This window comes from Heterodontus francisci, chromosome 6 (assembly GCF_036365525.1).
Source record: "Heterodontus francisci isolate sHetFra1 chromosome 6, sHetFra1.hap1, whole genome shotgun sequence".
NCBI classification, from domain to species: domain Eukaryota; kingdom Metazoa; phylum Chordata; class Chondrichthyes; order Heterodontiformes; family Heterodontidae; genus Heterodontus; species Heterodontus francisci.
The window spans coordinates 5,182,236-5,326,414 of record NC_090376.1 but is presented as its reverse complement, the minus strand read 5'-3'; the positions used below and the strand labels follow the sequence as shown (position 1 = coordinate 5,326,414).

The window sequence follows — 144,179 nt, the reverse complement described above, 5'->3', positions numbered from 1 at the left end:
CTACAGCCTTGGTTCAAACATGGACAAAAGAGCTGAAGTCAAGAGGTGAGGTGAGAGTCACTGTCCTTGACATCAAGGCAGCATTTGACCAAATATGGCATCGAGGAGCCCTAGAAAAACTGGAGTCAATGGGAATCAAAGGGAAAACTCTCCGCTGGTTACAGTCATACCTAACGCAAAGGAAGATGATTGTGGTTGTTGGAGGTCAATCATCTGAGCTCCAGGATATCACTGCAGGAGTTCCTCAGGGTAGTGTCCTAGGCCCAACCATCTTCAATTGCTTCATCAATGACTTTCCTTCAATCATAAGGTCAGAAGTGGGGATGTTCGCTGATATTGCAGAATGTTCAGCAGCATTTGCAACTCCTCAGATACTGAAGCAGTCAGTGTAGAACTGCAGCAAGACCTGGAGTAGCCTTGTAAATACCGTGGCTACAAGAGCAGGTCAGAGGCTAGGAATCCTGCGGCGAGTAACTCACCTCTTGTCTCTCCAATGCCTGCCCAATAACTACAAGGCACAAGTCAGGAGTGTGATGGAATACTCTCCATTTGCCTGGATAGGTGCAGCTCCAACAACACTTAAGAAGCTCGACACCATCCAGGACAAAGCAGCCCTGCTTGATTGGCACCCCATCTACAAACATTCACTCCCTCCGCCACTGACGCACAACGGCAGCAGTGTGTACCATGTACAAGATGCACTGCAGCAATGCACCAAGGCTCCTTAGACAGCACCTTCCAAACCTGCGACCTCTACCATCTAGAAGGACAAGGGCAGCAGATGCATGGGAACAGCACCACCTGCAAGTTTCCCTCCAAGCCACACACCATCCTGACTTAGAACTATTATTGCCGTTCCTTCACTGTCGCTGGGTCAAAATCCTGGAACTCCCTTCCTAACAGCACTGTGGGTATACCTACCCCACATGGACTGCAGCGGTTCAAGAAGGCAGCTCACTACTACCTTCTCAAGGGCAATTAGGGATGGGCAATAAATGCTGGCCTGGCCAGCGATGCCCACATCCCGGGAATGAATTTTTTAAAAAAAACTGTATCCTGAACCAAAAAGCTCCATTGCCAAATTAACCATAACTGAACTCCAAACTTATGGAGTACTGCCTTGAATAAACTGCTAGCTAACTCTGTCATTTCTAATTCAACCAGTAGTTTGATTTTTGAAATTTGGTTTAATAAACTTGTGAAAAATGGATATACTGAACACAAAAACTGTGATGTACTCTATTAAGTGATGCAGGACTTGAAGATGTGTTGCAGCAGAACATGTCAGCTCCTGTATCAAAGTATGGTATTTACAAGCTTTTTCTCAGCAACATTTGACTGAAATACGATGTACGCAGTAAATTAAGTCAGACTCTACATTATTTAATTTTCATATTTGTCGTAATTTTAATCCTTTTCAAAATATCATTTGGTTGCTAGGTGAAAAATAACATAAGTCCATATGGGGTTTTGCCAATGCATAGTGGTGGTTTAAAACAACAAACTTTGGCTTGTAAGTAGATGCCCTCAAGAGGATTTGTAGCTTTTGCCTTCCCTCACTGCCTGTGTTTATGGTGTAATTCTTTGGGTGTAACTGCTAGTCACACACCATCATTTTTCACTAGTGGAAGCTTATCTATTGTACACTGGCGCAGCTCAAATGACACTTTCATTTTCAGTTTATGCATTTATCACCATCTCTATTTTATATTACATAGACATAGATAGGCTAGCAGAATGGGCAGACAGGTGGCAGATACTGACAAATGTGAGGTGATGCATTTTGGCAGAAAGAATAGGGTGACGCAATATATACTTAATGGAACAGTTCTAAAACGTGTGCAGGAAAGGAGGGACCTGGGGGATGCATGTGCATCGATCTTCGAAGGTGGCAAGATATATTGAGAGAGTCATTAGCAAAGCATATGGGATATTGGGGTTTACAAATATAAGCACTGAGTACAAAAGCAGGAAAGTTATGCTGAACCTTTATAAGCTCTGGTTGGACCCCGGCTTGAGTATTGTGTCCAGTTCTGGTCCCCACACTTTAGGAAGGATTTGAGTGTCCTTGATAGGGTGCAGAGGAAATTTACCAGAATGATTTCAGAGATGAGATATTTAGTTACAAGGTTAGGTTGGAAAAGCTGGGGTGGTTCTCCTTAGAGCAAAGGAGATTGAAGGGAGATTTGATAGAAGTGGACAAGATTATGACAATCAGTTCCCAACTATTGGGAGGCGGTGGTGTAATGGTAATGTCACTGAACTAGTAATCCAGATGTCTAGGCTAATTTTTTTAATTCATTCATTCGTAGGATGTGGGCTTCGCTGGCTAGGCCAACATTTATTGCCCATCAATTATTGCCCTTGAGAAAGTGGTGGTGAGCTGCCTTCTTGAACCAGTGCAGTCCACGAGGGGTAGGTACACCAACAGTGCTGTTAGGAAGGGAATTCCAGGATTTTTCCCAGCGTTGTGGCAATATAGTTCTAAGTCAGGATAATGTGTGGCTTGGAGGAGAACTTGTAGGTGTTACTGTTCCCATGCATCTGCTGCCCTTTTCCTTCTAGGTGGTAGAGGTCACCGGTTTGGAAGGTGCTCTCTAAGGACTCTTGGTGTGTTGCTGCAGTGCATCTTGCAGATGGTACACAGTGCTGCCACTGTGCATCAGTGGTGGAGGGAGTGAATGTTTGTGGATGGGGTGCCAGTCAAGCGGGCTGCTTTGTCCTGGACAGTGTCGAGCTTCTTCAGTGTTTGGAGCTGCACCCATCCAGGCAAGTGGAGAGTATTTCATCACACTCCTGACTTGTGCCTTGTAGATGATGGACAGGCTTTGGGGAGAGAGGAGGTGCGTTGCTCGCTGCAGGATTCCTAGCCTCTGACCTGCTCTTGTAGCCACGGTATTTATATGGCTACTCCAGTTCCGTTTCTAGTTAATGGTAATCGCCAGGATGTTGATAGTGGGGGATTCAGCAATCATAATGTCATTGAATGTCAAGGGGAGAAGGTTAGGTTCTCTCTTGTTGTAGATGGTCATTGCTTGGCACTTGTGTGGCGTGAATGTTACTTGCCACTTATCAGCGCAAGCGTGGATATTGTCCAGGTCTTGCTGCACTTCTGCACTGACTGCTTCAGTATCTGTGTAGTCACAAATGGTGCTGAACATTCTGCAATTATCAGCAAACATCCCCACTTCTGACCTTATGATTGAAGGAAGGTCATTGATGAAGCAACTGAAGATAGTTGGATTTAGGACACTACCCTGAGGAACTCCTGCAGTGATATCCTGTTGCTGAGATGATTGACCTCCAACAACCACAACCATATTCCTTTGCGCTAGGTATGACTCCAACCAGCAGAGAGTTTTCCCACTGATTCCCATTGACTCCAGTTTTGCTAGGGCTCCTTGATGCCTAGGGCAGTGATTCTCACCTCACCTCTTGAGTTGATCTGTTTTGTCCATGTTTGAACCAAGGCTGTAATAAGATCAAGAGCTGAGTGACCCAAATGCTCTGGGGCCATGAGTTCAAATCCCACCATGGCAGATGGTGAAATTTGAATTCAATTAATAAATCTGGAATTAAAAGCAAGTCTAATGGTGACCATGAAACCATTGACAATTGTTGTAAAAACCCATCTGGTTCGCTAATGTCCTTCAGGGAAGGAAATCTGCTGTCCTTACCAGGTCTGGCCTACATGTGACTCCAGATCCACAGCAATGTGGTTGACTCTTAAAATGGCCTCTGAAATGGCCTAGCAAGCCATTTACACAGTATAAGAAAAGAAATGAAACCGGACGGGCATCTGGCACCTGGTATCGACATAGGCACTGGAAATGACCACGACAAATCCAGCCCTGTCGACCCTGCAAAGTCCTCCTTATTAACACCTGGAGGCTTGTGCCAAAATTGTGAGACTGTCCCACAGACTAGTCAAGCGACAGCCTGACATAGTCATACTCACAGAATCATACCTTACAGACAATGTCCCTGACACCATCATCACCATCCCTGGGTATGTCCTGTCCCACCAGAGGTGGTGGCACAGTGGGAGTTGGGAGGGAGTTGCCCTGGGGGTCCTCAACATTGATTCCAGACCCCATGAAGTCTCATGGCATCAGCTCAAATATGGGCAAGAAAACCTCCTGCTGCTTACCACTTACTGCAACCCCCCCCCCCCCCCCCCCCAATCAGCTGATGAATCAGTTTTTCTCCATGTTGACCACCAACTGGAAGAAGCACTAAGGGTAGCAAGGGCTGGGTGGGGGACTTCAATGTCCATCACCAAGAGTCACTCGGTAGCACCACGACTGGCCCAGTCCGAAAGGACCTAGCTGCTAGACTGGGTCTGCGGCAGTGGTAAGAGAACCAACAAGAGGGAAAAACCTACTTGACGTCGTCCTCACCAATCTGTCCATGATAGTATTGGTAGGAGTGACCACCGGACAGACCCATCTTTACACTAGGAACAAAGGAACATAGGAGCAGAAGTAGGCCATTTAGCCCATTGAGCCTGCTCTGCCATTCAGTATGATCATGGCTGATCATCCACTTCAATGCCTTTTCGAGTAATAGAGAGATACAGCAATGAAACAGGCCCTTCAGCCCACCGAGTCTGTGCTGACCAACAACCACCCATTTGTACTAATTCTACATTAATTTCATATTCCCTACCACATCCCCACCTTCCCTCAATTCTCCTACCACCTACCTACACTAGGGGCAATTTACCATGGCCAATTTACCTATCAACCTGCAAGTCTTTGGCTGTGGGAGGAAACTGGAGCACCCGGCAGAAACCCACACAGTCACAGGGAGAACTTGCAAACTCCGCACAAGCAGTAACCAGAACTGAACCCGGGTCGCTGGAGCTGTGAGGCTGCAGTGTTAACCACTGCGCCACTGTGCTGCCCACACTATCCCCATATCCCTTTATGTCATTGGTATTTAGAAATCTGTCAATCTCTGCTTTAAACATACTCAATGACTGAGCTTCCACAGCCCTGTGGTGTAGAGAATTCCAAAGATTCACTACCCTTTGAGTAAAGACATTTCTCCTCATCTCTGTCCTTAGTGGCTTCTCCCTTATTTTGAAATTGTGTCCTCTGGTTCTAGAATCCCCAACCAGGGGAGACATCTTACCTGCATCTACCCTGTTTACCCCTTGAAGTATTTTGTAGGTTTCAATGAGATCGCCTCTCTTTCTTCGAAACTCTAGAGAATACAGGCCCAGTTTCCCCAATTTCTCTTCAAAGGACAGTCCCGCCATCCCGGAAACCAGTCCAGTGAACCTTCGTTGCACTCCCTCTATAGCAATAATATCCTTCCTTAGGTAAGGGGACCAAAACTACGCACAGTACTTCAGATGCAGTCTAACCAAGTTTCCATACAACTGAAGCAAGACTTTGCTACTCCTGTACTCAGAACATACCATTAGCTTTCCTAATTGCTTGCTGCACCTGCATGTTAACTTTCAGTGACTTATTGACGAGGATGCCCATCATCGTGTTGTGTGGCACTACTACCGTGCTAAATGAGATAGATTTCGCACAGATCTAGCAACTCAAAACTGAGCATCCATGAGGCGCTGTGGCCCGCAGCAGCACAGAGTTGTATTCAACTACAATGTGTAATGTCGTGGCCTGGCATATACCCCACTCTACCATTACTATCAAGCCAGGGGACCAACCCTGGTTCAATGAAGAGTGCAGGAGGGTATGCCAGAAGCAGCACTGGGCACACCTAAAATGAGATGTCAACCTGGTGAAGCTACAACACATGCATACTAAACAGTGGAAGCAGCATGCAATAGACAGGGCTAAGCGATCCCACAACCAACGCATCAGATCAAAGTTCTGCAGTCCTGCCACATCCAGTCGGGAATGGTAGTGACAATTAAACAACCAATCGGAGGAGGAGGCTCCACAAATATCCCCATCCTCAACGATGGGGGAGCCCAGCACATCAGTGCAAAAGATAAGGCTGAAGCATTTGCAACAATCTTTAGCCAGAAGTGCCAAGTGGATGATCCATCTCAGCCTCCTCCTGAGGTCCCCAGCATCACTTGGCCGTCTTCAGCCAATTCAGTTCACTCCATGTGATTATCAAGAAACAGCTGAAGGCACTGGATACTGCAAAGGCTATGGGCCCGACAACATTCCGGTAATAGTACTGAAAACGTGTGCTCCAGAAATGGTCACGCCCTAGTCAAGTTGTTCCAGTACAGCTACAACACTGGCATCTACCTGGCAATGTGGAAAATTGTCCAGTTATGTCCTGTAAAGAAAACGCAGGACAAATCCAACCCAGCCTATTATTGCCCTATTAGTCTACACTCGATCATCAGCAAAGTGATGGAAGGGATTGTCAACAGTGCTATCAAGCAGCACTTGCTCAACAATAACCTGCTCACTGACACTCAGTTTGGGTTCTGCCAGGGCCACTCAGCTCCTGACCGCATTACAGCCTTGGTCCAAACATGGGCAAAAGAGCTGGATTATAGAGATGAGATGAGAGTGACCGCCCTTGACATCAAAGCAGCATTTGACCGAGTATGGCATCAAGGAGCCCGGGCAAAACTGGAGTCAATGGGAATCAGGGAAAACTCTCCGCTGGTTAAAGCTATACCTAGCACAAAGGAAGATGGTTATGGTTGTTGGAGGTCAATCATCTCAGTCCCAGGACATCAGTGCAGGAGTTCCTCAGGGTAGTGCCCTAGGCTCAACCAGCTTCAGCTGCTTCATCAATGACCTTCCCTCCATCATTAGGTCAGAGTGGGGATGTTCGCTGATGATTGTACAATGTTCAGCACCGTTCGCGACTACTCAGATAATGAAGCAGCCCATGTCCAGATGTAGCAAGACCTGGACAACATTCAGGCTTGGGCTGATAAGTGGCAAGCAACATTCACGCCACACAAGTGCCAGGCAATGACCATCTTCAACAAGAGAGAATCTAACCATTTTCCCTTAATGTTCAATGGCATTACCATCGCTGAATCCCCCACTATCAACATCCTGGGGGTTACTATTGACCAGAAACTGAATTGGAGCAGCCACATAAATACTGTGGTTACAAGAGCAAGTCAGAGGCTGGGAATTCTGTAGTGAGTAACTCACCACCTGACTTCGCAGTGACTGTCTACCATCTACAAGGCACAAGTCAGGAGTGTGATGGAATACTCTCCACTTGCCTGGATGGGCGCAGTTCCAATAACACTCAAGAAACTCAATACCATTCAGGACAAAGCAGCCTGCTTGATTGGCACCCCATTAACCACCTTGAGCATTCACTTCGTTCTCCACTGATGAACAGTGGCAGCAGTATGTACTATATACAAGATGCACTGCCGCAACTCAGCAAGACTCCTTAGACAGCACCTTCCAAACCCGTGATCTCTACCACCTAGAAGGACAAGGACAGGGAACCCCACCACCTGCAAGTTCCCCTCCAAGCCACACCATCCTGACTTAGAACTATATCGCCGTTCCTTCACTGTCGCTGGGTCAAAATCCCTTCCCAACAGCACTATGGGTGTACCTACACCCCAAGAATTGCAGTGGTTCAAGAAGGCAACTCACCACCACCTTCTCGAGGGCAATTAGGTGTAAGATTAGATAAGATAGGGGTGTTTTATACCTCCTTCTAAAGTGGGGACAGCCTTGGCAGCACAAAGCTTGTTATGAATCGACTTTATTGAGATTAAGGTAAGGACAAGTTTAAATTTTCAGATAAACCATAGTCACAAATTCAGGCAGTAATTAACAGTCTAACACAGATACTACCCGTGGTAAAGACTGGACGGCAGAGTGCACGACTCTTCCTTTTGCAGCTTTTGGTCTTTAAGTTTCCCTTGTCGGTCTCTTTCGTGTCTCCTCTTGTTGTTCTCTGCTACACAGTAGCAAAGACAAGACTCCTTTTATCCTGGCAGTTTTCCAGTTAACCCTACCCTCTCCTAATCTGTGATTGGTCCTGTATTAAAGGATGTCTTTCTTAACCAACTAAGGATCGTTTTGCGATGGTTGCTAACCTTTCGGATTTGCGCAAATTGTACCCCTTTGTGTTGACTACTTTATTTCAATGCTTTTACATTTCGAGGTTCCTTATCTCTTTACAAGACAAATCTACACAGAAGCTGTTTTCACTGTCTGCTGTCAAGGTCTCGCCCTTTTTCTGCAAGTAAGCATTTTAAAACTTGACATAATCTCCCAGAATCACCGTGTCTTGACATCTTGTCTATACTGAGCCATATTTCCTAGGTTTTTCCGCTTTACCATACTGCAAAGAAGGGCTCTAATAATTCTAAATGTTAGTTTATGATGATTAGTTAGTTGTTAGTTTGTAATAGCTGGATTTTAAGAATTAGTACTCTGGTTGGTAACTTTTAGTAACCTAATAATCTTACATTCCCCCGGTTGAGGGGGAGATATCCTTATCGACCCCTCATTAATTATTTTACTATTTTCAAGAAAAGCCGCAAGATCTGAGCTTCGTGTTTTGTAACACACTTGTCCTACAAAAAGTAGTAGATAGCAAAGCATTAAGAGTCCTACTAATACAATGGCCTGGGTTAGTATCATAAACGTGGACAGAGTCCGGAGCCATAGGTGTTGGCCTTCATGATATGCAGTCTACCACCATTGGTGGTTGCTTAACCGTTGTATTTCCTGCATTCTACAATCATTGTTCTGCACTATTCTTACTAAGTGTTTCTGTGAGGTGGTGGTCCTTTCTATTGCAGGCTGCAGTGCTGACTGCTGTACCGACACCTAACAATTCCCCTTCTTTGATTCTAACCTGCTGGATGGACAATAAATGCTGGCTTAGCCAGCGATGCCCACATCCCATGAGCAAATATTAAAAAAAAGTAACTAATGGTACAAGGACTATGGGATACAGAGATGCAGGGGAATACGAAAAAGAACTTTTTTACGCAGCAGGTGGTAATGACTGGAAACACTCTCCCCACAAAGATGGTGGAAGCGGAGACAACCAATGACTTCAGAAGGAAATTGGATGGCCACTTGAAGTGAAAAAACTTGCAGGGCTATGAGGATCGAGCGGGCTGTGGGACTGACTGGATTGCTCCATGGAGAGCTATCATCGACTCGATGGACCAAATGGCCTGCCTCCTTCTGTGCCATAAATGACTCCATGATTTCTCCAAATTCCTCAAGTCTTGATCCTTTCTGGACTTAAATCGCAGTGTCATTGTTCTTTTTCAGGGACTCAAAACTGTAAGATTCGTCATTTCTCTTTCACTTCGTTCCATCTTCCACCAACAATCTTGAAGCACTTAAAGCACACAGCTTGGCATTACCTATATTTCCTAACTTGTTTCCTTCTCTTTCCTACTTTTAGCACTAAGTTGGATTGTTGCCCTTAGCTGTCCAATTGGTTTCTCAATTTTGAGAACAAAAGTCAGTTTGAGCAGATACTTTAAGCTTATTTTGTTCTCTACATACTGTTCATACACTAATTTAGTTACTTCAAAGAATTCCAGTGGATTTGACCAGTGTGATCCATAGCTTCTGTCATTTCCATGTTGGTTTCCTTTATAGTAACATTACTAAGTATTTTGTAAAATGTCATGGATCATTTTGGCCATTGTTGATTCTACACTGATTTATAATCCTGAGATTATTTTTTCCTCTTGAACACTTTGGAACTTGGGGCGGCACAGTGGTTAGCACCGCAGCCTCACAGCTCCAGCGACCCGGGTTCAATTCTGGGTACTGCCTGTGTGGAGTTTGCAAGTTCTCCCTGTGTCTGCGTGGGTTTTCTCCGGGTGCTCCGGTTTCCTCCCACCACCAAAGACTTGCAGGTTGGTAGGTAAATTGGCCATTATAAATTGCCCCTAGTATAGGTAGGTGGTAGGGAAATATAGGGACAGGTGGGGATGTGGTAGGAATATGGGATTAGTGCAGGATTAGTATAAATGGGTGGTTGATGGTCGGCACAGACTCGGTGGGCCGAAGGGCCTGTTTCAGTGCTGTATCTCTAAACTAAACTAAACAAACTTCCAGTATCCACATTCCAATTAGTGGCCTTCCCAAATATCTGCCCAAGTTTTCCCAGGTATGAAATCCTTTCTTTTAATGCTGCCCCATTGCACAGCCCACCAACAGTATTCTTCCGTTTCAAGTTAATCAACCGAAACATAGGCCAAATGACTTCGTTATGTGTTGTAATTACTCCACGACACACAGCCAGAAAGATTTCTATTTCTCTTAAGCTTGTTTTCAGTATTGCTGTATCATACATGTAAAACCAAACTATCAACCAGACACTCCTGAAATCCAACTGTATGCGTTCTATCTCCTCATGGGTTTACTAGATGTTATACTTTTTGAATTACATTGCCTCCCTGTGTGTAGATTACACAGCCAGTTTGACTTTTTAAGGAAGTGATTTGAATTAATTAGTAGATCTACCATTTTCTGTTCTGACTAACAAGGGAGTCAAAGGGTATTGGGGTTGGGCAGGAAAGTGGAATTGAGTCCACAAATGGATCAGCCATGATCTTACAGAATGGCGGAGCAGGCTCGAAGGGCCGAATAGTCTACTCCTGTTCCTTGGTCGTATGTTCTCTCTCTCTCTATCTCGCTCTCATATTCTGTTTTCCCCTTTTCTCCCTTCTTCTGTAAGTGCCAACTCTTACATAAACAAGTTTATGAACATCCATACTCCCCAGGTGACTAATCTGTGCATTGGCCTAAGTAGTTCACTGCTGACAGGTTATTTCAGCTTGAAAGGCAACAGCATCAATTCCGAAATAAAAGCAAAATACTGCAGATGCTGGAAATCTGAAATTTTAAAAAAAAGTACTGGAAATGTTCAGCAGGTCTGGCAGCATCAATGGAGAGAGAAACAGAGTTAACGTTTCGGTTCCGTGACTTTTCATCAGAGATCCTCATATCCCAGCAATCAGGAGTAGAAATCCTGGCTGTTTTTGCACTCACCTTCCCCCACACGTCCCTCCCTCGCTAGCTCAGGAGGCTGCGATCAATTGCAGTTCCCAATTGTTGCCCAAAAACTAACTCTCTACAGCCCAAGCAAAGATTGACCCTGGTCTATGTGCTACCTCAATGTTTCTACCCATCAGCCACTTAACATTATAGCTAACCCATTTATTTTGACCCATTTGCTGCTATTTTCTACTTATCGCTTGCACTAATTTTAGTTTTCTTCAACTGGTTTTTGTGTGACTCACAAACTTCAGGCTTTTTTTAATTCACGTCCAAGCTTTATAAAGAACTACTTTTGCTTTTACGATTATTTTGATTTCAGTCACTGTAGTCCATTTCACATCCCCAAAGTTTGCTGCTCTAAATTGTTCTGAAAGTATTTCATGAGCTAAGAATCAATAATTGTTGGATTTTTCCTTGCTCATTGAATAATCTGCTTATGTTTGGTCTGTTCCCAGACCACTTTCATCTTTCTTGTTCTCACCCTTCCTCTTCTCCTCCCCCTAACCTGCCACCCACTCAAAAAAACTGAGATGGTTAGCTACTGGTGCCCTGTACAACTTTCTTTTTTAAGGCTGAATTTTAATTTATTTCTCTAACTTGTGTAATTCAATCAAATGGAAATAATATTTGTCTAACTCTCTAACAATGTTTTGCCTGTTCCCATCCCTAACATCAGTGCTGTGTTAACCACCCCCCCACAATGTTGGACACTGAGGTGCTTGTTTCCTACCATTTAGAGAACTTAACAGAAAGACATCACTCAAGTTCGTGCACACTTCCTTTCATGGTGTTGGGCACGAGTATGTGCAGTCAGCTTTCAAGGCATTTGACTTTGCTCCACCCATTCCAGTTCCAGAACAGAAGGATCCAGATCCAGAGTTTTCAACTGTCAAATGTCCCAATCCGGAGGAGGGCGAATGCGTGCTGGTAATAAATTTTTCATGTGTTTTTAAACAAATGACGGTTTCTTTGAACTTTTTTCTATCTAGGGGTAGGTTTTAATTTTGAGCAATGGTGGTAAATGACTAATAGCAAATTGACAGCTTATTTTCCATTACTCCTGCTCCCGATTGACTTCAGGGAGAGATGTAAAATGAGTTGCCGTCTCACTGTCACCTGTTTACCACTATTGAACAAAGTCAAAATCTCTTCCCCTAAATATTAACATGAGAAATTAAAAGATCTCTATCCTTTATTGTCTTTTATTGGTATTCAGCAAAAGACAACAAAGCTCCACCACGAGTGATTTATGGAATCATAGAATGGTTTCAGCACAGAAGGAAGCCATTTGGACCATTGTCTGTGCCAGCTGTCTGAAAGAGCAACTCAGCTAGTCCCACTCCCCTACTTTTCCCCACAGTACTGCAAATGTTTTCCCTCCAGATAATTATCCAATTTCCTTTTAAAAGCCATAATTGATTTAATAGATGCATTCAGAATTATGAGGGGTTTTGATTATAGGTATCGAAAAACTCTTTCCACTGACAAGAACATTGGTAATCAGAGGACCCAGATCTGAAATAATTGGCAAAAGAACTTGAAGAGATGAGGAAACTTTTTTTTTATGTGGTGAGTTGTTATGATCTAGAATGCACTGCCTGCAAGGATGGTGGAAGCTGATTCAATAATAAATTTAAAAAGAGAAGTGGATAATTAGATGAAAGGAGCAGGGGAGGAGGACTAATTGAATAGATCCTTCAAAGGCACTGGTAACATCCCAGCTGTAGTATTGAAGACTTGTGCTCCAGAACTAGCCACACCTCTAGCCAAGCTGTTCCACTGTCTACAACACTAGCACCTACCTGACAGTGTGGAAAATTGCCCAGGTATGTCCTGTCCACAAAAAGTAGGAAAAATCCAAACCAGCCAATTACCGCCCCATCAATCTACTCTCAATCATCAACAAAGTGATGGAAGGTGTCGTCGACATTGCTACCAAGCAGCACTTACTCAGCAATAACCTACTCGCCAAAGCATAGTTTGGGTTTCTCCAGGACCACTTGGCTCCACACCTCATTAAAGCCTTGGTTCAAGCATGGACAAAAGTTCCGTTTGAAGTCACACACCATCCTGACTTGGAATCATAATGTAGTTCTTCACTGTCACTGGTTAAAATCCTGGAATTTCCTTGCTAACAGTGCTATGGACTAAACCACATGGACTGCAGTGCTTGAAGAAGGCAGCTCATCACCACCTTTTTAAGGGCAATTAGGAATGGTTACTTAATGCTGGCCTTGTTAGTGATGCCCCATCCCATGAACAAGTTTTTGTTTAAAAAGACCAGTATAGACACAATGGGCCAAATGGCCTCCTTCTGTGCTGTATTTTTCTATAATCTGACTCTACTTAACCTGGTTTGTGTATGCAAAATGTAGAAACTGAAGAACATTCAACTGATCTAAAAATGTTTTAAAAATTCTTAAGTCTTGGTTTATTAATCAAGGATAAGCAGCTATTTTATTTTGAAACAAGCATACTTAACACACATGTACATTCCTTGTGAGAGGGACTATAGCCTAGTGCACCTCTGTCTTGCTTCTTTCTCTCGCTCCCCGTCTCTGGGATGATATTGCTTAAATAGTGCACTCGTGTGCATGTGGTGCTGTATTTCAATCATATCCATCTAAATTATATTCTTAGATTAAATGATTAAACTCTGTGTGTGGTGACGGTCAAATGGAGTTTTCAGAAATTCAATCCCTGTCCAGTGCCAGTTGGTCCCTTTTTCAAATGTCACAGGTCAGACAGACTAGGGAGCAGTTGCTTTGGCTTGTTGCCCTGCCTGAAGAAGCATGCAGTAGTAGAAAACGGGCCTCTTAGTTGATCTGCTTCTCTAACTCCATTCCTTCAATTGAAGCAAATGTTCCAATGCAAAATGGAAATAACTGTCAAGGAGTGGAATCTTTGTTACAAAGGTAATAAAAGATTTAAAATCACTGCTGCTCAGCACCTTGACCAAGTGGCCATTCTTCAATAAAAGCAAAATACTGCGGATGCTGGAAATCTGAAATAAAAACAAGAAATGCTGGAACCACTCAGCAGGTCTGGCAGCATCTGTGGAAAGAGAAGCAGAGTTAACGTTTCGGGTCAGTGACCCGAAACGTTAACTCTGCTTCTCTTTCCACAGATGCTGCCAGACCTGCTGAGTGGTTCCAGCATTTCTTGTTTTTATTGGCCATTCTTCATATGTCTCAGTCAACAGGATGCTGTACTACAGGGCGCTGTGCTCGCTACTGATTTGGGGATGTGGAGTAAATGTTCTTTTAAGTGATGTGTTAAACAATATATGAAGCTCCAACAGATAATGTCAACATAAAGGGCAGATTAAGATTGGTAAATGGAGAAATCTGCAAGTGAGTTCTTCAGTATTTCTTTGATCGAATAAAGTAGAAAGAATTTGCATTTATATAGCCCCTTTATCATATCCACGGGACATATCCAGGTGCTTCACAACGATACATTTCTTTTGAAGTAATTATTTTTGTGTATATAAATGCAACAACCCACTCTCTAAGCCTATTTATCTTCCTGTATTTGATGCAGACCTCCACTTCATTATCTATACCCCACAATTTAATATTGTCTGCAAATTTCGACTCAATACCTATAATTCCTGAGTCCAATCATTTCTGTTTATGGTGAACAGTAGTTGTTCCAACACAGATTCCTGCAGGATACTACTTTCTAGGGAACTTCCCTCAACTCCTACCATCTTTTTCTAATTTGTAGCGATCATCCAATCCATTCTACCACCTGGCTCCTAACTACAAGTACCCTGACCTTTTGTCATTAGCCTCTTTTATGTGGCACCTTATCATTTATTCATTCATAGAATGTGGGCGTCACTGACAAGGCCAGCATTTATTGCCAATTCCTAATCGCCCTTGAGAAGGTTGTGGTGAGTTGCCTTCTTGAACCTGCTACGGTCTATGTTGTGAAGGTACTCTGACAGGAGGGAGTGAGTTCCTGGACTTTGATCTAGCAATGATAAAGGAATGGCAATATAGTTCCAAGTCATGATGGTGTGTGGCTTGGAGGGGACCTTGCAGGTGGTGGTGTTGCCATGCATCTGCTGCCCTTGTCCATCTAGGTGGTAGAGGTCAAGGGTTTGGAAGGTGCTGTCTAAGGAGCCTTGGTGAGTTGCTGCAGTGCATCTTGTAGATGGTACACACTGCTGCCACTGTGTATCAGTGGTGAAGGGAGTGAATGTTGAAGGTTGTGGATGGGGTGCCAATCAAGTGGGCTGCTTTGGCCTGGATGGTGTCGAGCTTCTTGAGTCTTGTTGGAGTTGCATTCATCAGCAAGTGGAGAGTATTCCACCACACTCCTGACTTGTGCTTTGTAGATGGTGGCAGGCATTGGGAGGCAGGAAGTGAGTTACTTGCCACAGAATTCCTAGCCTCTGACCTGTTCTTGTAGCCACAGTATTTATGTGGCTGGTCCAGTTCAGTTGCTGGTCAATGGTAACCCGCAGGGTGTTGATAGTGGGGGATTCAGTGATGTTAATGTCATTGAACATCTAGGGGAGATGGTTAGATTCTGTCTTTGAGATGGTCATTGCCTGGCACTTGTATTGTGTGAATGGTACTTGCCACTTTTCAGCCCAAGCCTGGATTGTTTGTTCAGGACATGCAGCATGAGGGCACAGACTCTTTCATTATCTGAGGAGTTGAGAATGGAACAATACACTGTGGAATCATCAGCGCACATCCCCACTTCTGACCTGATTTTGGAGGGAACGTCATTGATGAAGCAGCTGAAGATGTTTGGGCCCAGGACCCTGCTTTGAGGAACTCCTGCAGCAATGTCCTGGGGCTGAGATGATTGGCCTGCAAGAACCACAACCATTTTCCTGTGAGATCAGTGGAGAGCCTTCCCCCGATTCCCATTGACTTCAATTTTATAAGGGTTTTTTGATAACCGATCAAAGGCTAGTATCCATATATATGCAATTGAATATTGATGCCAAGAGCAACACTTTCACTTCACCTCTTGAATTCAGCTCTTTGGTCCATGCTTGGACCAAGGGGCTGTAATGAGGTTTGGAGCTGAGCACAATGAGCTGGTTATTGTTGTGTAAGTACCACTTAATAGCACTGTCAACGCCTTCCATTCTTTTGCTCATGATTGAAAGCAGATTGATGAGACGATAATTGGCTGGATTTGATTTCTCCTTTTTGTGGACAGGACATACTTGGATAATTTTCCACTTTATCAAGTAGATGCCAATGTTGTAGCTGTACTGGAACAGCTTGGCTAGAGGCACTGTTTGTTCAAGAGCAGAAGTCTTCAGCAATATAGCGAGGATGTTTTCGGGGCCCATATCCTTAGCTGTATCCAGTGCGCTCAGCTGTTTTGTGATATCACGTGGAGTGAATTGAATTTTCTAAAGACTGGTATCTGTGATAGTGGGGACCTCAGGAAGATGCTGAGATGGATTGTCCGCTCAGCACTTCTGGCTGAGGATGGTTGCAAACACTTCAGCCTTGTCTTTTGCACTGACATGCTGGGATCTGTCATCGTTGAGGATGGGGATATTAATGGAGCCTCTTCCGCCCATCAGTTGGCTAATTGTGCACCACTATTTACAACTGGATGTAGCAGGACTGCATAGCTTTGATCTGATCTGTTGGTTGTGGGATCACTTAGCTCCATCTTTAGCATTCCTGAAGTCCTGTGTTGTAGGTTAACCAGGTTGGTGCCTCATTTTTAGGTATGTCTGGCACTGCTTTTGGTATCCTGTCCTACACTTTTCATTGAACCAGAGTTTGTCCCCTAATTGATGGTAATGGTGAGGGATACACTGGGCCATGAGATTACAGATTGTGCTGGAATATAAATGCTGCTGCTGCTGATGGTCCACAGTGCCTCATGGATGCCCAGTTTTGAGCTGCTAGATTTATTCTGTGTATATCCCTTTCAGCACGATGGTAGTGCCACATCACACAGTGAAGGGTATGCTTGGTTAAAGACAATATTTTGATATCTTTTAAGAAAGAAAATATAGTAGAATCCATCATTGATGTTGAGCTAACTGGTCTATAGTTTTCTGGATTCATTCCATCTCCCCTTTTGAATATAGGAGTAACATTAGCTGTCCATCAGTTCTCTGGTACTATTTTTCTATTGATGATCTATGGATACTAGAGCTTTTGCTGTCTCCTTCCTATCTTGACTGCTTCTAACTCTAGAAAAAATACCATTATTAATTGTAGCACTAGAACTAGCAAGTACTTTCTTGCAGTCTATTAATGGGACAGAGGTAGATTGTTAACTAAAAGGCTTAGAAAATCCACCAGGAAGGATTGGCTCCTGTATTTTACAAATTTTTCACACTTGTGATGCAAGGTCTGTGCATGATGATCAGCTGTTAGGAATGTGGACTTTGTAATAATGTAGACAAAAAAACGATAGTCCTGTGCCTATATGACTAGGATAAATTCTGGGACAGGGCATTAAACACTTGTCTTTGTATGTTCATTTATTAATGAATAAATGTTACAAACATTCACAACCAACACCAAGATCACAAAGGATGCTTTGCTGCAGAAATTACAGATCAACCCTACAGATGTCTCTCTCTTGCATCTCCCAACTATTTTACTCCATTTACATAGTTTGTAGCTGCATTAATCCTACAAACTTTGGCATTCATGATCCTTCGCTCAGTCTCAGTCTCCATTCTCTTGTCTTATGGTCTTCAGTTGTACAGGAAAATAACAAATGTTTTGGGGGTAGCAAAGCATAAAAGTAGTCATGCTCCCAAATCAGTGATATTGAGTCTTCAGTTTAAAGTGCTAAAGTGAAACTAAAAGTAAACACATGCATGTTAACATTTGTACAGACATTGTACTGTTAATTGCTTTTGCAAATCCCAAATATGCTACTCTCAGTACAGAGAAGGTTTACTAGACTAATACCTGGAATGGACGGGCTGTCTTACGAGGAAAGATTGGACAGGCTAGGCTTGTATCTGCTGGAATTTAGAAGAGTAAGAGGCGACTTGATTGAAACATATAAGATCCTGAGGGGCTTTGACAGGGTGGACGTGGAAAGGATGTTTCCCCTTGTGGGAGAATCTAGAACCAGGGGTGACTGTTTAAAAATAAGGGGTCGTCATTTAAGACAGAAATGTGGAGAATTTTTTTCTCTGAGGGTCGTGAGTCTTTGGAATTCTCTTCCTCAAAAGACAGTGGAAGCAGAGTCTTGGAATATTTTTAAGGTAGAGGTAGATTCTTTCTTTTGGGCCTCCTTATCTCGAGAGACAATGGATACGCGCCTGGAGGTGGTCAGTGGTTTGTGAAGCAGCGCCTGGAGTGGCTATAAAGGCCAATTCTGGAGTGACAGGCTCTTCCACAGGTGCTGCAGAGAAATTTGTTTGTCGGGGCTGTTGCACAGTTGGCTCTCCCCTTGCGCCTCTGTCTTTTTTCCTGCCAACTACTAAGTCTCTTCGACTCGCCACAATTTAGCCCTGTCTTTATGGCTGCCCGCCAGCTCTGGCGAATGCTGGCAACTGAGGTAGATAGATTCTTGATAAGCATGGGGGTGAAAGGTTATCAGGAGTAGGTGGAAATGTGGAGTAATCAGTTCAGCCATGAACTTACTGAATGGCGGAGCAGGCTTGAAGGGCCGAGTGGCCTACTCCTGATTCGTATGTATGTTCACTACCTAGAAGGACAAGGGCAGCAGGTGCATGGGAACACAATCACCTCCAATTCACTCATCCTCCTGGTTTGGAAATATATCGCGGTAGAGCATGGCTACCCAACCCAAACACGACCAGACCCGACAACATGTATCGGGTTCGGTTCGGTTCGGGTCGCGTCTCTCTTCCGGGTCCGGCATTCGGGCTCGGGTCGGGTTGGGTTGGACACGGTGCTGCCTTTTGCTCAGGGAGGGAAAGGGAATTAAGCTTCAAAATTTGAACAGCCGGGACATCAAGGCGGGAAACGTGCATCCAGACTCTGCACTGGTTGGCCTCCATCTGCACGATTCAGTAGGAATAGGCTGCTGCCGGAACGGAGGATGTCAACTTTTGGACGAGGTCGAGCACAACCTCTTTGATATAATTAACTTCATTCTGGTAGTCGGGTCGGGCGCGGGAAAAAATCAAAGGACTCGGGGGTCGGGTTTGGGTTGGATGTGGTTGGGTCGGGCCCGGGTCGGGTTTCAATTGAATACCCGAACAGGCCTTTATATTGCGGTTCCTCCATTGCCACTAACAGCACTGTAGGAGTACCTTCATCTCACAGACTGCAGCAGTCCAAGAAGGCAGCCCAACACCACCTTCTCGAGGGACAGCTAATGGTAGCTCAAAATAAAATAATAAAACAAAAATAAACTAACAGGAGTATTAATAAAATTAATGAACCTAAGAACGCTTTCTGTTGAGAGGCTAATTGTTAGGAATGTATCTTCGTTGGAAATGAGGATGCTACTGTGTGTATGAGGTATAAGCAGTAAAATTGTATCATCAATTGTAGTCTAGTGTGGAGGCTGATGTTACAGCATATGCAGTCAGTGCAAAGCAATTTTTGTGTTTAGCACCAGTATAAATGCTGAGTTGGCCTATTTTGTGTCTTGACTCCAGACTAGCATCTGTGCAAAACAGTGCTAATTTGGTTTCCTTATTGGTTTGGGACTTCATTATACTCATAACTATTCGACTGGTGCACATAAACTCAAGAGCGTAATCTGGAATTGCATATAAATCTCCTAGTTAGGTACATTTGCAGTTTTTTTTATATATATATATATATATATATATATACACACACACACACTCAGCTGGACCTTGAGAGTTTAGACCCACTGTCTCTGAAAATATTTGGGGTTTCTGCTAGAGTGCTGCTGTAATTCTGGAAAAATTACAGGATTTCTCAGTTGGCCTTGTAGATAAGCCTCTGCCCACTATTTTAAAGGGCAGTGACGTCTGATGGTGTCGGCAGGCACAGGGACTCCTGATGCTGGGATTGTAATTTGCAGATTTTTGAGCCCATTTATTTAGTTCACAACGAGATCGTCTTCTGGGATCCCATGGGATTCAGTGTAGGATTCAAAACTGGATCTGTCTCTCTCGCTCTCACTCTCTTGCTCTTTCACTGCTTACAATATATTTGCATGCCAAAGATGATTGCTTAACTCAGTATTGAATCCTTACTGTAAATAGGACTCTAGCTGATGTGACCTTTCCCTGCTCTCTTTTGCTAGATTCTAGCAATCCAGTTGGCTGAGAAAGAAGATGCTCGGGTTGTATTGGCCACAGACCCTGATGCAGACAGACTGGCTGTTGCAGAACAACAAGAGGAGTAAGTATCAGTAATTGCATTTTACAAAATAATTCTGACACTTATGATTTTAAAAAAAAATTCTTTACATTCTAAATAAAACTGCTACTGTTCACAGTAGGATAGGTGTAACACTGCGTGGTGCACATAATTTTTTTAAATACCCCATTTACTTGACATGGTTGGGCCCAATGGTCGCCTTCTCTGTTGTATCATTCTATGATTGTATGTCGGTAACCAGAGGACGCAGATTTAAGGTGATTGGCAAAAGAACCAAAGGTGTGATAAGGAAACACCTTTTTACACAGCAAATTGATATGATCTGGAATGTACTGCCTGAAAGGGTGGTGGAAGCAGATTCTGTAGTAATTTTCAAAAGGGAGCTGGATGAATGCCTGAAGGGAAATAACTTACAGGGCTACGGGGAAAAGAGCAGGGGGAGTGAGTTTAATTGGATAGCTTGGTGCATCCAGTGGGCCGAATGGCCTCTGTACTGTATTATCATTCTATAATGGTTGCCTCTGACAGCAAACATGTTGTAAGCAACCTTCTAAAGTGAAAGGAACTCTTGTTGCCTGAGTCTCATTTGGGATGGATCTTTGCCTTGTACTTTCAACAGCAGGGTGCCAATGGTCCTGATAGTCTGCAACTCCCATTTCTGATCTGCCCATGATCTCTCATACCACTAATGTAGTTCCCCATGTCCATGATGAGCTTACAGTGTTAGGGTTTAGTTTAGTTTAGAGATACAGCACTGAAACAGGCCCTTCGGCCCACCGAGCCTGTGCTGACCATCAACCACCCATTTATACTAATCCTACACTAATTCCATATTCCTATCACATCCCCACCTGTCCCTATATTTCCCTACCACCTACCTATACTAGGGGCAATTTATAATGGCCAATTTACCTATCAACCTGCAAGTCTTTGGCATGTGGGAGGAAACCGGAGCACCCGGTTTGCACATAAGTGAATCCTCCTACATGCACTATTTTCCATTGTTACTTAATCAATCGTGGAACATAAACAGGAGACTGGATAACAAGGTGGCCAAGGTTACATTACAGAGCCACCCTCTTCAATGGTAACTTAGTGGTTATCTTACTGGACCAGTAATCCAGAGGCCCAGACTTCAGAGACATGAGTTCAAATCTCACCATGGCAGCTGGGGGACTTTAAATTCAGTTAATTAATAAATCTGGAATAAAATGCATGGTCACAATGGTGACTATGAAACTATCAGATTGTCATAAAATCCCATCTGGTTCACTAATGTCCTTCAGGGAAGGAAATCTGCCATCCTTATCTGGTCTGGCCTGCACATGACTCCAGACCCACATCAATGTGGTTGACTCTACTGGACGGACCACCCAGCATCGACCTAGGCACTGGAAACGACAAAGGCGCACCCTGTCCAGTTGACCCAGCAAAGCCTACTAACATCTGGGATAGCTCTCCTAATTTTGGCACAAGACTAGTCAAGCCACAACCTGTCAGTCATACTCACTGAATTCTACCAGTATTGCCAATGTCCCAGACTCATCCATCACTATTGCTGTATATTTCTTGCCCCACTAGCAGGACAGACCCACCAGAGGTGTACAGTCAGGAGGGAGTGGCCCTGGGAGTACTCAACATTGACTCTGGACCCCATAAAGTCTCATGGTATCAGGTCAAACCTGATCAAGGAAGCCTCCTGCTGATTACCAGCTACTGCCCTCACTCAACTGATGAATCAGTCTTCTCCACATTGAACACCACTTGTAAAAAGAACTAAGAGTAGCAAAGGCATAGAATGTACTCTGGGAACTCATAGTGCACTACGAAGAGTGGCTCGGGAGCACCACTATTGTTCAAGCTGGCTGAGCCCTGAAGGACATGTCTGCCAGACTGGGCCTGCGGCAGGTGGTGAGAGAACCAACAATAGGGAAAAACCTACTTGACATTGTCCTCAACAATCTACCTGCTGTGGATGCATCTACCCATGACAGTATTGTTAGGAGCAGCCACCTCAACGTGCTGCTTCACGCTGAGGACATCCTCCATCATCTGTGGCACTACCGCTGTGCTAAATGGGATAGATTCAGAACAGATCTAGCTCAAAACTGGGTATCCATGTGGCGCTGTGGGCCATCAGCAGCAGCAGAATTATCTTCAACCACAATCTGTAACCTTATGGCCCAGCGTATCCCTCATTCTACCATTACCATCAAGCCAGGAGACCTGATTCAATGAGGTGTGTAGGAGCGCATAACAGGAGCAGAACCAGGCATACCTAAAAAATAAGATACCACACAGGACTATATGCATGCTAAACAGCGGAAGCAGCATGCTATAGACAGAGCTAAGTGATCCCACAACCAATGGAGCAGGTCAAAGCTCTGCGGTCCTGTGACATCCGGTTGTGAATTGTGGTGGACAATTAAACAACTAACCAGAGGAGGCTTCAAAAACATTGCCATCCTCAATGATGGGGGCGTGCCCAGCGCACCAATGCAGAAAACAAGGCTGAAGCATTTACAACCATCTTCAACCAGAAGTGTCAAATGGATGATCCATCTCTGTCTCCGCCTGAGGTCCCCAACATCATAGATGCCAGTCTTCAGCAAATTCGATTCAGTCCACATGATAACAAGAAAACAACTGAAGTTACTGGATATTGCAAAGGCTATGGGCCTTGACAATATCCCAGCTATAGTATGAAGACATATGTTCCAGAACTAGCTGTGCCCTTAACCAAGCTATTTCAGTACAGCTACAACACCGGCATCTACCTGACAATGTGGAAATTGCTGAGGTATGTCCAGTCCATTAAAAGCTGGATAAATCCAATATAATAATAAAAGCAAAATACTGTGGATGCTGGAAATCTGAAATAAAAACAAGAAATGCTGGAAATACTCAGCAGGTATGGCAGCATCTGTGGAGAAAGAAGTTGGATAAATCCAACCCGGCCAATTACTGCCCCATCAGTCTGCTCTCAATCATCTGCAAAGTGATGGAAGGTGTTGTCAACAGTGCTATCAAGCAGCACTTACTCAGCAATAACCTGTTCACCAAAGCTCAGTTTGGGTTCTGCCTGGGCCAATCAGCTCCAGACCTCATTACAGCCTTGATCCAAACATGGACAACATGACATCAAGGCAACATGATATCCCTTGACATCAAGGCAGCATTTGGCCTCAAGGAACCCTAGCAAAATTGAAGTCAGTTCGATTCAGGGGGAAAACTCCCCACTGGTTGGAGTCATACCGAGCACAAAGATGGTTGTGGTTGTTGGAGGCCAATCATCTCAGCCCCAGGACATCACTGTAGGAGTTTCTCAGGGTAGTGTCCTAGGGCCAACCATCATTAGCTGCTTCATCAATGACCTTCTCTCCAACTTAAGGTCAGAAGTGTGGATGTTCGCTATGATCACAGTGTTCAGTTCCATTTGCAACTCCTCAGATACTGAAGCAGTCCCTGCCTGCATGCAGGAGGACTTGGACAATATTCATGCTTGGGCTGATAAGTGCCAAGTAATATTTGCACCACGCAAGTGCCAGGCAATGACCATCTCCAACAAGAGAGAACCTAACCATCTCCTCTTGACATTCAATGGCATTACCATCGCTGAATCCCCCACCTTTGACATCTTGGGGGTTACTACTGACCAGAAATTTAACTGGACCAGCCATATAAATACTGCGGCTACAAGAGCAGGTCAGAGGCTGGGAATTCTGCAGCCAGTGACTCACCACCTAACTCCTCAAAGCATATCCACTATCTACCAGGCACAAGTCAGGAGTGTGATGGAATATTCTCTACTTGCCTGGATGAGTACAGCTCCAACAACACTCAGAAAGCTCGACACCATCCAAGACACAGCAGCCCACTTGATTGGCACGCCATCAACCACCTTAAACATTCACTCCCTCTATCACTGGCGTACAGTGGCAGCGGTGTGTAACATCTACAAGATGCACTGCAGCAACTCGCTCAGGCTCCTTCGACAGTACCTTCTAAACTGTACCACCTAGAAGAACAAGGGCAGCAGGGTTGTGGATGCTCCTTCATTGAATATATTTCAGGCTGAGATAGACGGAAATGTTTATCTCTCAGGAATCGAGGGATATGGGAAGCGGGCAAGAAAATGGAATTGAAGCCAAAGTTCAGCCATGATTCTGTTGAATAATGGAGCAAGTTCAACGGGCCATATGGTCTACTCCTGCTCCTATTTCTTACGTTCTTATGTAAGTCACATACCACTGTATCACCGTTCCTTCATTGTCACTGGGTCAAAATCCTGGAACTCCCTCCCTAAATGCACTGTGGGAGTACCTTCACAACTTAGAGACTGCAGCAATTCTAGAAACATAGAAAATAGGAGCAGGAGTAGGCCATTCAGCCCTTCGAACCTGCTCTGCCATTCATTATGATCATGGCTGGTCATCCAACTCAGTAGCCTGTTCCTGCTTTTGCCCCAAACCTATTGATCCCTTTAGACCCAGGAGCTATATCTAACTGCTTCTTGAAAACATATAATGTTTTGGCCTCAACTGCTTTCTGTGGTAGCAAATTCCACAGGCTCACCACTCTCTGGGTGAAGAAATTTCTCCTCATTGTCCTGAAAGGTTTACCCCTTTTCCTTAGACTGTGACTCCTGGTTCTGGACTCTCCCACCACCGGGAACAACCTTCCTGCATCTACCCTGTCAAGTCCTGTTAGAATTTTATAGTTTTCTATGAGATCCCCCCCTCACTCTTCTGAACTCCACCGAATATAATCCTAACCAACTCAATCTCTCCTCATACGTCAGTCCTGCAATCCCAGGAATCAGTCTGGTAAATCTTTGCTGCACTCCCTCGATAGCAAGAACATGCTTCCTCCGATAAGGAGACCAAAACTGCACACAATATTCCAGGTGTGGCCTCAACAAGGCCCTGTATAATTGCAGCAAGACATCCCTGCTCCTATACTCGAATCCTCTCGCTATGAAGGCCAACATACCATTTGCCTTTTTTACCGCATGTTGCAACTTCCCTTCAGCGACTGGTGTACAAGAACACCCAGGTCTCGCTGCATTTTCCCCTCTCCCAGTTTATAGCCATTCAGATAATCTGCCTTCCTGTTTTTGCTACCAAAGTGGATAATCTCACATTTATCCACATTATACTGCATCTGCCATGCATTAGCCCACTCACTCAACTTGTCCAAATCACCCTGAAGCCTCTCTGCATCCTCCTCACAGCTCACCCTCCCACCCAGTTTTGTGTCATTTGCAAATTTGGGGATATTACATTTAGTTCCCTCCTCTAAATCATTAATGTATGTTGTGAATAGCTGGGCTCCTAGCACCAATCCCTGCAGTACCCCACTAATCACTGCCTGCCATTCGGAAAAAGACCCATTTATCCCTACTCTTTGTTTCCTGTCCGCCAACTAATTTTCTATTCATTGCAATATACTACCCCCAATCCTATGCGCTTTAATTTTACATGCTAATCTCTTATGTGCGACTTTTTTGAAAGCCTTCTGAACGTCCAAATAAACCACATCCATTGGTTCCTCCTCATCAACTCTACTAGTTACATCCTCAAAGAATTCTAGTAGATTTGTCAAGCATGATTTCCCTTTCGTAAATCCATGCTGATTCTGTCCGATTCTACCACTGTTCTCTAAGTGCTCTGCTATAAAATCTTTGATAATGGACTCTAGAAATTTTCCCACTACCGACGTCAGGCTGACTGGTCTGTAATTTCCTGCTTTCTCTCTACCTCCCTTTTTAAATAGTGAGGTTACATTAGCTACCCTCCAATCTGTAGGAACTGTTCCAGAGTCTGTAGAATCTTGGAAGATGACGACCAATACATGCACTATTTCTAGGGCCACTTCCTTAAGTACTCTGGGATGCATACAATCAGGCCCTGGGGATTTATTGGCCTTCAATCCCATCAATTTCCCCAACACCATCTCTCTCCTAATACTGATTTCTTTCAGTTCCTCTCTCTCACTACGTCCTGTATTCCCCAACACTTCTGGTATGATATTTGTGTCCTCCTTTGTGAAGACAGAACCAAAGTATGCATTTAGTTGGTCAGCCATTTCTTTATCCCCCATAATAAATTCCCCTGACCACCACCTTCTCAGTGGTAATTAGGGACGTGCAATGACGCTCCCGTCCCAAGAATATATATATTTTTTTAAATAATCCTTGTCATAATGAGATATAAATCCCTCCCTGCAATGTAAACACCATTGCCTTTTAGAGCAGTGAGTGGAACATGGTGTCATGAGGGTTACAGTCAGCCAGGAGCCTACAGTCCCAGCCATGCCTGGGCACTTCACTGCTTTGTAGATTAAAATTTCAAAGCTAATTTTACATTTATAGATGTTTTAAAAGCTCAAAGAAAATTAAGTGCTGTTGGGGCCAGTTTTATACCAAAGATCATTGTAAAGTGAGGGGACTTTTCCATTATAGGATTACATTCCATTGCTTGACATTGCATCAGAATCTGTAACTGAACTGGTTGTACGTGCTTTTTGCTTGACTCCAGCATGTTCCAATGTAACTTTTTTTAAAGTAAAATTACTTCCATAAATTGCTTGCAGAATTACCCGCCCTCAAGCTAATTTTATTTTTACAAATGAGGTGATGAAACAATTGGGAGAGAATATTCAGAATCCCATTGCACAAAGCAACCTTGTGGCATGGCAAAATGGAATGGGAAATGTTGTCACAGGAATTTACAATGATGAATATTAACTCAAACCCTAACCACAGGATGATTTGTAATAGATTTATTTTTCCAGATTTCTTTTTGTTTTGATTTTGTAGATTTGTTTAAAATTTACAGGAAATGACCTACCAGACTCTTATGCCACTGAGCTATGTTGAGCAGAAAAATCCCGGTTTTATCCTATTCCATGTCCGATGGCCTCAGAAATAAAACACTGTGATTGTTTGCGGGCTAGACTGGGCAAGAGAAAGGGAAAGTTGGGAATCAGTGGGAGCTCTTGCTTCTGAACTCTGTCCAATGGCCCATGCTGGAGAATGCGTGTGTGTGGGCGTTGGATAAAGATAGGATCAGGCTCAACAATGATGCCCCCACAGTTGAATATTCCAGTGTTCACTGTTTAAACTTGTACACAATGAATGGCCGATTGGATGAGATTCCAGCAGGATTTGGTGGGGCGCATGAGTCAGCACTTTTTAGGAGAGAAGGGATCACCTGTATATTGTCTCACTTCTCCACCCCACCCAAATACTTTGACAGGACTGAAATAGGTTTTTTTTTTATTCATTCACTGGATGTGGGCGTCGCTGGCCAGGCCACCATTTATTGCCCATCCCTAATTGCCCTTGAGAAGGTGGTGGTGAGCTGCCTTCTTGAACTGCTGCAGTCCATGTGGGGTAGGTACACCCACAGTGCTGTTAGGAAGGGAGTTCCAGGATTTTGACCCAGCGACAGTGAAGGAACGGCGATATAGTTTCAAGTCAGGGTGGTGTGTGACTTGGAGGGGAACTTGCAGGTGGTGGTGTTCCCATGTATTTGCTGCCCTTGTCCTTTTAGTTGGTAGAGGTCGCAGGTTTGGAAGGTGCTGTCGAAGGAGCCTTGGTGCATTGCTGCAGTGCATCTTGTAGATGGTACACACTGCTGCCACTGTGCGTCGGTGGTGGAGGGAGTGAATGTTTGTAGATGGGGTGCCAATCAAGCGGGCTGCTTTGTCCTGGATGGTGTCGAGCTTCTTGAGTGTTCCTGGAGCTGCACCCATCCAGGCAAGTGAAGAGTATTCCATCACACTCCTGACTTGTGCCTTGTAGATTGTGGACAAGCTTTGGGGAGTCAGGAGGTGAGTTACTCGCCTCAGGATTCCTAGCCTCTGACCTGCTCTTGTAGCCATGGTATTTATATGGCTACTCCAGTTCAGTTTTCGGTCAATGGTAGCCCCTAGGATGTTGATAGTGGGGGATTCAGCGATGGTAATGCCCTTGAATGTCAAGGGGAGATGGTTAGATTCTCTTTTGTTGGAGATGGTCATTGTCTGGCACGTGTGGTATTGTATGAAGCAAGTCTTATTTGCTCAGTATTACCTGTTCGCATCTTTATAGCATGAGCCCTGACTTGATGGTTCCCTGAGGGCTCCATTGGTACCTTCACCACACATACTGCATCGGTTCAAGAGGGCTGCCCACCACAGCCTTTTCAAGGGTAACCAGGCTTGGACAATAAATGCCGGCCTTACCAGCAAGGCCCACATCCCGAGATGGAATAATTTACAATATAAGGTCTGACTACTTTATAAAGAAACGAGGAATGTCTGTGAAGTATTTCAAATAGATCTACAGGTTATGGCAAATTAATCACTTAAAAGAACGTTTAGCTCACCCAATAGCCTCGTGACTGAAGGCGATACCCAAAATAACATCCAGGCAAACGGACCAAACATCTGAGTTTCAGTTCCCAGTCTGTGCTGAGTTAGCTTATGAAGGCTAGAGGTTTACCATTAGGCTTGGTGTGTCTGGGCTAGAGGCATTTTTAATTTTAAAAAAACATGTGAACTGTTTTCCTTGAAGAGAAGGCTGAGAGGAGATTTGATAGAGGTATTCAAAATCATGAGGGGTCTGGACAGAATTGGTGGAGAAAAACTGTTCCCACTCATGAAAGGATCGAGAACAAGAAGGCACAGATTTAAAGTAATTGATAAAAGAAGCAAAAAAAAAATGAGGAAAACTTTTTCACACAGCGAGTGGTTAAGATCTGGAATGCCCTGCCTGACAGTGTGGTGGAGGCAGATTCAATTGAAGCATTCAGAAGGGAATTAGACTGTTATTAGAATTAGAACATTACAGCGCAGTACAGGCCCTTCGGCCCTCGATGTTGCGCCGACCTGTGAAACCATCTGACCTACACTATTCCATTTTCATCCATATGTCTATCCAATGACCACTTAAATGCCCTTAAAGTTGGCGAGTCTACTACTGTTGCAGGCAGGGCGTTCCATGCCCCTACTACTCTCTGAGTAAAGAAACTACCTCTGACATCTGTCCTATATCTATCACCCCTCAACTTAAAGCTATGTCCCCTCGTGTTTGCCATCACCATCCGAGGAAAAAGACTCTCACTATCCACCCTATCTAACCCTCTGATTATCTTATATGTCTCTATTAAGTCACCTCTCCTCCTCCTTCTCTCCAATGAAAACAACCTCAAGTCCCTCAGCCTTTCCTCATAAGACCTTCCCTCCATATCAGGCAACATCCTAGTAAATCTCCTCTGCACCCTTTCCATAGCTTCCACATCCTTCCTATAATGCGGTGACCAGAACTGCACGCAATACTCCAGGTGCGGTCTCACCAGAGTTTTGTACAGCTGCAGCATGACATCGTGGCTCCGAAACTCAATCCCCCTACTAATAAAAGCTAACACACCATATGCCTTCTTAACAGCCCTATTAACCTGGGTAGCAACCTTCAGGGATTTATGCACCTGGACACCAAGATCTCTCTGTTCATCTGCACTACCAAGAATCTTCCCATTAGCCCAGTACTCTGCATTCCTGTTACTCCTTCCAAAGTGAATCACCTCGCACTTTTCCGCATTAAACTCCATTTGCCATCTCTCAGCCCAGCTCTGCAGCCTATCTATGTCCCTCTGTACCCTACAACATCCTTCGGCACTATCCACAACTCCACCGACTTTCGTGTCATCCGCAAATTTACTAACCCACCCTTCTACACCCTCTTCCAGGTCATTTATAAAAATGACAAACAGCAGTGGCCCCAAAACAGATCCTTGCGGTACACAACTAGTAACTAAACTCCAGGATGAACATTTGCCATCAACCACCACCCTCTGTCTTCTTTCAGCTAGCCAATTTCTGATCCAAAGCTCTAAATCACCTTCAACCCCATACTTCCGTATTTTCTGCAATAGCCTACCATGGGGAACCTTATCAAACGCCTTACTGACATCCATATACACCACATCCACTGCTTTACCCTCATCCACCTGTTTGGTCACCTTCTCTAAAAACTCAATAAGGTTTGTGAGGCACGACCTACCCGTCACAAAACCGTGCTGACTATCGCTAATGAACTTATTCTTTTCAAGATGATTATACATCCTGTCTCTTATAACCTTTTCCAACATTTTACCCACAACCGAAGTAAGGCTCACAGGTCTATAATTACCAGGGCTGTCTCTACTCCCCTTCTTGAACAAGGGGACAACATTTGCAATCCTCCAGTCTTCCGGCACTATTCCTGTCGACAATGACGACATAAAGATCAAGGACAAAGGCTCTGCAATCTCCTCCCTAGCTTCCCAGAGAATCCTAGGATAAATCCCATCTGGCCCAGGGGACTTATCTATTTTCACACTTTCCAAAATTGCTAACACCTCCTCCTTGTGAACCTCAATCCCATCTAGCCTAGTAGCCTGAATCTCAGTATTCTCCTCGACAACATTTTCTTTATCTACTGTAAATACTGACGCAAAATATTCATTTAACACTTCCCCTATCTCCTCTGATTCCACACACAACTTCCCACTACTATCCTTGATTGGCCCTAATTTAACTCTATTCATTCTTTTATTCCTGATATACCTATAGAAAGCCTTAGGGTTTTCCCTGATCCTATCCGCCAATGACTTCTCGTGTCCTCTCCTTGCTCTTCTTAGCTCTCCCTTTAGATCCTTCCTGGCTAGCTTGTAGCTCTCAAGCGCCCTAACTGAGCCTTCACGTCTCATCCTAACATAAGCCTTCTTCTTCCTCTTGACAAGCGCTTCAACTTCTTTAGTAAACCACGGCTCCCTCGCTCGACAACTTCCTCCCTGCCTCACAGGTACATACCTATCAAGGACACGCAGTAGCTGCTCTTTGAATAAGCTCCACATTTCGATTGTTCCCATCCCCTGCAGTTTCCTTCCCCATCCTACGCATCCTAAATCTTGCCTAATCATCATTTCCTTTCCCCCAGCTATAATTCTTGCCCTGCGGAATATACCTGTCCCTGCCCATCGCTAAGGTAAACCTAACCGAATTGTGATCACTATCACCAAAGTGCTCATCTACATCTAAATCTAACACCTGGCTGGGTTCATTACCCAGTACCAAATCCAATGTAGCATCGCCCCTGGTTGGCCTGTCCACATACTGTGTCAGAAAACCCTCCTGCACACACTGGACAAAAACTGACCCATCTAAAGTACTCGAACTATAGTATTTCCAGTCGATATTTGGAAAGTTATATGAAAAGGAAGAATGTGCAGGGTTACAGGGAGAAGGCAGGGGAATGGCACTAGGTGAAATGCTCATTAGGAGAGCCAATGCAGATGTGATGGGCCGAATGGCCTCCTTCTGCACTATAACTATTCTGTGATTTTGTGAGAAAATGGGCAGAATTCGTACTCTGTCAGTTGAAGACCAGTTTAGCTGTGATACCTTGGTAAAATAGTCACCATGCACTAATGAGGAATGGCCACTTGAGTGGGGTACTGGAGGACTGGAGCACCCATAAAGCCATACCCCAGCAAGTGTCAGACCTTCAGAGCGGAAGGAAGGGGGGATAATTTTCACACACATGTTCCACAACATCTGGGTGGCACAGTGGTTAGTACCGCAGCCTCACAGCTCCAGGGACCCGGGTTCGATTCTGGGTACTGCCTGTGCGGAGTTTGCAAGTTCTCCCTGTGATCGGGTGGGTTTTCGCCGGGTACTCCGGTTTCCTCCCACAGCCAAAGACTTGCAGGTGATAGGTAAATTGACTGTTGTAAATTGCCCCTAGTGTAGATAGGTGGTAGGGAATATGGGATTACTGTAGGGTTAGTATAAATGGGTGGTTGTTGGTCGGCACAGACTCGGTGGGCCGAAGGGCCTGTTTCAGTGCTGTATCTCTTTAAAAAAAAACTCTAAGGAGCAATGGTAAGTGGGTTTCTGTCTCTCAATGTCGCACACCTCAAAACAGCCGTGGTGAATCATCATGAAGACGATGCTGACACTTGTGTTCCATTCCTCAGTACCAGCATCACTCACCTCAAAGAGCCCAAAGACTCATACAAAGAAGTTATCAAAAGAAATCTGGCAATGTAATGTGACCTCCTTCCTGTGTCTTGTTGCAGTGGCAGTTGGAAGGTGTTCTCTGGCAACGAGCTAGGAGCACTCCTAGGCTGGTGGATGTTTAAGTGTTGGAAAGACAGAAATTCAGATCTGGCTGACGTGAAGAATGTGTATATGCTGGCAACCACTGTCTCCTCCAAAATCCTGCAAGCACTTGCTATTAATGAAGGCTTTCACTTTGAGGTGAGATACAGGGTTACAGCAATTCAGAACCTTTCCTGATATTTTCAATAAAGAGGCTTCTTTTTGGACTTTGGTTTCTGATTAAGATTTTCAAAAGATAATCCCAGATTGGGTTTGTGAATAGATCCGTTTTACCGAGGTGACTAAAGATCCCATTTGGACCACTACAATTTCCCCTGGGTAAGCTAGGGGAGTGGAATTGCCCAATCCCCCCACTGCTATTCAGTAACTTACTGCAGGAAAGTGTGCATAGTGAGCAGTAGGGGTGTGGCTGTGAAACTGTTGATCTTCTGCCAACACTCACTTTCTGATCTCACATGGAGCTTGGCTGGTTGGCATCTATAGAATCATCCCCAGCAAGAGTCGATAACTTTAGGGCATTTTTTGCCAGCATGGACTGGTCGGGCCGAATAGCCTCCTTCTGTGCTGTAAATCCTATGTTGTGAAGTACATTAACCACGAGCCACATGTGGCTAATTGGGGATCTGAATGTGGCTCATTGTATTTCTGATTAGTTAATAAAAGTTGAGTAGTAGACACAGTGTTTTCTCAATATTCATTCAGACAGCGTGTGCATGTTAACTTAAACCTTTTGTGCACTTGTTAAAACAGCAAAACTAAAAGCAGTGTTTGTGAGTGTTTTTTCAATTGCTGTGAAAGTTTTCCTTCATTGGTTACTGAATGGTGGGAGATGTTTAAGTAAATGAAGTAAAATTGCCTGCATTGTATGAAGGCATTTTCTACTAAAATTAATATATGTAGCTAAAACAGTGTTGTGTTAACAAGCCTGTGGCTTGTCAGTAATTTTAATTGGACAATCCAAATCACGCCCACCCCCCTTCACTTGCTCAAACCTAATTCTTTTCTAACCTTTGCCATTTCTGACCTGAAACGTTAACTCTGATTCTCTCTCCACAGATGCTGCCAGACCTGCTCAGTATTTTCTGCACTTTGTTTTTATTTCAGCTTTCCAGCACCTGCAGTATTGTGCTTTTATCTGAATATAAATCAGCAGTGCATTAGGGGAGAAATGCCTGCCTTGTGCAGTATTTTCATAAAAAGAAAGCTACTTCTGCAGCCTTTTTTGCCAAAGCTGTTCTAGTATGCAAGGTACAGCGACTGTGATCTTAGTCTCTATTGTATTACATTGCCAACCCTGGTTCAATGAAGAGTGCAGGAGGGCATGCCAGGGGCAGCACCAGGCATACCTCAAAATGAGGTGTCAACCTGGTGAAGCTACAACCCAGGACTACTTGCATGCCAAACTGCGTAAGCAGCATGCGATAGACAGAGCTAAGCGATCCCATAACCAACGGATTTGATCTAAGCTCTGCAGTCCTGCCACATCCAGCCGTGAATGGTGGTGGACAATTAAACAACTAACTGCAGGAGGTAGCTCCACAAATATCCCCATCCTCAATGATGGGGGAGACCAGCACATCAGTGCGAAAGATAAGGCTGAAGCATTTGCAACAATCTTCAGCCAGAAGTGTCGAGTTGATGATCCATCTCGGCCTCCTCCTGAAGTCCCCAGCATCACAGATGCCAAACTTCAGCCAATTCGATTCACTCCACGAGATATCAAGAAACGACTGAAGGCACTGGATACTGCAAAAGCTATGGGCCCTGACAATATTCCGGCAATAGTACTGAAGACCTGTGCTCCAGAACTTGCCGTGCCCCTAGCCAAGCTGTTCCAGTACAGCTACAAAACTGGCATCTACCCTGCAATGTGGAAAATTGCCCAGGTATGTCCTGTACACAAAAAGCAGGACAAATCCAACCCGGCCAACTACCGCCTCATTAGCCTACTCTCAATCATCAGTAAAGTGATGGAAGGTGTCATCAACAGTGCCATCAAGCGGCACTTGCTTAGCAACAACCTACTCAGTGATGCTCAGTTTGGGTTCCGCCAGGGCCACTCAGCTCCTGACCTCATTACAGCCTTGGTTCAAACATGGACAAAAAAGCTGAACTCAAGAGGTAAGGTGAGAGTGACTGCCCTTGACATCAAGGCAGCATTTGACCATGTATGGCATCAAGGAGCCCTAGCAAAACTGAGGTCAATGAGAATCTGGGGGAAAACCCTCCGCTGGCTGGGGTCATACCTAGCTCAAAGGAAGATGGTTGTGGTTGTTGGAGGTCAATCATCTGAGCTCCAGGACATCACTGCAGGAGTACCTCAGGGTAGTGTCCTAGGCCCAACCATCTTCAGCTGCTTCATCAATGACCTTCCTTCAATCATAAGGTCAGAAGTGGGGATGTTCGCTGATGATTGCACAATGTTCAGCACCATTCGCAACTCCTCAGATACTGAAGCAGTCTGTGCAGAAATGCAGCAAGACCTGGACAATATCCAGGCTTGGGCTGATAAGTGGCAAGTAACATTCGCGCCACACAAGTGCCAGGCAATGACCATCTCCAACAAAAGAGAATCTAACCATCTCCCCTTGACATTCAAGGGCATTACCATCGCTGAATCCCCCACTATCAACATCCTAGGGGCTACCATTGACCGAAAACTGAACTGGAGTAGCCATATAAATACCGTGGCTACAAGAGCAGATCAGAGGCTAGGAATCCTGAGGCGAGTAACTCACCTCCTGACTCCCCAAAGCCTGTCCACAATCTACAAGGCACAAGTCAGGAGTGTGATGGAATACTCTCCACTTGCCTGGATGGGTGCAGCTCCAACAACACTCAAGAAGCTCGACACCATCCAGGACAAAGCGGCCCGCTTGATTGGCACCCCATCTACAAACATTCACTCCCTCCACCACCGATGCACAGTGGCAGCAGTGTGTACCATCTACAAGATGCACTGCAGCAATGCACCTTCCAGAACCTTCCAAACCTGCGACCTCTACCAACTAGAACGACAAGGGCAGCAAATACATGGGAACACCACCACCTGCAAGTTCCACTCCAAGTCACACAGCACCCTGACTTGGAATTATATCGCCGTTCCTTCACTGTCGCTGGGTCAAAATCCTGGAACTCCCTTCCTAACAGCACTGTGGGTGTACCTACCCCACATGGACTGCAGCGGTTCAAGAAGGCAGCTCACCACCACCTTCTCAAGGGCAATTAGGGATGGGCAATAAATGGTGGCCTGGCCAGCGACGCCCACATCCCGTGAATGAATAAAAAAAAAATTGTTGTTCGTCCTTCGAGATAAAGATGAGCATGTCCATCATCTGGGGTGTTTGGTAGTGTTCTGATGGGTACATAGGTGACAACTAAGGCCAATCTGCACCTGGAAGGTTCTGCTGCAAATAGGACAGGATACTGAGTGCAGACGATTGAATTTTGGATGAGTTGCTGACTCGAGATTTCCTCTCTTTGCATTTTCTCTCTGCTTCTGATATGCGCTTGCTTTCAAAGGAGGCCGCACCAATTTTTATTTGGTTGCGCCAGGTGCAGCGATCCTGGGCGAGCTTCTCCCAGGACTCTGGGTCGATATCAAAACTCTTAAGCGAAGCCTTCAGAGCGTCCTTGTAGTGCTTCCTTTGACTGCTATGAGAGTGTACCCCAGACTCTAGCTCTCCATAAAAGATTCACTTTGGTAAGCAAGTGTCGGGCATTCTGGCTACATGAGCATCCCAACTAGGTTGTGACTGTCTCAATACGCTGTGGATTCTTGGCATGCCAGCTTGGGTGATCACCTCAGTGTCTGGTATTTTGTCTTGCCATCTGATCTTCAGAAGCTTCCAAAGGCAGCTCAAGTAAAAATAGATGAGCTGCTTCGCATGACGCTGGTACACAGTCCAAGCCTTGCATGCGTAGAGTGGGCAGGACTATTGCTCTATAGATTTTCAGTTTGGTAGACAGACTTACTCTTCGTTCCCAGACTGATTGATGTTCGAAGTCTGCCAAAGGCTACACTTACTTTGGCAATTCAATTCTGCTATTCAAGAAAGGGGGAAGACAGAAATTAGAAAACTACAGGCCAGTTAGCTTAACATAGGGAAAATGCTGGAATATATTGTTAAGGAGGTTACAGCAGGTCATTTGAAAAACTTCAATGTAATCAGGCAGGGTCAACATCGTTTTGCGAAAGGGAAATCATGTTTGACTAATTTATTGGAGTTCTTCGAGGAAGTAACTAGCAACGTGGATAAAGGGGAACCTGTGGATGTGGTGTACTTAGATTTCCAGAAGGCATTTGACAAGGTGCCACATCAAAGTCACTAAACAAAATAAGAGCCCATGGTGTAGGGGGAAACATATTAAAGGTTTGGTTAGCTAACAGGAAACAGTAGGCATAAATGGGTCGTTTTCAGGTTGGCAAGCTGTAACTAGTGGAGTAGCACAGGGATCAGTGCTGGGGCCTCAACTATTTACAGTTTATATCAATGACTTGGATAAAGGGTCAGAATGTATGGTTGCTAAATTTGCTGATGACACAAAGATAGGTAGGAGAGTAAATTATGAAGAGGCCATAAGGAATCTGCAAAGGGATATAGATAGGTTAAGTGAGTGGGCAAAGATTTGGCAGATGGAGAATAATGTGGGAAAGTGTGAACTTGTCCACTTTGGCCAGAAGAATAGAAAAGCAACATATTATTTAAATGGAATGAGATTGCAGAACTCTGAGATGCAGAGAGATCTAGGTGTCCGAGTACACGTAACACAAAAAGTTAGTATGCAGATACAGCAAGTTTTTAAGAAGGCAAATGCAATGTTGTCGTTTACTGCAAGGGGAATAGAATATAAAAGTACAGATGTTTTGCTACAGTTATACAGGGTGTTGGTGAGACCACATCTAGAGTATTGTGTACCGTTTTAGTCTCCTTAAGAAAGGATATAATTGCATTGGAAGCAGTTCAGAGAAGGTTCAGAAGCATGAGAGGTGATCTTATTGAAACATACAAGATCCTGAGGGGACTTGACAAGGTGGATGTTGAAAAGATGTTTCCCCTTGTGGGAGAGACTAGAACTAGGAGACACAGTTTAAAAATTAGGTGTCCCTCAGTTAAGACCAAGATAAGAAATTTTTAATCTGAGGGTCGTGAGTCTGTGGAACTCTGTTCCCTGAAGAGGGGTCGAGGCAGGGGCATTGAATATTTTTAAGGCATAGGTAGACAGATTCTTGACAAATAAGGGAGTCAAAGGGTATCAGCGGTAGGCAGGAAAGTGGAGTTGAGTCCACAAACAGATCATCCATGATCTTATAGAATGGTGCAGCATGCTCGAGGGGCCGAATAGCCTACTCCTGCTCCTAGTTCATATGAAAATACTTGTATCTGTCTCATCATCGATATAAACAGCTCGAGAGAGTGTGCTGCTGAACTAAATGAACTTATCCACTGCTGACAGGTTCTGGTCATAGACTGAAACCTTAGGCTTGAGATAGGGCTTTCCTGGAGCAGACTGGTACATTACTTCAGTTTCCTTCGTGCTGATCGTAAGGCTGAAGTTGTCGCATGCATTTGAGAACAAGTTCATTGCATTACCTGCTCTGAACCAGCAATTAGTTGTCATCGGCAAATAGGAAGTCACAAAGTATGTCCTTGGAGACTTTGGATTTTGCCTGAAATCATCTGATTGAGCAGCTTACCATCCATGTAATATCTGATTTCAATGCCCGGATCACCATCATGGAAGCCATTGGAAAGCATAGCAGAGAAAAACCTGCTGAAGAAGGTTGGTGCTCGCACGCAGCCCTGCTTAACTCCATTAGTGACGAGGAATGGCAGAGAAGACTCTCCGTCATCCAGGACACATGCGAGCATGCCGTCATGGAACTGTTGAACCATTGTGATGAATTTCTCAGGGCAGCCAAATTTCTCCATTACCTTCTAAAAAGCCCTCACGACTGACTGACTGTGTCGAAGGCCTTGGTCAAGTCAACAAACATCGTGCAGAGGTCCATGTTCTGTTCTTGTCATTTCTCCTGCAGCTGTCTAACTGCATATCAGTGGTTCCTCGGCCTGTTCTGAAACTGCACTGACTCTCTGGTAACGGATCCTGGTCAAGGGCGGCACAGTGGTGCAGTGGTTAGTGCCGCAGCCTCACAGCTCCAGGGACCCGGGTTCGATTCCAGGTACTGCCTGTGTGGAGTTTGCAAGTTCTCCCTGTGTCTGCGTGGGTTTTCTCCGGGTGCTCCAGTTTCCTCCCACAAGCCAAAAGACTTGCAGGTTGATAGGTAAATTGGCCATTATAAATTGTCACTAGTATAGGTAGGTGGTAGGGAAATATAGGGACAGGTGGGGATGTTTGGTGGGAATGTGGCATTAGTGTAGGATTAGTGTAAATGGGTGGTTGATGTTCGGCACAGACTCGGTGGGCTGAAGGGCCTGTTTCAGTGCTGTATCTCTAATCTAATCTAAAGATGTCGCACTAAGAGGTTCAAAGGGATTCTGGCGAACATTTTGCCAACAATGGAAAGAAATTAGATTCCTCTGTGATTGTCGCAAGCTTGGCGAGTTTCTTTCCGCTTGTACAAGTGGACAATGGAGGCATCTTTGTATTCTTGTGGGATGAATCCTTGTTCCCGCATAGAATGAAGGAGTTCAGTGAGCTTCTTGACCAGGCATTGACCTCCAACCTTGTAGACCTCAGCTTGGATAGCATCAGCTCCTGGAGTATTGTCGCTGGACAGGAGTTTCATTAGATTAGATTAGAGATACAGCACTGAAACAGGCCCTTCGGCCCACCGAGTCTGTGCCGAACATCAACCACCCATTTATACTAATCCTACACTAATCCCATATTCCTACCAAACATCCCCACCTGTCCCTATATTTCCCTACCACCTACCTATACTAGTGACAATTTATAATGGCCAATTTACCTATCAACCTGCAAGTCTTTTGGCTTGTGGGAGGAAACCGGAGCACCCGGAGAAAACCCATGCAGACACAGGGAGAACTTGCAAACTCCACACAGGCAGTACCCGGAATCGAACCCGGGTCCCTGGAGCTGTGAGGCTGCGGTGCTAACCACTGCGCCACTGTGCCGCCCTAACTGTGTTCATAACTGTGGCCTGGTGGCTCCTGTCAGTCCCCTGCGTTAGTATATTGCGTTGTACCTGTAATAAGTATCGTCTCATGTTGCAAGTTAGGGTACCGAGAGAGGTGCACTCAAGCAGACAACTCGTGACCTTCCTTGTAATTTGCTCATGATCCCTAGAAGAGACAACTGGGACAGAGATACATCTGATGCTGCTTCTGAAAGCATCTCCCAGGATCCATGACATTTTGTGTCCTTGATGAATAGATACAGGGTTTAGGTCTGGAGAGAGTGGGGGAGGACCATCGTGGAGCCTCATGACATTACTGGGCCTGGAGAGGATGAAAATAGTGGCTTAAAAAATAAATAACTGAGCTGAGTTTCACACTACAGGTGTTCAAAATGACCACTTTAGAATTCGAATTAGAACATTACAGCGCAGTACAGGCCCTTCGGCCCTCGATGTTGCGCCGACCTGTGAAACCATCTGACCTACACTATTCCATTTTCATCCATATGTCTATCCAATGACCGCTTAAATGCCCTTAAAGTTGGCGAGTCTACTACTGCTGCAGGCAGGGCGTTCCACGCCCCTACTACTCTCTGAGTAAAGAAACTACCTCTGACATCAGTCCTATATCTATCACCCCTCAACTTAAAGCTATGTCCCCTCGTGTTTGCCATCACCATCCGAGGAAAAAGACTCTCATTATCCACCCTATCTAACCCTCTGATTATCTTATATGTCTCTATTAAGTCAACTCTCCTCCTCCTTCTCTCCAACGAAAACAGCCTCAAGTCCCTCAGCCTTTCCTCGTAAGACCTTCCCTCCATACCAGGCAACATCCTAGTAAATCTCCTCTGCACCCTTTCCAAAGCTTCCACATCCTTCCTATAATGCGGTGACCATAACTGCACGCAATACTCCAGGTGCGGTCTCACCAGAGTTTTGTACAGCTGCAGCATGACCTCGTGGCTCCGAAACTCGATCCCCCTACTAATAAAAGCTAACACACCATATGCCTTCTTAACAGCCCTATTAACCTGGGTAGCAACCTTCAGGGATTTATGTACCTGGACACCAAGATCTCTCTGTTCATCTACACTACATCTACTTGATGGAATTGATTTTCGTAGATTGATAAAACAGTTCACTGAAAATCAATCCTGCAAATCCTTCAATTTTTTTTTTCATTCTTTCATGGGATGTGGGCATCGCTGGCAAGTCCAGCATTTGTTGCCTGTCCCTAATTTCCCTTGACAACTGAGTGGCTTGCTAGGCCATTTCAGAGGCGGGTTAAGAGTCAACCACATTGCGGTGGGTCTGGAGTCACATGTAGGCCAGACCAGGTAAGGATGGCAGATTTCCTTCCTTAAAGAACATAAGTGAACCAGATGTGTTTTTACAACAATTGATAGTTTCATGGCACTATTACTGGGAATAGTTTTCAGTTCCAGATTTGTATTAATTAACTGAATATATTCATTAATTGAATTCAAATTCCACCAGCTGCCGTGGTGGGATTTGAATCCATGTCTCCAGGTCATTAGCCTGGGCCTCTGGAGTACTAGTTCAGTGACATTGCCATTATTCTACCCTCTTCCCTTATCAGGACTGCCGCAGAACCTTAAACAGTCAGTGGAAATGGGAAATGCCTGCATGCAGCAAGAACTGGACAACACTCTGGTTTGGACTGATAAGTGGCAAGTAACATTTCCACCACATGAGTGCCAGGCTATGACCATCTCCCCTTGACGTCCAACAGCATTATCATCACTGAATTCTCTACCATCTACATCCTGACCAGAAACTTAACTGGACCAGCTGTATAAATACTGTGGCTACAAGAACAGGTCAGAGGCTGGGGATTCTGTGGTATATAACTCATCCCCTGCTTCCCACAGCCTGTCCACCATCTACAAGGCTCAAGTCAGGAGTGTGATGGAATATTCTCACTTGTCTGCATGATTGCAGCTCCAATAACACTCAAGAATTCAGACCCCATCAAGGACAAAGCAGCACACTTAACTGGCACCCCATCCACCACCTTAAATATTCACTCCCTCTATCACCGGTGGACAGTGGCAGCAGTGTTTACCATCTACGAGTGCTGCAGCAACTCTGCAAGCTCCTTTGAAAACTGCTTCCAAACCCGCGACCTCTACCACCTGGAAGAACAAGGGAAGCAGATGTATGGGAACACCACCTCCCGCAAGTTCTCCTCAAAGTCACACACCATCCTGATTTGGAACCATATCGCTGTTCTTTCACTGTCGCTGGGTCAAAGTCTTGGAATTCCCTCCCTGACAGCAACATATGGACTGCAGTGGTTCAAGATGGCGGCTCACCACCACCTTCTGGAGGGCAATTTGGGATGGGCAATAAATGCTGGCCTTGCCAGCAACGCTCCAATCCCACAAATGAATTTTAAAAATTAATAAATTTAATAGATGCTTTCTGATCTGAATACTGGGATAGCCCTGCATTCATAGTCTGCTGATATTTGCAGTCAGATAAGTGGACCGTGACGAAAAGGTCAGGGAAATTATAGGATAGAGAAAAACGTTAATTAAACTTGGCCCATGTTACATGCAGCTTGTCAGGTTCTGCCAGGTTTATATTTTGGCAGATACAGGCATCTCTGATATAGACTGAGACTAAAAATTCCAAACATGGGATCTGTCCATTGAAGGTTTTGCATTCCCAGCTGGATGGTGTAAATCCATGATTATATTGCCAGAGGATGCATTGCATCATGGTTACCATCAGTGATAGACCTGTAATAATCTAGTGTTACACAGCTCAGAGTGCTTTCTCCATACTCAGCCCCTGTTTGAAAGGACAGACTTTCAAATTGTATTTCTGTGTGTGTCTCATATTTCAAATGGTCATGGTCTCAAAAATGATTGAGGTGTTCAAAAATAATGAGGGTTTTGATCTATAACAAGTAGGGAGAAACAGTTTATTCTAGAAAGTGGGTCAGTAACCAAAGGTCATAGATTTAAAATAATAGGCAAACTAACTAGAGGGAAAACTAGGAGAATGGTTTTTTCCGCACAGAAGGCTGTTCACATACAGAGCACACAACGAGGGTGGTGGAATCAGATTCCGTAGGAACTTTCAAAGAGCTATTGGACATGCACGTTGTCATGCAGGCCCCCACCTGTAAAGAATGGCCACATGGACATTAAATTTTAAAATTGTTGCTGGGAAGAAAATAAGGTCTATTACAAGGGGTTGCCAAGCCCCTGACTGGAAAGACATCTGCATAGTAACAGACAGTGCTTGGCCCCCTGCTCCAATTTAATCCACAATGGACTTTTGATTATCAAACATTGAAAGTTGAGAGGCTTGCATTCCAGGTTAACTGCTAAAATGGCCGAATACACAAACAGACATTGTCAGACCAGTTGAGTCATACGACTAACTGGCTGTTGGAGTTTTTTTGAATTTGAACTTGCCACAGAGAATTCGATCTCAGAAAGCTGTTTGCTCCTGGGCTGAAAAGACCTCTCTCCTGTCTGCTCTCATCTCGCTCTCTCCAGCTTTGAAATCCATTGAAGACACAGGAACCCCAAGAGAGAAAAGTCTCCTACATTGAACAAGATTTAAGAATACTGGGCCCCAACAAAAAGCAAGAATTACCTACAAGCAAGAACTACCTACAAGAGGACTACAGTGAACTCTAAGCACAGTAACAAGAAACTCTTCTGATATTGCCTCAAACCTCTCTATTTTTTCTTCTCTTTTCTGTCTCTATTCGCATGTGCGTATCACATGTGTATGCTAAAGTGGGACGCGATGTATATTTGTAGGCATTTATCGAATTAGAGTTTTAAATTTCACTTTTCTTCTTTAAACCTAAAAAGGCCTGTTTGTGCTGATTTCTTTGCCTCATAATTGGAAAGTGATGAACAAGGATTCACCAAGGGGGAGCTCAAAACACAGTGTTTAAAATTAAACCCTGTTTCACTAAGACCAGGTGAAGGCTGAAAAAGACCCCTAGACACCTTTCTTACCTGGTCGTAACAACGTGAAGAGGACTTCAGGGTTCTGGGGGAGAAAGCTAGGATGTCGAACTAAATTTATTTTGAAAAATTGAACAGCTCTTTTAAAGAACTGGCACAGTCACAATGGGCTGCATGGACTTCGATGCTGTATCATTCTATTCCATCAGTTCTTGTTAAACCTTACTGTGATATATGGCCACTTTGCAAGGTAGTTACTCAAGCAATGGTTTTAAAGGTTGCATGGGGCATCCAGTATGAAGCACGTCAAAAGATAAAATGCCAGCCCTTGCCACTCTTGCCTGCTGTACTCTTGTACAATTTGACAGCTTGAGTAAAAATATCCAAGACAGCTTTTATTATTTTGCTGCTAACTGCGATCCCTATTTTGTTTCAGGAAACTTTGCCAGGGTTTAAGTGGATTGGAAACCGAATTGATGAGCTCCTGCAGAGTGAGAAAGAAGTGCTCTTTGCATTTGAAGAATCCATTGGTAAATGATGCTGTGTGTTTTTCTCCCTGTTCTGGTATGGTCCTGTGTTTGAGGGAATAGTCATTGTTTGTGAATGCTCTAGACTTGTTGCTGTTAAATACTGCATCATTACAAGTGAGTTGCAAGGCTGGGATTCAGTTCTTATTCAGTGCAGCAGCTCTGCAGAAGTAATTAATCATGCATAAAACAAGAGTGATTATAAACATAAGCTGAGCTCCAAGTTTGTATTCCTGCCATGAATTCGCTGCTGACCATTATAAATTTATGTATATGTATGTGGTCTATTAAAACTTTGTTATGCATCTCAACAATATAGGCCAGACCAGGTAAGGACAACAGGTTTCCTTCCCTAAAGGACGTAAGTGAACCAGTTGGGTTTTTATGATAATCTGACAGCTTCATGGTTACTTTTACTGATCCAAGCTTTTTGTTTCCAGATTTTAAAAATTTAATTCCAACATGGTGGGATTTGAACTCGTGTTCTCTGGATTATTGGTGCAGTAACATAACCATTACACTACCGTACCCATAAATGTCAAATATAGGCAATCAGTTTTGAAGTGATGATGCCCCTTTAAGAGGTTTTAATGTACATGATGTTGGACATAGAATGACCCTGTTCTTAGCAATATGTAAGCCTGACTCACATGAACAAATCTTCATTCCTTTTTAACCTTGCTGCTCATCACTTACTTTGGATTTGATGTAGCTTTGTTGTACAGGTTATCAAAGTTCTGTATTGAAGGTAAGCCTTAATGTATTTGCTGTATCTCCACCTGTAGCATTAGCCAGTGTCTTCTCTCTCCAATTTCTGGTAGACCTGCTGGTTATTTTTAGCCTTCTCAGCTCAGATTTCCACCATTCACACTTTTGATTATTTTTCTTCTCATACCTTTAGGGTTCCTGTGTGGTACGCTGATGTTTGATAAGGATGGAGTGAGTGCAGCTGTAATAGTGGCAGAAATGGCAACATATCTGGAAACCAGAAGCCTCACCATAGCTGATCAATTGAATAGCATTTACAGAATGTGAGTAATAGTTATTTGGTATTGAAGGAATGTGAGAACACAGCTTCTTGTAGTGTGGCATTACCTGTCATTTAATGCTCCTGTCTCTGATCTTGATCTGCTTTGTCTTTTGCCTTAACAATATATTGCTTTTGGAAACACTGGCCTTTCAGTTCTGCAGTAGCCAAAATAGATGGAATGAACGTTCCTGCCTGCTGGCTAGAAGGATCCTACCTAAAATAAATGGGTGCCAGTCTCCAGTGCTATGGAATCTCAGCGCTAAACTTCCTCTGGTTCAACACTAACTTGTACGGGTATAGCACCCTTGCTTGGACAACACACCAGATTGTGACGGAGATGAAAAATATAACACTAGTGAAGTAAGGAGGTGCTCTTGAAAGGACAGTGCAGAGGGTTGGTGGTACAGGGTAGAGGTTGTAGGGCCTAACCTGAGGGTGCTTAATGGAACACTGGATGCCTGACCTGGAGAGTGTTCCATTCCCAACACCAACATGAAATCAAGAAAATGGGTGATTCAAAAGCTGTTATTGCAAATTTGTGCTTGTACTCTGAAGGCTTTTAAATTTGTAACTGAATGTTGGAGTTCAATATCTATATTCAGGTATGGTTATCACATCTCAAAGACTTCCTACTTTAAATGCTACGACCCTGCTACAATTAAGAAAATATTTGATCGACTTCGAAACTACGGATCAGAAAATCAATATCCACATCTTTGTGGATCATTTGAAATTTTGCATGTAAGAGATGTAACTACTGGATATGACAGCAGCCAGCCAAACAAGAAGTCGGTAAGCTTAAACATTTATTTATACTTCACCTATGAGCCCTTTTTGTTTTATTAGCATCAAGCAGTAAACTATAACAGTGTAGGCATGTCCCCACAAAGACAAAGGGTGGTTTGCCAAATCTAGAGCCCCTCGGTTATCTAGAAGCTTACAGGGTAAGTTAAAGCAGAAAAAGAAAGCTTATGACGATCACAAAGTTCTTTATACTTTAGAAAGCCTAGAGGAGTATAGGGGTGAAGTAAAAAAGGAAATTAGAAAAGCAAAGAGAGGACATGAAAAATTATTGGCAGGTAAAATCAAGGAAAACCCAAACATGTTTATCAGTACATTAAGCGCAAGAGGATAACTAAGGAAAGGGTAGGGCCTATCGGAGATGTACAAGGGCGCTTCTGCATGGATGCAGAAGATGTGGGCAGAGTTCTTAATGGGTTTTTTGTTTCTGTCTTCACAAAGGAGAGGGTTGATGTAGACATTGTAATTAAAGAGGAGGAGTGTGAAATATTAGATACGATAAACATAATGAGAGAGTAAGTACGAGAGGATCTGACATCCTTGAAAGTGGATAAATCACCAGGGCCAGATGGATTGCATCCCAGGTTGTTAAAGGAAGCTAGGGAGGAAATAGCAGATGCACTGAGGATCATCTTCAAATCCTCACTAGATACAGGAGAGCTACCAGACGGTTGGAGGTCTGCGAACATTGTACCATTGTTTAAGAAGGGTGCAGGGGATAGGCCAAATAATTATAGGCTGGTCAGTCTGATCTCAGTGGTGCGTAAATTGTTAGAATCTATTCTGAGGGGCAGGATAAACTGCCACTTAGAAAGGCACGGATTAATCAGGTATAGTCAGCATGGATTTGTTAAGGGAAGGTCATGTCTTATGAACTTCATTGAGTTTTTTGAGGAAGTAGCAAGAAGGATTGATGAGGGAAGTGTAGTGGATGTGGTCCACATGGATTTTAGTAAGGCATTTGACAAGGTTCCACATGGCAGACTGGTCAGTAAAATGAAAGCCCATGAGATACAGGGGAATGTGGCAGGTTGGATCCAGAATTGGCTCAGGGCCAGGAAACAAAGGGTAGTAGTCGATGGATGTTTTTGTGAGTGGAAAGCTGTTTCCAGTGTTGTTCCACAGAGCTCAGTGTTGGGTCCCTTGCTGTTTGTGGTATATATTAATGATTTGGACTTAAATGTGGGAGGCATGATTGGGAAATTTGCTGATGACACAAAAATTGGCCATGTAGTTGATAGTGAAGAGGATAGTCGTAGACTCCAGAATGATATCAATGGTTTGGTTGAGTGGGCAGAAAAGTGGCAAATGGAATTCAATCCAGAGAAGTGTGAGGTAATGCATTTAGGGAGGGCAAATAAAGTGAGGGAATACACAATAAACGGGAGGATATTGAGAGGGGTAGAAGAAGCGAGAGATCTTGGAGTGCATTTCCACAAGTCCCTGAAGGTGGCAGGACAGGTAGATAGTGTGGTGAAGAAGGCATATGGAATGCTTTCCTTTATTGGCCGAGGTATAGAATTCAAAAGCAGGGATGTAATGCTGGAACTGTATAAAATGCTGGTTAGGCCACAGTCGGAGTATTGCGTACAGTTCTGGTCACCACATTACAGAAAGGACATAATTGCTCTGGAGAGAGTACAGAGGAGATTTACAAGAATGTTGCTAGGGCTGGAAAGTTGCAGCTATGAGGAAAGATTGGATAGGCTAGGGTTGTTTTCCTTAGAACAGAGGAGGCTGAGAGATGACTTAATAGAGATGTACAAAATTATGAGGGGCCTAAATAGAGTATACAGGAAGGACCTGTTTCCCCTCATTGAGATACAGTTCCACCTTGCACTTGTGTGAGTTTAGACCATCAGTATGACCAGGTTATTTTGTTATGGAAAGAGACTAGATGCTGCTGCATTGATGTGTATATTTCACGCTAGGGTATATCTGCATAATGAATCAATTCTACTGAATGCAATAACAACAAAAACTTGCATTTATAATAGATAGATGGCAGGTTACAAGACGGAAAGTAAAGAGTGGATAAAAGGGTAGTTAGTTATTCAGAGTGGCATAAGGTGGAAAGTGGGATCCCAGAAAGATCAGTGCTGGGACCACCGTTCACAATTTGTATTCACATGGGGACATGGGTTCAAATCCCACCACGGCAGTTGGTGCAATTTAAACTCAATTAATTTCAAAAAAATATTAATGGTGCCATGAAACTATCTTTGCTTGTCGTAAAAACCCATCTAGTTCACTAATGTCCTTTAGGGAAGGAAATCTGCTGTCCTTATCTGGTCTGGCCTACATGTGACTCCAGACCCACAGCAATATGGTTGACTCTTATCTGCCCTCTGAAATGGCCTAGCAAGCCACTCAATTGTTAAGGGCAATTAGGGATGGGCAACAAAGGCTGGACTTGCCAGTGGTGCCCACATCCATGAAAGAATTTTTTAAAAAGTCAGAAAGAGGAATAAGATTCATAAAGGAGTGAGTGTTGGATAGTACTAGATAAAGAAGCAGTACCATATGAGCAGATTAAGAAGGACTATGAGGAATACAAAAACAGGTTTACAATGCATATATGTAAATGCACAAAGTGTGATGAATAAGGTTGTTGAGCTACAAGCACAAATAGCCATGTGGCAGTAACAGAAACATGGCTTAAAAGTGGTGAGGACTGGGCACTTAATATTCAAGGATACAAAGTGTTCAGAAAAGATAGGGAAGGGAAAAAAGGCAGGTGGTGAGAAAGTGGCAAATAGTATAGGTACATTTAAGGGGAGGCTAGATAAGCACGTGAAGGAGAAGGGGAGAAGATTATGCTGGTACAGTTAGATGAGGGGCAAAGACAGAATCCATTTGGTTAGAGTTGAGAAGCAAAAAGGGGATGATCACACTATTCTATAAGCCTCCAAATAGTGAGAGAGAGATATAGAAGAGCAGATGTACAAGAACTAAAGATACAGCAGGGATGGAAAGAAGAGCTTTGTTACACAGCAAATGATAATGACCTAGAGCTTGCTGCCAACGAGGGTGGTGGAAGCAGAGACGATCAATGATTTCAAAAAGGAAATTGGATGGGCAATGGAGGAAAATAGATTTGCAGGGCTACGGGGATAATGAGGGGGAATGGGACTGGTTGGATTGCTCTACAGAGAGTATCCAATGGGCTGAGTGGCCGCCTCCTGTATTGTTATGACTCGATGATTTCAACTTTGCAATCAAAAGAACACAATTTCTAAATTTGCGAATGACATCAAATTGGGACAATAGTCAACACTGAGGGGGATTCAACAAATTACAAGACAACATTAATAAACTTGCAGAATGGGCATATAATTGGCAAACGAATTTCAATACAGGTAAGTGTGAGATGTTACATTTTGGAAAGAAAAATAAGGAGATTCACACATTACTTGGAAAATACAAATCTATTTGGTGTAGAGGAGCAAAGGGATCTAGGAGTACAAATAAACAAATCACTAAAAGAGGCCATAAAAAAATACAAACAAAGCACTAGAGTTTATTTCTGTAGGGACAGATTGGAAAAGTATGCTAAACTTTTATGGAACCTTGGTTAGACCACATGACTACTGTGTACAGTTCTCGTCACCATATATTAGATAGAATATAGAGACACTGGAGAGGGTGCAAAAAAGATTTACAAGGATATAACCAGAACTCCAAGTTCATACCTCTCAGGAAAGGATGAAAAGGCTGATTCTTTTTTTCTTTTAAAGGGAGGGCTGACCTAATAGAGGTGTTCAACATTATGCTAGATTATGATAGAGTAGACACAGATCGTGTGTTTCCACTTGGGAAGAACAAAATTAGCGGCCATCAATACATGATATTTATCAAGAAATCAAATATGAAATTCAGAACAAACTTCTTTAGCCAGAAAGTGGTGAGAATGTGGCAAATAGTATAGATACATTTAAGGAGAGGCTAGATAAGCACATGAAGGAGAAGGGAAGAAGATTATGCTGATACAGTTAGATGAGGAAAGATGGGAGGTGGAGCAGTGGTTAGCACTGCAGCCTCACCGCTCCAGCGACCCGGGTTCAGTTCTGGGTTCTGCCTGTGCGGAGTTTGCAAGTTCTCCCTGTGACCGCGTGGGTTTCCGCCGGGTGCTCCGGTTTCCTCCCACAGCCAAAGACTTGCAGGTTGATAGGTAAATTGGCCATTGTAAATTTCCCCTAGTGTAGGTAGGTGGTAGGAGAATGGGGGGGCTTTGCTAGGGAATATGGGGTTAATGTAGGATTAGTATAAAATGGGTGGTTGTTGGTCGGCAAAGACTCGGTGGGCCGAAGGGCCTGTTTCAGTGCTGTATCTCTAAATAAATAAATGGAGCATGGATTGTCTGGGCCAAATGGCCTGTATCTGTGTCATATATTCTATGTTCTTTTCTTCTCTTGGGCCTCCTTATCTCGAGAGACAATGGATACGCGCCTGGAGGTGGTCAGTGGTTTGTGAAGCAGCGCCTGGAGTGGCTATAAAGGCCAATTCTGGAGTAACAGGCTCTTCCACAGGTGCTGCAGAGAAATTTGTTTGTTAGGATTAGTATAAAATGGGTGGTTGTTGGTCGGCAAAGACTCGGTGGGCCGAAGGGCCTGTTTCAGTGCTGTATCTCTAAATAAATAAATGGAGCATGGATTGTCTGGGCCAAATGGCCTGTATCTGTGTCATATATTCTATGTAATTCTATGTAATATGCAGTCTGTATTGGCTCTGATGATGTGTTCTGTTGTTCTAACATGCCAAACCAAAGGGTATTCTTTTCCCCATGACAGGTGCTGCCTATAAGCAGAAGCAGCCAAATGATCACCTTCACCTTCCTGAACGGGTGTGTAGCCACTCTTCGGGTCAGTGGCACGGAGCCAAAGATCAAATACTATGCCGAGTTCTGTGCGCCACCAGGCCAGAGGTTAGTGGTGATCTATTTGTGGGTTCTACCTGATCAGAATGATGGTTCTCACCTTTATTAAGAACAAAGAACATAAGAAATAGGAGCAGCAGCAGGCCATTCAGCTCCTCAAGCCTGCCCCGCCATTCAATAATATCATGGCTGATCTGTCCCAGGCCTCAACTCCTCTTTCGGGCCTTCTCCGCCTAACCCTCGCCTCCCCGAGATTTCAAAAATCTATCTACCTCCTCCTTAAATACATTTAGTGATCTAGCCTCCACAACTCTGAGGTAAAGAATTCTGGAGATTCACCACCATCTGAGAGAAGAAATTCCTTCGCATCTCAGTTTTAAATGTGTGACCCCTTATTCTGTAACTATGTCCCCTAGTTCGAGATTCCCCCACTAGTGGAAACATATTCTCAACATCTACCCTGTCAAGCCCTCTTACTGTTATATGTTTCAATAAGATCACCTCTCATTCTTCTAAACTCCAATGAATAAAGGCCTAACCTGTTTAGCTGTTCTTGATAAGACAACCCCTTTATCCCAGGAATCAGCCTAGTGAACCTTTTCTGAACTGCCTCCAATGCTAGTATATCCTTCCTTAAATACGGGGACCAAAACTGTACGCAGTACTCCAGGTGTGGCCTCATCAACACCTTGTACAGTTGTAACAAGACTTCCCTATTTTTAAACTCTAACCCCCTAGCAATAAAGGCCAACATTCCATTTGCCTTCCTAATTACTTGCTACACCTGCATGCTAACCTTTTCATATATAAGAACACCCAGATCCCTCTGTGCTGCAGTATTTTGTAGTCTTTCTCCATCTAAATAATAATCTGCCTTTTTATTCTTCCTACCTCACACTTTCCCACATTGAACTCCATCTGCCAAGTTTTTGTCCACTCACCTAACCTATCTATATACAACACTCTGTCCCTTCCTCCAGGTCATTGATATAGATAGTAAATAGTTGAGGCCCTAGGACCGATCCTTATGGCACCCCACTAGTTACGGCTTTCCAACCTAAAAAAGACCCATTAATCCCGGCTCTCTGCCTTCTGTGTGTTAGCCAATCCTCAATCCATGGCAATACATTACCCCCAATATCCTGAGCTCTTATTTTGTGCAATAACCTTTTATGTGGCACCTTATCGAATGCCTTCTGAAAATCCAAATGCACGATATCTACCTGTTCCCCTTTATCCACTCTGCTGGTTATATCCTCAAAGAACTTTAACAAATTTGTCAAACAAGATTTCACCCCCTCCATCGTAGACAGGCTAAAAACTATCTGGATTGCCAAGGGTCGGATGATACCCACCATCATGAATGTGTACTTAAAATGCATAGTTCTTGAATCTGACATCATAAAAATGGGCTCAGTGTAAGAACATAGGAACTGAAGGAGTCCATTCAGCCCTTCAAGCCCATTCTGCCATTCAACTAGGTCATGGTTGGTCTGTAACTGCTTACCTGATAAAAATCTATTGACCTCAGTCTTAAAAATTTCAATTGAGCCCCAGCAACCACAACATTTTAAGAACACAAGCAATAGGAGCAGGAGTAGACCATATGGCCCATCGAGCCTGCTCCGCCGTTCAAAATGATCATGGCTGATCTTAGGATTCAACTCCGCTTTCCCACTTGCTCGCTGTATCCCTTGATTCCCTGAGAGACCAAAAAGTCTGTCTATCTCTACCTTAAATATATTCAATGATAGAGCATCCACAACCCTTTGGGGTAGAGTATTCCAAAGATTCACAACCCTTTGAGTGAAGTAATTTCTCCTCATCTCAGTCCTAAATGATGGGCCCTTTATCCTGAGACTGTGCCCAGTGTTTTAGATTCCCCGACTAGCAGAAATAATTTCTCAGTGTCTACCCTATCCAGCCCTTTTAGAATCTTAAATGTTTCAATGCGATCGCCTCTCATTCTTCTAAACTCCAGAGAGTACAGCCCCAATTTACTTAGCCTCTCATCATAGGACAACCCCCTTATCCCAGGGACCAATCTAGTGAACCTTCACTGCACCGCCTCCAATGCAAGTATATCCTTTAATGTGGAGACCAAAACTGCACAGAGTACTCCAGATGTAGTCTCAACAAAATCCTGTGCAATTATAACAATGCTTCCTTATTCCTGTACTCCAATCCCCTTGCAATAAACGCCAACATACCATTTGCCTTCCTAATTGCTTGCTGTACCTGCATGTTATCTTTTCGCATTCCTTGTACAAGCACACCCAAGTATCTTTGGACATCGACAATTACAAGTTTCACACCTTTTTAAAAAGTATTCTCCTTTTCTATTCTTACGACCAAAGTGCATAACCTGCACACTCTCTGCTTCCTGTCTGTTAACCAATCCTCTTTCCATGCTAGTATATTATCCCCAATACCATGAGCCCTTATCTTGCCTATTAATCTTTTAGAGTCATAGAGTTATGCAGCACAGAAACAGACCCTTCGACCCATCGTGTCTATGCCCGCCATCAAGCACCTAACTATTCTAATCCCATTTTCCAGCACTTGGCCCGTAGCCTTGTATGCTATGGCATTACAAGTGATCATCTAAATACTTCTTAAATGTTGTGAGTGTTCCTGCCTCTACCACCCCTTCAGGCAGTGCGTTCCAGATTCCAACCACCCTCTGGGTGAAAAATTCTTTCCTCAAATCCACTCTAAACCTCCTGCCCCTTACCTTAAATCTATGCCCCCTGGTTATTGACCGCTCCACTAAGGGAAAAAGTTTCTTCCTATCTAACCTATCAATGCCCCTCATAATTTTGTATACCTCAATCATATCTCCCCTCAGCCTTCTCTGCTCTAAGGAAAACAAACCTAGCCTTTTCAGTCTCTCTTCATAGCTGAAATTTTATGTGGCACCTTATCAAATGCCTTTTGGAAATCCAGATATATTACATCTACTGGTTCCCCTTTATCTACCCTACTAGTTACATGCTCAAAAAACTCTAATAAATTTGTCAAACAGGATTTCCCTTTAGTAAAAGCATGTTTAATTCTTCTAATCATACTGTGCTTTTCTAAGTGCATTGTTAAGACTTCCTTAATAATCGATTCTAGCATTTTCCTAACGACTGATGTTAGGCTAACTGACCTGTTTTCTTTCTCCCTCCTTTCTTGAAAAGCAGTGTAACATTTGCCAACTTGCAATCTGATGGGACTGTTCCCGAATCTAAGGAATTTTAGAAAATCATAGCTAGCTCATCCAGTATCTCTGCAGCTATTTCTCTTAGAACCCTAGGATGTAGGCCATCAGGTCCTAGAGATTTATCAGATTTTAGTCCCTTGTATTTCTTCAATACCTTTTCTCTGCTGATATGAATTTCTTTAATTTCCTCACTCATTTTAGCCCCTAGGTTACTGTCTATTTTTGGTATGGAACTTGTATCTTCTACTGTGAAGATAGACATAAAATATTTGTTCAATGCCTCTACCATTTCCTCATTCCCCATGATAATTTGTTCAGTTTCGGCATTTAAAGGACCAACGTTTACTTTAGCTATTCTCTTCCTTTTGATATACCTATCAAAGCTGTTACAATCTGTCTTTATATTACTGACTAGTTTAATCTCATTCTATTTTTTCCTTTATCAACTTTTTAGTGGCCCTTTGCTGGTTTCTAAAACACTCCCAATCCTCAGATTTGCTACCCTTTTTTACAACATTGTAAGCCTTTTCTTTTAATCTAATGCTATCCTTAACTTCCTGAGTGAGCCACAGATGGGTCTTTCTTGTTGAGTTTTTGTTTTTCAAAGGAATGTATTTTTATTGAACATTTTGAATTGTTTCTTTAAAGGTTTCCCACCGTTCATTTACCACCATACCGTTTAGTCTGTTTACCCAAATTATCTTAGCCAGTTCTCCCCTCATGCCTACATAATTGGCTTTAAGTTTAACATTCTTGTTTGTGATTGGAGCATGACACTTTCAAACTTAATATGGAATTCAATGGTATTATGATCACTGTTTCCCAGTGGATCTTTTACTATGGCATTGCTAATTAACCTTGCTTCGTTACACAATACTAGATATAAGATAGCTTTATCCCTGGTTGGCTCCGCAACGTATTGCTCCAAGAAACTGTCCCAAAAACATTCTACAAACTCATCTTCCAGACCACTCCTGCCAATTTTATTGTCCCAGTCTATATGAAGATTAAATTCCCCCACAATTATTACATTGCCTTTGTTACAAGCCAATAATTTCTTGTTTAATGCTCTGTCCAACAGCATAACTACTGTTAGAGGGCCTATAAACTACTCCCACCAGTGTTTTCTGATTCTTGCTTTTCCTTATTTCCACCCATACTGATTCTACTTCATGATCTTCTGAGGCCAGATCCTTTCTCACTAATGCCCTTATGTCATCCTTTACAATCAGTGCTACCCCTCCTCCTTTGCTACTCTGTCTGTCTTTCCAAAATATTGTGTACTCTGGAATATTTATTTCTCAGCCTTGATCACCATGTAACCATGGCTCTGTAGTGGCGATTAGATCTAAATCATATACCTCTATTTGTACCACTAGTTCATCTATCTTATTGCAGATGCTTCACGCATTTACTTATAGAACCTCTGATTTCATTTTTTTGCTTCTATTCCCTTCAATGACCTTATTTGCTGATGTACAATTTTTGTAAAACTCTCTGTCCCTTCTAGTCATATTCTGCTTGTCTTTACCCACAACGCTATACTGTTCCGATGCCTTGGCCTTTCTCTTTGGATTTCTAAATCTCACCTCTGCCGAACCCTGCCTCCACTCTGTTAGTTCACAACCTCTAGTCTTATTTGCTGGTTCACTCTTGAGTTTGTACGCACTGTCCTTTGCTGCCACACCCTGGTTATCATTATTCTTATTGCTATTTTGCTCTCTTGCCACCTTCTCTCTCTTTAAATTATCACATATTCCCTCACTTAATCCCTCACCCCCACTATTTAGTTTAACGCCATCGCCACTGCCCTAGTTATACAACTCGCCAGAACACTGGTCCAAGCATGGTTCAGGTGTAGCCCATCCCAACGGTGCAGCTCCCACTTTCCCCAGTACTGGTGCCAGTGCCCCATGAATTGAAACCCATTTCTGCCACATCAATCTTTGAGTTATGCATTTAACTGTCTAATCTTATTTACCCTACACCAATTTGCTCATGGCTCAGGTAATAACCCAGAGATTATTATGCTTAAGGTTCTGCTTTTTAATTTAGCCCCCAAGCTGCTCATACTCCCTATGCAAACCTCTTTCCTAGTCCTATCTATATCATTGATTCCCACATGGACCACAACAACTGGATCCTCCTCCTTCCACTGCAAGTTCCTCTCCAGCCCCGGGCAGATGTCCTGAATCCTGGCACCGGGCAGGCAACACAGCTTTCTGGACTCTCGCTCTTGGCTGCAGAGAACAGTGTCTATACTATACTATACCCTACATTCCTATTTACTCCCCCCACCTGAATGGCTTCTTGTACCGGTGCCATGGTCAGTTTGCTCATCCACCCTGCAGTCCTCGCTGTCATCCGTACAAGCTGAAAGAACCTCAAACCTGTTGGACAATTGCAAGAGCTGAGGCTCCTCCACTTCTGCATTCTCAATCCCCTGACCTGCCTCACTCACAGTCACATCCTCTTGTCCTGACCACTGACCAGATCAGAAGACCCTATCCTATTGGGTGTGACTGCCTTCTGGAACGGTGTCCAGATAACTTTCCCCCTCCCTGATGCATCGCAGTGTCTATAGCTCGACCTCCAGCTCACTAACTCTGAGCCGAAGCTCCTCAAGCTGGAAACCCTTACTACAGATGTGGTTGCCATGGATCGCATTGGTGTCCACGAGCTCCCACATACTGCAGCTGCAACACATCACCTGCCCTGTATCACCGCTGCTCTTTTACACTGCTCGCTGGTCCCACTCTCTCTCTCTCTCTCTCTCTCTCTCTGCTACCCGATGCCGCTCTTTTAAACCGCTCAGTGGTCCCTCTTTCTCTGCTTCCTGCTGCCCCCCTCTCTCTCTCTTTCCCCCCCCCCCCCCCCTCCTTCCCACCACTGCTCTTTTACACTGCTCGCTGGTCCCACTCTCTCCCTTTCGCCACCCCCCCCCCCCCCCCCCCCCCACCGCCGCAATGCTACACTCTCTCTTTAAAAGCTGTTTGCTGAGCTTGGCTTATATGTCCTTGAACTCTCATATCTGTGGAACCTAATAGAGATCTTTAAGACTATGACAGGTTTTGATATGGTAGACATAGCAATGCTGTTTCCACTTGCAGAATTGACCAGAATTAGGGGCTGCAAATATGATAGTCACTTATGAATCCAAAGGGAATTCAGTTGAAACTTCTTTACCCAGAGAGTGGTTCAGGTGAATACAGGTAAATAAATACATTTTAAGGGAAAGCTAAATAAACACAGGATGGAGAAAGGAATAGAAGGATATTCTGATAGGGTGAGACGAAGAGGGTTGGGAGGAGATCCGCGTGAAGCATAAAGACCAGCACGGACCTGTTGGGCTGAATGATCTGTTACTGTGCTGTAAATACTGTGTAATGCAAACTTCGGTTGAAGTTCAGAAATAATGTTGGCATTGTTTTCACTACTCCAACGCTCTTATCCCAATTAGTTATTGATGCCATTACTGTGAAAATAAACTGATTTGGCAGTGAAATAGAAGAAAGCTGTAGTTTCGGGTTACAGGTTTTTCCTCACAGTTTTTGGTCAAATTTCATGGGCTTTGCATGGTCAGAAAAGACAAACCTTCACACAAGAAGTTAATGTTGCAGCATAGGAGCCAATATGACCCAGTGTGTCTGTGCTGGCTCTCTGCTAAAGCAATCCAAATCTAATCCTACTTCCCTGCACTCTCCCCATAGTCCTGTATCATCCTCTGCTTGAAATGTTTATCTGCTTTTCTCAGAAGACACAGTGATCTCTACCTCAACTACTCCCTGTAGTAAAATATTCCATGCTCTAACAATCTTGTGTAAAGACATTTCTCCTAACCCCTCATGTCACTCCTTTAGTGTCCATTTTAAATTGATGTCCCCCTCTCCCCTCTCCTCCCACTAGGGGCAATAGTCTTTCTCTAGTCACTGTATCAAAACACTATCATTGTTTAAATCTATTCTTATTCTTTACTCCTCCATTGGAAAGTCTCTGAAAGTTCAAGTCTCTGCTCATAACTATAATTTCCATGGTATAGTTGTGGTGAATCCACACTGTGTACTGTCTGACTTTAATGTCCTTTCTATAATGCAGTGCTCAAAACTGCATACAGTTCTGTAATTGTGGCCTAACCATTGCCTTGAACAAATTTTTTTTTTTTTACTCTTGTAGCCTATGCCCCTGTTTATTAAAACCCAAAACACAGTTGACCTCCTTATGGTTTTATCTACCTTCTGTCACACCTGTAAGGAATTGTGTGCTTGAACCCAGGAAGATTATTTCTCCATCTCTTTAGCGCACTTCTATTGAGCGTATATTATCAATTCCTTTTTTCTTTCTTTCTCAATATATTGCTTCATAATTCTAGGCACTTACTCGGGGCATGACCCAGGTTACAGCTTGTAACTGAGTTTAAAAGTAACTCCAATTTACTTTTCATTTCCAGTGATACAGCCTACCTGGTAGAAGAGCTCAACAAACTGATCGAAGCAATTATCAACAACTTTCTTGAACCGGAGAAGAATGGTCTGATTACTCGTGTTTAAATTGAGTCTGCAGTAGCAAGTGTGTGTATCTGGTGTTGGAGCGAGAGATTGAGGAGGAAATACACTAGACCTATTTGCACTAAAGAGCTGGAAGGGAAGACTAACATGCTGAGTGGGTGACAAGTCGACACTTCAGGGAGTTGAAAGCCCTGGTGATGTTCCTGGAAAACAGCCAGCTTCGACCTGGAGAAACTGTCTGTCTCGTCAGCTGGGAAATTCTCGAGTTTTCTGTCTCTGGTTTCAGTTACTTGGTGTTGTGTGTTCGTTCACTGGATGCGGTTGCCACTGTTTGATAGAAATTTCATCACAAAGTGAATCCAGTCCCACTAAATGGCCTGAGAGGAGCTGAATGCAATCAATACTCTGCATCATGGAGTCTCTGTTAGCAAGTGCCAGACACAGCCCCATTATTCCAGCATTATTTGAGAGGGCTCTAAATGTGCAGACTAACCAGGTATCATTATAAATAATGAGTCACTCAGTGATGTGACACTGTGTATTTCATATATAGGGGAAAGAAATCAGAGATTGATGCCTTTCCTGCTTGGTATTTCTTTGTGAATTTGCACAAATATTTTCCTGTGAACTGGAAGCTTTAGGCACATTTGCATTAGAAATATTTACAGTCCTCTCTGTGCTGTTCTTAGACTTTTTTGTTGTTGACTCTTCCCATGCCACACACAGCGAAAGTGAATGGGTAAATAGTCACAGGCGTCACTGAAATAAACCCTCCCTGCCTCTCTATGGGGAGCTGCATAGCCTCTACTTAGTTACTCCCTGCAGCTATAAGCCAGGCGCAGAGCATTGCTGCCTTTTCATCTTGCCTGCCATACTTTCTATTGTTTGAAAACAAATTTCACAGCAAGATGACCGTTGATGTGAATATAGGGCTGCCAATCCTTTGCCCATTCCAAAATCAGATTGGGACTTTAAGTTTAAAAAAGAGGACTCTGCACATCTTTCATTTGTACACGACTGTACAGTCGACTCTTGCTTGTGGACATAGCCTTTTGTACAGTCCAGTATTGTGTAACCAGACTTTATCCAGCCAGTCTTCAAATATCACAATTACTGGGCAATCACCCTGACATTAGCTGGAAGGTTGCCTTATGTAAGTATGTGCCAATGTGAATAACAGTGTTGAGACAGTGAGTCATTGTTTTTGGACAGCTGGTTTTTGTAGCTCTTTCCTGCTAAGAAATTGTACATACATACACATGCATGTATCCAGGTATGTAAGTGCGTTCTTGTGTCCATGTTTCTGGGTGGGTGAGTGTGTTTGTGTCCATGCATATGTGCGTCCATGTGTGTGAGTATGGGAGTTGGTGTGTCCATGTGTATCTGTGACCCTGAGTGTGTATACCACACATGCAGTATTTTTGCAATTGTGGGTTATTGCCGCTGAGGATTTTCAAGTGGAGTGCAGGGTGAGATTCTAGTCCCACGTCATACCAGTGTCCACTTGCATATTTTAGGCAGAAGTTATTTTACCAAAGACTTAAGAGGACACATTTAGAATATTTATTTTATTTTATTCTTTGCATAGGTGTGCATTTGGATGAACTAAAAGTCTTATTTTTATTTTACTCTCTTAAAAACTGAGATTTCACTCTTCAAGATGTTAATTTTGTAAACTGTAGTCACCTTTAATTAAAAAGCTAATTGTATAATTCTACTGTGGGTATAAACTGCATGTAACTGAGATATACAGCCCAGAGGGATAGAGTTTGGTTCTTACTCTGTGCTGAGAGCTAAACCCAAGCAGGTTAGCTATAGGGATGCAAAAAATTGATCTTCCTCCCTGCGACGTAGGGAGGGGAAGATTATGCTGCTTCTGATGGCTATCCAGCGACTCCTAACGGAAATGTGACATCAGGTGAGTACAGGATCAGACTCAACTGCGATGCACCCCATGGCCATTATCCCACTGATATTGGTTGCCTTGGCTCATATATATGGAATGCCACATAGGTGAGGCATCAGTGGGTGCTTAGTGGCCAATGAAATAAAAATAAAGTGCTGGAAATACTCAGGAGGTCTGGCAGCATTTGTGGAGAGAAGCAACGTTAACGTTTCAGGTCTATGACCTTTCATCAGAACTGGGAAAGGTCACAGACCTGAAATGTTAACTCTGCTTCTTTCTTGACAGGTGCTGTCTGACCTGCTGAGTATTTCCAGCATTTTCTGTTTTTATTTCAGATTTTCAGCATCTGCAGTATTGTACTTTTATCATAGTGCCAATGAAACTGTCCACAGCAAGAGCCAGAATCATAAAGAGGGAAGGAACATTGGGGAAAGAGCAGGAGAGTGGGCTTAGTTGGATAGCTCTTGCAAAGAGCTGGCAAAGGCACCATGAGTTGGATAGCCTCCTTTTGTACTGTCTGATTCTATGAAAAGGGAGGAGGAAAAAACCCAACCATGCCCTTCACCAGAGTCTTCCTAGGTCCGTGGATTCAAACTGTGCCCAGTCTGGAAGCGGACACTTGCAATCAGCTGTGAATATTTAAGTCCTTTGAATTTTTGTTTTATCTTTAATTCCAACTGGAAACTTCATTCCCTAAAGAAAAATGTGGGAAATTTGATTTGGTCATTGCTAAACCTACAACCTTTTCCAGCGCACTGTTGCCCAGAGAAGATATGAGTGAGTGACTTTCCAAGGTGCTGCTGTGAAGTTATGTGTGAGGAAAGGGGTTAGGCTGCCACTATACCATGCAGTGTTTCGTATGTGTCATTTTTTTGAAACATACTTTAAACGTATTTTATTTCAGGGCTTTTGAGGGAGAGAGAAGAGGTTTGTTTTCAATATTTCAATAGTATCAAAGTACAGGGGAAGGTCTTGCACTTTGTGAATGTTGGCTAACTCTTCCATTCTCTAGTATGAAAGGTGTTCCATATTCCTGCCGTCTTTACTGACCACACCTGCTAGTGCTAGACCTTACTAGAGCTGGAAGTGTGCTAGGAAAAACCTGATTATTGGCTTTTATATACATATATTAGAAAATACAAATGCTTCCAATCATTCTCTGAAATGTCCTATTCCTGTTTACCTTGTATTCTTGTGGTTGAGATTTTTTTGTGCCAGAGTTTGGAGAGTGAACATTTCCCCGATGCTTACGTTTGAGTCTGCCCAATGAATGCAGATCTGTGGTAGGACCTCTGTTTGGCATCAATTAGCCAGTCTCTTTCAGACCACAAAGGGTTAGAGGATGCTGGGGTACTTCTACTTTTCATTTCTGCAGCCACTGCAAACATTGCTCCCCATCAGCTATAGTTAGAAATCTAAAGGGCCTGGCTTTGATGCAGATTCTGTGGGCCTTCTGAGCTGCTGCTCTATTTGCTGATGTTTGCTTCTGTCCACTGGAGAAGGAATCCAGCTTTGCGCTGCTCTCCTCAAACCAGCTGGGCAACATAAAAGCGCCCTAATACTTAGCATCGGCTCAGGTTCAGGCTTGCAGACGAAGAAAGGAGGTCCGACACTGCCTCCAAATCTACACAGAGCCTGTTGAGGGAGTCCTTGATGCTACATTTTCCCGAACCCTTCTTTCTCACTACTTTAATGACCAGAAAGTCCACTCAAAAATTCTGGCTATATTTAAATAAAAGTTTGGGTCCAGCCCAAAGGTATGATAGTTCTATCTTGCTGCTGCTGCGGGTGATGTGAATTTAAAATGTTTGAACTATATACGCACATTTCCATTTGCAAAAGCTGGAAAGCTTTTCCCCATTGTGTTCCTTTTGTGTTTATGACAGACAGTAATAGTGATATTACCTCACTGTGTGTATTGCTTGGGGAATCCTGCACACAACATTATTGTGTTGTGATTGGAAAACAAACAATTGGATTATATATTACCCCCGCTTTCCAATGTATTTAATATTTTAAGGACTGCTCAGGAGTCTGGGGTTAATGGTAAATTTCAGTGGTGTCTGTTTGTTTTAATTTTGGATTTGTTTCCAGTTACTTACATTTACCCTTGTGGCTGCATATTGTGCACAAACTGGAATGAAGAAAGTGCTCCCGATATGGCTGGGGTGAATGATACCTTCAGTTCTTCTGTAAGTATTGCTGTTTGTAAGTACTCGAGGTGTTTATTACAGCCTGATCTCCTCCACACTTTCCCTTTTTGTTTCTACACACTTGCCCTCTCTGCAAATCGGCTTCTGTTGAATCTGGACTCATCACATGGCCTCAGGTTCTCCAAACTCCTTCTCTCCCTCAGTCTGGTCTTCCCTCTGCAATCTATAAAACCTTCCCAAAGTTTTGATTTTAGTCTTCTCGTCTTCTGCTTTCTTTCAGCCTTGTAGTGGTTATCCTGGCTTTTCACCTGGGTTTCTGTTGTTAAAAAAGAGCTTTGAATATTGATATTCAAATCAGTCCTAATGGATTAAGGGTCGTGCACCTTCTGGAATGGTCATTCTAACCCCAGGGACTGGAGCAGTCGTTTAATAAGAACTTGCACTTCTCGTGTTCAGTAATAGTTGTATATTTATTTATGGATTAAAATCTATAAAGAAACAAAAATGAAAAATAAGCCTGTCTTTTTTTGCCTGCATTAAATTTCATCTATCCACCCAATCTACTAACTAGACTGCCCTCCTGAAGTCACTTACAGACCTCACATTTCCTGTTTGTGTCAGCTGCCAATCTTGAGATTGTGCTTCTTGTAGCAAAGTCAAAAGAAACAGGAGCATAGAGAAGAGCAGCAGTCCTAACACAACACAAACGAGACAACACTTTTCAGGTCAGGCAGCATCTGAGGAGACAGAAGCAGAGTTAACCTTTCAGGTCTATGACCTTCCATCAGAACTGGCAAAGGTTAGAAAAGAGGTAGCTGTGAGAGTCGGTGGGCTTATAATGAATATTAGTGGGCAGACCATTCCTAGAGATGGAGACCAAGAAGTCAAGGAAGGGAAGGGAAGTATCGGCAATGGACTATGTAAAGGTGAGAGAAAGGTAGAAATTGGAAGCAAAGTTGATAAAGTTTTCCAGAAAACGGCACCAATAGTGTCATCAATGTGCAGAAAAAAAGAGTTGGGGAAGGGAGCCTGACAACATTCTGGCAATAGTATTGAGGACCTGTGCTCCAGAACTTGCTGTGCCCCGAGCCAAGCTGTTCCAGTACAGCTACAACACTTGCAACTACCTGCCAATGTGGAAAATTGCCCAGCTATGTCCTGTACAAGAAAAACAGGACAAATCCAACCAAGCCAATTACCGCCCCATTAGTCTACTCATCAGTAAAGTGATGGAAGATATCATAGTGCAATAAAGTGGCACTTGCTTAACAATAACCTGCTCAGTGATGCTCAGCTCATAACCTCATTACAGTCTTGGTTCAAACATGGACAAAACAGCTGAACTCCAGAGGTGAGGTAAGAGTGACTGCCCTTGACATCAAGGCAGCATTTGAACAAATATGGCATCAAGGAGCCCTAGCAAAACAAGTCAATGGGAATCGGGGGAAAACACTCCACTGATAGGAGTCGTACCTAGCGCAAAGGAAATTGGTTGTGGTTGGAGGTCAATCATCTCAGTTACAGGACATCACTGCAGGAGTTCCTCAAGGTAGTGTCCTAGGCCCAACCATCTTCAACTGCTTCATCAATGACCATCCTTCAATCATAAGATCAGAAGTACTTGGAGCTACGATGTTGTGGCCATTACGGAGACGTGGATATCACAAGGGCAGGAATGGATGTTGGATGTTCCAGGGTTTAGATTTTTCAAAAGGAAGAGGGAGGGATGTAAAAGAGGTGGGGGAGTGGCAATGTTAATCCGGGATAGTATCACAGCTGCAGAAAGGGAGGTCATCGAGGAGGGTTTGTCTACTGAGTCATTATGGGTGGAAGTCAGAAACAGGAAAGGAGCAGTCACTTTGTTGGGAGTTTTCTATAGACCCCCTCCCCCCCACCCCCAATAGCAGCAGAGACACGGAGGAACAGATTGGGAGGCAGATTTTGGAAAGGTGCAGAAGTAACAGGGTTGTTGTCACGGGTGACTTCAACTTCCCTACTATTGATTGGAACCTCCTTAGTGCAGTGCAAATAGTTTGGATGGAGCAGTTTTTGTCAGGTGTGTCCAGGAAGGTTTTCTGACTCAATATGTAGATAGGCCGGCTAGAAGGGAGACAATGTTGGATTTGGTGCTTGGCAACGATCCAGGCCAGGTGGCAGATCTCTCGGTGGGAGAGCATTTCGGTGATAGTGATCACAACTCCCTGACCTTTACTATAGTCATGGAGAGGGACAGGAGCAGACGGGATGGGAAAATATTTAATTGGGGGAGGGGGAATTACAATGCTATTAGGCAGGAACTGGGGAGCATAAATTGGGAACAGATTTTCTCAGGGAAATGCACGACAGAAATGTGGAGCTTGTTTAGGGAGCACTTGCTGCGACTGCTGGATAGGTTTGTCCCGATGAGGCAGGGAAGGGATGGTAGGGTGAAGGAACCTTGGATGACAAGAGATGTGGAACAGCTAGTCAAGAGGAAGAAGGAAGCTTACTTAAGGTTGAGGAAGCAAGGATCAGACAGAGTTCGAGAGGGTTACAAGGTAGCCAGGAAGGAACTGAAGAATGGACTTAGGAGAGCTAGAAGGGGACATGAAAAAATCTTGGCGGGTAGGATTAAGGAAAATACCAAGGCGTTCTACACTTATGTGAGGAACAAGACGATGGCCAGAGTGAGGGTAGGGCCGATCATGGAGAGGGAACTTGTGCCTGGAGTCGGAGGAGGTAGGGGATGTCCTAAATTAATAATTTGCTTCAGTATTCACTAGTGAGAGGGACCTGGTCGTTTGTGAGGATAGCGTGGAACAGGCTGATATGTTCGAACAGGTTGAGGTTAAGAGGGAGGATGTGCTGGAAATTTTGAATGATATGAGGACAGATAAGTCCCCGGGGCCAGACGGGATATACCCAAGGATATTACGGGAAGCGAGGGAAGAGATTGCCACGCCTTTGGCGATGATCTTTGCGTCTTCACTGTCCACTGGAGTAGTACCGGATGATTGGAGGGTGGCAAATGTTGTTCCCTTGTTCAAGAAAGGGAATAGGGATAACCCTGGGAATTATAGACCAGTCAGTCTTATGTCGGTAGTGGGCTAATTATTGGAGAGGATTCTGAGAGACAGGATTTATGATTACTTGGAAAAGCATGGTTTGATTAGAGACAGTCAGCATGGCTTTGTGAGGGGCAGGTCATGCCTCACAAGCCTTATTGAATTCTTTGAAGATGTGACAAAACACATTGATGAAGGAAGAGCAGTGGATGTGGTGTATATGGATTTTAGCAAGGCGTTTGATAAGGTTCCCCATGGTAGGCTCATTCAGAAAGTAAGGAGGCATGGGATACAGGGAAGGTTGGCTGTCTGGATACAAAATTGGCTGGCCCATAGAAGTCAGAGGGTGGTAGTAGATGGAAAGTATTCAGCATGGAGCTCGGTGACCAGTGGTGTTCTGCAGGGATCTGTTCTGGGACCTCTGCTCTTTGTGATTTTTATAAATGACTTGGATGAGGAAGTGGAAGGCTGGGTTAGCAAGTTTGCCGATGACACGAAGGTTGCTGGAGTTGTGGATAGTGTGGAAGGCTGTTGTAGGTTGCAACGGGACATTGACAGGATACAGAGCTGGGCTGAGAAGTGGCAGATGGAGTTCAACCTGGAAAAGTGTGAAGTGATTCATTTTGGAAGGTCGAATTTGAATGCGGAATGCAGGCTTAAAGACAGGATTCTTGGTAGTGTGGAGGAACAGAGGGATCTTGGGGTCCATGTCCATAGATCGCTCAAAGTTGCCACCCAAGTTGATAGGGTTGTGAAGAAGGTGTATGGTGTGTTGGCTTTCATTAACAGGGGGATTGAGTTTAAGAGCCGCAAGGTTATGCTGCAGCTCTATAAGGCCCTGGTTCGACCACACTTGGAATATTGTGTTCAGTTCTGGTCGCCTCATTATAGGAAGGATGTGGAAGCTTTAGAGAGGGTGCAGAGGAGATTTACCAGGATGCTGCCTGGACTGGAGGGCATCTCCTACGAAGAAAGTTTGAGGGAGCTAGGGCTTTTCTCATTGGAACGAAGAAGGATGAGAGGTAACTTGATAGAGGGGTACAAGATGATGACAGGCATAGATAGAGTGGATAGTCAGAGACTTTTTCCCAGGGTGGAAAGGGCTATCAGCAGGGGGCATAATTTTAAGGTGATTGGAGGAAGGTTTCGGGGAGATGTCAGAGGTAGATTCTTTACACAGAGAGTGGTGGGTGCGTGGAGTGTGCTGCCAGCGGTGGTAGTAGAAGCAGATACATTAGGGACATTTAAGCGACTCTTGGATAGGTACATGGATGATAGTAGAATGAAGGGTATGTAGTTAGTTTGATCCTAGAGTAGGTTAAAGGTTCGGCACAACATCGTGGGCCGAAGGGCCTGTACTGTGCTGTACTGTTCTATGTTCTATAAGTGGGGATGTTTGCTAATGATTGCACAATGCTCAGCACCATTTGCAACTCCTCAGATACTGAAGCATTCCATGTAGAAATGCAGCAGGACCTGGACAATATCCAGGCTTGGGCTGATAAGTGGCAAGTAACATTCGCACCACACATGTGTTAGGCAATGACCATCTCAAACAAGAGAGAATCTCACCATCTCCCCTTGACATTCAATGGCATTACGATTGCTGAATTCCCCACTATCAACATCCTGGGGGTTACCATTGACCAGAAACTGAACTGGAGAAGCCACATAAATACCATGGCTGCAAGAGCAGGTCAGAGGCTGGGAATTCTGCAGTGAGTAACTCACCTCCTGACTCCCCAAAGCCTGTCCACTATCTACAAGGCACCAGTCAAGAGTGTGATGGAATACTCTCCACTTGCCTGGATGGGTGCAGCTCCAACAACACTAAGAAGCTGGACACCATCCAGGACAAAGCAGCCCGCTTGATTGGCACCTCATCCACAAACATTCACTCCCGTCACCACCGACACACAGTACCATCTACAAGATGAAACGCACCAAGGCTCCATCGACGACACCTTCCAAACTCACGATTCTACCACCTGGAAGGGCAAGGACAGCAGATGCATGGGAACACCACTGCCTGCAAGTTCCCCTCCGAGCCACACACCATCCTGACTTGGAACAACATCGCAATGTCGCTGGGTCAAAATCCTGTACCGACCCCACATGGACTCTCTACGGCCTCTCGCTTCCGGCCCCCGCCATCCAGCCGTTTCCAGCTGCAGATCCTCCATCCAGCCATTCCTTCCAGCCCAAGATTCCCCATCCATCCGCTCTCTCCCCTCCTTCTCAATTGTACTGCAGGCATTGCAGCTGTCTGGTCCCTGCCTTTTGCATCCCCCTCTTCAGGCAGTTCTGAATTTAACTCCCTCCCATGACACCCCCACCACCCCTCTCCGCGCCCCCCCCCCGACCACCCCTCTCCCCCCCTCGACCTCCTCCTCTCCCTCCACCTCCCCCTCTTCCCCCCCTACCTCCCCCTCTTCCCCCCCAACCTCCCCCTCTCCCCCCCCCAACCTCCCCCTCTCCCCCTCCAACTTCCCCCTCACCTCCTGCTCTCCCCCTCCTACCTCCCCCTCTCCCCCTCCTACCCCCCTACCTCTCCCCCTCCTACCCCCCTGCCTCTCCCTCCCCACCTCCCCTCGACCACCCCTCTCTCCCCTCCACCACCCCTCTCTCCCCTCCACCTCTCCTCCCCCCCCCCTCTTCACCTCCCCGCGCCCCCCCCCCCACCTATTTTGTATTTATGATCCCTTATTTGTTTTCCCTCCCTTCACACACCACAAGTGGAAACAGCTTTCCATGTTGGCCAAGACACTGCAGAGAACTCTCCAGCTGTTTTTTGAAAGAGTGACTGTGGGATTGTTTACATCCACCTGTGAGGACACCAGATGGGAATTTATATTCAGTTATTAGTATCCATTGCAGAATGAATGGAATCAACTACTTTTGAGAATTTATAAAGTTTTGCTGCTGAAAAGTGGTTTAGGTTTTCAGAGGAGCAGCAGATGGAATTTCGAAGTAAGATGTACTCATTTCGCAGGTTAGTGAGGGAAGGTTCTTTTTAGAACACCTTCCTCCCAATCAAGCTACTGAGCTCTTGTTGAGTTACAACTTCCCATACAAGATTGATGGGGAGGAAAAGAGCCACAAGATCATTAAGGCTGCCCCACACTCAAAGCAACATAGGAGCAGGAGTAGGCCATTCAACCTATCAAGCCTGCTCTGCCATTCAATTAGATTATGGCTGATCATCAACCTCAATGCCACTTTCTGATGTCACCCTCTGAGTGAAGAAACTCCTCCTCAACTCAGTCTTAAATGGCCTACCCCTTATTCTGAGACTGTGTCCCCTGGTTCTAGACTCACCAGCCAGGGGAAATATCTACACCGACCCTATCAGGCCCTGTAAGAATTTTGTAAGTTTCAACAAGATCATCTCTCATTCTTCGAAACTCGAGAGAATACAGGCCCAATTTCTTCACTCTCTCCTCATAAGACAATCCCGCCATCCCAGGGATTAGTCTGGTGAACCTCCATTGCACTCCCTCTATGGCAAGTATATCCTTCCTTAGATGAGGAGACCAAAACTGTACACAATACTCCAGGTGCAGTCTCAACAAAGCCATATATCGAGAGAGAAAACAGGGAATTACAGACCTATTAACCTTACATCAGTCATTGGGAAAATGCTAGAATCTATTCTAATGGATGTGATAAACGGACATTTGGATAATAATGATCTGATTGGATTTCTGAATAGGAAATCCTGTTTGATGAACCTGTTTGAGTTTTTTGAGGATACTACGAACAGATTTGATAAAGGGGAGTTGGTGGACGTGGTATACTTGGATTTTCAAAAGGCCTTTCAAAAAGTCCCCCACAGGAGGTTGGTTAGCAAAATTAAAGCACATGGGATAGGAGGTAATATACTGGCATGGATTAAGGATTGGTTCACGGGCAGAAAACAGAAAGTAGGAATAAACAGGTCATTCTCGCGTTGGCAGGCTGTGACTAGAGGGGTATCACAGGGATCAGTGTTTGGGCCCCAGCTGTTCACAATATATATCAATGATTTGGATGTGGGGACCAAATACAGTATTTCCAAGTTTGCGGATGACACAAAACTAGATGGGAATGTGCGTTGTGAGGAAGATGCAAAGCGGCTTCAAGGTAAAGCTTGGCTCCGGTATAAAATTAAAACCCGCCCTGGGCCTGAGTCCTTTAAATTTCTTTTCATGCCCGACCCCAACCCGAAAATATCAAACATATTATTGAAATAGAAAAAAATTGTAGATTAAAAAGAAAACAATACCACCAGCTAATGGGAACGGCAATTAGTAGTGCAATTGGGAAATCTACATCAGTAGTACTGTGTCAGAGAGTTCTCAAATTCTGCGAGGGTGCCTAAGGTAGACAAGATAAGTCAATAAGTGTGAGGATGAGCCACCCACATTACTCTTGCATTAGCAGACAGTTCAGGAACCCAGACATGGTGCTGTCAGAGAGCTGTTTTAGATCCTCTGCTACTTCTTTGTCTACAATATTGAGGAAGGAGGTACTGGTAGCATTGTTGCATTCAGGTCCCTGTACAATCTGAGTAGACATAGATGGACATTTTTGGCTTACAAACTTATGGAAATGATACAGGAAGACTAGCTGGCCCTTCAAAACTGCCCCACACCAAGATAGCTGGACTATCAAGGCTAAACACTTCTTCCCCCTCCCTAACTCGCATCTAAATCTACTAGGAGTGGCAAAAAAACATAAAAACCCTGGGCCAATGTGGGGGAAAAAACTCAGTAAATGTCCTCTCCAATGCCCTGCTGCCCTGGCGTTGAAAACCTATCCAGGAGATTACATGGACCATGTGTAACCTATAAAGAAACTGACCTATATGACGCAATCTTTCTCACAGTCAGGAACTGATCGAGCTCCCTCTTGAAGCTGCTGAGAAGGTCAGCACCCACCAAACCAGCTGACAATGTATTCCAGGGGCTCTGCATTCTCTGGGAAAAGAACCAGCTAATGTCCTGTCTATTCCTACACATAAGTGGTTTGATTTTTTTTTAAAATCTCATAGATGGTTTTCTCTCTGCAATGTTACTTGTCTGCTACTGTGAAACAATCAGTTGGCAAGTAATGGGGCAAAGGGTTGCTTTTGAAAATCAATCAACATTACTTCTACAGCCATTATAGCTTGTTTGAAATTATCTACATTTGATGGGAAAATATTGCATTAATAATGCTACACTGTTTAATGTCTTCAAAATGGTTTTGACATGAGCCGAAATTTCTAGAGATACCCAACTCTCTATTCACTCCCATGGAACAGACCACCAGTCCTTTGGGATCTACTTCATTCAAGGAACACAAGCTATTAGGTTGTCTGATTCAGACTGTAACGGCAGATTAATATGCCAGGGTGTTTTAATTCATTACTGTGGAAGATTTAGAATTTATACTTGGATGGCTAATGATGATTATTCAATCCCAACCCGCCCCCCCACCACCACATATATACGAAAAAAAACAGTGTTCACAATGCCAATTAACATCTAGACTAGATACAATAAATATTGGTTCTATGCATTTTAAAGAACAAAGAACAAAGAAAATTACAGCACAGGAACAGGCCCTTCGGCCCTCCAAGCCTGCGCCGATCCAAATCCTCTATCTAAACCTGTCGCCTATTTTCTAAGGGTCTGTATCTCTTTGCTTCCTGCCCATTCATGTATCTGTCTAGATACATCTTAAAAGGCGCTATCGTGCCCGCGTCTACCACCTCCGCTGGCAACGCGTTCCAGGCACCCACCACCCTCTGCGTAAAGAACTTTCCACGCATATCCCCCCTAAACTTTTCCCCTCTCACTTTGAACTCGTGACCCCTTGTAATTGAATCCCCCACTCTGTGAAAAAGCTTCTTGCTATCCACCCTGTCTATACCTCTCATGATTTTGTACACCTCAATCAGGTCCCCCCTCAACCTCCGTCTTTCTAATGAAAATAATCCTAATCTACTCAACCTCTCTTCATAGCTAGCGCCCTCCATACCAGGCAACATCCTGGTGAACCTCCTCTGCACCCTCTCCAAAGCATCTACATCCTTTTGGTAATGTGGCGACCAGAACTGCACGCAGTATCCCAAATGTGGCCGAACCAAAGTCTTATACAAATGTAACATGACCTGCCAACTCTTGTACTCAATACCCCGTCCGATGAAGGAAAGCATGCCGTATGCCTTCTTGACCACTCTATTGACCTGCGTTGCCACCTTCAGGGAACAATGGACCTGAACACCCAAATCTCTCTGTACATCAATTTTCCCCAGGACTTTTCCATTTATTGTATAGTTCACTCTTGAATTGGATCTTCCAAAATGCATCACCTCGCATTTGCCCGGATTGAACTCCATCTGCCATTTCTCTGCCCAACTCTCCAATCTATCTATATTCTGCTGTATTCTCTGACAGTCCCCTTCACTATCTGCTACTCCACCAATATTAGTGTCGTCTGCAAACTTGCTAATCAGACCACCTATACTTTCCTCCAAATCATTTATGTATATCACAAACAACAGTGGTCCCAGCACGGATCCCTGTGGAACACCACTGGTCACACGTCTCCATTTTGAGAAACTCCCTTCCACTGCTACTCTCTGTCTCCTGTTGCCCAGCCAGTTCTTTATCCATCTAGCTAGCACACCCTGGACCCCATGCGACTTCACTTTCTCCATCAGCCTACCATGGGGAACCTTATCAAACGCCTTACTGAAGTCCATGTATATGACATCTACAGCCCTTCCCTCATCAATCAACTTTGTCACTTCCTCAAAGAATTCTATTAAGTTGGTAAGACATGACCTTCCCTGCACAAAACCATGTTGCCTATCACTGATAAGCCCATTTTCTTCCAAATGGGAATAGATCCTATCCCTCAGTATCTTCTCCAGCAGCTTCCCTACCACTGATGTCAGACTCACCGGTCTATAATTACCTAGATTTTCCCTGCTACCCTTCTTAAACAAGGGAACAACATTAGCAATTCTCCAGTCCTCTGGGACCTCACCCGTGTTTAAGGATGCTGCAAAGATATCTGTTAAGGCCCCAGCTATTTCCTCTCTCGCTTCCCTCAGTAACCTGGGATAGATCCCATCCGGACCTGGGGACTTGTCCACCTTAATGCCTTTTAGAATACCCAACACTTCCTCCCTCCTCATGCCGACTTGACCTAGAGTAATCAAACATCTATCCCTAACCTCAACATCCGTCATGTCCCTCTCCTCGGTGAATACCGATGCAAAGTACTCGTTTAGAATCTCACCCATTTTCTCTGACTCCATGCATAATTTTCCTCCTTTGTCCTTGAGTGGGCCAATCCTTTCTCTAGTTACCCTCTTGCTCCTTATATATGAATAAAAGGCTTTGGGATTTTCCTTAACCCTGTTTGCTAAAGATATTTCATGACCCCTTTTAGCCCTCTTAATTCCTCGTTTCAGATTGGTCCTACATTCCCGATATTCTTTCAAAGCTTCGTCTTTCTTCAGCCTCCTAGACCTTATGTATGCTTCCTTTTTCCTCTTAGCTAGTCTCACAATTTCACCTGTCATCCATGGTTCCCTAATCTTGCCATTTCTATCCCTCATTTTCACAGGAACATGTCTCTCCTGCACGCTAATCAACCTCTCTTTAAAAGCCTCCCACATATCAAATGTGGATTTATCTTCAAACAGCTGCTCCCAATCTACATTCCCCAGCTCCTGCCGAATTTTGGTATAGTTGGCCTTCCCCCAATTTCGGACCACTCTCGTCTTTGTCCATGAGAAATTTTCATTTTTAATATTTGTATTTGAAACACTGGATTATCAAAACTAAGATAACTTGAGCATAAGTTAGGCTCTCACCCGCTCAGTAATGAGAATTAAGTAAATTGGATCCTGTGTTTTGGCTTATGTGGGGACAGAATAATATGGGGACATTTAAGGTGAAATAATTAATCAATCATGTACTACTAACAAACTAACCTCGGAGCTGCAGAGACAGCTTATCAGTAGGAGTAGACTAACAAGAGAAAACTAACAGGACAGTTGTAAGCCGCTTCATAATAGCCTATTGTATAGCAATCAGCCGAACGGTCCAAGGAGATAGGGGGGATGAGAAACTGCTAGAAGGGAAGGTGACAAGGCAGTACCCCAATCAGGCCATGACACCAAGAAACTGCAGAGTTTGTAAACCAATTGGGAACATAAAGGCGGTGTCACTGATGTGTATGAAGGGGCGTATATAGAGGCATATATAGGGGCGGCACAGTGGTTAGCACCGCAGCCTCACAGCTCCAGCGACCTGGGTTCAATTCTGGGTACTGGCTGTGTGGAGTTTGCAAGTTCTCCCTGTGTCTGCGTGGGTTTCCTCCGGTTTCCTCCCACATGCCAAAGACTTGCAGGTTGATAGGTTAATTGGCCATTATAAATTGCCCCTAGTATAGGTAGGTGGTAGGGAAATATAGGGACAGGTGGGGATGGGGTAGGAATATGGAATTAGTGTAGGATTAGTATAAATGGGTGGTTGATGGTCGGCACAGACTCGGTGGGCTGAAGGGCCTGTTTCAGTGCTGTATCTCTAATCTAAACTATAAGAAAGGCTTGATTTCCCTGCTCAGGCAGGAGAGGGCAGGAGGAGACAAGGGAGAAGAGAGGAGAGAAGAGCCCAGGTGTTGTTGCTGTTTGCTTTGCTGATGATGTAACCAAGAAGTACTGCAATAAAGTTTCTTAGAGCTACAGTCGGACTTCGTCTCTCTTTGTGTAACTAATGGAATCCAACAGCTTATCTCACCATTCCTCGTGGATTCTGTCCACAAGATCCATTGATGTGGTCAATGGCACACCCTTTCAATCATAATGTGACAGCAGCTTTCCAGATGTACCTCACACAACAGCTACAACATGACTTTCTACATAAACAATCTCATCATGGAATTCCATGGTTGACTAATTTTTTTGTCCTCTTTCAATAAGCGGGTACGTCAAATTCTTGAAAATTTTTGTTTTTTTAAAGTTAAGACAAATCATCAACATGCTTACAAACCGGGTGGGCTGGGCCAGTGACTACAGCTATTTTTCCCAGTCTGTACTTGCAATGTTAAAACAAACAAGTTCATAAATTATATTTTAAGCATGCGTTATGTATAAAATTAGACATTAGTATTCCTTTAGAGGCTAATTTTAACTCACCTAACTGTTACACAAATTGTCCCAGTGAATTTCATACCATTTTGGCAGCCACTATAAAATGAAATATGAATGGACCTTACAATCTACTCCTGGGTTTCCTTTGGGTAGAGAAGGCAGCCTCTAATTTGTGTTATTGAATTTTATACTCTAAATTCATTTTAAATACAACTGCTTTAGAAATGCAATTCACAAAAATTTCCAGACTTAAAACCGGTCTGGAAAAATAAAATAAAAACAAGAAATGCTGGAACCACTCAGCAGGTCTGGCAGCATCTGTGGAAAGAGAAGCAGAGTTAACGTTTCGGGTCAGTGACCCTTCATAACTCGATGGAGGGTCACTGACCCGAAACGTTAACTCTGCTTCTCTTTCCACAGATGCTGCCAGACCTGCTGAGTGGTTCCAGCATTTCTTGTTTTTATTTCAGATTTCCAGCATCCGCAGTATTTTGCTTTTATTTTACTGGAAAAATAAAACATGTGTTCCCACATTTTAAATTTTTTTAAAATCATCACAGTGAAAAGTTTGGTTTAAAAATGTCACACTTAAGTTTTAATACATAATATGTATTTATATTGGGGTTTTCACATAAGTGGACATGACAAGTGGCACCAAGACTGCCAAGGCTAAACAGTACAAACCTGACCCGAACCTGAATGCTGGACACAGGATGTAGACCCAACCCGACCCGAACCCAGCATGTGTAGTCAGGTTTGGTTGGGTTCGGGTCGGGTAGCCAGGCTTTACTTCAAGGAGATTTGGAAAGACTTAGTGAGTGGGCAAGAACGTGGGTAGATGGAATATAATGTGGAAAAATGTGAGGTTATCCACTTTGGTAGGAGGAATAGATGTGCAGAGTATTTCATAAATGGTAAGAGATTAGAAAGTGTAGATTGACAAAGGGACCTGGGTGTCCTTGTCAATAAGTCACTGAAAACTAACATGCAGGTGCAGCAAGTAAATAGGTAGGCTAATGGTCTGTTAGCCTTTATCGCAAGAGGATTTGAGTACAGGAGTAGTGAAGTCTTGCTTCAATTGTATAGAACCTTGGTTAGACCGCACCTGGAGTACTGTGTGCAGTTTTGGTTTCCTTACCTTAGGAAGGATATTATTGCCATTGAGGAAGTGCAACGAAGGTTCACCAGACTTGTTCCTGGGATGGCGGGACTGTCCTATGAGGAGAGACTGGGGAAACTGTTCAATAATTTTTGAGCATGACGGGCCCCCCTTTTTATTTTTAGTTATTGATTTGTTTATTTTATTTTAGTTGGTTGCATCATTCATTTTTATTACCATGTGCCTGCCCACTGTTTTTTTCATGTTTGTGCTTGGGTAAAGGGGGAGGGGAAGGGGACTACAACTCCCAGGGTGCACCGCGTCCTGCGCATGCTCAGCGCGCAGTGGGAGCCGGTTACTATTGCGACAGGGCCTGCAGGACGTGAGTTAAAATAAGGATTAAAATAAATGCGAGCGCCCGGGATCGCGTTTCGGAGAATCGGCGGGTCTTTGTTTTTTTTGCCGGTGGGTTTTTTTTTGGGCCGTGGTGTCACTGCCAGAGCCGGGCCTGAGCCCCGGGCTTTGGGCCTTCACCGGCTCAGCCCTGCCTGTTCCCGGTTATTGATATCAATGTTTAGCCTCTTGCATATTTCCTAGATAAATATTACATTGTAGCCTTTTTTAACCTATAGTACTGTTAGTTGTTGTAAAAGGGAAAGAACTTACATTTCTGTAGCGCCTATCACATTCTCAGGACGTCTCAAAGGCCTTCACAATGAAGTATTTTGACGCTGCTGTCACTGTTATAATGTAGACAGTTGGTACACAGCAAGATCCCACAAAAGGCAATGTTTTTTTTTTAGTGATGTTGGTTGAGGGATAAATATTGACCCCAAGGACACTGGGCAGAACCCCCCCCCCCAGTTTCTTGTGTCAATGGTCGTGGGACCTTTTACATCCACCTGAGAGAGCAGGTGGAACCTCGGTTTAATGTCTCATCCAAAAAACACCTCCAACAGGCAGCATTCCCTCAGCAGCATTGAAAGAAAGAAATTCACAACACGGAAGGAGCCATTCAGTCCATGGTGTCTGCATTGGCCGACAAGTAGCCACCAGACTAATCCACTTTCCAGCCCTTGGTCTATAGATTTGTGTGTTATGGCATTTCAAGAGTACGTCCAGGTTTTTTTTTTGAATGTTATGATGGTTTCTGCCTCTACCACCCTTTCAGCCACTGAGATCCAGATCCCCACCACCCTCTGGATGAAAATATTTCCCCTCAAATCCCCTCTAAACCTTCTACCTCTTCCTGAAAATGCTGGTTATGGACCACTCAATCAAAGGGAATAGGGCCTTCCTATCCACTCTAGACCCCTCATAATTTTATACATTTAAATTAGATCTCCCCTCAGCTTCCTCTGTTCCAAAGAAAACAATCTTATCCAATCTTTCCTCATAACTAAAATTCTCCAGCCCAGACAACATCCTTGTAAATCTCCTCTGTATCCTCTCTAGCGCAATCACATCTTTCCTATAGTGTGGTGACCAGAACTGCACACTGTTCACCAGCTGTGGCCTAACTAGACTTTTGTGGAACACCTCCGCTCAGTCTGAAAACATGTCCCGGAGCTTCTGGTTGCTGGCCATTTCAACCCCACCGCGCCCCCCCCCCCCCCCCTGTCCACGCTCTCATGCTCACATCTCTGTCCTGGGATTGCTGCAGGGTTCCAGTGAACATCAACGCAAGCTCGAGGAACAGCATCCCATTTACTGATTAGGCACACTACAGCCTGTCGGACTGAACATTGTGTTCAATAATTTCAGAGCCTGACGGGCCCCCCTTTCTTTTTATTTGTTTATTTTATTTTATTTTATTTTGTTATATCCATCATTTTTTTTACCATGTGCCTGCCCACTGTTTTTTGTCGTGTTTGTGCTTTGGGCCAGGCTGTTCCATTTTACAGTCAATTAACACCCTCTCTGCACTTTGTCTTTCAGCATACCATTAACATATCATTTGTCTTTGCTCCATGACCTTCTGGTCAGTTATTCTCTGTGACCTGGTCCTATCAACACCACCTCTTTGGTTATCTCTTGCCCCACCCCCTGCTTTATTTGCTTAAAACCTATTTCATTTCTAGCCTTTGTTAGTTCTGAAGAAGGGTCACTGACCTGAAACGTTATCTCTGCTTCTCTCTCCACAGATGTTGCCAGACCTGCTGAGTATTTCCAGCATTTCTTGTTTTTATTCCAAATTTCCAGCATCTGTAGTATTTTGCTTTTATTTTAGACTTTTATATAGTTCCAGCATAACCACTCAGCTCTTCTATTCTGTGCCACAGCTAATAAAGGCAAGTATCCCAATATGCCTTCTCCACCACCTTATCCACCTGTCCAGTCACCTTCAGGGATCTGTGGACATGCACTCCAAGGTCCCTCTATTCCTCTACACTTCTCCATATCCTATCATTCATTGTGTATTCCCTTGCCTTGTTAGCCTTCCCCAAATGCATTACCTCACAACTCTCTGTATTGAACTCCATTTGCCACTGTTTCTCCCATTAGTCCATTGATCTCTTCCTGCAGTTTGCAGCTTTTTTCTTAATCATCAACCACACAGCTAGTTTTTGTATCGTCTGCAAACTTCTTAATCATACCCCCTATATTCAAATTGAAATCATTGATATATACCACAAAAAGTAAGGGACCGAGTACTGAGCCCTGCAGAATTCCACTAAAAACAGCCTTCCAGTCACAAAAACACCCATCGACCATTATCCTTTGCTTCCTGCCTCTGAGCCAATTTTGGATCCAACTTTCCACTTTGCCTTGGATCCCATGGGCTTTTACTTGCGTGACCAGTCTGCCACGCGGGACCTTATCAAAAGCCTTGCTAAAATCCATATAGACTACGTCACTTGCACTACCCTCATCGACCCTCCTTGTTACGCCCTCAAAAAAATTCAATCATGTTACTCAGACATGGCCTTCCCTTAACGAATCCAAGTTGACTGTCTTTGATTAATCCGTGTCTTTCTGAATGAAGATTTATCCTGTCCCTCAGAATTTGTTCCAATAAATTTACCACCACCGTGATTAGGCTGACTGGTTGTAATTATTTGTTCTATCTCTTTCTCCCTTTTTAAACAATAATACAATGTTAGCTGTCCTCCAATCTTATGGCACCACACCAGTAGCCAGAGAGGATTGGAAAATGCCTCTGCTATTTCTTCTCTTGCCTCCCTTAATACTATAGGATACATTTCATCTGGGTTTGGGGATTTATCCACTTTCAAAGATGTTGAACCCCTTAATACTTCCTCTCTCACTATGTTAATTTCATCCAACATTTCAGATTCCTCCTCCATGATTGCAAAGTCTGCATCGTCCCTCTCTTTTGTGAAAACTGAAGCAAAGTATTCAATAAGAACCATGTCCTCTGCCTTCACATACAGGTTACCTTTATGGTCCCTAATAGGCTCTACTCTTTCTTTAGCTAACCTCTTCTTCTTTACGTATTAATAAAAAAAACTTTTGTGTTGCCTTGATTTTACTTGCCAATATTTTTTATGCCCACTCTTTGCTTTCCTAATTCACTTTTTAATTTCACTCCTACATTTCTTGTACTCCTCTAGCTTTTCTGCATTATTGAACCCTCGGTATCTATCATAAACTTCCCTTTTTTCTTCATCATAGAATGGTTACAGCACAGAAGGAGGCCATTTGGCCTGTCGTGTCTGTGCCAACTCTCGATAAGAGCAACTCATCTAGACCCACTCCCTGCCTTTTCCACATAGCTCTGCAAATTTTTTCTCTTCAGGTAATTATCCAGTTCTATTTTGAAAGCCACAATTGAGTCTGCCTCCACTACACTCTCAGGCAGTGCATTCCAGATCCTAACCACTCGCTGTGTAAAAAAGTTTTTCCTCATGTTGTCGTTGCTTCTTATGCCAATCACCTTTAATCGGTGGATCCTTCTACCAATGGGCACAGTTTCTCTCTATCTACTCTGTCCAGACCCCTCATGAATTTGAACACTTCTATCAAATCTCCTTCTCTTCTCCAAGGAGAACAATCCCAGCTTCTCAAATCTATCCTCATCCCTGGAACCATTCTCATGAATCTTTTCTGCACCCTCTCAAATGCCTTCACATCCTTCTTAAAGTATGGTGCCCAGAACTGGAATCAATACTCCAGTTGAGGCTCAACCAGTGTGTTATACAGGCTTATTATAACTTCCTTGTTCTTGTACTTAATGCCCCTATTTATAAAGCCAAGGATCCCATAAGTTTTATTAACCGCTTTCTCAACCTGTCCTGCAACCTTCAGTGATTTGTGCACATATATCCCCAGGTCCCTCTGCTCCTGCACCCTCTTTAGAATTGTACCCTTTAATTTGTAGTGCTTGTCCTCATTCTTCCTACCAAAATGATTCACTTCACACTTCTCTGCATTAAATTTCATCTACCACTTATCCACCCATTCCATCAACCTGTTTCTTGAAGTTTATCACGATCCTCCTAATAGTTCACAATACTTCCAAGTTTTGAGTCATCTGCAAGTTTTGAAATTGTGCCCTGTACACCCAAGTTTAGGTCATTAATATATATCAAGAAAAGCAGTGGTCCTAATACCAACCCAGTCCGAAAAACAACCGTTCGCCATGACTCTCTGTTTCCTGTCACTCAACCAATTTCATATCCATGCTGCTACTTTCCCTTTTGTTCTTCTCAACTTAGTAAAACTAGCTTTTCCCCAATTGAGAACTTTGTTCTTTCCATAACTGCCCTAAATCTAACTGAATTATGATCACTTCTGCCAAAGTGCTCCCCAACTGATACCCCTTCCACCTGCCCAGCTTTATTCCCTACAACTAAGTCCAGAACCGTCCTCTCTCTTGTTCGACTTGCCATTTATTGGCTAAAAAGAAAGTTCTGCTAAGGGCATTTTAAGAATTCTGCTCCCTCTGTGCCTTTTACACTAATTCCATCCCAGTTAATATTTGGGTATTTGAAATCCCCCACTATTCCTGCCCTATTCTTTTTGCACTTCTCAAGAGATTTGCCTACATATTTGCTCTTCTATCTCCCTCCCTATTCAGTTCTGAATACTGGTGAGAGTGATGGTTCCTCTGGGAAGTGCAGGCAGAGTCAACTGTTTGGGGGTCAATAGTACACTCTCAGTTGTGATTTCCCCTGTTTTGTTCTTCAGTTCAACCCATATGGCTTCATTTGATGATCCTTCTGCCATATCAACCCTCCTCACAGCTATATTTTTTTCTTTAATCAATATTGCAACCCCCCCCCCCTCCTTTTTTATCCCCCTATCTCATCTGAAAACCCTGTAACCAGGAATGTTGAGCTGCCATTCTTGCCCTTCTTTCAGCCATGTCCCAGTAATAGCTATAATATCCTACTCCCATCTTACTCTCTGTGCTCTCAGCTCATCCACCTTATTCTCTAGACTTCTTACTTGAAGTACTGTCTATTTAGCACTGTCAAATTCCCTTGTCTATTTTCTAGCCTTTGTTTCCTCTGCCTTTCAAACACGCCTACTAATTTTCTAGCTTCCATTTTCAACTTTTCTTCTCTCCCTTCTGAATCTACTCTCAGGCTCTCATCCCCCTGCAAAGCTAGTTTAAACCCTTCCCACCAGCAGAAGCACCTGTGAGGATATTGGCCCCAGCACTGTTGAGGTGCTTGTACAGGACCCACCTCCCCCAGAAGAGGTCCCAATGCCTCAGGAATCTAAAGCCCTCCCTCCTGCACCATCTCTCCAGCCACATGTTCATCAGCTGTGTCTTCCTATTTCTGTACTCACTAGCATGTGGCACTGGGAGTAATCCAGAGATTACTGTGTTTGAGGTCCTGCTTTTCAATCTCTCTCCTAGCTCCTTAAACTCTGCCTGCAGAACCTCAACCCTCTTTCTGCCTATGTCATTGGTGCTAACATGGACCACAACCTCTGGCTGATCACCCACCCTCCTCAGAATCTCCTGTAGCCACTCAGTGAGATTCTTCACCCTGGCACCAGGGAGGCAACATACCATCCTGGAGTGACATCTCTGGACGCAGTAGCGCCCATCTGTTCCTCTCACTATCAATCTTCCTATTATATTGCTCTTCCACTCTTCATCCTCCCACCCCCCCCCCCCCCCCTCACCGCGCAGCTGAGTCACCCATGGTGCCATGGACTTGATTCTGCCTGCACTTCCCAAAGGAACCATCACTCTCACCAGTATTCAGAACTGAATACCAGTTGGTGAGGAAGATGCAGTCATGGGGTCCCTTGCCCTGCCTGCCTTGTCCTCCTTGTACTTCTGGTGGTCAACCATTCCCTCTTTGCCTGAAACTCACGGATGCAGCGTACTGACTCCAGCTCCCAGTCAAGCTCCGAAACCTGCAGCTTGAGCTGCTCTAGCTGGTGACACTTCCTGCACCTGTGGTCGTTCAGGCCATGAGAGGCATCCAGGATTTCCCACATGGCATTCCCCACCGACAGTGCAGCGCTCCCTCAGTACTGAATCTCTGGACAGTGCAACGCTCCCTCAGTACTTTCCCTCCGACAGTGCAGCACTCCCTCAGTACTGACCCTCCGACAATGCAGCACTCCCTCAGTACTGACCCTCCAACAGTGCAAAACTCCCTCAGTACTGACCTCTGACAGTGCAGTACTCCCTCAGTACTGACCCTCCGACAGTGCGGCATTCCCTCAGTACTGTCCCTCCAACAGTGCAGTACTCCCTCAGTACTGACCCTCCGACAGTGCAGTACTCCCTCAGTACTGACCCTCCGACAGTGCGGCACTCCCTCAGTACTGACCCTCCAACAGTGCGGCGCTCCCTCAGTACTGACCCTCCAACAGTGCGGCACTCCCTCAGTACTGACCCTCCGATAGTGCGGCACTCCCTCAGTACTGACCCTCCGATAGTGCGGCACTCCCTCAGTACTGACCCTCCGACAGTGCGGCGATCCCTCAGTAGTTTCCCTCCGACAGTGCAGCACTCCCTCAGTACTGACCCTCCGACAGTGCGGCACTCCCTCAGTACTGACCCTCCGACAGTGCGTTGCTCCCTCAGTAGTTTCCCTCCGACAGTGCAGCATTCCCTCAGATCTGACTCTCCGACAGTGCAGCACTCCCTCAGTACTGACCCTCCGACAGTGCAGCACTCCCTCAGTACTGACCCTCCGACAGTGCAGCACTCCCTCAGTACTGACCCTCCGACAGTGCGGTACTCCCTCAGCACTGACCCTCCGACAGTGCAGTACTCCCTCAGTACTGACCCTCCGACAGTGCGGCACTCCCTCAGTACTGACCCTCCGACAGTGTAGCGCTCCCTCAGTACTGACCCTCCAACAGTGCGGCACTCCCTCAGTACTGACCCTCCGATAGTGTAGCGCTCCCTCAGTACTGACCCTCCGACAGTGCGGCACTCCCTCAGTACTGACCCTCCGACAGTGCGGCACTCCCTCAGTACTGACCCTCCGACAGTGCGGCACTCCCTCAGTACTGACCCTCCGACAGTGCGGCACTCCCTCAGTACTGACCCTCCGACAGTGCGGCACTCCCTCAGTACTGACCCTCCGACAGTGCGGCACTCCCTCAGTACTGACCCTCCGACAGTGCGGCACTCCCTCAGTACTGACCCTCCGACAGTGCGGCACTCCCTCAGTACTGACCCTCCGACAGTGCGGCACTCCCTCAGTACTGACCCTCCGACAGTGCGGCGATCCCTCAGTAGTTTCCCTCCGACAGTGCAGCACTCCCTCAGTACTGACCCTCCGACAGTGCGGCACTCCCTCAGTACTGACCCTCCGACAGTGCGGCACTCCCTCAGTACTGACCCTCCGACAGTGCGGCACTCCCTCAGTACTGACCCTCCGACAGTGCGGCACTCCCTCAGTACTGACCCTCCGACAGTGCGGCACTCCCTCAGTACTGACCCTCCGACAGTGCGGCACTCCCTCAGTACTGACCCTCCGACAGTGCGGCACTCCCTCAGTACTGACCCTCCGACAGTGCGTTGCTCCCTCAGTAGTTTCCCTCCGACAGTGCAGCATTCCCTCAGATCTGACTCTCCGACAGTGCAGCACTCCCTCAGTACTGACCCTCCGACAGTGCGGTACTCCCTCAGCACTGACCCTCCGACAGTGCGACCCTCCGACAGTGCGGCACTCCCTCAGTACTGATCCTCTGACAGTGCAGCACTCCCTCAGTACTGACCCTCTGACAGTGCAGCACTCGCTCAGTACTGACCCTCCGACAGTGCGGCACTCGCTCAGTACTGTCCCTCCGACAGTGCAGCACTCCCTCAGTACTGACCCTCCGACAGTGCAGCACTCGCTCATTACTGACCCTCCGACAGTGCGGCACTCGCTCAGTACTGACCCTCCGACAGTGCGGCACTCCCTCAGTACTGACCCTCCGACAGTGCGGCACTCGCTCATTACTGACCCTCCGACAGTGCGGCACTCGCTCAGTACTGTCCCTCCGACAGTGCGGCACTCGCTCAGTACTGTCCCTCCGACAGTGCGGCACTCGCTCAGTACTGTCCCTCCGACAGTGCGGCACTCGCTCAGTACTTACCCTCCGACAGTGCGGCACTCGCTCAGTACTGACCCTCCGACAGTGCGGCACTCGCTCAGTACTGACCCTCCGACAGTGCGGCACTCGCTCAGTACTGTCCCTCCGACAGTGCAGCACTCGCTCAGTAACTGACCCTCCGACAGTGCGGCACTCGCTCAGTAACTGACCCTCCGACAGTGCGGCACTCGCTCAGTAACTGACCCTCCGACAGTGCGGCACTCGCTCAGTAACTGACCCTCCGACTGTGCGGCACTCGCTCAGTACTGACCCTCCGACAGTGCGGCACTCACTCAGTAACTGACCCTCCGACAGTGCGGCACTCCCTCAGTACTGACCCTCCGACAGTGCGGCACTCGCTCAGTAACTGACCCTCCGACAGTGCGGCACTCGCTCAGTAACTGACCCTCCGACAGTGCGGCACTCGCTCAGTAACTGACCCTCCGACAGTGCGGCACTCGCTCAGTACTGACCCTCCGACAGTGCGGCACTCGCTCAGTACTGACCCTCCGACAGTGCGGCACTCGCTCAGTACTGACCCTGCGACAGTGCGGCACTCGCTCAGTACTGACCCTGCGACAGTGCGGCACTCGCTCAGTACTGACCCTGCGACAGTGCGGCACTCGCTCAGTACTGACCCTGCGACAGTGCGGCACTCGCTCAGTACTGACCCTGCGACAGTGCGGCACTCGCTCAGTACTGACCCTGCGACAGTGCGGCACTCGCTCAGTACTGACCCTGCGACAGTGCGGCACTCGCTCAGTACTGACCCTGCGACAGTGCGGCACTCGCTCAGTACTGACCCTGCGACAGTGCGGCACTCGCTCAGTACTGACCCTCCGACAGTGCGGCACTCGCTCAGTACTGACCCTCCGACAGTGCGGCACTCCCTCAGTACTGCACTGGGAGTGTCAGCTCAGAATATGTGCTTCAATCCCTGGGAGTGCTGCTTGAACTAAAGGTTAGAGCCACAGCTGACTTTGCACTGATATCATTTTGCAGAGTGAAAAATAATTAAGCTTTTCTGACAAATCAAGATTTGGGGTTAAAAGAAAAAACTTGCAGTTGTACATTTCTGCAGCACGTCTTGTTAATCGTTGAGTATATTCAAAGCTGAGATAGATAGATGTTTGGACTTTAGGGAAATCAAGGGATATGGATTTCTTTTGTTGTTAGTAATGATTGTGCCTAATTTGTTCTGGGTTCCCCCACCAGAGGAAATGCTTTCTCTGGGCCCTTTTTGAAAGGTGTAAGCCTCAAATAGAGCAAGGAGTCCCAGGAGGTGGAGATTGGGGCTTCGGGACTGGATCTTATTTGCATAAATTCACCTGGATTCCCATCCAAACCTGACCAGATGCAGTAGCTGGTTGTTGGGTGGGAGCGGAAATTTGGGGTGGGGGGGCGGGGGCAGACATGGGCAAAGGAGGCACTTTTTAAAATTTATTTTAGATGGTGGACAGGCTTTGTGGAGCCAGGAGGTGAGTTACTTGCTGCAGGATTCCTAGCCACGGTATTTATATGGCTACTCCAGTTCAGTTTCTGGTCAATGGTAGCCCCAGGATGTTGATAGTGGGGGATTCAGCGATGGTAATGCCATTGAATGTCAAGAGGCGATGGTTAGATTCTCTCTTGTTGGAGATGGTCATTGCCTGGCACTTGTGTGGCACGTATGCTACTTGCCACTTATTAGCCCAAGCCTGGATATTGTCCAGGTCTTGCTGCATTTCTGCACGGACTGCTTCAGTATCGGAGGAGTCGCGAATGGTGCGAACATTGTGCAATCATCAGCGAACATCCCCAATTCTGACCTTATATTTATGATTATGATGAAGCAGCTGAAGATGGTTGGGCCTAGGACACTATCTTGAGGAACTCCTGCAGTGAAGTCCTGGAGCTCAGATGATTGACCTCCAACAACCACAACCATCTTCCTTTGCACTAGGTACGACTCCAACCAGCGGAGCGTTTTCCCCGATTCCCACTGACTCCAGTTTCACTCGGGCTCCTTGATGCCATACTCGGTCAAATGCTGCCTTGATGTCAAGGGCAGTCACTCTCACCTCACCTCTTGAGTTCAGCTCTTTTGTCCATGTTTGAACCAAGGCTGTAATGAGGTCAGGAGCTGAGAACCCAAACTGAGCATCACTGAGCAGCTTATTGCTAAGCAAGTACCATTTGATAGCACTATCAATGACACCTTCCATCACTTTACCGATGATCAAGAGTAGATTGATGGGATGGTAATTGGCCGGGTTGGATTTGTCCTGCTTTTTGTGTACAGGACATACCTGGGCAATTTTCCACATTGTCGGGTAGATGCCAGCGTTGTAGCTGTACTGGAACAGCTTAGCTAGGTGTGCGGCAAGTTCTGGAGCACAGGTCTTCAGTACTATTGCCCACAAGGAGACCTAAATACATTTTTATTATTTTAAGTGCCGAGGTCTCCTTGATCCTCCTTCCCGCAGGTCTGGCCTGACAGGGAAGTCATCACTGTTCTTCCACTCAGGCCTCCCATTCAAACTGCAGACTGGTCCCCAATCTGTATATTGAAAGATGGGCCCGCTGTCTTCCTGCTCATAACCCACGGCAGAACCCTGCTTCATTTTATTTATTGATGCACTGCCGAAATGCAGTAAATATATTTATATATTTTTCTCCATTTTCTTTGTTGCAGGAGCAACATTATGTCAGCCGACCAACTTACAAGTAAAATCATCTTGTTTGAGAGTGAGAGGAATGGAGTTGTGTATCGCATCCCCTCACTTCTCTACCTCAATGAGCAAAAAATCATCTTGGCATTTGCAGAGAAACGGACCTCTGCCCGAGATTTGGATGCAAAGATTCTGGTGATGAGAAGAGGGAAGCTTAACATGAGCGTAGTGAAGGTATGCATCATCTGCAATGGAGACTCCTTGAGTGCATTCTGCAGAATTCAAAATGGCACAAATATTTTTTGAAACATAGAAAGGGTAAAGTGGTATAGATGGATATATTAATGAAAGAGTAATCCCACTTGGGCAACTTGAGAATTTGAATTCATTTTTTCAAAATCTGGAAATAAAAAGCTGGTCTCAGTAAAAGTGACCATGAAGCTGTCGGATTGTTTAAAATACCCAACTGGTTCACTAATGTCCTTTTGGGAAGGAAACCTGCTGTCCTTACACGGTCTGGGCCTGTTTCAGTGCTGTATCTCTAAACTAAACTAAACTATAAGTGACTCCAGTCCCACACCAACATGTTTGACACTTCACTGCCCTCTGAAGTGACGTAGCAAGACTCTCAGTCATGTCACTATCACCTTCTCAAAGGCAACCTGGGATAGGCAGTAAATACTCGCCCACATCCCGAAGATAACTTTTTTAAAAGTTTTTTTTCTGACATACAGCCTGAAATTTACAAGCACAGTAAATATCCAAAGATATAATGATTATACTTTGCCTATGAAATAGTATTCAATAAATCTGGCAGTCACTCCCCCCACTCTACCACCGTAGTCCTGCAAGTTTATTTCCATCGTAGCCATCCAATTTCCTTTTGAAATCAATATAGAGTTCCAGGTCATTGCCACTCTCTGTGTAAAATAATTTCTTCCTCACATCCCCCCTGCCTGTCTTGCCCAAAACCTTAAATCTGTGTCCCACAGTCTTTGTACCATTAGCTAATAGAACAGCTTTTCTTTGTCTACCTTATATAAACCTGTCATAATCTGTGTCACGATCTAAACCTGTCATGATCTCTATCAGATCTCCCTTTAATCTCCTTTGTTCCAAGGAAAACAACCCCAGCTTCTCCAACCTAACTTTGTAGCTAAAATCCCTCATCCCTGGAACCATTCTGGTAAATCTCCTCTGCACCCTCTTAAAGACCCTCACATCCTTCCTAAAGTGTGGTGACCAGAGCTGAACACAGTACTCTAGGTGGGGCCAAACCAGAGCTTTATAAAGGTTCAGCATAACTTCCCTGCTTTTGTACTCTATGCCTCCATTTATGAAGCCCAAGATCCCATATGTTTTACTAACTGCATTCTCAATATGTTCTGCCACCTTCAAAGACCTATGCATGTGAACACCAGGTCCCTCTGTCCCCGTACACTCTTTAGACTGTGCAATTTAGTCTATATTGTCTCTCCTAAATGACAAAAGGTTTCTTTGGCCAAGTAAAGAAACAAAAGATATGTCTAGAGGAGGTGTAATTGGCAGAATGCAAAGTAAAGGGATTAAGAAACGAGAGAAAAAAAGCAGCATAAAAACATGAAATGGGGGCAGTGGTTATGATCTAAAAGTGTTGAACTAAATGTTGAGTCCAGAAGGCTGTAAAGTCCTCAGTTGAAAGACATACCACAAAACCTTTTGTATTTAAACTGTCCATTTTGTTCTTCTTCCCCCTCCTCCCTTTCACTTGCTCAAAACCTATTACATTTCTAACTTTTCCCATGGAAGGTCATAGATCTGAATCATTAACTCTGTTTCTCCTTCCACAGATGCTGCCAGATCTGCTGAGTATTTCCAGCATTTTCTGCTTTTAATCCATTGCTTTCCCTTCATCAACCTCTGTCACTTCGTCAAAAAATTCAATTAGATTAGTTAAACACGATCTGCCTTTTACAAATCCGTACTGGCTGACCTTAATTAACTCAAACCTCTCCTGATTATTGTTTCTTAAACCTTACCCACCACTGACGTTAAACTGACCAGCCCGTAGTTACTAGGAATGTCCTTACACCCTTTCTTGAATAAGGGTGTCACATTTGCCACTGTCCAATCCTCTGGCACCTCTCCCATATCTAGGGAAGATTGGAAGATTATGGCAAGCCCTTCCGCTATCTCCACTATTACGACCAGGTGGTACGTGGAGTGGGTGACTTCCACTTTTCACCTCCCAACTGACCGCAGATAGATTTTTTTTAAACTAGTGTTTTGATCCCTGAGTGTTTTTAGGGTCAAATAAACAGACAAACAACAGATTTTCTCATAGATTAACAAAGAAACTGCTTGTTTGGACAATACCCGAATTGTTTGCAACCTCACCCACTCACGCATTCACACACATGTACAAGAAATGATAGAGAGTAGAGGGTAGCATGCAAGCTGTATAAGAGTTTGTTGTTTAAAAACTTCAGAGTTTCTTTTCAGGAGGAAAGCTTATAACAGTGCAGACCTGAATGTTTCTTGCCTTGGTTTAATGAAGTGGGAGACGGTGGTGTAGGGGTAATGTCACTATACTAGTAATCCAGAACCCAAGTTAATGCTCTGGGGTCATGGTTTCATTTCCCACCATGACAGATAGTGAAATTTGAATTCAATTAATAAATATGGAATTAAAAGCTAGTCTAATCGTGATCGTGAAACCATTGTCGATTGTTGTGAAAACCCATCTGGTTCACTAATGTCCTTTAGGACTGTCCTTACCTGGTCTAGCCTACTTGTGACTCCAATGTGGTTGACTCTTAAAATTCCCTCTGAAATGGCCTTGCAAGCCACTCAGTTCAAAGCAATTAGGGATGTGCAATAAATGCAGGCCTAGTCAGCGATGCTCACATCCCACAAATGAATAAAAAGTGTTGCAGACTCCTTTGGTTAAAACTCAGTCTGAAGTTGGTGGCGGAAGTGCTGATACAATTCGCAGATGGGGAGTTTTCAGGGTCATCTTGCAATCTCTCTGCCTCAGTAGTTTTAAGATAGTGTGGGCAGGGCTCCTTGCTTAAGCTGGATCGATCTCACAACTTCTCTGCTGGAATGGCTTTCTTGTCTCTCTCTCTCTCTCTCTCTCTGAGTCTGAATGATATACCTTCCTTTAAGGTAAAAACTTATCAGGTTTCATGTTTCAGTTAGGTGACTCATGATGCTGTCCCCTGGGGTTTTGATGCAATGTTCCAGGATGTGGGGGCCATTGATACATAATGGCATCTGAATATGGTCCATTTTGATAACGTGGTGTTGTTTCACGCCTATTATCTTGGCCTTGGCTTCGGAGTCTGTCTGCAAAAGCCTTTGCTAACCCAATTCATGATGACAGGAGTCGTGAGCATGGAATGGGCTGTTTTACAAGTCAGTAAGCCTCCTCAATGCGATTCCAGATGTTTATGGTGGTTCTGTCTTCAACAGACAAACATGTTTATTGACAGTGCAGGAGGGGATCACCTGACCTCTCCCTCCATGTGGCTAGGTAACAAAGTGTCCATTTGTTCTTGCAGTTTAGTCCAACGTTGACTTTTATTTCATAATACCTCCAGTTCATTTCATATTTCATCATTGTTCCCTCCGTGAGCATGACACCGCTCCAAGCAAGCTGGGATGCAAGCCATCCGGACCAGGCAACCTACCCACTTCAAGCATAGCCGGCCTTTCCAGTACATCCTGCCTATCAATTTTCACTCCATCCATTACCTCTATGATCTCCACTTTTACCGATATTCTGTCAGCATCTTAGAGTCATAGAGTCGTACAGCATAGAAACAGGCCCTTCGGCCCACCGGGTCCATGCCGACCATAATGCCTATCTATACTCATCCCACCTGCCTGCATTAATTCCCTATCCCTCAATGCCTTGCTCATTCAAGTACCTGTCCAGATGCCTCTTAAATGTCACCACTGTTCCGGCCTCCACCACCTCCTCAGGCAGCTCATTCCAGATACCCACTATTCTTTGTGTGAAAAATTTACCCCTTTCATCCCCTTTAAACCTCCTCCCTCTCACTTTAAATCTCTGCCCTCTAGTTTTAGTCACCCCTACCATGGGAAACAGACTCTGGCTATCTACCCTATCTATGCCTCTCATAATTTTATATACCTCTATCATGTCCCTTCTCAGCCTCCTTCGCTCCAGGGAAAACAGACCCAGCCTATCCAATCTCCCTTTATAACTCAAGCCCTCCAAACCAGGCAATATCCTTGTGAATCTTTCCTGCACCCTCTCTAGCTTAATCACATCTTTCCTGTAGTGCGGCGACCAGAACTGCACACAGTACTCCAAATGCGGCCTAACCAGCGTTATGTACAACTGTGACATGACGTCCCAACTCTTTTACTCAGTGCTTCGGCCGATGAAGGCAAGCGTGCCATACGTCTTCTATACCACCCTGTCTACCTGTGTTGCCACTTTCAGGGAACTATGTACTTGCACCCCAAGGTCTCGCTGCTCAACAACACTCCCCAGGGCCCTGCCATTCACTGTATATGTCCTGCCCTGGTTTAACTTCCCAAAATGCATCACTTCGCACTTGTCTGCATTAAATTCCATTTGCCACTCCCTTGCCCACTTTCCCAGTTGATCTATATCCTGTTGTAACCTTAGACAACCTTCTTCACTGTCCACTATCACACCACTTTTGGTGTCATCTGCAAACTTACTAATCATGCCCCCTACATTCACATCCAAGTCATTAATATATATGACAAACAACAGAGGGCCCAGCACCGATCCCTGCAGCATACCACTGGTCACTGGCCTCCAATCTGAAAAACAACCCTCCACTACCACCCTCTGCCTCCTTTCACCAAGCCAATTTTGTATCCAATTTGCTAGCTCACCCTGGATCCCATGTGTTTGAACCTTCTGGACCAGTCTACCATGCGGGACCTTGTCAAAGGCCTTGCTAAAGTCCATGTATACAACGTCCATCGCCCTGCCCTCATCAATCCTCTTGGTCACCTCCTTGAAAAATTCAATCAAATGCGTGAGACATGATTTCCCACGCACAAAGCCATGCTGACTATCCCTAATCACACCATGGGTTTCCAGATGGATATAAATCCTGTCTCTCAGAATCCCTTCCAATAACTTTCCCACCACTGATGTAAGGCTCACCGGCCTGTAGTTCCCTGGCTTATCCCTGCTGCCCTTCTTAAATAAAGGCACCACATTAGCTATCCTCCAGTCTTCCAGTATCTCACCTGTGGCTAACGATGATACAAAAATCTCTGCCAGGGCCCCAGCAATCTCCTCCCTTGCTTCCCAGAGCATCCTAGGATACACCTGGTCAGGCCCTGGGGATTTATCCACCTTAATGTGCTTCAATACCTCCAACACCTCCTCCTTTGTAATGTTGATATGCTCCAGAATATCGGTGTTCCCTCCCTTGAACTCACTAGCTTCCGTGATCTTCATGGTAAATACGGACGAGAAATATTCATTTAAGACCTCGCCCATTTCCCGTGGCTCCACACATAGATTGCCACACTGATCCTTAAGGGGACCTACTCTCTCCCTAGCTACCCTTTTACTCTTAATATACTTATAGAATCTTTTGGGATTTTCCTTTATCTTATCTGCCAGGGAAATCTCATGGCCCCTTTTCGTCCTCCTAATTTCCTTCTTAGGTGTAGTCTTACATCCCCTGTACTCCTCGGGACTCGCTCGATCCCAGCTGCCTATACCTGACATATGCCTCCTTCTTTGTCCTGACCAGACCCTCAATATCCCTCGTCAACCAAGGTTCCCTAAACTTGCCAGCCTTGCCCTTCCATCTAATAGGAACATGCCGGCCCTGAACTCTTTCTATTTCACTTTTAAAAGCCTCCCACCTGCCAGACATCCCTTTACCTGTAAACGGCCTCTCCCATTCAACTTTTGAGAGTTCCTGTCTGATGCCATCGAAATTAGCCTTCCCCCAATTTAGGACTTCAACCTGAGGACCAGTTCTTAGTAAACATTGATACAAAGTACTCATTAAGTATTCCAGCCTTGCCCTGCACCTCTAAGCATATATCTCTCTCTTTGTCCCTAATAATGTTCATCACCAAGAGTGGCTCGGTAGCATCACTACTGACCGAGCTGGCCGAGTCCTAAACTACATAGTTGCTAGACTGGGTCCGCGGCAGGTAGTGAGGGAACCAACAAGAGGGAAAAATATACTTTACCTCATCCTCATCAATTTGCCTGCCGCAGATGCATCTGTCCATGACAGTTTTGGTAGGAGTGATCACCACACAGTCCTTGTGGAGATGAGGTCCTGTCTTCACATTGAGGATGCCCTCCATCGTGTTGTGTGGCACTACTACCGTGCTAAATGAGATAGATTTTGAACAGATCTAGCAATGCAAAACTGGGCATCCATGAGGTGCTGTGGACCATCAGCAGCAGCAGAATTGTACTCAACCACAATCTGTAACCTTATGGCCTGGCAAATCCCCCACTCTACCATTACCAACAAGCTGGGGGATCAACCCTGGTTCAATGAAGAGTGCAGGAGGGCATGCCAGGAGCAGCATCAGGCATACCTCAAAATGAGGTGTCAACCTGGTGAAGCTACAACCCTGGACTACTTGCATGCCAAACTGCGTAAGCAGCATGCGATAGACCGATCTAAGCGATCCCACAATCAACGGATCAGATCTAAGTTCTGCAGTCCTGCCACATCCAGTCGTGAATGGTGGTGGACAATTAAACAACTAACTGGAAGAGGTGGCTCCACAAATATCGTTATCCTCAATGATGGGGGAGCCCAGCACATCAGTGCAAAAGATGAGGTTGAAGCATTTGCAACAATCTTCAGCCAGAAGTGCCAAGTGGATGATCCATCTCGACTTCCTCCTGAAGTCCCCAGCATCATAGATGCCAGTCTTCAGCCAACTTATTTATTTATTATTTATTTAGAGATACAGCACTGAAACAGGCCCTTCGGCCCACCGAGTCTGTGCCGGCCAACAACCACTCATTTATACTAATGCGACATTAATCCCATATTCCCTACCACATCCCCACCATTCTCCTACCACCTACCTGCACTAGGGGCAATTTTACAATGGCCAATTTACCTATCAACCTGCAAGTCTTTGGCTGTGGGAGGAAACCGGAGCACCCGGCGGAAACCCACGCGGTCACAGGGAGAACTTGCAAACTCCGCACAGGCAGTACCCAGAACTGAACCCGGGTCGCTGGAGCTGTGAGGCTGTGGTGCTAACCACTGCGCCACTGTGCTGCCCAGATGAGATGTGAAAGCCAAGGCCCTTTAGCCCATTCAAATTAGAGGCTGGGCCTCCCAGCAGAAATGCAGAGTAGCTGCCCTCCCTCCACCTCGCCCTGTCTGGGTCTGATTGATTGCTGTGATTAGTCAACAACTCCATTATCACAGTAATGAGACTACTCGGATGGTAGAAAGCAATCTGGTCTTTTCTCCTCTGTTGCTGTGTAAAGACAAATTTATAAAGCACCAAGGCAGGGGAGGAAATAAAGAAACCTGTAGTACCCGTCCACAAGGTTGCAAAAGGAGTCCGTCATACCCTTCCCCAGGGGGTTCCCGCAGATGGCATACTCATACACTGAGACTCATGCCCTACCTGGTCCCCGCGACGTGTTTCAATTCATAAATTGATTCACTCCATGTGGTATCAAGAAACGACTGAAGGCACTGGATACAGCAAAGGCTACGGGCTCTGACAACATTCCGGCAATAGTACTGAAAACCTGTGCTCCAGAACTTGCCGCGCTCCTAGCCAAACTGTTCCAGTACAGCTACAACACAGGCATCTACCCTGCAATGTGGAAAATTGCCCAGGTAAGTCCTGTACACAAAAAACAGGACAAATCCAACCTGGCCATCTCAATCATCAGGAAAGTGATGGAAGGTGTCATTGACAGTGCTATCAAGCGGCACTTGCTTAGCAATAACCTGCTCAGTGACGCTTAGTTTGGGTTCCACCAGGGCCACTCAGCTCCTGACCTCATTACAGCCTTGGTCCAAACATGGACAAAAGAGCTGAACTCAAGAGATGAGGTGAGAATGACTGCCCTTGACATCAAAGCAGCATTTGACCGAATATGGCATCAAGGAGCTCTAGCAAAACTGAAGTCAATGGGAATCGGGGATAACTCTCCGCTGGTTGGAGTCGTACCTAATGCAAAGGAAGATGGTTGTGGTTGTTGGAGGTCAATCATCTCAGCTCCAGGACATCACTGCAGGAGTTCCTCAGGATAGAGTCCGAGGCCCAACCAATGACCTTCCTTCATTCATAAGGTCAGAAGTGGGGATGTTTGCTGATGATTGCACAATGTTCAGCACTATTTGTGACTCCTCAGATACTGAAACGGTCCGTGTAGAAATTCAGCAAGACCTGGAAAATATCCAGGCTTGGGCTGATAAGTGGCAAGTAACATTTGCGCCATAGATGTGCCAGGAAATGACCATCTCCAACAAGAGAGAATCTAACCATCTCCCCTTGATATTCAACGGTATTACGATCGCTGAATCCTCCACTATCAACATCCTAGGGTTACCATTGGCTAGAAACTGGAATAGCCATATAAATACCGTGGCTACAAGAGCAGGTCAGAGGCTAGGAATCCTGCGGCATGTAACTCACCTGCTGACTCCCCAAAGCCTGTCCACCATCTACAAGGCACAAGTCAGGAGTGTGATGGAATACCCTCCATTTGCCTGGATGGGTGCAGCTTCAACACTCCAGCTCGACACCATCCAGGTCAAAGTAACCCACTTGATTGGCACCCCATCCACAAACATTCACTCCCTCCACCACTGATGCACAGTCGCAGCAGTGTGTACCATGTACAAGATGCACTGCAGCAATGCACCAAGGCTACTCAGGCAGCACCTTTCAAACCCGCGACCCCTACCACCTCGAAGGACAAGGGCAGCAGATGTGTGGAAATACCACCACCCACAAGTTCCCCTCCAAGTCACACACCATCCTGACTTGGAACTATATCGCCATTCCTTCACTGTTGCTTGGTCAAAATCCTGGAACTCCCTTTTTTCTAGCACTGTGGGTGTACCTAACCCCACATGGACTGCAGCGGTTCAAGAAGGCAGCTCACCATCACCTTCTCTTGGGCAATCAGGGATGGGCAATAAATGTTGGCCTGGCCAGTGATGCCCACATCCCATGAAACAAATTTTAAAAAAATATATGCCCCATTCCACTTTGTACTACCCACTTACTATTTACATTCCAGTAGAAGATTTTTGGGCTCCCTTTTATGTTAACTACCATTCTATTCTCATATTCTCTTTTTGCCACTCTTTTCTTCTTCATTTCCCCTCTCAACTTATTGTATTTGGCCTGGTTCTCACTTGAAGAATTCACCTGATGTGCATCATACACCCTCTTTTTTGGTTTCATCATATTCTCTATCTCGCTTGTCATCCACGGAGCCCTGGCTTTGGTTCCCTTACATTTCATTCTTGTTGGAATGTACCTAACCTGTACCTGAAATATCTCCTTAATGATGATACATTGCTCCGTTGCAGTTTTTCCTGTCAGTTTTTGGTTCCATTTTACCCTACCTATATCCCTTCTCATCCCACTGAAGTTAGCCCTCTTCCAAATTTAGATGATCTACTTTAGATTGTTCCTGCTCTTCTCCATTACTAATCTAAACCTTATGATACAGTGATCAGTCTTACCAAGGGCCCACAGACACTTGGTCCACCTCATTCCCCAGCACCAGATCCAGCAATACCTCCTTCCTAGTTGGACTGAGAACATACTGATCAAGGCAGTTCGCCTGAAATACATTTGAGAAATTCCTCCCCCCTCCTTACCCTTTACTTGAAAATTATCCCAATCGATACTTGGGTAAGTAAATCCCTCAATATCACCATTCTATAGTTCTTGCACATCTCTGTGATTTCCCTGCACATTTGCTCCTCTATCTCTCTCTCACTATTTGGAGGCCTGTAGAATATTCCCAGTGGTATGATCGTTGCCTTTTTTCTTTTGAACTCTAACCAAATGGATTCTTTCTTTGCCCCCTCAAGGACATCCTCCCTTTCCAACAGTACAATGTCTTCCCTAATCAGTACTGCCATTCCACCTCCCTTTTTCCTTCTCTGTCATAAGAGCATAAAAAAGAGGAGTAGGCCATTCGGCCCCTTGACCCTGCTCCACCATTCAAAAAGATCGTGACTGATCTGATTTTGGCCCTAACTCCACTTTCCTGCCTGCCCCCCCTAACCCTTGACACCCTTGTAGATCTTTTCTGAACACTTTGTATCCTTGAATATTAAGCGCCCAGTCCTCACCATTTTTAAGCCGCCTTTTCGTCATTGCCACTACATCATATTACGACGTGGCTATTTGTGCTTTAGAGGGGAGACAGTGATGTAGTGGTCATGTCAATGGACTACTAACCAAGAGGCCCAGGCTAATGCCTGGAGACACAGGTTCAAATCTCACCATGGCAGCTGATGGGATTTAGATTTGTTTTTTTAATTAAAAAATCTGGAATTGAAAGCCAGTCTCAGCAATGATGCCATGAAACATTGTTTGTTGTAAAAACTATCTGGTTCACTAATGTCCTTTAGGGAATGAAAACTGCCGTCCTTACCCAGTCTGGCCTTCATGTGACTCCAGACCCACAGCAATGTAGTTGACTCTTAACTACCCTCTGAAATGGCCGAGCAAGACACTCAGTTTGCAAGGATAATTAGGGATGGGCAACAAATGCTGGCCTTGACAGCTACCCGGACATATCAAGAAAGAAATTTTAAAAAGCTTACTAACCTTACTCACCACACTTTGTGTGTTTACATACACGCATTGTAAACCTTCTATATGCTGGTGCCCATCCCCTGCCAATTTAGTTTAAACCCTCCCCAACCACACTAATGAATCTTCCTGCAAAGACATTGGTCCCAGTCCTGTTAAGGTGAAACCCGCTCCTTTTGAATAGGTGCCTCCTTCCCCAGAACTTGTCCCAAGACCCATAAAAGAATTTTTAAAAAGAATCTGAAGCCCTCCCTCCTGCACTGTGCCTCAAGGCACGCATTGATCCTCTCTATCTTCCTATTTCTACTCTCGCTGGCTCATGACACTGGGGATAATTCAGAGATTACGGCCTTCGATGTCCTCCTCATAACTTTCTCTCTAACTCTTGAAAATCTGACTTTATATCTGACCTCAATACCTGCTCTCTCTATGTCGTTAGTACCAACATGTACCACACTTCTGGCTCACTCTCTTCCCCCTGCAGAATATTCTGCACCCTGTCACCACATTTCAGGAAGGATGTGGGGATCCTTGAGAGGGTGCAGAGGAGATTTACCAGAATGGTTCCAGAAAGGAGGATTTTATTTACAAGGTTCAGTTGGAAAAGCTGGGTTTGTTCTCCTTAGAAGAAAGGAGATTGAGGGGCGATTTAATAGAAGTGTACAAGATTATGACAGGCTTAGATAAGTTAGACAAGGAAAAACTGTTCCCATTAACAAATGGTACAAGGACTAGGGGACACGGATTGAAAGTTTTGGGCAAGAGATGCAGGGGGAATATGAGGAAGCACATTTTTACACAGCGGGTGGTAATGACCTGAAATCACTGCCCACAAGGGTGGTGGAAGCGGAGATGATCAATGACTTCAAGAGGAAGTTGGATGGTCATAAGAGAGAAATAGACTTGCTGCAGGGCTATGGGGATCAAGCTGGGGAGTAGGACTGACTGCATTGGTCCTTGGAGAGCCAGCAGGGACTCGATGGGCCAAGTGGCCTCCTTCTGTGCCATAAATGACTCTATGGCTGTATGGCTCCCCATGATATCCTTTACTCTAGCACTTGGAAGGCAACACACCATGCGGGACTCACAATGACAGTTACAGAAACATCTTTCTGTCCCCCTCACTATTGAATCTCCCATAATGACTGCATTTTTGTCATAATCTTGTCCACTTCTATTAAATCTTCCCTCAATCTCCTTTGTTCTAAGGAGAACAAACCCAGCTTTGCTGCTCCCTCCTGTACTGTCCCTTGCCCACTGGCATTTTGGTCTGAACTGTACTCCTTACATGAGTTGTCACTCCTAGCAGTCTCCAATGCTGAGTATCAGTTTGAGAGTGGCATTGTTATGACCACGTGGAATGACATGGGTGCTTCCCACTGTTCAACTCCCCACCTGACCACAGCAGGTGTATTTGTATTAGAGTTTAGCCCCTTGCTGTTTATTTTTCAAATAAACAGACAGTGACAGGTTTTCTTTGTAGGTTTTAAAAACAGAAAAATCAATTGTTTATTGATCAATATGCCTTATCCTGAAATTGTCACAACCACATCTACTCAAACATTCTCACACACACACACACACACACACAAGAAACAGACAGTAGGGAAAAAGGAAGGTGGCTTTTAGTGGGGGAAAAGGTTACAATAAACCTGTTGAATTCTCTTGGAAATCAAGTTTTAGATGGATGCAGGCCTGAGATGAGTGTAGATTTGTCTCTTGATTGAAGGTTTGAAGATGATGGGTTACTTCTAGCTCTTACTGCTGTATAATGTAGATGTCAGAGTCTGCAGCAGGGGATGTGCTTCCTGGCTTGGCTGGAATACAAACTGTTGGATGTTGCTTCTCCCCTGACTGAGTCTCTCTCTCTCCTTTTCTGGCTGCATTTTTTTAAAGATAAAGCTGTTATCTCTCATCTCCAGTTAGGAGACGCTCTGTTTTCCTCCCCATGGTGATCACACAATGATCCAAGATGTGGCTACTTCACACCTCCTTTGTTTTAGAAGGAAACCCACAGGGGACTGGAGGTAATATACTGGCATGGATTAAGGATTGGTTAACAGGCAGAAAACAAAGAGTTGGAATAAACGGGTCATTTTCGCATTGGCAGGCTATGACTAGTGGGGTACCGCAGGGATCAGTGCTTGGGCCCCAGCTGTTCACAATATATATCAATGACTTGGATGTGGGAACCAAATGTAATATTTCCAAGTTCGCAGATGACGCAAAACTAGGTGGGAATGTGTTTTGTGAGGAAGATGCAAAGCAGCTTCAAGGGGATTTGGACAGACTTATTGAGTGGGCAAGAATGTGACAGATGGAATATAATGTGGAAAAATGTGAGGTTATTCATTTTGGTAAGAGGAATAGATGTGCAGAATATTTCTTAAATGGTAAGAGATTAAAAAGTGTAGATGTACAAAGGGACCTGGGTGTTCTCGTTAATAAGTCACTGAAAGCTAACATGCAGGTGCAGCAAGCAATTAGGAAGGCTAATAGTATGTTAACCTTTATCACAAGAGGATTTGAGTGCAGGAGTAGTGAAGTCTTGCTTCAATTGTATAGAACCTTGATTAGACCGCACCTGGAGTACTGTGTGCAGTTTTGGTTCCCTTACCTTAGGAAGGATATTATTGACCTAGAGAGAGTGCAACGAAGGTTCACCAGACTTCTTCCCGGGATGGTGGGACTGTCCTGTGAAGAGAGATTGGGGAAACTGGGCCTGTATTCTCTAGAGTTTCAAAGAAAGAGAGGTGATCTCATTGAAACCTACAAAATACTTAAAGGTATAGACAGGGTAGATGCAGGTAAGATGTTTCCCCTGGTTGGGGAGTCTAGAACCAGGGGACACAATTTTAAAATAAGGGGGAAGTCACTTAGGACAGAGATGAGGAGCAATTTCTTTACTCAGAGGTTTGTGAATCTTTGGAATTCTCTACCCAGAGGGCTGTGGAAGCTCAGTCATTGAGTATGATTAAAGTAGACATTGACAGATTTCTAAATAGCAATGACATAAAAGGAGATGAGGATAGTGTGGGGAAAAAATCGAGGTGGATGATCAGCCATGATCATACTGAATGGTGGAGCCGGCTCGATGGGCTGAATGGCCTACTCCTGTTCCTGTGTTCCTAAGACATTCAATTCTGGAATGTTTTAGGATAGGTGTAGGATGGGTTCTTTTGACACTTTTAGCTTTGAAGATTTGCCCTTTGTCTTTGTCAGTTTGAATACACAAAAGGTCAAACCTTTTTTCTTCAGTGGCCATTTTAAACCATTGTTCACTTTTTAAAATAAAGGTTCTTTTTTTAAAGACAAAAGTCCATTTTTCATATCTCTTCAGTTAGTCCATGATTGCTGTATCATCGCACTTCCAGTGTGCGTGACAAGCACACACCCCAAAGACTCCTGAACCTCCCGCTTCTTCCTGTTCTTCTGGATGGCCACCCATCTACTATCCTGAACTCTTACTGCCCGTGGAGTGACCGCCTCCTGGAACTAAGATCCAGGAAACTCTCATCCTTCCTGAAACTCCAGTGACTCCAGCTGTCCCTCAAGCTCAGAAATCCTGAGCTCGAGCTAAAGCATCTGGAGCCACCTACATATAGAAGGTTTGAGGCACAGAAAGAGGCCACTTGGCCCTTCATGTCAATGCCGGCCGAAAAACGATCCACCTCTTCTAATCCCACCTTGCAGCATTTGGTCCGTAGCCCTGCAGCTTTCGGCATTTCAGGTGAATATCCAGACTCCTTTTGAATGAGTTGAGGGTCTCTGCCTCAACTACCCTTTCAGGCAGTGAATTCCAGACCATCACCATCCTCTGGGTGAAAATGATTTTCCTCATCTCCCCTCTAATTTTTCTACCAATCACTTGAAATCTATGCCCCATCGCCACTGACTTCTCTGCTAAGGTGAATAGACTCTTCACCGCCACTCTATCCAGGCCCCTCAAAATTTTGTACATTTCAATCAGATCTCCCCTCAGCCTTTTCTGTTTCAAGGAGAACAACCCCAGCCTATCCAATCTTTCCTCTTAGCTGCATTTTTCCAGTCCTGGCAAAATCCTCATAAATCGCCTCTGTACGCTCTCTAGTGCAATTACATTCTTTCTATAATGAGGTGACCAGAACTGCACACAGTACTCAAGTTGTGGCCTAACCAATGAGTTATACAGTTCCAGCATAACCTCCCTATTCTTGTATTCTATACCTCGGCTAATAAAGGAAAGGATTCCATATGCCTTCTTTACCACTTTATTGATCTGTCCTGCTACCTTCAGGGATCTGTGGATATTCACTCCAAGGTCCCTTACTTCCTCTGCACCTCTCAGTAATTTCCTATTTATCGTGTATTCCTTTGCCTTGTTTAACCTCCCCAAATGCATCACCTCACACTTATAGAGTCGTACAGCATAGAAACAGGCCCTTCGGCCCACCGTGTCCATGCCGACCATAATGCCTATCTATACTTATCCCATCTGCCTGCATTAATTCCATATCCCTCTATGCCTTGCTCATTCAAGTACCTGTCCAGATGCCTCTTAAATGTTGCTACTGTTCCTGCCTCCACCACCTCCTCAGGCAGCTCATTCCAGATACCCACTATTCTTTGTGTGAAAAACTTACCCCGTTGATCCCCTTTAAACTTCCTCCCTCTCACCTTAAATCTATGCCCTCTAGTTTTAGTCACCCCTACCATGGGAAACAGACTCTGGCTATCTACACCTTTCATAATTTTATATACCTCTATCATGTCCCCTCTCAGCCTCCTTCGCTCCAGGGAAAACTGACCCAGCCTATCCAATCTCTCTTCTCCAAGTTGAATTCCATTTGCCACTTTTCTGCCCATCTGACCAGACCATCAATATCTTCCTGCAGCCTCCAGCTATCCTCCTCAGTATCTACCACATGTCCAATCTTTGTGTCGTCCACAAACTTCTTGATCGTGCCCCCTACGTTTACGTCCAAATTGTTACTCTATACCACAAAAAGCAGGGTACCCAGTACTGGGCCCTGCGGAACGCCACTGGAAACAGCCCTCCAGTCGCTAAAACAGCCGTCAACAATTACCCTTTGTTTCCTGCCACTGAGCCAATTTTGTATCCACCTTGCTGCATTTCCCTGGATCCCATGGGATTTTATTTTTTAACCAGTCTGCCATGTGGGACCTTGTCAAAAACCTTGCTAAATCCATGTAGACCACATCAACTGTACTATCCTCATCTATCTTCCTTGTTACTTCTTCTAAAAATTCGATCAAGTTGGTTAAACAAGATCTTCCCTTAACAAATCCATGCTGACTATCCTTGATTAACTTGTGCCTTTCTAAGTGACAGTTTACCCTGTCTCTCAGAATAGATTCCAATAATTTGCCCACTACTGAGGTTTGACTGACTGGCCTGCAATTATTCGGCCTATCCTTTGCTCCCTTTTTAAACAGAGGTACAACGTTAGCAATTCTCCAATCCTCTGGCACCACACCTGTATCCATTGAGGACTGGAAAATGATGGTCAGACCCTCAGCTATTTCCTCTCTTGCTTCTTTTAACGGCCTAGGATACATTTCATCTGGCTCTGGTGATTTATCAACTTTCAAGGATGCTTATCCCATTAATACTTCCTCTCTCCCTATGTTTATCATATCCAATATATCACACTCTGCCTCCTTAGCTACAGTATCTGCATCATCCTCTTTTGTGAAGACAGACACAAAGTATTCATTAAGAACCATACTAATATCTTCTGCACCTACACATAGGTTACCTTTTTGGTCTTTTATGGGCCCTACTCTCTCCTCAGTTATTCTCTTAATGCATTGATAAAACATCTTTGGGTTTACCTTGATTTTGCTTGCCAATATTCTTTCATGCCCTCTCTTTGCTTTCCTGATTTCCTTTTTGATTTCACCGCTCCACTTTCTATACTCCTCTCGGCTTTCTGTAGTATTGAGTTCTCTGTGTCGGACAAGGTAATTAGGAGAGCGAAGAGGGGACATGAAAAAACACTGGCGGGAAAGATAAAGGAAAATCCTATGGCGTTTTATAAGTATATTAAGGGTAAGAGATCAACCAGGGAAAGAGTGGGGCCCATTAGGGACCAATGTGGCAATCTGTGTGTGGAGCCGGAGGACGTAGGTGAGGTTTTAAATGATTACTTTTCATCGGTGTTCACTATGGAGAAGGACGATGTAGGTTTAGAGATCAGGGAGGGGGATTGTGATATACTTGAACATATTAGCATTGAAAGGGAGGAAGTATTAGCTGTTTTAGCAGGCTTAAAAGTGGATAAATCCTCAGGCCCAGATGTGAGGCAAGAGAGGAGATAGCAGGGGCTTTGACACAAATTTTCAAAACCTCTCTGGCCACAGGAGAGGTACCAGAGGACTGTAGGACAGCGAATGTAGTACCATTATTCAAGAAGTGTAGCAGGGATAAACCAGGTAATTACAGGCTGGTGAGTCTAACATCAGTGGTTGGGAAACTATTGGAAAAAATTCTGAGGGACAGGATTAATCTCCACTTAGAGAGGCAGGAATTAATCAGAGATAGTCAGCATGGCTTTGTCAGGGGGAGATTGTGTCTAACTAACTTGATTGAATTTTTCGAGGAGGAGACTAGATGTGTCGGTGAGGGTAAAGCAGTAGATGTAGTATACATGGATTTCAGTAAGGCTTTTGATAAGGTCCCGCATGGGAGATTAGTTAAGAAGGTAAGAGCCCATGGGATCCAGGGCAATTTGGCAAATTGGATCCAAAATTGGCTTAGTGGCAAGAGGCAGAGGGTGATGGCCGAGGGCTGTTTTTGCAATTGGAAGCCTGTGACCAATGCTGTACCACAGGAATCGGTGCTAGGACCCTTGCTGTTTGTAATGTACATTAACGATTTAGACGTGAATATAGGAGGTATGATCAGTAAGTTCGCAGATGACACGAAAATTGGTGGTGTTGTAAATAGTGAGGAGGAAATCCTGAGATTACAGGGAGATATAGATGGGCTGGTAAGATGGGCAGAGCAGTGGCAAATGGAATTTAATCCTGAAAAGTGTGAGGTCATGCATTTTGGGAGGACTAACAAGGCAAGGGAATATACAATGGATGGTAGGACCCTAGGAAGTACAGATCAGAGGGCATTGAAGGCAGCAGCACAGGTAGATATGGCGGTTAGGAAGGCATATGGGATACTTGCCTTTATTAGCTGAGGCATAGAATATAGAGCAGGGAGGTTATGATGGAGCTGTATAAAACGCTAGTTAGGCCACAGCTGGAGTACTGTGTACAGTTCTGGTCACCACACTATAGGAAGGATGTGATTGCACTGGAGAGGGTGTAAAGGAGATTCACCAGGCTCATTTCAGCTATGAAGAGGGACTGAAAAGGCTAGGATTTACTTGTACTTCTGTCAATGTAGTATACTGTATTCGCTGCTCACAATGTGGTCTCCTCTACATTGGGGAGAACAAACGCAGACTGGGTGACTGCTTTGCGGAACACCTCCGCTCAGTCCGCAAGCAGGACCCCGAGCTTCCGGTTGCTTGCCATTTCAACACTCCCCCCTGCTCTCATGCTCACATCTCTGTCCTGGGATTGCTGCAGTGTTCCAGTGAACATCAGCGCAAGCTCGAGGAACAGAATCTCATTTACCGACTAGGCACAGTACAGCCTGCCGGACTGAACATTAAGTTCAATAATTTCAGAGCATGACGGGCCCCCCATTTTACTTTTATTTTTAGTTATTTTTTTCTATTTCCTCTTTTTTATATTTTTTTTGTGTTTATTTTATTTTATAGTTTGTTCAGTTTGCTTACCCACTGTTTTTTTCATGTTTGTACTTGCGGTTGTTCAATTTTCAGTCCGTTAACACCCTTTCTGTACTAATGCTTTGTCTTTCAACACATCATTAACATATCTTTGCTCCATGACCTTTTGGTCAGCTATTCTGTGACCTTGTCCTATCTACACCTTCTCCTTTGTTATCTCTTGCCGCACCCCCACTTTTCTTGCTTATAACCTTTTACATTTCTAATATTTGCTAGTTCTGAAGAAGGGTCACTGACCTGAAACGTTAACTCTGCTTCTCTCTCCACAGATGCTGCCAGACCCGCTGAGTATTTCCAGCATTTCTTGTTTTTATTTCAGATTTCCAGCATCCACAGTATTTTGCTTTTAACTGAAAAGGCTAGGGTTGTTTTCCTTGGAGCAGAGAAGGCTGAGGGGGACATGATTGAGGTGTACAAGATTATGAGGGGCATTGATAGATTAGATAGGAAGAAACTTTTTCCCTCAGCAGAGGGATCAAGAACCAGGAGACATAGATTTAGGGTAAGGGGCAGGAGGTTTAGAGGGGATTTGAGGAAAAAGATTTTCACCCAGCGGGTGGTTGGAATCTGGATCGCACTGCCTGAAGAGGTGGTGGAGGCAGGTACCCTCATAACATTTAAGAAGTATTTAGATGAGCACTTGAAACGCTATAGCATACAAGGATACAGGCCAAGTGCAGGAATATGGGATTAGAATAGTTGAGTGCTGGATGGCTGGCACAGACACGATGGGCCGAAGGGCCTGTTTCTGTGCTGTATAACTCTATGACCCTATAAGCTTTCCTTTTCTGCCTTATCTAACCTTGTAGGCTCCTTGACATCCATGGGGCTCTATATTTGGCCGTCTCACCCTTTTTCTTTGTGGGAACATGTTTACTCTGAACCCTTTGAATCTCCCCTTTGAATGCCTCCCACTGTTTTGACACTGATTTACCTTCAAGTAGCTGTTTCCAGTCCACTTTCGCTAAATCATTCCTCAGTTTAATAAAATTAGCCTTTCCCCAATTGAGAACTCTAACTCCTGTTCTATCTCTGTCCTTTTCCACAATTATGTTAAAACTGACTGAATTATGATCATAACCCACCAAAATGCTCTCCCACTGCCACTCCTTCCACCTGTCCATCTTCATTTCCTAAAACTAAGTCTAAAACTACGTCCTCTCTTGTTGGACTTATTACATACTGGGCAAAAAAGTTCTCTTGTATGCACCTCAAGAATTCTGCTCCCTCAATTCCTTTCACACTAAAACTATCCCAGTTAATACTGGGGTAATTAAAATCCCCTACTATTACTGCCCTATTGTTCTTGCACTTCTCAGGGATTTGCCTACATATCTGCTCTTCTATCTCCTTCTGACTGGGGGTCTATAGTACACTCCCAGCAGTGTGATTGCCCCTTTTTGTTCCTTAGCTCAATCTATATACCCTCATTTGATGAACCTTCCAACATATCATCCCTCCTCACAGATGTAACAGTTTCCTTGACCAAAATTGCCACTCCCCCTCCTTTCTTATCCCCCTCCCTATCGCGTCTGTAAACCTTGTAACCAGGAACGTTGAGCTGCCATTCCTGTCCTTCCTTAAGCTATGTTTCTGTAATAGCTCATCTGCTTTATTTGCTATACTCCTTTCATTGAAATAGATACCTTTGAGCACTGCCAATTTTTTTTTTAATTTTCTAACTCTCGTTTCCTGTCTTCCAGACTAATCCATTAATTTTCTGCCTTCCATTTTAATTTCTGATTTTGTCCCAGCTGAGTCTACCCTCAGGTCCCCAACCCCCTGCCAAACTAGTTTAAACCCTCCCCAACAGCAATAGCAAAACGTCCCGCAAGGAACTCAGTCCCGGCTCTGTTCAAGTGCAACCTGTCCGGCCTGTACAGGTCCCATCTCCCCCAGAGCCAGTCCCAATGTCCCAGGAATCTGAAGCCCTCCCTCCTGCACCATCTTTCCAGCCACGCATTCATCTGTCTTATCTTTCTATTTCTATAATCACTTGCGCGTGGCACTGGGAATAATCCAGAGATTACTACTTTTGAGGTTCTGCTTGCCAATTTTTTTTCCTAGCTCCCTGAATTCTGACTGCAGGACCACATCCCTCTTTCTACCTATGTCGTTGGTTCCGATATGGATCATGACTGCTGGTTGTTCACCCTCCCCCATCAGGATGCTTTGCAATCGCTCAGTGACATCCTTGACCTTGGCACCAGGGAGGCAACACACCATCCTGGATTCACGTCTGTTACCACAGATACGCCTGTCTGTTCCCCTGACTATTGAATCAACTATCACTATGGCTCTTCCAGTCTTCCCTGTACCCCCCTGTGCAGCTGAGCTACCCGTGGTGCCATGGACTTGGCTCTGGCTGCACTCCCCAGGTGAAGCATCACTTTCCTCAGTATTCGGAACTGAATACCTGTTGGAGAGTGAGGTGCACTCAGAGGTCTCCTGCACTACCTGCCTGATTCTTTTTGACTGCCTGTTGGTCACCCATTCCCTCTCTCCCTGCATACTCTTCAGTTGTGGGGTGACCACATCTATAAATGTGCTATCCAGGTAGCTCTCATCCTCCTGAATGCACCGCAGTGTCGCCAGCTACCACTCAAGCTGCAAAACCTGGAGCTCAAGCTGCTTCAATTGACGAAACGTCCTGCACAAATGGTTCTCCAGGATAAGGGAAGCATCCTGGAGCTCCCACATAGCACAGGAGGTGCACTGTCGAGGTTGAAGCAACCCTACCATTCCTTTATTTATTAGTCGACCCTTTGCTACTGTTGAAAAAAACCTTACCAATACTAAACAGCTTAGAATTATTAATAAAACCTTACTAGTACTGATAAATCCTACTAAAAATCAATGCAGTTCACTAGTTAAAATAAACCTTACTCAAAAAAAAACAGCTACCCACTTGTTCCTTATTGTTAAGCTATTTACACACACCCCCTAACTGTAATGTACTAACTCAGCTATTTACTGATACTCCCTAACAGCAGTTATTTACCTACCAATCACCTTGCAGCTTTCCTGTGACATCACTGCTCACTTTGTTTTCAAACTCTGGTGCGCCTGGACTCCTCTCCGTTGCTCTCCCGGATGTTCACACGTGGTGCAGGAGTTGCAAACAACAGGTCTCAGCTGTTCAGCCATGATCTGAGAGATTAAATGTCTAGTCCCTCTTTTAGAATCTAGTTAATAACTCAATAAACTATTAATTTTAATTAATGCCTCCAGACCTGCTCTGTGCTAATACTGTTAATACTGATTCCCTTACTGTTATACTTACCCCAGTTGAAATTTTATAAGTATATAGCTTAACTAGTTATGTGGCGCAGTGGTTAGCACCGCAGCCTCACAGCTCCAGCGACCCGGGTTCAATTCTGGGTACTGTCTGTGTGGAGTTTGCAAGTTCTCCCTGTGTCTGCGTGGGTTTCCTCCGGGTGCTCCAGTTTCCTCCCACATGCCAAAGACTTGCAGGTTGATAGGTAAATTGGCCATTAGCAATTGCCCCTAGTATAGGTAGGTGGTAGAGAAATATGGGGACAGATGGTAGGAATATGGAATTAGTGTAGGATTAGTATAAATGGGTGGTTGATGGTCGGCACAGACTCGGTGGGCCGAAGGGCCTGTTTCAGTGCTGTATCTCTAAACTAAACTAAACTAAATACAGCATTTTATAGTTTCCTGGCCTTATTTTAAACCGCTGCCCTAGTTTTAAAATAAAACCTAATACTCACTAACCAATCACTAACTGCTGTCCTCTGATGTCACTCCTTACATTTTTGGAAATACACCAATCAGGTCCACGCTGTTGCCCCTACTCGCGCTCTCTCTCTCTCTCTCTCCTACCCTCTGCCACTGCTGGTGTCTCTAATCAGGTCTGTTAGAGTTTCACTGCTGGAAGTGTTGGTTTATACCATTGTCATTAATTCCTGCGATGTGCTCAGGGTAGTCTGTGATGGCATGATCTAGGCTGTTGTGGATTAGACCTGTGGCACTGTGTAACATACTGCATTCTAGCCCCCTCCCCCTTCACCCTCCCCCCCCCCCCCCCCTTACCCCACCACCATCCCCTTTCACCGCACTCTGGTGCACCTTCTGCGGAGGATAACCTGTGTCCTGATCAAGTTGTGTTTCCCCTTCTTAGTGGGATGACATAGTACCATTGGAGATGGCCAGGCTGCCAGGGTATCGGACAATGAACCCATGCCCAGTGTATGAACGGGAACGTGGAGTGATTTACCTGTTCTTCAACTGTGTCAAGGACGGGGTCTCGGAGGCACGGCAGATCTGGTGGGGGAAGGATGCTGCCAAGTTGTGCTATGTCATGAGTCAAGACGCAGGGACCAGCTGGAGTGCACTGACGGACCTGACGGGCAACATCCTCGGTGAGCAGCTGTGGAAGTGGGGCACATTTGCGGTGGGGCCAGGTCACGGCGTGCAGATGCACCAAGGGAGGCTCATGGTCCCCGCTTATGCTTACTTTATCCAACGTCGGTGCTTGCTGATCCCACCTTGGTTCTGCACGCAGCCGCACTCGTTCTACTTCTACAGCGATGATGGTGGAGACAACTGGAGGGTCGCAGAGCCGATAACCAAGTACCAGGCAGTGGAGTGCGAGCTGGCAGAGATCACCATCACCGACAGTTACCACATGCTGTACTGTAATGCCAGAACAAATGGCCGACGCAGGATGGAAGCGGTCAGCCTGGACCCCGGCCACTTCGAAATTGTCCGCTTAGCCAAAGGGCTGCCAGAGACGAAGGGCGGATGCCAGGGAAGCGTGGTGAGCTTCTGCCCCCCAAAAGGTGTCATGCCATCCAGCAAGCTGGTACCCGGATCGCCCGATGCACATGTCAAGATGTCCTGGCTCCTGTACACACACCCAACTGGTGAATCTGAGTGTTTGTTTCATAAGCGCAACCGGACCAACCTAGGTGTTTACATGAATCTGATGCCCCTCAAGCCTCAGCGCTGGCAAGGACCCTGGATCATCCAGACCGGGCCCAGTGGTTACTCCGACCTCATCTACCTTGACGGAATGGCAACCTTTGCCTGCCTGTATGAGTGTGGTATAACAGAGTACTGGGAACAAATTACTTTCTGTCTCTTCACCTTTGAGGATATAATGCAAAACATCGTTCAGTGACACGACCAGCACTGAGATAGACAGAAGGACAATTCCTCCGTTGGCTTCTAGAAGTGACCCATCTTGTCTACATTCGGAAATATCCCTCCCAGATCTTAAGAAGTGTTTTATTTATGTGAGAGTAACTCAGTGTGTGTGACTGCATGTGGGTATCAGTGAGTGAGTGCATATGTGTGACTGTGTATATGTGAGATTGTGTATGAGTACATGCTTTTGTGTGAGTGCAAGTACGTACAAGAGTGTGTATGACTGATTGTGAGTGTAAGTGCATGTGTGTGTGAGCGTGTGCATGTGAGCGTAAAAGCATGTGTGATTGTATGCAAGTATGAGTATGCATGTGAATACATGTTTGCGTGAGTGCATGTGAGTGTAAATGCGCATGTGTGATTGTGTGCATGTGAGAGTGCATGTATGAGTGTATCGGAGAGTGAATGTGAAAGTACATGTGTATGCAAGAGTGTGAGTGCATATATGTGCATATGAGTTGATGTGTGAGTGTGAGCCCGTGTGCGTGTGCCTGCTAGAGTGTATGTCTGTGTGTGCGTGTCTCTGTTTGACTGTGGGCAAGTATGATTGCATGTGTAAGAGGTGGTTTGTGGCTGTGATTGAGTATGAATATGTATGTGCGTGTGACTGAGTGAGTTTTTTAAAATTAATTCATGGGATGTGGGCATCGCTGGCCAGGCCAGCATTTATTGCCCATCCCTAATTGCCCTTGAGAAGGTGGTGGTGAGCTGCTGCCGTCCATGTGGGGTAGGTATACCCACAGTGAGGCAGTGTGAGTGTGGATGAATTTGCACTGTGTGAGAGTATAAGTGAGTGAGTGTGTTTGTATGTGTGTATGAGTAAGTTTGTGTGTGAGAGAGTATGCAAGTGTATGCGTATGAGTTTATGGGCATGTTTATGAGTATGCGTGTGAGAGTGAGTGTGCCAACATGCTTGTGTTTTATTTTAATTTTCTTCCCTCTTCTGAAGGCGCCTATTCCTTGTCTGAGCACTGGCTGTCCTTTTGTACCTCACAGAGGCAGCTTATTTTTCGTGCATGACCATAGCGGCGTGATAGTCCAGCCTGATTCTATCCACATGCCCTCCTTATCCAGTAGGGATCACAGGATAGTGATCCAGAGCAGGAAGCCCCAGCTGAGAGCGGCTCACAGTGCAGATTGTATAAGGCAGAACCTCACTCACTGAGCCAGCAGGAGTGTGTTTATACCATTGCTTCCTTTTTGCATGGATGTTCTTATTCACTAGTGGAATATTTTCAATTCACCTCTCTACCCCAGGCTCCAATTCCAGCTGAGGTACAACATGAATTAGTTGCAGAGTAAAGCTCTCATTACATAGAAAGGACTTGTATTTCTAGAACATCTTGCACAAACTCAGGATGTCCCAAAGCGCTTTACAGTCACCAAAGTACAATCCCCACCCTTTGTAGTGGGACTGTTAATGTTCATGTGATTCGCCTGCTATAAACATTATGTATCATCAGACACCGAGGAAGAACAAGAACAGAGAAGGAAACAAACAGATGACAGGATGCCATTTTCATCTCTGCGGTCATTGATAACAGAAGAATCAAAGATTGTGCTGACTGTGATTTAAACTAAGGCATTTTCCAATGTCCTCAGATTACCAATTGAAGAATTGAGAGCTAGTAAAATGCAGCACAGACTGTATTTCTTAAATCTGCAGCAGCTATTGATAACAGAACCGTGGCTGGGATTCTAGTTCTGAATGGGTGATTGTTAACAATGAGAGATTGTGGCCTCAATGAATCCCCCCTGCCAGTGGAAATGGTTTCACTCCAGAGATCAGTGAGAATGTGGAACCATGGGGCGAGAGCAATGATGCATTCAAGGAGAAAACTAGTTAAATATATGAGGGAGAAAGGAATGAAAGGATATTGTAATAGATTGAGATGTAGCACAGGAGAAGGCTCATGTGGAGCATAAACAGCGGCTGGACACAGTGGTCTGTTTCTGTAAATTCTGTGTCTTCCATTTTGTCCCCATCGCAGTGGGGAATGCTTGGAGCTCAACCTGGGTCAAAAACAGAGTAAAGCTTCCTCCAGGCTGTATCAGACACAGACTCCAGGCCCAGCCTCTGATGAGAGGGCCCCATTTCCCATAAATAGCCTCTGTGAGGCTGTGAATTGGTGGCAGATGGGGAGGTGGGGGTGTGGACAGGAGGGTGGCAACTGTTTTGTTCTGTGGGCTTCTTGCCCCACAAGGGCCACCTTTAAAGACACCAGTTCCACTGTATGTCCAGTGACACCTCTCAACTCTGCACAATTGAAATTCTGGTGATGTCCTTTCATTGCTCCATTCAGGGAAACCTCCATCATTGCCTCTCTCTGTAATTGCCAATTCAGTTGCACTGTACCTTCTTCCATTTTACCTTGCTATTAATGTGTATTTCTTGTGCCTCAATATAAAGCCTTTGACATTAAATATTTATATATATCACTGTTTTTTGTGTAAGTTTATTGACCCTCCCGAGAGCCTGAATTCCAGCCTCACTTGTCTTTACTGAAAGACTGACTTTCCCTTCAGTCTTTACAGCAGATACACCTCTGAACAGCTTGCACTGTATATGAGGATAGGTTGCATAGTCTAGGCTTGTATTCACTAGATTATAGACGATTAAGGGGTGTTCTAATCAAGGCATTTAAAATGAAAGAAAAAACATATTTCATTTATATAGGGCGGCGCAGTGGTTAGCACTGCAGCCTCACAGCTCCAGCGACCCGGGTTCAATTCTGGGTACTGCCTGTGTGGAGTTTGCAAGTTCTCCGTGTCTGCGTGGGTTTCCTCCGACATGCCAAAGACTTGCAGGTTGATAGGTTAATTGGCCGTTATAAATTGTCCCTACTATAGGTAGGTGGTAGGGAAATATAGGGACAGGTGGGGATGTGGTAGGAATATGGGATTAGTGTAGGATTTGTATAATTGGTGGTTGATGGTTGGCACAGACTCGGTGGGCCGAAGGGCCTGTTTCAGTGCTGTATCTCTAAACTAAACTAAACTTTCATGACATTCCAAAGAGCTTTACAGGGAAAGTACTTTTGAAGTGTAGTCACTGTTGTAATGTAGGGAACATGGCAGCCAATTTTCACACAGCAAGCTCCCACAAACAATGATGTGATAATGACCAGTTAACTTCTTTTTTTAAAAAGTGATATTGGTTTTAAGGATAAACATTGGCCAGGACACTGGAGAAAATTCTTCGACTGGTGCCAAGGAATCTTTTACATCCACCAGAGAGGGCCGATATGGGGTCTCAGGTAACATTTCATCATAAGACTGCAGCTCCAACAGTGCAGCACTCCCTCAGCACCGCACTGGGACTGTCAGCCTGGCTTTTGTGCTCAAGTCTCTGGAGTGGGATCTGAACCCACATCTTTCTGACTCTATGATTCAGGTGGGAGGGAGTCCAGAACAAGGGGATAGAACCTTAAAATTACAGCTGTGCCTTTCTGGGGTGATGTTGGGTAGCATTTCTTCACATAAAAAAATCTGGAACTCTCTTCTCCAAAAATTGAGTTTGATAGATTCTTCACCAAATTTATTAAGGGTTACAGAACCAAGGTGAGATAAGGATCAGCCACAATCTAATAGAATGATGGAACAGGCTCAAGGGACTGAATGGCCTCCTCAAGTTCGTAAGTATATGTATTTTTTGTTTTAAGTACACAGTGGGTATTTTGAACAGAAAGTGCTGTCTTTCTTTTGCTGCAGTAAATAGGATTTTTCAGCAACCCTGGAAGACACGATACACAGAATAGGCAGCACAGAAACAGGCCATTCAGTCCATGCCAGTTTATACTCTGCTCGAACCTCTTCCCATCTTCCCTCATCTAACCTTCAGTTCCCTCCTCCCTCATGTGTTTATCTAGCTTCCCCTTGAATGTATCTTTACTATTCACTACAACCACTCCCTGTGGTAGTGAATTCCACATTCTCAGCACTCTCTGGGTAAAGAATTTTCTTCCGAGTTCCTCCTTGGTTATTTACTTTGATTCTATACTGATGGCCTCTAGTTTTACTCTTCCCCACAACTGGAAACTCTCACTGTGTCTAAAATTATAAAAGGTTTTTTATAGAGTAAAGACCTCTTTTAGCCTTTCTTTTCAAGCAAAAAGAGACTCAGCCTGTTTATCCTTTCTGATAAGATGCACAGCAGCCTGCGCCCACCTGACAGACGGGAGTGATTTCCATGCAAGTTCAAGGCCACAGCTGTTGCAGTCCTTATTAGGCTGCAGGAGGCAAAGAGATACTGTCACTGCCTTCTGGGTAAACTGAACTTCTTACAAGCTCAGGTGACTGTGGTGAGGGTGAGTGGGCAAAGGTAATTCAGGACAGTGTGTAAGACACAGGTGGATCCACTCCTGCATACTGCCCTGGAGCTACTGCTAGTTCTCTGTCTCCCCAATGACAGGAAAATCCCCATTGGAATGCCCAATGTGGCAGTAGTGTTTTTAGAGTGAAAACAATTCAGAGACTAGCTAACAGTCCAATTTATCATTCCTTAATCAAGTCATGGGATAGAGTTTCATTAATTGCATTAATATTCTTTGATATATTTAACAATAGGTAACCTGTGGGTAACCTATTGCAATGTTGACAGCTGAAAATGGGTTTAGCACAAAAAAATGCATTTTCAAATGGTACCTCGTCACAATCTGTGGGTAACCCAATTCAAAAATCACTGCAAACATTAAAAAACCTAGACAGAAATATTTACTAGTTTCATTGCTGTACACTAATCAAATTTTTAGTATAAAATATTTTTTAATAATGAAAAACTTTTATATAGATGCTTCTTAGCGCCTTTGCACCGTATCCTTGATATCTCACCCGGGCAGTCATTCTTCAAGTATGAATCTCGATAGTGTCAGCAAGTTATTCAACAGTGGGTTCAACAAAATTCTAACAACCTTGAGCTGAACCAGCATCTGCAAAGGCTCCTCTCAACAGAGTCTTGGGGTTGTGCAGCCTCCCCCATCCCAAAGGATCAGTCAGTCACACAGTGACGGGGCCGCACTATTGAGGGGTCAGTCAGTCACAGTGACGGGACCTCAATCTTATTGGGTTGATTAGTTGTGAGGGGACTGAGCTGTTACAGAAGACACAGTAATAACCAGTCAGATCTAAGACCCACCCCTGACTGAACGATGCTGGTAGCAGAGTCACTAACCAGTGAGACTTTGGGTTTGGCAGGGAGAGAGAGAGACAGACAAAGCTGGAAGCTGCAGCAAGATTATCGGCCGCTGTTATGACCCGCCCAATCCCAGACATGGAAGGACCCATCGTCTGCGGCCGAGAGGAGCGTCTGTCGTTTCCACGGGTGCCACACGTGTCTGGTGACCAGCGGGATCTCTCGTTCGGGCTCCACGGCGACACTGTGACCTCGGTGAACGAAGGTTGGCTCCACCCCAGTGAGTTCTGCTGACCACAAGCTGGTGTTGTAAATGTGAACTGTCCCATTAAAACCTTCAACAGACAGAAAAACAACAATCATGATGGCTGCACAGAAACATCAAACATTCATGTTGGGGGTTTTAACCCCCACCGGTTCCTCCTGTCCCTCTCCCAACAGTGCTAGGGTACAGACTCTCCCACCACCCACAGCCCCCCCACCCCCCAGTACTTTACCCAAGTAACCAATTCTTAACATGTGACAGTGAGGCTCAACATGCTCATCCTCAATTTCAAATCCCTTCAGGGCCTCACCTCTCCCTATCTCTGTAACCTCCTCCAGACCCTACGCCCCTCCCTATCTCTGTAACCTCCTCCAGACCCTACGCCCCTCCCTATCTCTGTAACCTCCTCCAGACCCTACACCCCTCCCTATCTCTGTAACCTCCTCCAGACCCGACACCCCTCCCTATCTCTGTAACCTCCTCCAGACCCTACGCCATCCCTATCTCTGTAACCTCCTCCAGACCCTACGCCCCTCCCTATCTCTGTAACCTCCTCCAGACCCTACGCCCCTCCCTATCTCTGTAACCTCCTCCAGACCCTACGCCCCTCCCTATCTCTGTAACCTCCTCCAGACCCTACGCCCCTCCCTATCTCTGTAACCTCCTCCAGACCCTACGCCCCTCCCTATCTCTGTAACCTCCTCCAGTCCCTACGCCCCTCCCTATCTCTGTAACCTCCTCCAGACCCTACGCCCCTCCCTATCTCTGTAACCTCCTCCAGTCCCTACGCCCCTCCCTATCTCTGTAACCTCCTCCAGACCCTACGCCCCTCCCTATCTCTGTAACCTCCTCCAGACCCTACGCCCCTCCCTATCTCTGTAACCTCCTCCAGACCCTACACTCCTCCAGTCCCTACACCCCTCCCTATCTCTGTAACCTCCTCCAGACCCTACACCCCTCCCTATCTCTGTAACCTCCTCCAGTCCCTACACCCCTCCCTATTTCTGTAACCTCCTTCAACCCCACAACCCTCCGAGATCTCTGCACTCCTCCAATTCTGGCCTCTTGATCTTAATCGCTCCACTATTGGTGGCCGTGCCTTCAGCTGCCTGGCCCCAAGTTCTGGAATTCCCCCCCTAAACCTCTCCACCTCTCTCCTCCTTTAAGATGTCCCTTAAAACCTACCATTTTGACCAAGCTTTTGGTCAACTGTCCTAATATCTCCTTATGTGGTTCGGTGTCAAATTTTGTTCTATAATTGCTCCTGTGAAGCGTCTTGGGATGTTTAACTAAATTAAAGATGGTTTAAGGTAGGGTAGTGAAAACCTGGATGTATAGGAGGCCAGAATTAGAGGAGCACATATATCTTGGAGGGCTGGAGAAGGTTTCAGAGCTAGGGAGGAATGAGGCCATGAAAGGATTTGAAAATAAGACCAGAACTATAAAAGCATGTCATTGCTGGAGCCAATATAGGTCAGTGAGTTAAGGGGTTGATGGGTGAATGGGTTTTGGGTACAGGACAGCAGAGTATAGCGGTAGAAAGGCGGCCCCCTTTACACCGTCCCAGTTGCCCTCCAAAGTGATATTTTGCATCACTAACATCGGCCCTCTTACCAGCCTCAGAACAAGTTTACCAGTTTATACCAGTCAGTCTAGCCTGATGTTCCGAGCTGAGCCATGCAGGACTTATTCTAATGGGACACAAGTGGAACAGCTTCAGATTTACATCCAGATCCAGGTGGTGAAAGGGTGTGCCCTCTAACCTCTCAACTTCAGAAAGGTCACCTCTAGGTCAGTTTCCCTTTTTCACCACACCTGTATTTTAATCCCTGGCCCAAAAACTCCACAGAGTAGGAGCGAGAGGGGCGAACAGTCCCACCATCCGAGATTAACCATGTTTTTCTTTAAAAAGATACAGTAACCGTAATAACTGTGTTCAGTCCTGTGCACCGCACCTCAGAAGGATATAATGGCCTTGGAGGGGGTGCAGCGTAGACTTACCTGAATGATACCGGAGCTAAAAGGGTTAAATTACACAGACCGGTTGCTAGACTAGGCTTGTATTCCCTCAAGTATTGAAGATTAAGGGTGATCTAATCAAGGTGTTTAAGATGATTAAAGGATTTGACAGGGTCAATAGAGAGAAACAATTTCCTCTGGTGAGGTGAGTCCAGAACAAGGGGGCAGAATGTTAAAATTAGAGCCAGGCGGTTCAGGGATGATATCAGAAAGCACTTCTTCACACAAAGGAGAGTAGAAATCTGGAACTCTCACCCCCAAAAAACTGTTCAGGCTGGGGGCCAATTGAAAATTTCAAAGCTGAGATCGATAGATATTTGTTAAGTCAGTGTATGAAGGATTACAGAACCAAGCTGGATAGATGGAGAGAAGATCAGCCATGATCTAAATGAACAATGGACCATGCTGTTCCTACATATCCTTCCCCTCCAGAACCAACGTACCAGACACTGCAAGGTGGTCCTGTAGGCATGGTGCCCAGGTCAGGCTCAGATAGTTGCTGTTTGGGACGGGGGAGGGAAACGTCAGCTCTGCGAGGCTAAGTGCCTTGCTCAGGTCTCGGTAATCGGTTAGCACCACTCGCCCGTCCGAGCACAACCTGGCTACCCTCGAGTGCCCGGGCGCCCACCCCATCGTCCAATGGCAGCCGCCAGCCCTGCTCACGGGTACATCGGAGCATCCAATCAGACTTGGGTGCTGCCGGGTATCAGCCAACCACAAGCAGCCGTTCAGAGAGCAGATTGAAAAGGTGGAATGGTTGAGAAACTCCAGCTCACTGATTGGTTCACAGTTATCTGCCCCTGTGGAGAGAATTAACAAATGCTCCTATTAGTTGGGATCCAACATTAATCATCCAATCAGAACCAATCTAGCCCACAGCCACCACATCACTCCTCTTCAACTTCCTCACCCCACTGTACAGATTCCCAATGGAACAAACCCCTTCCCATTACTGTGCATAATCCCGATGTATTCAGTCACTAGGGTATTTTGCGAACCCAACGATATTCTGTCCCATTTTCTATGTAAGCCCATTGTCTCCCTCGGAATCTTGCTCCCTGTGCAAGAATCACCTCCTATTTTTTTGTGTCACTGCTGCTGACTGAGGAGACAGGCAGGAGAGACTGACCCCCAGTGTTCATGAAGAACATCCACCAGGATACACGAAACCCACAGCAGGACCTTTCCACACTGCAGGAAATGATCTCTTCCATCTCCTGGGGCATCAACATTGCACCATCGTAGCCTGACATGGGGCTCAGCAACTCTCCCTGGGCAGGGAGACCCCCCCTCCCAACTCCTGAGTCAAGGAGAGTATACCTGGCAGAGGTGGTGCCGTAGTGGTCATGTCACTAGACTAGCCAGGCTAATGCTCTGCGGACACAGGTTCAAATCCCACCACAGCAGCTGGTGGAATTTAAATTCAATTAATAAATCTGGAATTTAAAAAAAGCTAGTCTCAGTAATGGTGACCATGGCTCAAAAACCCATCTGGTTCACTAATGTCCTTCAGAGAAGGAAATCCACTGTCTTTACCTGGTCTGGCCTATATGCGACTCCAGACCCACAGCAATGTGGTTGACTCTTAAATGCTCTCTGAAATGGCCTAGCAAGCCACTCTGTTGCGCCAAACCGCTAGAGAACAGTCTAAACAGAATGAAACCAGACAAACCACCCAGCATCAACCAAGGCATGGGAAACGACAACAGCAAACCTGGCCCTGTCGACCCTGCAAAGTCCTCCTTCCTAAAATCTATGGGGTTGTGCCAAAGTTGGGAGAGCTGTCCCACAGACTAGTCAAGCAATAGACTGACATAGTCATACTTACGGAATCATACCTGACAGACAATGTCCCAGACACTGCCATCACCATCCCTGGGTATGTCCTGTCCCACCGGCAGGATAGACCCAGCAGAGGTGGCGGCACAGTGGTATACAGTAGGGAGGGAGTCACCCTGGGAGTCGTCAACATTGACTCTGGACCCCATAAAGTCACAATGCATCAGGTCAAACATGGGCACGGAAACTTCCTGCTGATTACCACCTACCGCCCTCCCGCAGCTGATGAATCAGTACCCCTCCATGTTGAACACCACTGAGAATGGCAAGGGCACAGAATGTACTCTGGGTGGGAGACTTCAATATCCATTAACCAAGAGTGGCTCGGTTGCACCACTACTGACTGAGCTGACTAAATCCTAAAGGACACAGCTGCTTGACTGGGTCCGCGGCAGGTGGTGAGGGAGACAACAAGAGGGAAAAGCTTACTTAACTTCGTCCTCACCGATCTATCTACCACAGATACATCTGTCCATGACAGTATTGGTAGGAGTGACCACCACACAGTCCTTGTGGAGACGAAGACCCGCCTTCACATTGAGGATACCCTCCATTGTGTTAGATTTATTTTTTTTATATTTAGAGATACAGCATTGAAACAGGTCCTTCGGCCCACCGAGTCTGAGCCGACCATTAACCACCCATTTATACTAATCCCATATTCCTACCACCTCCTCACCTGTCCCTATATTCCCCTACCACCTACCTATACTAGTGACAATTTATAACAGCCAATTCACCTATCAACCTGCAAGTCTTTTGGCTGTGGGAGGAAACCGGAGCACCTGGAGGAAACCCACGGAGACACAGGGAGAACTTGCAAACTCCACACAGGCAGTACCCAGAATTGAACCCGAGTCGCTGGAGCTGTGAGGCTGCGGTGCTAACCACTGCCCACTGTGCCGCCCATCACAAGTGTTGTGTGGCACTACCACCGTGCTAAATGGGATAGATTTTGAACAGATCTAGCAATGCAAAACTGGGCATCCATGAGGCGTTGTGGGCCATCAGCAGCAGCAGAATTGTACTCAACCACAATCTGTAAGCTCATGGCCCAGCAAATCCCCCACAGTATCATTACCATCAAGCCAGGAGACCAACTCTGGTTCAATGAAGTGTGCAGGAGCAGCACCAGACACACCTAAAAATGAGGTGTCAGCTTAGTAAAGCTACACCACAGGACATGCATGCCAAACAGTGTAAGCAGCATGCGATGGATAGAGCTAAGCGATCCCACAACCAACAGATCAAAGAACAAAGAACAGTACAGCACAGGAACAGGCCATTCAGCCCTCCAAGCCTGCGCCAATCTTGATGCCTGCCTAAACTAACACCTTCTGCACTTCCGGGGACCGTATCCCTCTATTCCCATCCTATTCATGTATTTGTCAAGATGCCTCTTAAACATCTCTATGGTACCTGCTTCCACCACCTCCCCCGGCAGCAAGTTCCAGGCACTCACCACCCTCTGTGTAAAGAACTTGCCTCGCACATCCCCTCTAAACTTTGCCCCTCGCACCGTAAACCTATGTCCCCTAGTAACTGACTCTTCCACCCTGGGAAAAAGCTTCTGACTATCCACTCTGTCCATGCTGCTCATAACTTTGTAAACCTCTATCATGTCGCTCCTCCACCTCCGTCGTTCCAGTGAAAACAATCAGAGTTTATCCAACCTCTCCTCATAGCTAATGCCCTCCAGACCAGGCAACATCCTGGTAAACCTTTTCTGTACCCTCTCCAAAGCCTCCATGTCCTTCTGGTAGCGTGGCGACCAGAATTGCACGCAATATTCTAAGTGTGGCCTAACTAAAGTTCTGTACAGCTGCAGCATGACTTGCCTATTTTTATACTCTATGCCCCGACCGATGAAGGCAAGCATGCCTTATGCCTTCTTGACTACCTTATCCACCTGCGTTGCCACTTTCAGTGACCTGTGGACCTGTACGCCCAGATCTCTCTGCCTGTCAATACTCCTAAGGGTTCTGCCATTTACTGTATACTTCCCACCTGCATTAGACCTTCCAAAATGCATTACCTCACATTTGTCTGGATTAAACTCCATCTGCCATTTCTCCACCCATGTGCCCAACCAATCTATATCCTGCTGTATCCTCTGACAATCCTCATCACTGTCCGCAACTCCACCAACCTTTGTGTCGTCCGCAAACTTACTAATCAGACCAGCTACATTTTCCTCCAAATCATTTATATATACTACAAAGAGCAAAGGTCCCAGCACTGATCCCTGCGGAACACCACTAGTCACAGCCCTCCATTCAGAAAAGCACCCTTCCACTGCTACCCTCTGTCTTCTATGACCGAGCCAGTTCTGTATCCATCTTGCCAGCTCCCCTCTGATCCCATGTGACTTCACCTTTTGTATCAGGGACCTTGTCAAAGGCTTTACTGAAGTCCATATAGATAACATCCACTGGCCATCCTTCATCAATCATCTTCGTCACTTCCTCAAAAAACTCAATCAAGTTAGTGAGACACGACCTCCCCTTCACAAAACCATGCTGCCTCTCGCTAATAAGTCCATTTGTTTCCAAATGGGAGTAAATCCTGTCCCGAAGAATCCTCTCTAATAATTTCCCTACCACTCACCGGCCTATAATTTCCTGGATTATCCTTGCTACCCTTTTTAAACAAAGGAACAACATTGGCTATTCTCCAGTCCTCTGGGACCTCACCTGTAGCCAATGAAGATGCAAAGATTTCTGTCAAGGCCCCAGCAATTTCTTCCCTTACCTCCCTCAGTATTCTGGGGTAGATCCCATCAGGCCCTGGGGACTTATCTACCTTAATGCTTTGCAAGACACCCAACACCTCCTCCTTTTTGATAATGAGATGACTGAGACTATCTACACTCCCTTCCCTAGGCTCATCATCCACCAAGTCCTTCTCCTTGGTGAATACTGATGCAAAGTACTCATTTAGTACCTCGCCCATTTCCTCTGGCTCCACACGTAGATTCCCTTCTCTGTCCTTGAGTGGGCCAACCCTTTCCCTGGTTACCCTCTTGCTCTTTATATACGTATAAAAAGCCTTGGGATTTTCCTTAATCCTGTTTGCCAATGACTTCTCATAACCCCTTTTAGCCCTCCTGACTCCTTGCTTAAGTTCCTTCCTACTGTCTTTATATTCCTCAAGGGATTCGTCTGTTCCTAGCCTTCCAGCCCTTACGAATGCTTCCTTTTTCTTTTTGACCTAAATTCTGCAGTCCTGCCACATCCAGCCATGAATGGTGGTGAATTAAACAAATAACCGAAGGAGGAACCTCCACAAATATCCCCATCCTCAACGATGGGTGAGCCCAGCACATCAATGCAAAAGATAAGGCTGAAGCATCTGCAACAATCTTCAGCCAGAAGTGCTGAGCAGATGATCCATCTCGGCCTTCTCCTGAGGTCTCCAACATAACAGATGCTAGTCTTCAGCCAATCTGATTCACACAATGTGATATCAAGAAATGGCTAAAGGCACTGGATATTGCAAAGGCTATGGGCCCTGACAACATTCCGACAATAGTACTGAAGACCTGTGCTCCAGAACAGGCCATGCCCGTAGCCAAGCTGTTCCAGTACAACTGCAACACTGGCATCTATCCGGCAATGTGGAAAATTGCCCAGGTATGCCCTGTACACAAAAAACAGGACAAATCCAATTACCGCCCCATCAGTCAACTCTCAATCATCAGTAAAGTGATGGAAGGTGTCATTGACAGTGCTATCAAGTGGCACATGCTTAGCAATAACTGCTCACTGACGCTCAGTTTGGGTTCTGCCAGGGCCACTCAGCTCCTGATCTCATTACAGCCTTGGTTCAAACATGGAAAAAAAAAGAGCTGAACACAAGAGGTGAGGTGAGAGTGACTGCCCTTGACATCAAGGCAGCATTTGACCGAGTATGGCATCAAGGAGCCCTAGCAAAACTGGAGTCAATGGGAATCGGGGGAAAACTCTCCATTGATTGGAGTCTTACCTAGCGCAAAGGAAGATGGTTGTGGTTGTTGGAGGTCGATCATCTCAGTCCCAGGACATCACTGCAGGAGTTCCTCAGGGTAGTGTCCTAGGCCCAACCATCTTCAGCTACTTCATCAAGGTCAGAAGTGGGGATGCTCGCTGATGATTGTGACTCCTGAAATACTGAAACAGCCCATTTCCATATGCAACAAGACCTGCACATCATTCTGGCTTGGGCTGATAAGTGGCAAGTAACATTCACGCCACACAAGTACCATCTCAAACAAGAGAGAATCTAACCATCTCCCCTTGACATTCAATGGCATCACTGAATCCCCCACCATCAACATCCTGGGGGTTACCACTGACCAGAAACTGAACTGGAGTAGCCATATAAGTACCGTGGCTACAAGAGCAGGTCAGAGGCTGGGAATTCTGCAGCAAGTAACTCATCTCCGACTCCCCAAAGCCTGTCCACCATCTATGAGGCACAAGTCAGGAGTGTGATGGAATACTCTCCACTTGCCTGGATGGCTGCAGCTCCAACAACACTCAAGAGGCTCAACACCAACCAAGACAAAGCAGCCCGCTTGATTGGCACCCCATCCAACACCCTCAATATTCACTCCTTCCACCACCAGTGCACAGTGGCAGCAGCGAGTACCATCTATAAGATGCACGGCAGCAACTCACCAAGGCTCCTTCAACAGCACCTTCCAAACTCGCGACCTCTACCACCTAGAAGGACAAGTGCAGCAGACACATGGGAACACCACCACCTGCACATTCCCCTCCAAGCCCCTTCTGACTTGGAACTATATCGCCATTCCTTCACTGTCACTGGGTCAAAATCCTGGAACTCCCTCCCTAACAGCACTTTAAATATACCTACAAACATGGACTGCAACGGTTCAGGAAGGCAGCTCACCTTCTCAATGGCAATTAGGGATGGGCAATAAATGCTCGCCTGGCCAGAGACGCTCACATCATTGCGAAGGAATGAATTTAAAAAAAAATCTGCCCCCCTCCCCAAGGGAGAAGCTAGCCGTCCTCCAGGTGGGACTCCATCAGAAGTTTTTCGGAGACACTGAATGTGACACACCTGTGGTAAACAGCACCTTCTGTGACGCAATTTCCTGGATTGCGAGGTTGTTAACCTTTGACCCATGAAGCACCTGAGGCGTTGGAGAGCAGATGACGGAGATTTTTGACCACTGGCCGCCTGCAGTCTGGTGCTGGACCATGCTTGCCAGCATGATGGCATCTATCGCAGGGAGAACAACAGAGTTAGGGATGAAATCAAAGGACAGCATTCTGTCATTATACAGGTGGTTGGTTAGACCACATCTGGAACACCCCATACCCTGCAAAACTTTCCTCTTCAAGTATTTATCCAATTCCCTTTTAAAAGGGAAGTCCTGCTTCCACCAACCAGTGCATTCCAGATTATAACTCATTGTGTTAAAATTAAAATTCTCAGCTCCCCTCCAGTTCTTTTGTTAATTATCTTCAATCTGTTCCCTCTGGTTACTGACCCTCCTGCCACTGGGAACAGTTTCTCCTTATTTACTCTATCGGAATTCCTCATGATTTGAACACTTGTATTAAATCTCCCCTTAACCTTCTCTGCTTACAGAAGAACAATCCCAGCTTCTCCAATCTATCCATGTAACTGCAGTCCTTCATCCTTACCATTCTAGTAAATCTCCTCTGCACCCTCTCCAAGGCCTTGACATCCTTCCTAAAGTATGGTGGCCAGAATTGGACGCAATATTCCAGCTGGGGCAATTACCACAGTCTAGAGTCCCTGCACCAGTAGTCAAGCTCAATCAAAGCAATTTAATTTGGGTCAAAAAAGCAACCAGGGAATGCTCAGATCTGAACGAATTAGAAGGTTGAATTTAACAGAGAAAAGTGATACCTTTTGGATGGAAGAATGAGGAGAGGCAATATAAACAAAATGGTACAATTTTAAAGCAATTGCAGGAATAGGGGCACCTGGGGAAGTACATACACACATTTTTGAAGGTGGCAGGAATACAGTATAAAAGCAAGGAAGTTATTGCTAAACCTTTATAAAACACTGATTAGGCCCCAGCTGGAATATTCTGCTCAATTCTGGGCCCCGCACTTTAGGAAGGATGTCAAGGCCTTGGAGAGGGTGCGGAGGAGATTTACTAGAATGGTCCCAGGGCTGAGGGACTTCAGTTTCGTGGAGAGACTGGAGAAACTGCAACTGTTCTCCTTACAGCAGAGAAGGTTAAGGGGAGATTTAAAAGAGGTGTTCAAAATGAAGAAGGATTTTGGCAGAGTTAATAAGGAGGGTCAGTAACCAGAGGACATAGATTTACGGTGATTGCATTAAAAAAATCTCATCTCCCCTCTGGTTCTTCTGCCAGTGATCTGGAACGCGCTGCCTGAAAGGGCAGTGGAAGCAGATTCAATAGTAATTTTCAAAAGGGAACTGGATAAATACTCGAAGGGAAAATTTTTCAGGACTATGGGGAAAGAGCAGGGGAGCGGGACTAATTGAATAGTTCTTTCAAAGAGCTGGCCTGATGGGTCAAATGGCCTTCTTCTGTGCTGCATCATTCTATGAAATGTCACTGCCGAAGATCCTCAGGCCACAGGGTCCTCTGGTGGTGACAGAAAAAACAGCAGACAATTCCTAGTGAGTTAGAGAAGCAGAGGCTCGCATCCTGATCCACACGGTAACAAGCCGGGCATAGGAAGAGAGGATTTTAAAAATCTGCTCGTATGGGCGGTGGAAACAGGTTCCACCACAGCTTTCAAACAGAAAACAGGATAAATACTTGCAATGTAAATAACTGTAGGGCTACGGGGACAGAGCAGGTAGTGAGACTAATTGGATAGCTCTTTCAAAGAGCCAGCACAGGAACAATGGGCAGAATGGCCTCCTTCACTGCTGTACATTCTATGATTCTCCTGAACTACATACAGACCAGAAGGTGTTGGGCTCAATGACTGACTGAGTGAACTGGTCCTCCAGTGTCCAATTTCCTTCAACAAAATTCTCCAACAGCATCTTCCAAGCCCGTGACCTCTACCAACTAGAAGGACAAGGGCAGCAAATGCATGGGAACACCACCATCTGCAAGTTCCCCTCCAAGTCACACACCATCCTGACTTGGAACTATATCGCCGTTCCTTCACTGTCGCTGGGTCAAAATCCTGGAACTCCCTTCCTAACAGCACTGTGGGTGTACCTACCCCACATGGACTGCAGCGGTTCGAGAAGGCAGCTCACCACCACCATCTCGAGGGCAATTAGAGATGGGCAATAAATGCTGACCTGGCCAGCGACGCCCACATTGCACGAACAAATATTTTTTTAAAAAGCAGCCCTCTGTTAGGAACAGGGGGCGAATGGGATGAAAAGAAGCAACTGGGTGCCTGCTGCTGACCACTGGAGGTGGTGGGAGTGGGGGGGTGGGGGAACATGACAGCAGAGCTAAAAGGGTTTAATTAAGAGGACAGTTTGCATAGATTCGGCTTTTAGTCTCTTGAGCAGTGAAGATTAAGGGTGATCTAATTGAGGCATTTAAGGTGATTGAAGGATTTGATAGAGTTGATAAGAGAAATTATTTCCTCTGGTGGGGCGGAAGATTGAGAACAAGGGGGCAGAATTTTAAAATTAGAGCCAGGCTGTTCAGGGGTGATGTCAGGAAGCACTTCTTCACACAAAGGGGAGTGGAAATCCAGAATAGCCTCCCCTAAAAAGCTGTTGATGCTGGGGGTCAATTGGAGCTTTCAAGACTGAGATTGATAGATTTTTGTTGAGTAAGAGTGTGGAGCTAAGGCAGGTTAAACAGTTAAGATACAGATCATAACAGGCTTGAGGGGCTTAATGGCCTCCTGATGTTCCAATGGCTGGTTTGAATTCTCTGCCCAGCCAAGGCCCCTCTCCCTGCCAGTCTGGTGGGGGGGTCTGAGCTGTGCTCAGTCTCTCCTGGTGGCAGCTCTTGGCCCCTGTCGGCCTTTCTGTTCGCCCCTGCTATGCGACTAAAAATTCAACGTGACTGATTCACTTACCGCTCTCTTCTGTTGCCAAGCGCCAGACCTGTAGCGAGGTGTCAGGAGGCCCACTGCTCACCAGTATGCTGCAGAGAAAGAATCAGACATGGAGTCGACAGCACTGAAACAGGCCATTTGGCCCATCTGTTCCGTGCTGGTTTTTATGCTCCACACAAGCCTCCTCTCAACCCTCTTCATCTCACCCTATCACCATATTCTTCTATTCCTTTCTCCCTCGTGTTTATCCAGCTTCCCCTTAAATGTATCGATACTATTCACCTCAACCACTCCTGTGGTAGCGAGTTCCACATTCCACTGTTTGGGTAAAGAGGTTTCTCCTGAATTGCTGGTTGGATTTATTGCTGACTATCTGATATTTATGGTCTCTAATTCTGGTCTCCCCTAGAAGTGGAACCATGTTCTCTGTGTCGACCCTATCAAACCCTTTCATAATTTTAAACACCTCTATCAGGTCTCCCCTTAACCTTCTCTTTTCTGGAGAAAAGAGCCCCAGCTTGTTCAATCTTTCCAGTTAGGTATAATCTCTCAGTTGCTCTATATCCTTGTTAAAATATCGAGACCAGAACTGTTCACAGGACACCAAGTGTGGCTTAATCAAGGTTTTATACAAGTTTAAGTGGAACTGTTTCCAGTGGCAGAAAGGTCAGTAACAAGAGAACACAGATTTAAGGTGATTGGCAAAAGAACATGAGGCCGACAGGAAGAAACTTCTTGACTCAGTGAGTTATTGTGATCTGGAATGTGCTGCCTGAAAGGGCGGCAGATGCAGATTCAATAGTAACTTTCAAAATGGAATTGGATAAATACTTGAAGGGAAAGAAACTGCAGAGCTCTGGGGAAAGGGAGTGGGAATAATTGAATAGCTCAATAGCCAGTACAGGCACAATGGGCTGAATGGCCTCCTTCAGTGCTGTATCATTCTATTCTATGATTCGATGAATAGAACTTCCCTGTTTTTTCAATTCTCAGCATAGTGGGGAAAGTCTTTGCTCGAGTCGCTCTGAACAGGCTCCAGAAGCTGGCCGAGCGCGTCTACCCTGAGGCACAGTGTGGCTTTCGTGCAGAGAGATCGACCATTGACATGCTGTTCTCCCTTCGTCAGATACAGGAGAAATGCCGTGAACAACAGATGCCCCTCTACATTGCTTTCATTGATCTCACCAAAGCCTTTGACCTCGTCAGCAGACGTGGTCTCTTCAGACTACTAGAAAAGATCGGATGTCCACCAAAGCTACTAAGTATCATCACCTCATTCCATGACAATATGAAAGGCACAATTCAACATGGTGGCTCCTCATCAGAGCCCTTTCCTATCCTGAGTGGTGTGAAACAGGGCTGTGTTCTCGCACCCACACTTTTTGGGATTTTCTTCTCCCTGCTGCTTTCACATGCGTTCAAATCCTCTGAAGAAGGAATTTTCCTCCACACAAGATCAGGGGGCAGGTTGTTCAACCTTGCCCGTTTAAGAGCGAAGTCCAAAGTACGGAAAGTCCTCATCAGAGAACTCCTCTTTGCTGACGATGCTGCTTTAACATCTCACACTGAAGAGTGCCTGCAGAGTCTCATCGACAGGTTTGCGGCTGCCTGCAATGAATTTGGCCTAACCATCAGCCTCAAGAAAACGAACATCATGGGACAGGACGTCAGAAATGCTCCATCCATCAATATTGGCGACCACGCTCTGGAAGTGGTTCAAGAGTTCACCTACCTAGGCTCAACTATCACCAGTAACCTGTCTCTAGATGCAGAAATCAACAAGCGCATGGGTAAGGCTTCCACTGCTATGTCCAGACTGGCCAAGAGAGTGTGGGAAAATGGCGCACTGACACGGAACACAAAAGTCCGAGCGTATCAGGCCTGTGTCCTCAGTACCTTGCTCTACGGCAGCGAGGCCTGGACAACGTATGTCAGCCAAGAGCGACGTCTCAATTCATTCCATCTTCGCTGCCTTCGGAGAATACTTGGCATCAGGTGGCAGGACTATATCTCCAACACAGAAGTCCTTGAAGCGGCCAACACCCCCAGCTTATACACACTACTGAGTCAGCGGCGCTTGAGATGGCTTGGCCATGTGAGCCGCATGGAAGATGGCAGGATCCCCAAACACACATTGTACAGCGAGCTCGCCACTGGTATCAGACCCACCGGCCGTCCATGTCTCCGCTATAAAGACGTCTGCAAACGCGACATGAAATCGTGTGACACTGATCACAAGTCGTGGGAGTCAGTTGCCAGCATTCGCAAGAGCTGGCGGGCAGCCATAAAGACAGGGCTAAATTATGGCGAGTCGAAGAGACTTCGTAGTTGGCAGGAAAAAAGACAGAGCCGCAAGGGGAGAGCCAACTGTGCAACAGCCCCGACAAACAAATTTCTCTGCAGCACCTGTGGAAGAGCCTGTCACTCCAGAATTGGCCTTTATAGCCACTCCAGGCACTGCTTCACAAACCACTGACCACCTCCAGGCGCGTATCCATTGTCTCTCGAGATAAGGAGGCCCAAAAGAAAGAAAAGAAAAGAACCCCTCTAGAAATGTAACGTTAAAACAGAAGAAAACCGAGTCACTAAAGTGAGACAGACCACATTACAGGAAGGATGTAATTGCACTAGAGAGGTAGAGAGAAGATTTACACGGATGCTGTCAGGACTGAGAATTTTAGTTATGATGAAAGATTGGATAGGCTGGGGTTGTTTTCTTTGGAACAGAGGAGGCTGAGGGGAGATTTAATTGAGGTGTATTAAATTATGAGCAGCCCAGATAAAGAGATAGGAAGGAACCATTTCCCTTAGCAGAGGGGTCAATAACCAGGGGCAGAGATTTCAAGTAATTTAAAGCAAGTATTGGAGGGGAGTTGAGGAGGAATTTTTGCACCCAGCGAGTGGAGAGAGTCTGGAAATCACTGCCTGGAAGGGTGGTAGAGGCAGAAACACTCATCACATTTAAAAAATACTTGGATATGCACTTGAGGTGCCGTAACCTACAGGGCTACGGACTAACAGTTGGAAAGTGGGATGCGGCTGGATAGCTCTTTTTTGGCCGATGGCCACGATAGGCCAAATGGCCTCCTTCTCCGCTGTAAGTCTTACTATGCTTCTTCGACCCAAGTTTATACAACACATTGTATGTGAGGGGCTCTGAGATGTGGCAATCAACGAAAATGCACTGACTGTTAGACACACAAACGCAGCAACCATTTTGCAGGGTAAGATTGCACCATCAGTAATAAGGTGACTAATGGATCTGCTTGTTCATGATGTTGGTCAAGGGAGGAATGTTGGCCAAGACACCAGAGAAATGCCCTGCTCTTCTATCAAATCACGCCATTGGATTCAGACCAATATTTTTCCCTCAACCAACAGCAGTAAAACTGGTCACTTATCAGACTGCTGTTTATGGGAGCTTGCTGTGCACAAACTGGCTGTTGTGTTCCCTACATTACAACAATGACTGCACTTTATACTGTCAGCCCTGGTTTGGAGGGTAACAGTTTTGCTTCTGGGTCGGAAGGATGTGGGTTTGTGTCCCACTCCAGGGACTTGAGGACAAAATCTAGGCTGATACGACCAGTGCAGTACCGAGGGAGCGCCGCACTGTCGGAGGGTCAGTTTTTCAGATTTATTTATTTATTTAGAGATACAGCACTGAAACAGGCCCTTCGGCCCACCGAGTCTGTGCTGGCCAACAACCACCCATTTATACTAATGCTACATTAATCCCATATTCCCTACCACATCCCCACCATTCTCCTACCACCTACCTGGCACTAGGGGCAATTTTACAATGGCCAATTTACCTATCAACCTGCAAGTCTTTGGCTGTGGGAGGAAACCGGAGCACCCGGCGGAAACCCACGCGGTCACAGGGAGAACTTGCAAACTCCGCACAGGCAGTACCCAGAACTGAACCCGGGTCGCTGGAGCTGTGAGGCTGCGGTGCTAACCACTGCGTCACTGTGCTGCCCAGATAAGATGTGAAAGCCAAGGCCCTTTAGCCCATTAAAATTAGAGGCTGGGCCTCCCAGCAGAAATGCAGAGTAGCTGCCCTCCCTCCACCTCGCCCTGTCTGGGTCTGATTGATTGCTGTGATTAGTCAACAACTCCATTATCACAGTAATGAGACTACTCGGATGGTAGAAAGCAATCTGGTCTTTTCTCCTCTCATGCCCTACCTGGTCCCCGCGACGTGTTTCAATTCATAAATGGGCCTCTGTGAGAAGCCACCGTGTTCTACTGTGAAGTCTCTCTCTGGGCAAAGTCCCTGTAGGTGAGAACAGAGCAGTTAAAGGTCTGGGGACAAAACCCCTCACCCCAGAATAGCGCCAACATTGAAGGAACAGAAGCAGCAATGAGGGTCGAGGTGTCAGATCTCTCCAGTTGGATGAAGTAGGATCTGCCCTTAGGCCTTCATCATCCTGTGAACAACAGCAGACATTCTTTGTGATCCCACTGAGCCCTCGAGACCAGTCATCAGGTCTTCTATCGACCACTCTCATGGGGTAGAAATGAAGTGTGGGACCACTCCACACCCCTCACCCCAACAGTTAATGCTCCCTTTAATACTCACCCTGCTCCACTATGCTCCATCTGTTGGTTCTGTGGGAGGCAACAACACGGTCCTCAATTAAATACACACCCTTAGGTGGGATTATTTTCCTCTCACCTGGTTTCCTTTAGCACAGAGTTTCTGAGGAAGGGAGAGCTCAAGAATTTCATTCTTCTTCCCCACATTGCAGCCGGCGACACAGATACCTGCCAGACAGGGAAGGATGAGAGTCAGGGTATTGTGCAGCTCTGATATTACACCAGCCAGTGTGTGTGCACATACAGTGTACCATTGACACCTCAGGGCTCTTCACCAATTAAACAGACTGGGGGACACGGACACTGAATCAAGCAGATCAGGAGGGGCGACCAAACACTTGGGTCATAAAACATAGGAACAGGAGACCAGTCAATCCCTCGAGCCTGTTCCTACATTCAGTTAGATCATGGCCGATCTGTACTTTTACACATACGAACATACAAATTAGGAGTAGGCCACTCGGCTGCTCTAGCCTGCTCCACCATGCAATAAGATCATGGCTGATCTGATTGCAACCTCAACTCCACATTCCCACCTACTCCCAATAACCTTCCACCCCCTTGCTTATCAAGAATCTATCTACCTCTGCCTTAAAAATATTCAAAGACTCTGCTTCCACTGCCTTTTGAGGAAAAGAATTCCAAAGACTCACGACCCTCAGAGAAAAGATTTCTCATTTCTGTCTTAAACAGGCGACCCCTTACTTTTAAACAGTGACCCCTCATTCTAGATTCTCCCACAAGAGGAAACATCCTTTCCACATCCACCCTGTCAAGACCCCTCATGATCTTATATGTTTTAATCAAGTCGCCTCTACTCCTCTAAACTCCAGCAGATACAAGCCTAGTCTGTGCAACTTTTCCTCATAAGACAACCCGCCCATTCCAGATATTAGTCTAGTAAACCTTTTCTGAACTGCTTCCAACACATTTACATCCTTCCTTAATTTGGGAGACCAATACCGTACACAGTACTCCAGATGTAATAGACATTTACAACACAGAAACAGGCCCTTCAGCCCAATGCGCCTGCGCTGACCATCAAGCACCCGTCCAATCTAATCCCATTTTCCCGCACTTGGCCCTTAGCCTTGTATGCTATGGTGTTGCAAATACTTCTTAAATGTTGTGAGGGTTCCTGCCTCTACCACCTCTTCAGGCAGTGCGTTCCAGATTCCAACCACCCTCTGGGTGAATAAATTCTTCCTCAAATCCCCTCTAAACCTCCTGCCCCTTACCTTAAATCTATGCCCCCTGGATATTGACACCTCCACTAAGGGAAAAAGTTTCTTCCTATCTATCCTATCAATGCTCCTCATAATTTTGTACACCTCAATCAGGTCCCCCTTCAGCTTTCTCTGCTCCAAGGAAAACAACCCCAGCCTATCTAGTCTCGCTTCATAACTGAAATGTTCCAGCTCAGGCAACATCCTGGTGAATCTCCTCTGCACCCTCTCCAGTGCAATCACATCCTTCCTATAGTGTGGTGACCAGAACTGTACACATTACTCCAGCTGTGGCCTAACCAGCGTTTTATACAGCTCTAACATAACTTCCCTGCTCTTATATTCTAAGCCTCGGCTAATAAAGGCAAGTATCCCATATGCCTTCCTAACCACCTTATCTACCTGTGCTGCTGACTTCAGTTATCTATGGACAAGTACACCAAAGTCCCTCTGTACTTCCTAGGGTCCTACCATCCATTGTATATTCCCTTGCAAAGTTAGTCCTCACACTTCTCAGGATTAAATTCCATTTGCCACTGCTCCGCCCATCTTACCAGCCCAACTATATCGTCCTGTAATCTAAGGCTTTCCTCCTCACTATTTACGACACCACCAATTTTTGTATCGTCTGCAAACCTACTGATCATACCTCCTATATTCATGTCTACTAAATCATTAATGTACACTACAAACTGTAAGGGTCCCAGCACCAATCCCTGCGGTATCCCACTGGTCACAGGCTTCCACTCGCAAAAACAACCCTCGACCATCACCAGTGCCTCCTGCCACTGAGCCAATTTTGGAGCCAATTTGCCAAATTACCCCAGATCCCATGGGCTCTTACCTTCTTAACCAACCTCCCATGTGGGACCTTATCAACAGCCTTACTGAAGTCCATGTAGACCAACGAGTTCCGATGAAGGGTCACTGACCCGAAACGTTAACTCTGCTTCTCTTTCCACAGATGCTGCCAGACCTGCTGAGTAGTTCCAGCATTTCTTGTTTTTATTCCATGTAGACTACATCAACTGCTTTACCCTCATCTACACATCTAGTCACCTGCTCAAAAAATTCAATCAAATTTTTAGACACGATCTCCCCCTGACAAAGCCATACTGACTATCCCTGATTAATCCAAGCCTTTCCAAGTGGAGATTAATCCTGTCTCTCAGAATTTTTTCCAATAATTTCCCTACCACTGACGTTAGACTCACAGGCCTCACCAATGCCCTGTATAACTGAAGCATAACCTCCCAACTTCAATTCCCCTCGCAATAAACGACAACATTCTATTAGTTTTCCTAATTACACAGTCTTAATACCCAATAAAAATCTATCAATCGTAGTTTTGAAATTTTCAACTGACCCCCAGCATCCACAGTTTTTTGGGGGAGAGTGTTCCAGATTTCCACTCCCCTTTGTGTGATGAAGTGCTTTCTGAATGACCAAGCTCTAATTTGAAGGTTCTGCCCCCTTGTTCTGGACTCTCCCCACCAGAGGAAATAGTTTCTCTCTACTTAGGCTATCAAAACCTGTAATCATCTTAAACACCTCAATCAGATCACCCCTTAACCTTCTAAACTCAAGGGAATACAAACCTAGTCTTTGCAACCTGTCCTCATTACTTAACCCTTTTAACCCAGTATCATTTTGTTGAATCTGTGCTGTACCCCCTTCAAGGCAAATATCAGATATTGTTTTGGAAAAGGAACACGTGTGTGTAAACAAACAGAGAATGAGACACAGACACACACCAACGTACTTCTATCCTGAATCCATTCTATAACTCGTGTTGGTTCCTGAAGCTCAAATACATGAAGGTCGTTGTACCTGAAACAGACAGGATATGGAGATCTATAGCCATCATACTGTAAAACACTCCAAAGACCTAGCTCACCACAACTTACATTGAACAAAGTAAAACAACTCAAGCTACTCCGCACAAGTGAATATCAGATCAAATGTGATCAAGCCAAATAAGGGCAGGTGGCCAAAAGCTTGGTCACAGAGGTAAGGAACATCTTAACGAAACAAAAGGAATATGCATTTACATAACGCCTTTCATATCCTCGTCCCAGAATCCTGGTTTAACTTGAGGCAGTAGCTCTGGAAGAACCTTCTGTATAATCCACCATATCCACATGGAGCTCCTGCTCGTCAGCCTCAGCCAGAACCCAACATGGAGGATTAGACAGTGACACCAAGCAAGCAGGACAAATCCAACCCGGCCAATTACCGCCCCATTAGTCTACTCTCAATCATCAGTAAAGTGATGGAAGAGGTTGTCAACGGTGCTATCAAGTGGCAGTTGCACAGCAACAACCTGCTCACTGACGCTCAGTTTGGGTTGTGCCAGGGCCACTCAGCTCCTGACCCCATTACAGCCTTGGTCCAAACATGAAGAAAAGAGCTGAACTCCAGAGGTGAGGGAGAGTGTCTGCCCTTGACATCAAGGCAGCATTTGACTGAGTGTGGCATCAAGGAGCCAGAGCAAAACTGGAGTCAATGGGAATCAGGGGAAACTCCCTGCTGGTTGAAGTCAAACCTAGCATAGAGGAAGATGGTTGTGGTTATTGGAGGCCAGTCATCTCAGTCCCAGGACATCACTACAGGAGTTCCTCAAGGTGGTGTCCCAGGCCCAACCATCTTCAGCTGCGTCATCAATAACCTTCCCTCCATTATAAGGTCAGAAGTGGGGATGTTCGCTGATGATTGCACAATGTTCAGCACCATTCGCGACGACGCAGATACTGAAGCAGTCCGTGCAGAAATGCAGCAAGACCTGGACAATATCCAGGCTTGGGCTGATAAGTGGCAAGTAACATTCGTATCACACAAGTGCCAGGCAATGACCATCTTCAACAAGAGGGATTCTAACCGTCTCCCTTTGATGTTCAATGGCATTACCATTGCTGAATTCCCCCACTATCAACATCATGCTGCAAAGTGGGATTAGAATGGGTGGATAGTTTTTCGGCCAGCACAGACATGATGGGCCAAGTGGCCTCTTTCTGTGCCTTAAACTTTCTATGATTCTATGATCCTGGAAGTTACCATTGACAGAAACTGAACTGGACTAGCCACATAAATACTGCGGCTACAAGTGCAGGTCAGAGGCTGGGAATTCCGTGGTGAGTAACTCAGCTCTGACTCCCGAATGCCTGTCACCATCTACAAGGCAGGTGTGATAGAATACTCTCCACTTGCCTGGATGGGTGCAGCTCCAACAACACACAGGAAGCTCGACACCATGCAGGGCAAAGCATTCTGCTTGCTTGGCACCCCATCCACCAGCTTCAACATTCACTCCCTCCACCACCGACGCACAGTGGCAGCAGTGTGTACCATCTACAAGATGCACTGCAGCAACGCACCAAGGCTCCTTCGACAGCACATTCCAAACCCACGACCTCTACCAACTGGAAGGACAAGGGCAGCAGATGCTTGGGAACACCACCACCTGCAAGTTCCCCTCCTGACTTGGAACTATATCGCTGTTCCTTCACTGTCGCTGGGTCAAAATCCTGGAACTCCCTTCCTAACAGCACTGTGGGTGTACCTACCCCACATGGACTGCAGCGGTTCAAGAAGGCAGCTCACCACCACCTTCTCAAGGCCAATTAGGGATGGGCAATAAATGCTGGCCTGGCCAGTGACGCCCACATCCCAGGAACAAATAAAAAAAAACCTTGGGGCTCCCTCAAAGTATCATAAGGTATCAGAGATAGAGACCCCAGCGCACTCTCATTTCCCAAATACCCCAGCCTTCTCTATCCATCACACATTACTTCCCTCTCTCTCAATGGGTCATTTGCTCCCAGGGTTGCCAACCCTCCAGGATTGTCCTGGAGTCTCCAGTAATTGAAGATTAATCACCCAGACACACTGATGGAGAAAACAATTATAGTGGGCATTGAATTAGATTTCTTTTATCAATTTACTTAACACCTTCATTTATTAGTTATAGAAATGTTGGAGAAAGGGGGAAAAGTTTGTGTTATCACGCCTGATAATGGGAGGCAGAGGTTGAAACCTCCAGGAATCAGTCCAACCCTAGTTGGCAACCCCGTCCACTGGGGCACAAGTGCCCTGAGAGATTCTCCCCAGGCCCAGGGGAAGCCAGGCCGACATTAAGTACCCGAGTTCCCCTCCCAGTTAGAATGAGCCGCACAATCTCAGAGACTCCAACATCCAACCATCCCACTCGCTCTCCTCCTCCACCAAGCCCGCCATCATGGCATCTCCACGGCAACCAGGGCAGATCCATTTCCGGGTCCCAGGAGGGCGACCCCACTCGTCATTTCCTCCCCGTTTCCCGCCTTCCTCCGGGACCCGGAAAAAGGGATCACGCCCTTTTTTAAGAACGTCCGACGTAATAATTTTTAATCCAAAAATAGTGCGAAAGATCTTATAATATGAAAGTAGTGGCCTAAAAATAATTTAATCGAAATATTAACTTTTTTTACGATCAGTTCGAGGCGTCGTTGGTGACGTCACAACAAAACGGCGCCGCCCATTTGCGGCTTGAGAAAAGTCAGACGCACTTCTGCCAATTTAAGAAAACTAATTTTCTCATTGCTGCCGGTGCCCAAAACTGAATAGATCAATCATTAGATTAAAGGGAAAAACACAGAAAAAAATTAAAATCAACTGGACATGTGAGGTCAAAATTTACTTCCTTAATATTAGGCCCCTTCAATTTACTTCCTTTCTGACTAGCGTCACTTCCGGCGATGCATTGGGTCAGTTTCTTTTTCATGTGAGCAAATTATTTTTATTTATTTATCCCCTGGAGTTATTTTCAATCAAATAGAAACAAATTACTCAGAAAATTAGTATTTTAAAATAGTTTTCTATTCACCTGGGGTGAGGAGGCGGGGCTTCGTGTTGACGCTCTGACGAGTCGGTATTACTCCCTAAAATACGCCTCCAGTGGCTGGCCGAATAGCCTGGGTTCCGTGGTGTAATGGTTAGCACTCTGGACTCTGAATCCAGCGATCCGAGTTCAAATCTCGGCGGAACCTGCTCTTTTAGCCTGAATTACAGGAAGCGACAAAATGAGTAGGTACAACACCTGCTCTATATACAGTATGAACACTTGCATTTATATAGCGCCCGCCACCACCTCAGGGCTTCCCAAAGGACTCAGCGGTCACTCTTTTACAGCACCGAAGGAGGCTCTTTGGCTCATCATGTCTGTGCTGGCCGAAAAACAGCTATCTAGTCTAATCCCACCAGCTCTTGGCCCAAAGCCCTGTAGGTTATGACAGCTTAAGTGTCAATTCAAGTTGCTTTTTTCAAATGTTCTTAGGGTTTCTGCCTCGACCACCCTTTCAGGCAGTGATTCCCAGATACCCAACACCTCTGACACAAATTTTCAAAACCTCTCTGGCCACAGGAGAGGTACCAGAGGATTGGAGGACAGTGAATGTGGTACCATTATTCAAGAGGGGTAGCAGGAATAAACCAGGTAATTACAGGCCGGTGAGTCTAACATCAGTGGTGCGGAAACTATTGGAAAAAATTCTGAGAGACAGGATTAATCTCCACTTGGAGAGGCAGTGATTAATTAGGGATAGTCAGCATGGCTTTGTCAGGGGGAGATCGTGTCTAACTAACGTGATTGAATTTTTCGAGGAGGTGACGAGATGTGTAGATGAGGGTAAAGCAGTAGATGTAGTCTACATGGATTTCTGGACGAGCTGACAAAGGCCGTCGAGTCCTTCGAGACAAGTAAAACTCCCGGAAGCGACGGCTCACCGGTCGAGTTGTACTCGGCCCTGTGGGACTGGGTCGGCCCGGACCTGCTGGAAGTATACGAGAGTATGCTCCTGGCCGGCAGCATGTCAGAATCCATGATGAAAAGCATCATCACCCTCATCTGCAAGTGGAAGGGGGAGAGGGCAGAAATCAGAAATTGGCGGCCCATGTTGGCTACAAGATTACAAAGTCAGAGCCAGTCGGGTCAAGTCTGCTCTGGAGTTGGTGATCCACCCTGATCAGACCTGTACTGTACCCAGCAGGAAGATCTCTGATAGTCTCGCGCTACTCAGGGATACGATCGCCTACGTACGGGACAGGAGGGTGGACACCTGCCTCATCAGCCTGGACCAGGAGAAGGCTTTTGACAGGATATCGCACACCTACATGATGGACGTGCTTTCCAAAATGGGGTTTGGGGAGGGAATCTGCAATTAGATCAAACTGCTCTACAAAAACATCAGTAGCGCAGTCTCAATCAACGGGTGGGAATCAGAAAGTTTCCCGATCCAATCTGGAGTCAGACAGGGCTATCCTCTCTCCCCTGTCTTGTTTGTTTGCTGTATTGAACCCTTTGCTGAGTCTATTAGGAAGGATGCGAGCATAAGAGGGGTGACAATCCCAGGCAGCGGAGGCACTCAGGTTAAAACCTCCCTGTACATGGATGACGTCGCCGTCTTCTGCTCGGATCCGCTGTCCGTGCGCAGACTGATGAGGATCTGCAACCAGTTCGAACTGGCCTCGGGAGCCAAAGTTAACCACGGCAAGAGCGAGGCCATGTTGTTTGGGAACTGGGCAGACCAATCCTTTGTCCCCTTCACCGTCAGGTCAGACTACCTGAAGGTGCTGGGGATATGGTTCGGAAGGCGTGCACCAAAACCTGGGAGGAGCGAGTAGCCAATATACAACACAAGCTGAGCATGTGGTGGCAGCGATCTCTCTCCATTGTGGGTAAGAACCTGGTCATCAGGTGCGAGGCACTCACGCTGTTGCTGTACGTGGTGCAGGTCTGGCCCATACCCCACTCCTGCGCTGTGGCGGTCACCCGAGCCATTTTCCGCTTCATCTGGGGATGTAAAATGGACCGGGTCCGGAGAGACACGATGTTCAAATCTCTGGACAAGGGCGGGAAAAATGTACCCAACGTGGCCCTCATCCTGATGACCACCTTCGTGTGCGGCTGCAGCAAGCTATGTGTAGATCCCCAGTACGCAAACTCCAAGTGTCACTACGTGCTGAGGTTCTATCTGTCCCCGGTGTTGCGAAGGATGGGCTTGGCCACATTGCCGCGGAACGTTCCATGCAGTTGGACCGTGCCGTACCACCTATCCTTCGTGGAGCAGTTTCTGCGGGAAAACACCTTCGACCACCGGTCCATCAGGCAGTGGTCTGCACGTAATGTCCTCAAGGCCCTACGGGAAAAGGAGACGGTGGATCCTGTCGGATGGTTCCCCAAGCAGACCGTCAAAGTCATTTGGTGGAATGCCTCATCACCAGAACTTTCAAACAAGCACCAAGATGTAGCTTGGCTGGTGGTGTGAAGAGCCCTCCCCGTCAGATCCTTCATGCATGCCCGAAGTCTTACCTCCTCCGCCCCCTCCGGTGGGGAAGAGACGCTTGCCCACCTCCTCCTGGAATGTGTCTTCGCAAAGCAGGTGTGGAAAGAGATGCAGTGGTTTTTGTCGAGGTTCATCCCAAGCAGCTCTGTAACACAGGAGTCTGTGCTCTACGGGCTGTTCCCAGGGACGCACACTGAGATAAACATTAACTGCTGCTGGAGGACTATCAATTCGGTGAAAGACGCCCTTTGGTCTGCCCGAAACTTGCTGGTCTTCCAGCGCAAAGAGTTGTCCACCACTGAGTGTTGCAGACTGGCACATTCCAAGGTCCAGGACTACGTGCTGAGGGATGCACTAAAGCTTGGGGCAGCCGCAGCAAAGGCTCAATGGGGAAAGACCACAGTGTAAGGTCTCCCCACCAAGCTGGACTGAGGGGCTGGACCCCTGGAAAACCCCTCGAACTGTATCGGAGAAATTTTGTGTGCTGTAAATGTAAAAATGTATATGGCATGACAATGAAATGGAAGAGTTGTGAGGCAACTCATGATTGTATAGAAGGAAACTGATCACCTTTGCACTGTCTGTATTTTTTGACTTGATGCTGTTTTAAATTGTTTGGGAATGTAATTTTTACAGATTTTTATGAATAAAGTATATTTTGGAAATTAAAAAAAATGTAGTATACATGGATTTCAGTAAGGCTTTTGATAAGGTCCCGCATGGGAGATTGGTTAAGAAGGTAAGAGCCCATGGGATCCAGGGCTGTTTGGCAAAATGGATCCAGAATTGGCTTAGTGGCAGGAGGCAGAGAGTGATGGTCGAGGGCTGTTTTTGCGAGTGGAAGCCTGTGACCAGTGGTGTACCACAGGAATCGGTGTTGGGACCCTTGCTGTTTGTAATGTACATTAATGATTTTTTTTTTTCTTTGGCCTCCTTGTCTCGAGAGACAATGGGTAAGCGCCTGGAGGTGGTCAGTGGTGTGTGGAGCAGCGCCTGTAGTGGCTATAAAGGCCAATTCTAGAGTGACAGGCTCTTCCACAGGTGCTGCAGAAAAATTTGATTGTCGGGGCTGTTACACAGTTGGCTCTCCCCTTGCGCCTCTGTCTTTTTTCCTGCCAACTGCTAAGTCTCTTCAACACGCCACACTTTAGCCCCGCCTTTATGGCTGCCCGCCAGCTCTGGCGAACGCTGGCAACTGACTCCCACGACTTGTGATCAATGTCACAGGACTTCATGTCGCGTTTGCAGACGTCTTTAAAGCAGAGACATGGACGGCCGGTGGGTCTGATACCAGTGGCGAGCTCGCTGTACAATGTGTCTTTTGGGATCCTGCCATCTTCCATGCGGCTCACATGGCCAAGCCATCTCAAGCGCCGCTGACTCAGTAGTGTGTACAAGCTGGGGATGTTGGCCGCCTCGAGGACTTCTGTGTTGGAGATACGGTCCTGCCATCTGTTTTTAGACGCGAATATAGGAGGTATGATCAGTAGGTTCACAGATAACACGAAAATTGGTGGTGTCGTAAATAGTGAGGAGGAAAGCCTTAGATTACAGGACGATATAGATGGGCTGGTAAGATGGGCAGAGCAGTGGCAGATGGAATTTAATCCTGAGAAGTGTGTGTTGATGCACTTTGGGAGGACTGACAAGACAAGGGAATATACAGTGGATTGTAGGACCCTAGGAAGTACAGAGGGTCAGAGGGACCTTGGTGTACTTGTCCATAGATCACTGAAGGCAGCAGCACAGGTAGATAAGGTGGTTAGGAAGGCATAGGGGATACTTGCCTTTATTAGCCAAGGAATAAAATATAAGAGCAGGGAGGTTATGATGGAGCTGTATAAAACGCTAGTTAGGCCACAGCTGGAGCACTGTGTACAGTTCTGGGCACCACACTATAGGAAGGATGTGATTGCAATGGAGAGGGTGCAGAGGAGATTCACCAGGGTGTTGCCTGGGCTGGAGCATTTCAGCTATGAAGAGAGACTGGATAGGCTGGGGTTGTTTTACTTAGAGCAGAGAAGGCTGAGGGGGGACATGATTGAGGTATACAAAATGATAGGGTAGATGGGAAGAAACTGTTTCCCTTAGCGAAGGTGTCAATAACCAGGGGGCATAGATTTAAGGTAAGGGGCAGGAGGTTTAGAGGGGATTTGAGGAAAAATCTTTTCACCCAGAGGGTGGTTGGAATCTGGAACGCACTGCCTGAAGAGGTGGTAGAAGCAGGAACCCTCACAACATTTAAGAAGTATTTAGATGAGCATTTGAAACATCATAGCATACAAGGCTATGGGCCAAGTGCTGGAAAATGGGATTAGAATAGTTAGGTGCTTGATGGCCGGCACGGATACGATGGGCCGAAGGGCCTGTTTCTATGCTGTATAACTCTATGACTCTCTGGGTGAAAAAATTACTCAACTTTCCTCTAATCCTTCCACCAATTACTTTAAATCTCCACCCCTTGATTATTGACCTCCCTGCTAATGGAAACTATCCACTCTGTCTAGGCCCCTCATTATTTTATACACATCAATCTCCTCTCGGCCTCCTCTGTTCCAAAGAAAGCAACCCCAGCCTATACAGTCTTTCCTCATAACGAAATTTCTCCAGGCCTGGCAACACTCTTGTGACTCTCTTCTAAATCCTCTCTATTGTAGGAAATGTAGCAGCCAATTTCTGCACAGCAAGCTCCCACAAACAGCAATGTCATAATAAAAACAAAAGATGCTGGAAATAATCAGCAGGTCAGGCAGCATCTGTGGAAAGAGAAACAAAGTTAACGTTTCAGGCCTGTGACCTTTCCTCAGAGCTGGGAAAAATTAGAAATGTGATAAGTTTTAAGCAAGTGAAAGGAGGGGAGAAGGGAAGAAGAACAAAAGGGAAGGTGTGTGATAGGGCAGAGGGCAGGAGGGATTAAATGACAAAAAGGTTTCATGGCACTGTCATGCACATCGGCAGTGCGATGATACAACATTCACAAACTAACACTGAAGAGTTATGAAAAAATGGACTTTGTCTTTAAAAAATGAACCTTTATATTTAAAGTGAACAATGGTCCAAAATGGCCACCAAAGAAAAAGGGGATTGGC

At 45.4% G+C, this 144,179-nt stretch overlaps 3 protein-coding genes and 1 non-coding gene across 10 annotated transcripts in view; 3 read left to right on the top strand and 1 right to left on the bottom strand.

The window, feature by feature from the left end:
* Window positions 1-62,940, top strand: part of pgm2l1 (phosphoglucomutase 2-like 1) — a 142,256-nt gene extending 79,316 nt beyond the window's left edge. For both annotated transcript variants that reach the window (XM_068033003.1, XM_068033002.1), the window contains exons 7-14: window positions 11,702-11,891; window positions 20,175-20,272; window positions 32,359-32,539; window positions 43,899-43,992; window positions 44,891-45,020; window positions 45,622-45,811; window positions 50,611-50,744; window positions 58,349-62,940. In XM_068033003.1, coding sequence (XP_067889104.1) covers window positions 11,702-11,891; window positions 20,175-20,272; window positions 32,359-32,539; window positions 43,899-43,992; window positions 44,891-45,020; window positions 45,622-45,811; window positions 50,611-50,744; window positions 58,349-58,448 — 1,117 coding nt within the window. In that variant the 3' untranslated portion in view covers window positions 58,449-62,940. The remainder of the gene's footprint in view (window positions 1-11,701; window positions 11,892-20,174; window positions 20,273-32,358; window positions 32,540-43,898; window positions 43,993-44,890; window positions 45,021-45,621; window positions 45,812-50,610; window positions 50,745-58,348) is intronic.
* A 13,124-nt stretch (window positions 62,941-76,064) lies between these two features.
* Window positions 76,065-113,128, top strand: LOC137371088 (sialidase-3-like). Of its 3 annotated transcripts, none has more exons than XM_068033006.1 (4): window positions 76,097-76,123; window positions 79,378-79,501; window positions 86,939-87,149; window positions 109,665-113,128. In XM_068033006.1, exons 3-4 carry the CDS (start codon window positions 86,949-86,951, stop codon window positions 110,664-110,666), a joined length of 1,203 nt encoding a protein of 400 aa, XP_067889107.1. In that variant the 5' UTR covers window positions 76,097-76,123; window positions 79,378-79,501; window positions 86,939-86,948; the 3' UTR covers window positions 110,667-113,128. The 3 variants fall into 3 exon arrangements, with proteins under 3 accessions (XP_067889106.1, XP_067889107.1, XP_067889105.1); XM_068033004.1 differs by lacking the exon at window positions 79,378-79,501 and adding an exon at window positions 79,037-79,136 and having other exon boundaries at window positions 76,109-76,123; XM_068033005.1 differs by lacking the exon at window positions 79,378-79,501 and having other exon boundaries at window positions 76,065-76,123.
* A 1,075-nt stretch (window positions 113,129-114,203) lies between these two features.
* On the bottom strand, window positions 114,204-138,050 carry wdr73 (WD repeat domain 73). Of its 4 annotated transcripts, none has more exons than XM_068033010.1 (8): window positions 137,943-138,050; window positions 135,534-135,601; window positions 132,625-132,713; window positions 132,134-132,222; window positions 127,965-128,032; window positions 125,014-125,175; window positions 118,551-118,907; window positions 114,204-116,158 (listed from the first exon to the last, which is right to left on the bottom strand). In XM_068033010.1, exons 1-8 carry the CDS (start codon window positions 138,005-138,007, stop codon window positions 115,926-115,928), a joined length of 1,131 nt encoding a protein of 376 aa, XP_067889111.1. In that variant the 5' UTR covers window positions 138,008-138,050; the 3' UTR covers window positions 114,204-115,925. The 4 variants fall into 4 exon arrangements, with proteins under 4 accessions (XP_067889111.1, XP_067889110.1, XP_067889109.1 ...); XM_068033009.1 differs by lacking the exon at window positions 137,943-138,050 and adding an exon at window positions 136,979-137,900; XM_068033008.1 differs by lacking the exon at window positions 137,943-138,050 and adding an exon at window positions 135,823-136,963.
* A 673-nt stretch (window positions 138,051-138,723) lies between these two features.
* trnaq-cug (transfer RNA glutamine (anticodon CUG)) lies at window positions 138,724-138,795 on the top strand. Its single transcript has one exon. It is a non-coding gene; the product is annotated as a tRNA-Gln (tRNA).
* Window positions 138,796-144,179: the final 5,384 nt, after the last annotated feature.

Excerpts from the sequence above, each read along its gene's own strand:
- LOC137371088 (XM_068033004.1), top strand. The coding sequence starts at position 79,048 with ATGATTGCAAAGTCTGCATCGTCCCTCTCTTTTGTGAAAACTGAAGCA. Across the intron at positions 79,137-86,938 it reads TCCTCTGCCTTCACATACAG|GAGCAACATTATGTCAGCCG; the intron begins GTTACCTTTATG and ends TCTTTGTTGCAG. Across the intron at positions 87,150-109,664 it reads TTAACATGAGCGTAGTGAAG|TGGGATGACATAGTACCATT; the intron begins GTATGCATCATC and ends TCCCCTTCTTAG.
- wdr73 (XM_068033008.1), bottom strand. The coding sequence starts at position 135,914 with ATGTGGATATGGTGGATTATACAGAAGGTTCTTCCAGAGCTACTGCCT. Across the intron at positions 132,714-135,533 it reads AGAATGGATTCAGGATAGAA|GTATCTGTGTCGCCGGCTGC; the intron begins GTACGTTGGTGT and ends CCTGTCTGGCAG. Across the intron at positions 128,033-132,133 it reads AAACACGTCGCGGGGACCAG|CATACTGGTGAGCAGTGGGC; the intron begins GTAGGGCATGAG and ends CTTTCTCTGCAG.